The sequence below is a fragment of the Dreissena polymorpha genome, chromosome 16, assembly GCF_020536995.1.
Source record: "Dreissena polymorpha isolate Duluth1 chromosome 16, UMN_Dpol_1.0, whole genome shotgun sequence".
In the NCBI taxonomy this organism is placed as follows: Eukaryota; Metazoa; Mollusca; class Bivalvia; order Myida; family Dreissenidae; genus Dreissena; species Dreissena polymorpha.
In genome coordinates, this window is record NC_068370.1 from 14079491 (window position 1) to 14223669 (window position 144179).

At 35.8% G+C, this 144179-nt stretch overlaps 3 protein-coding genes, 1 long non-coding RNA gene and 1 other non-coding gene across 22 annotated transcripts in view; 4 read left to right on the top strand and 1 right to left on the bottom strand.

The window, feature by feature from the left end:
• Positions 1 to 17191, bottom strand: part of LOC127862359 (uncharacterized) — a 24527-nt gene extending 7336 nt beyond the window's left edge. Inside the window, exons 1-6 of the long non-coding RNA XR_008040558.1 lie at positions 17113 to 17191; positions 15265 to 15326; positions 11679 to 11740; positions 8092 to 8153; positions 4506 to 4567; positions 920 to 981 (exon numbers count right to left, since the gene is read on the bottom strand). This is a non-coding gene — a long non-coding RNA (uncharacterized LOC127862359). The remainder of the gene's footprint in view (positions 1 to 919; positions 982 to 4505; positions 4568 to 8091; positions 8154 to 11678; positions 11741 to 15264; positions 15327 to 17112) is intronic.
• A 2590-nt stretch (positions 17192 to 19781) lies between these two features.
• LOC127861593 (uncharacterized) lies at positions 19782 to 20902 on the top strand. Its single transcript, XM_052400209.1, has 2 exons — positions 19782 to 20130; positions 20248 to 20902. Exons 1-2 carry the CDS (start codon positions 19941 to 19943, stop codon positions 20493 to 20495), a joined length of 438 nt encoding a protein of 145 aa, XP_052256169.1. The 5' UTR covers positions 19782 to 19940; the 3' UTR covers positions 20496 to 20902.
• A 213-nt stretch (positions 20903 to 21115) lies between these two features.
• On the top strand, positions 21116 to 94474 carry LOC127861594 (multiple epidermal growth factor-like domains protein 10). Of its 18 annotated transcripts, none has more exons than XM_052400213.1 (16): positions 21116 to 21284; positions 30281 to 30464; positions 32113 to 32342; positions 33027 to 34451; positions 34746 to 34898; positions 37181 to 37324; positions 37804 to 38000; positions 40776 to 40998; positions 43502 to 43618; positions 44638 to 44801; positions 45343 to 45447; positions 45951 to 46039; positions 47704 to 47841; positions 49447 to 49534; positions 50082 to 50125; positions 90940 to 91781. In XM_052400213.1, exons 1-16 carry the CDS (start codon positions 21242 to 21244, stop codon positions 91553 to 91555), a joined length of 3960 nt encoding a protein of 1319 aa, XP_052256173.1. In that variant the 5' UTR covers positions 21116 to 21241; the 3' UTR covers positions 91556 to 91781. The 18 variants fall into 18 exon arrangements, 14 of the variants coding, with proteins under 14 accessions (XP_052256173.1, XP_052256182.1, XP_052256185.1 ...); XM_052400222.1 differs by lacking the exons at positions 34746 to 34898; positions 37181 to 37324; positions 37804 to 38000; ... (6 more) ...; positions 49447 to 49534; positions 50082 to 50125 and adding exons at positions 74166 to 74223; positions 74320 to 74414; positions 76827 to 76970; ... (6 more) ...; positions 88568 to 88705; positions 90268 to 90355 and having other exon boundaries at positions 90896 to 91781; XM_052400225.1 differs by lacking the exons at positions 33027 to 34451; positions 34746 to 34898; positions 37181 to 37324; ... (7 more) ...; positions 49447 to 49534; positions 50082 to 50125 and adding exons at positions 73552 to 73872; positions 74166 to 74223; positions 74320 to 74414; ... (7 more) ...; positions 88568 to 88705; positions 90268 to 90355 and having other exon boundaries at positions 90896 to 91781.
• Positions 92408 to 92489, top strand: Trnas-aga (transfer RNA serine (anticodon AGA)). The gene has a single exon. It is a non-coding gene; the product is annotated as a tRNA-Ser (tRNA).
• A 45327-nt stretch (positions 94475 to 139801) lies between the features above and the next one.
• LOC127862232 (Rieske domain-containing protein-like) lies at positions 139802 to 142980 on the top strand. The gene is made up of 5 exons (XM_052401263.1): positions 139802 to 140098; positions 141044 to 141176; positions 141848 to 141882; positions 142109 to 142189; positions 142735 to 142980. Exons 1-5 carry the CDS (start codon positions 140021 to 140023, stop codon positions 142903 to 142905), a joined length of 498 nt encoding a protein of 165 aa, XP_052257223.1. The 5' UTR covers positions 139802 to 140020; the 3' UTR covers positions 142906 to 142980.
• The last annotated feature ends 1199 nt before the right edge of the window (positions 142981 to 144179 follow it).

The window sequence follows — 144179 nt, forward strand, 5'->3', positions numbered from 1 at the left end:
TAATGCCATGGGTGCCTTTAAACTGCAGCAGATGGTCAATATGCTCTGCCAGCTGTCATTCAGAGGTTCAAGAGAATACAAAATTTCATATTTTGGGCGCAAAACAAGTACTTTTGACTATTTTTATGGTGGCAATCTGGTCAAAATGGGCGTTAATAACTGAGCGAAAGACAAAAATGCTCATTTTGGGGGTTTAAACTAGAAGGAAAGGTTAAAATGAACAAGATACATATATGTTGGAGAGCATTATAAGCTTAGAAATGAAGTTCTATGAAGTAACAGGGGCAGAAAGGCAGCTCAGATCAATGCAGGCTTCCTGAAAGAGGTTTCTAGTACATCTTCTGGGGACACAGCTTCCCGCAGAATTCTCAACACAACACATATCATTGATCCATGTCACCTTTGTATGCAAAGACAAGCAAATAAGGTCAATACTTCCCATAAATCACTGAATGAGAGAAGCATGTACCAAATGAAAAACTAAACTGGTTGCTGAAAGTGCCACATTTTGGCAAAAAGATCCCTCTAAGGTAAATGATGAAGGGGACACTTGCTACAACAATCCTATGTTTAAGTCGGACGCCACATCCTTTCAAGCCGGGACCATGACTGTAAGCATATTGTGAGAAAACAATACCAAACACAAGCTAATTGTAGGGTTACAAGTAGCATATCAACTCAGATGCACTGCATACATGCTAAGGAACAAGGATAAACCTGTTAAGTGCCAACTTCTGCTGCCAACAAAGCGCGAGCTTTACGTGTCAGGACGCGGAACTATCCATACAAACTGCACGGGGAATTGCATGGCGGCAAGGGTTTGAGTGACCACAAACCTGATTATGACAGTATTTCACACCTTAAGCATCATAAATATGCTTATTTGCTTGCGTACATGATAATAATTTAGTATTATTACCTGTTTTACCATCAACAACCCTTATCCAGTGGCCCTCGGCTTAGTTGCAGACATTCCTCTACCTGAAAAAGTCAAAATTCCCAATAAAAAATAGATATAAAATGGCAAAAAACATGCATTTAAGTATTTTTAGTGTATTTTTATGAATAATATGAAGTAATAAACCTTGTTATGTTCATGATTGTACTAAATATGAAGGCTGCCTCAATTAAGTGTCTGCTGCACTGTCCAAACTGTAAAAATGTCCGCCATTCCATGTCGGTGAAATGGGGCTCTGTTTGAATGTTCATGCTTTATGCACTAGCTATTGTTGCGTTACTGGATCACGGAGTTCCTGGCGTTGAATTCTGACTTCATGTAGCACACTAACGCTACACGGTCAACCAATATGCCTTTGAATTCAAGTCGGAAAGCAATTTAGCCCTTATTTGGCTATATCAGGGTGGGGGTCAACTTGAAAAACAACTATTCCAGGTCAAATTATCTGAATTCATGCATTTAAGGCACTTATTTTCTTCTCTTTTGTTAAGAAATGACCAAAAATCAGCTTTCCCAGTCATATTTTGCACTTGCAGATGATATTTCATTTTTACCTAAAGCTAGTTTAGGTTACAATATACAGTACAGTGACCCGAATCGACGCTGCCCCAATTCGACGCATTTTTTGTTTTGCCTTTGTTTGATACATGAGCGACATCCGTTGACGTCATACAATAGCAAATGGTACTCTTCGCACAAATTACTATAGTTATTGTGTGTTATGTGGAAAATAGCGGGTTAAAAGGTAAGATATGGTTGATCGGTTTGCAATTGATGGATTTTTATGTACTTTACTTTATGCAAAACTTTTGAACACTTTACACCCAATTGTCTTTGTTAATAAGACCGTGGGATAATGCATCGGTTTCGTATGCAAAAGTTCACAATTTCATTCATAAGTCACGTGACTGCCATTTGACAAAACATGGTATAAATAGATTTATTTTCACTATGAAAAAGGTGTACGCGTAAACTTTCATTTGAAGTCCGGATATGTTTTTCGTTATGCTGTAATACAATTTTAACTATATGTAGCACGTGTTTATGTTGGTAATTGCATATTATGTTTATTACTAATTTTCATTTAATTAATTATAAGTGCAGGTTCCACAAAAGAACTACAGGTTATATTCACATATCTTCCATAAACACAGCTTATGACAGGGTTGCTGACACAGGCCCCTATTAAAACCACTGCCATACAGTATGGCATCACACAATTAAAAATCTTAATTGATTTAATTAATTTCAGTTTCATATTACCTTTAAAGCAATTACACATTTAAGTAGAACAACCATGAGTTATTATTTTATGCATTCAGTCTCTACAGGAGTGATATTTACATTAAAATCATATAACCAATCAGATGCGTCGTTTTAGGGCACTCTCAACAGATATGGCCGCCGTTACATAGACTTGGGTCATTTCGTTTTTCAACGAATTTTTGTTGATAACACAATCGATTGAATTTAAAATGTGTAAATAAAAGGTGCATGTGTAATGAAATAACAAAATTTATTACATAAATCCCTATATTGAGCAACAAAACTTCAACAAACTGCTTGTATGCGTCGAAATTGGGCACTCGAGGATACCAAAAGATTTCCTACACAAATTCAATGTAAAAGCAATAACTTCAACAAAAAATAAAGTCAAACTTTTGCGCATAGAGACCCCCATAACCATACCTTTTCTTAAAGAGCATTCCAAGTCGCAATGATTTAGACAATAAAAAGGGGGGGTCATGCGTTTTGCAAGAAAGAACTCGATGCGAATCAGCGGTCACTGTTTTACAGCCATCAATTTACCGGGTTCGTACCAGTGGATGAGGGTTTCCCGCCATCTGTCAAAGTCTCATGTAGTCTTTAACCTTCAAGCAAATGAGTGAATTTCTGTTAAACATCAATGTTTTCCCTACCACATGCACAAAGAAACATTCTAAAATAAAGTCATGGCAAGTGCCCACACAGAGAATTGTGTCTTCTTATAAATGATGTTCAGGTTTTTAAAGAGTATAGCATTGCACTCCAAAAAGATTTAGTATATTGTAACCTAAAGGAAAAATATGTTCTGAATGAAATGTGTTTTTCTTGCATATTATTATCTTCCTATTCATATTGCACCAATATATTAAGTTTGGCTGGATTATCTGTCCATTTGGCCATTTTAGATCACATTTTCACATGCGGGTGTTTTCGGTCCGAAGAAGGCGATTTAAGGGCTGTTAAAGCTTAAATGTCCCTTTAAGAGTTAAAGCTGTTGTGTTCAATATCTGCAACAAAATACCAAAACAAACCATATGGACAGGCACGTGGGGCTTATGCGGGGTGGGGAAAGAATGAACTTGTTAGATATTTTCACTCCAAGCAATTTTGATAATGTCTTTTTTGTGTGTGTTTTTTTTTAAATACCCCCAAAAATGTCATTTTCACAGCAAAAATATCCAATTTCATCCAAGACAAACAACAAATAAGCAAAAATGAGAGATCAAAGATACTTTGAAGTGTAGAAATCAATAAGCTTCCTATAACTTGTTGTTTCACACTTATAAAAGTGTGAAATCTTGAAAGCGCCTTGTTGCTCGGAGCCCATTTATTTACCAGTCGCAAATGGTATATTCTAGCATATAATGCCATGGGTGCCTTTAAACTGCAGCAGATGGTCAATATGCTCTGCCAGCTGTCATTCAGAGGTTCAAGAGAATACAAAATTTCATATTTTGGGCGCAAAACAAGTACTTTTGACTATTTTTATGGTGGCAATCTGGTCAAAATGGGCGTTAATAACTGAGCGAAAGACAAAAATGCTCATTTTGGGGGTTTAAACTAGAAGGAAAGGTTAAAATGAACAAGATACATATATGTTGGAGAGCATTATAAGCTTAGAAATGAAGTTCTATGAAGTAACAGGGGCAGAAAGGCAGCTCAGATCAATGCAGGCTTCCTGAAAGAGGTTTCTAGTACATCTTCTGGGGACACAGCTTCCCGCAGAATTCTCAACACAACACATATCATTGATCCATGTCACCTTTGTATGCAAAGACAAGCAAATAAGGTCAATACTTCCCATAAATCACTGAATGAGAGAAGCATGTACCAAATGAAAAACTAAACTGGTTGCTGAAAGTGCCACATTTTGGCAAAAAGATCCCTCTAAGGTAAATGATGAAGGGGACACTTGCTACAACAATCCTATGTTTAAGTCGGACGCCACATCCTTTCAAGCCGGGACCATGACTGTAAGCATATTGTGAGAAAACAATACCAAACACAAGCTAATTGTAGGGTTACAAGTAGCATATCAACTCAGATGCACTGCATACATGCTAAGGAACAAGGATAAACCTGTTAAGTGCCAACTTCTGCTGCCAACAAAGCGCGAGCTTTACGTGTCAGGACGCGGAACTATCCATACAAACTGCACGGGGAATTGCATGGCGGCAAGGGTTTGAGTGACCACAAACCTGATTATGACAGTATTTCACACCTTAAGCATCATAAATATGCTTATTTGCTTGCGTACATGATAATAATTTAGTATTATTACCTGTTTTACCATCAACAACCCTTATCCAGTGGCCCTCGGCTTAGTTGCAGACATTCCTCTACCTGAAAAAGTCAAAATTCCCAATAAAAAATAGATATAAAATGGCAAAAAACATGCATTTAAGTATTTTTAGTGTATTTTTATGAATAATATGAAGTAATAAACCTTGTTATGTTCATGATTGTACTAAATATGAAGGCTGCCTCAATTAAGTGTCTGCTGCACTGTCCAAACTGTAAAAATGTCCGCCATTCCATGTCGGTGAAATGGGGCTCTGTTTGAATGTTCATGCTTTATGCACTAGCTATTGTTGCGTTACTGGATCACGGAGTTCCTGGCGTTGAATTCTGACTTCATGTAGCACACTAACGCTACACGGTCAACCAATATGCCTTTGAATTCAAGTCGGAAAGCAATTTAGCCCTTATTTGGCTATATCAGGGTGGGGGTCAACTTGAAAAACAACTATTCCAGGTCAAATTATCTGAATTCATGCATTTAAGGCACTTATTTTCTTCTCTTTTGTTAAGAAATGACCAAAAATCAGCTTTCCCAGTCATATTTTGCACTTGCAGATGATATTTCATTTTTACCTAAAGCTAGTTTAGGTTACAATATACAGTACAGTGACCCGAATCGACGCTGCCCCAATTCGACGCATTTTTTGTTTTGCCTTTGTTTGATACATGAGCGACATCCGTTGACGTCATACAATAGCAAATGGTACTCTTCGCACAAATTACTATAGTTATTGTGTGTTATGTGGAAAATAGCGGGTTAAAAGGTAAGATATGGTTGATCGGTTTGCAATTGATGGATTTTTATGTACTTTACTTTATGCAAAACTTTTGAACACTTTACACCCAATTGTCTTTGTTAATAAGACCGTGGGATAATGCATCGGTTTCGTATGCAAAAGTTCACAATTTCATTCATAAGTCACGTGACTGCCATTTGACAAAACATGGTATAAATAGATTTATTTTCACTATGAAAAAGGTGTACGCGTAAACTTTCATTTGAAGTCCGGATATGTTTTTCGTTATGCTGTAATACAATTTTAACTATATGTAGCACGTGTTTATGTTGGTAATTGCATATTATGTTTATTACTAATTTTCATTTAATTAATTATAAGTGCAGGTTCCACAAAAGAACTACAGGTTATATTCACATATCTTCCATAAACACAGCTTATGACAGGGTTGCTGACACAGGCCCCTATTAAAACCACTGCCATACAGTATGGCATCACACAATTAAAAATCTTAATTGATTTAATTAATTTCAGTTTCATATTACCTTTAAAGCAATTACACATTTAAGTAGAACAACCATGAGTTATTATTTTATGCATTCAGTCTCTACAGGAGTGATATTTACATTAAAATCATATAACCAATCAGATGCGTCGTTTTAGGGCACTCTCAACAGATATGGCCGCCGTTACATAGACTTGGGTCATTTCGTTTTTCAACGAATTTTTGTTGATAACACAATCGATTGAATTTAAAATGTGTAAATAAAAGGTGCATGTGTAATGAAATAACAAAATTTATTACATAAATCCCTATATTGAGCAACAAAACTTCAACAAACTGCTTGTATGCGTCGAAATTGGGCACTCGAGGATACCAAAAGATTTCCTACACAAATTCAATGTAAAAGCAATAACTTCAACAAAAAATAAAGTCAAACTTTTGCGCATAGAGACCCCCATAACCATACCTTTTCTTAAAGAGCATTCCAAGTCGCAATGATTTAGACAATAAAAAAGGGGGGTCATGCGTTTTGCAAGAAAGAACTCGATGCGAATCAGCGGTCACTGTTTTACAGCCATCAATTTACCGGGTTCGTACCAGTGGATGAGGGTTTCCCGCCATCTGTCAAAGTCTCATGTAGTCTTTAACCTTCAAGCAAATGAGTGAATTTCTGTTAAACATCAATGTTTTCCCTACCACATGCACAAAGAAACATTCTAAAATAAAGTCATGGCAAGTGCCCACACAGAGAATTGTGTCTTCTTATAAATGATGTTCAGGTTTTTAAAGAGTATAGCATTGCACTCCAAAAAGATTTAGTATATTGTAACCTAAAGGAAAAATATGTTCTGAATGAAATGTGTTTTTCTTGCATATTATTATCTTCCTATTCATATTGCACCAATATATTAAGTTTGGCTGGATTATCTGTCCATTTGGCCATTTTAGATCACATTTTCACATGCGGGTGTTTTCGGTCCGAAGAAGGCGATTTAAGGGCTGTTAAAGCTTAAATGTCCCTTTAAGAGTTAAAGCTGTTGTGTTCAATATCTGCAACAAAATACCAAAACAAACCATATGGACAGGCACGTGGGGCTTATGCGGGGTGGGGAAAGAATGAACTTGTTAGATATTTTCACTCCAAGCAATTTTGATAATGTCTTTTTTGTGTGTGTTTTTTTTTAAATACCCCCAAAAATGTCATTTTCACAGCAAAAATATCCAATTTCATCCAAGACAAACAACAAATAAGCAAAAATGAGAGATCAAAGATACTTTGAAGTGTAGAAATCAATAAGCTTCCTATAACTTGTTGTTTCACACTTATAAAAGTGTGAAATCTTGAAAGCGCCTTGTTGCTCGGAGCCCATTTATTTACCAGTCGCAAATGGTATATTCTAGCATATAATGCCATGGGTGCCTTTAAACTGCAGCAGATGGTCAATATGCTCTGCCAGCTGTCATTCAGAGGTTCAAGAGAATACAAAATTTCATATTTTGGGCGCAAAACAAGTACTTTTGACTATTTTTATGGTGGCAATCTGGTCAAAATGGGCGTTAATAACTGAGCGAAAGACAAAAATGCTCATTTTGGGGGTTTAAACTAGAAGGAAAGGTTAAAATGAACAAGATACATATATGTTGGAGAGCATTATAAGCTTAGAAATGAAGTTCTATGAAGTAACAGGGGCAGAAAGGCAGCTCAGATCAATGCAGGCTTCCTGAAAGAGGTTTCTAGTACATCTTCTGGGGACACAGCTTCCCGCAGAATTCTCAACACAACACATATCATTGATCCATGTCACCTTTGTATGCAAAGACAAGCAAATAAGGTCAATACTTCCCATAAATCACTGAATGAGAGAAGCATGTACCAAATGAAAAACTAAACTGGTTGCTGAAAGTGCCACATTTTGGCAAAAAGATCCCTCTAAGGTAAATGATGAAGGGGACACTTGCTACAACAATCCTATGTTTAAGTCGGACGCCACATCCTTTCAAGCCGGGACCATGACTGTAAGCATATTGTGAGAAAACAATACCAAACACAAGCTAATTGTAGGGTTACAAGTAGCATATCAACTCAGATGCACTGCATACATGCTAAGGAACAAGGATAAACCTGTTAAGTGCCAACTTCTGCTGCCAACAAAGCGCGAGCTTTACGTGTCAGGACGCGGAACTATCCATACAAACTGCACGGGGAATTGCATGGCGGCAAGGGTTTGAGTGACCACAAACCTGATTATGACAGTATTTCACACCTTAAGCATCATAAATATGCTTATTTGCTTGCGTACATGATAATAATTTAGTATTATTACCTGTTTTACCATCAACAACCCTTATCCAGTGGCCCTCGGCTTAGTTGCAGACATTCCTCTACCTGAAAAAGTCAAAATTCCCAATAAAAAATAGATATAAAATGGCAAAAAAACATGCATTTAAGTATTTTTAGTGTATTTTTATGAATAATATGAAGTAATAAACCTTGTTATGTTCATGATTGTACTAAATATGAAGGCTGCCTCAATTAAGTGTCTGCTGCACTGTCCAAACTGTAAAAATGTCCGCCATTCCATGTCGGTGAAATGGGGCTCTGTTTGAATGTTCATGCTTTATGCACTAGCTATTGTTGCGTTACTGGATCACGGAGTTCCTGGCGTTGAATTCTGACTTCATGTAGCACACTAACGCTACACGGTCAACCAATATGCCTTTGAATTCAAGTCGGAAAGCAATTTAGCCCTTATTTGGCTATATCAGGGTGGGGGTCAACTTGAAAAACAACTATTCCAGGTCAAATTATCTGAATTCATGCATTTAAGGCACTTATTTTCTTCTCTTTTGTTAAGAAATGACCAAAAATCAGCTTTCCCAGTCATATTTTGCACTTGCAGATGATATTTCATTTTTACCTAAAGCTAGTTTAGGTTACAATATACAGTACAGTGACCCGAATCGACGCTGCCCCAATTCGACGCATTTTTTGTTTTGCCTTTGTTTGATACATGAGCGACATCCGTTGACGTCATACAATAGCAAATGGTACTCTTCGCACAAATTACTATAGTTATTGTGTGTTATGTGGAAAATAGCGGGTTAAAAGGTAAGATATGGTTGATCGGTTTGCAATTGATGGATTTTTATGTACTTTACTTTATGCAAAACTTTTGAACACTTTACACCCAATTGTCTTTGTTAATAAGACCGTGGGATAATGCATCGGTTTCGTATGCAAAAGTTCACAATTTCATTCATAAGTCACGTGACTGCCATTTGACAAAACATGGTATAAATAGATTTATTTTCACTATGAAAAAGGTGTACGCGTAAACTTTCATTTGAAGTCCGGATATGTTTTTCGTTATGCTGTAATACAATTTTAACTATATGTAGCACGTGTTTATGTTGGTAATTGCATATTATGTTTATTACTAATTTTCATTTAATTAATTATAAGTGCAGGTTCCACAAAAGAACTACAGGTTATATTCACATATCTTCCATAAACACAGCTTATGACAGGGTTGCTGACACAGGCCCCTATTAAAACCACTGCCATACAGTATGGCATCACACAATTAAAAATCTTAATTGATTTAATTAATTTCAGTTTCATATTACCTTTAAAGCAATTACACATTTAAGTAGAACAACCATGAGTTATTATTTTATGCATTCAGTCTCTACAGGAGTGATATTTACATTAAAATCATATAACCAATCAGATGCGTCGTTTTAGGGCACTCTCAACAGATATGGCCGCCGTTACATAGACTTGGGTCATTTCGTTTTTCAACGAATTTTTGTTGATAACACAATCGATTGAATTTAAAATGTGTAAATAAAAGGTGCATGTGTAATGAAATAACAAAATTTATTACATAAATCCCTATATTGAGCAACAAAACTTCAACAAACTGCTTGTATGCGTCGAAATTGGGCACTCGAGGATACCAAAAGATTTCCTACACAAATTCAATGTAAAAGCAATAACTTCAACAAAAAATAAAGTCAAACTTTTGCGCATAGAGACCCCCATAACCATACCTTTTCTTAAAGAGCATTCCAAGTCGCAATGATTTAGACAATAAAAAAGGGGGGTCATGCGTTTTGCAAGAAAGAACTCGATGCGAATCAGCGGTCACTGTTTTACAGCCATCAATTTACCGGGTTCGTACCAGTGGATGAGGGTTTCCCGCCATCTGTCAAAGTCTCATGTAGTCTTTAACCTTCAAGCAAATGAGTGAATTTCTGTTAAACATCAATGTTTTCCCTACCACATGCACAAAGAAACATTCTAAAATAAAGTCATGGCAAGTGCCCACACAGAGAATTGTGTCTTCTTATAAATGATGTTCAGGTTTTTAAAGAGTATAGCATTGCACTCCAAAAAGATTTAGTATATTGTAACCTAAAGGAAAAATATGTTCTGAATGAAATGTGTTTTTCTTGCATATTATTATCTTCCTATTCATATTGCACCAATATATTAAGTTTGGCTGGATTATCTGTCCATTTGGCCATTTTAGATCACATTTTCACATGCGGGTGTTTTCGGTCCGAAGAAGGCGATTTAAGGGCTGTTAAAGCTTAAATGTCCCTTTAAGAGTTAAAGCTGTTGTGTTCAATATCTGCAACAAAATACCAAAACAAACCATATGGACAGGCACGTGGGGCTTATGCGGGGTGGGGAAAGAATGAACTTGTTAGATATTTTCACTCCAAGCAATTTTGATAATGTCTTTTTTGTGTGTGTTTTTTTTTAAATACCCCCAAAAATGTCATTTTCACAGCAAAAATATCCAATTTCATCCAAGACAAACAACAAATAAGCAAAAATGAGAGATCAAAGATACTTTGAAGTGTAGAAATCAATAAGCTTCCTATAACTTGTTGTTTCACACTTATAAAAGTGTGAAATCTTGAAAGCGCCTTGTTGCTCGGAGCCCATTTATTTACCAGTCGCAAATGGTATATTCTAGCATATAATGCCATGGGTGCCTTTAAACTGCAGCAGATGGTCAATATGCTCTGCCAGCTGTCATTCAGAGGTTCAAGAGAATACAAAATTTCATATTTTGGGCGCAAAACAAGTACTTTTGACTATTTTTATGGTGGCAATCTGGTCAAAATGGGCGTTAATAACTGAGCGAAAGACAAAAATGCTCATTTTGGGGGTTTAAACTAGAAGGAAAGGTTAAAATGAACAAGATACATATATGTTGGAGAGCATTATAAGCTTAGAAATGAAGTTCTATGAAGTAACAGGGGCAGAAAGGCAGCTCAGATCAATGCAGGCTTCCTGAAAGAGGTTTCTAGTACATCTTCTGGGGACACAGCTTCCCGCAGAATTCTCAACACAACACATATCATTGATCCATGTCACCTTTGTATGCAAAGACAAGCAAATAAGGTCAATACTTCCCATAAATCACTGAATGAGAGAAGCATGTACCAAATGAAAAACTAAACTGGTTGCTGAAAGTGCCACATTTTGGCAAAAAGATCCCTCTAAGGTAAATGATGAAGGGGACACTTGCTACAACAATCCTATGTTTAAGTCGGACGCCACATCCTTTCAAGCCGGGACCATGACTGTAAGCATATTGTGAGAAAACAATACCAAACACAAGCTAATTGTAGGGTTACAAGTAGCATATCAACTCAGATGCACTGCATACATGCTAAGGAACAAGGATAAACCTGTTAAGTGCCAACTTCTGCTGCCAACAAAGCGCGAGCTTTACGTGTCAGGACGCGGAACTATCCATACAAACTGCACGGGGAATTGCATGGCGGCAAGGGTTTGAGTGACCACAAACCTGATTATGACAGTATTTCACACCTTAAGCATCATAAATATGCTTATTTGCTTGCGTACATGATAATAATTTAGTATTATTACCTGTTTTACCATCAACAACCCTTATCCAGTGGCCCTCGGCTTAGTTGCAGACATTCCTCTACCTGAAAAAGTCAAAATTCCCAATAAAAAATAGATATAAAATGGCAAAAAACATGCATTTAAGTATTTTTAGTGTATTTTTATGAATAATATGAAGTAATAAACCTTGTTATGTTCATGATTGTACTAAATATGAAGGCTGCCTCAATTAAGTGTCTGCTGCACTGTCCAAACTGTAAAAATGTCCGCCATTCCATGTCGGTGAAATGGGGCTCTGTTTGAATGTTCATGCTTTATGCACTAGCTATTGTTGCGTTACTGGATCACGGAGTTCCTGGCGTTGAATTCTGACTTCATGTAGCACACTAACGCTACACGGTCAACCAATATGCCTTTGAATTCAAGTCGGAAAGCAATTTAGCCCTTATTTGGCTATATCAGGGTGGGGGTCAACTTGAAAAACAACTATTCCAGGTCAAATTATCTGAATTCATGCATTTAAGGCACTTATTTTCTTCTCTTTTGTTAAGAAATGACCAAAAATCAGCTTTCCCAGTCATATTTTGCACTTGCAGATGATATTTCATTTTTACCTAAAGCTAGTTTAGGTTACAATATACAGTACAGTGACCCGAATCGACGCTGCCCCAATTCGACACATTTTTTGTTTTGCCTTTGTTTGATACATGAGCGACATCCGTTGACGTCATACAATAGCAAATGGTACTCTTCGCACAAATTACTATAGTTATTGTGTGTTATGTGGAAAATAGCGGGTTAAAAGGTAAGATATGGTTGATCGGTTTGCAATTGATGGATTTTTATGTACTTTACTTTATGCAAAACTTTTGAACACTTTACACCCAATTGTCTTTGTTAATAAGACCGTGGGATAATGCATCGGTTTCGTATGCAAAAGTTCACAATTTCATTCATAAGTCACGTGACTGCCATTTGACAAAACATGGTATAAATAGATTTATTTTCACTATGAAAAAGGTGTACGCGTAAACTTTCATTTGAAGTCCGGATATGTTTTTCGTTATGCTGTAATACAATTTTAACTATATGTAGCACGTGTTTATGTTGGTAATTGCATATTATGTTTATTACTAATTTTCATTTAATTAATTATAAGTGCAGGTTCCACAAAAGAACTACAGGTTATATTCACATATCTTCCATAAACACAGCTTATGACAGGGTTGCTGACACAGGCCCCTATTAAAACCACTGCCATACAGTATGGCATCACACAATTAAAAATCTTAATTGATTTAATTAATTTCAGTTTCATATTACCTTTAAAGCAATTACACATTTAAGTAGAACAACCATGAGTTATTATTTTATGCATTCAGTCTCTACAGGAGTGATATTTACATTAAAATCATATAACCAATCAGATGCGTCGTTTTAGGGCACTCTCAACAGATATGGCCGCCGTTACATAGACTTGGGTCATTTCGTTTTTCAACGAATTTTTGTTGATAACACAATCGATTGAATTTAAAATGTGTAAATAAAAGGTGCATGTGTAATGAAATAACAAAATTTATTACATAAATCCCTATATTGAGCAACAAAACTTCAACAAACTGCTTGTATGCGTCGAAATTGGGCACTCGAGGATACCAAAAGATTTCCTACACAAATTCAATGTAAAAGCAATAACTTCAACAAAAAATAAAGTCAAACTTTTGCGCATAGAGACCCCCATAACCATACCTTTTCTTAAAGAGCATTCCAAGTCGCAATGATTTAGACAATAAAAAAGGGGGGTCATGCGTTTTGCAAGAAAGAACTCGATGCGAATCAGCGGTCACTGTTTTACAGCCATCAATTTACCGGGTTCGTACCAGTGGATGAGGGTTTCCCGCCATCTGTCAAAGTCTCATGTAGTCTTTAACCTTCAAGCAAATGAGTGAATTTCTGTTAAACATCAATGTTTTCCCTACCACATGCACAAAGAAACATTCTAAAATAAAGTCATGGCAAGTGCCCACACAGAGAATTGTGTCTTCTTATAAATGATGTTCAGGTTTTTAAAGAGTATAGCATTGCACTCCAAAAAGATTTAGTATATTGTAACCTAAAGGAAAAATATGTTCTGAATGAAATGTGTTTTTCTTGCATATTATTATCTTCCTATTCATATTGCACCAATATATTAAGTTTGGCTGGATTATCTGTCCATTTGGCCATTTTAGATCACATTTTCACATGCGGGTGTTTTCGGTCCGAAGAAGGCGATTTAAGGGCTGTTAAAGCTTAAATGTCCCTTTAAGAGTTAAAGCTGTTGTGTTCAATATCTGCAACAAAATACCAAAACAAACCATATGGACAGGCACGTGGGGCTTATGCGGGGTGGGGAAAGAATGAACTTGTTAGATATTTTCACTCCAAGCAATTTTGATAATGTCTTTTTTGTGTGTGTTTTTTTTTAAATACCCCCAAAAATGTCATTTTCACAGCAAAAATATCCAATTTCATCCAAGACAAACAACAAATAAGCAAAAATGAGAGATCAAAGATACTTTGAAGTGTAGAAATCAATAAGCTTCCTATAACTTGTTGTTTCACACTTATAAAAGTGTGAAATCTTGAAAGCGCCTTGTTGCTCGGAGCCCATTTATTTACCAGTCGCAAATGGTATATTCTAGCATATAATGCCATGGGTGCCTTTAAACTGCAGCAGATGGTCAATATGCTCTGCCAGCTGTCATTCAGAGGTTCAAGAGAATACAAAATTTCATATTTTGGGCGCAAAACAAGTACTTTTGACTATTTTTATGGTGGCAATCTGGTCAAAATGGGCGTTAATAACTGAGCGAAAGACAAAAATGCTCATTTTGGGGGTTTAAACTAGAAGGAAAGGTTAAAATGAACAAGATACATATATGTTGGAGAGCATTATAAGCTTAGAAATGAAGTTCTATGAAGTAACAGGGGCAGAAAGGCAGCTCAGATCAATGCAGGCTTCCTGAAAGAGGTTTCTAGTACATCTTCTGGGGACACAGCTTCCCGCAGAATTCTCAACACAACACATATCATTGATCCATGTCACCTTTGTATGCAAAGACAAGCAAATAAGGTCAATACTTCCCATAAATCACTGAATGAGAGAAGCATGTACCAAATGAAAAACTAAACTGGTTGCTGAAAGTGCCACATTTTGGCAAAAAGATCCCTCTAAGGTAAATGATGAAGGGGACACTTGCTACAACAATCCTATGTTTAAGTCGGACGCCACATCCTTTCAAGCCGGGACCATGACTGTAAGCATATTGTGAGAAAACAATACCAAACACAAGCTAATTGTAGGGTTACAAGTAGCATATCAACTCAGATGCACTGCATACATGCTAAGGAACAAGGATAAACCTGTTAAGTGCCAACTTCTGCTGCCAACAAAGCGCGAGCTTTACGTGTCAGGACGCGGAACTATCCATACAAACTGCACGGGGAATTGCATGGCGGCAAGGGTTTGAGTGACCACAAACCTGATTATGACAGTATTTCACACCTTAAGCATCATAAATATGCTTATTTGCTTGCGTACATGATAATAATTTAGTATTATTACCTGTTTTACCATCAACAACCCTTATCCAGTGGCCCTCGGCTTAGTTGCAGACATTCCTCTACCTGAAAAAGTCAAAATTCCCAATAAAAAATAGATATAAAATGGCAAAAAACATGCATTTAAGTATTTTTAGTGTATTTTTATGAATAATATGAAGTAATAAACCTTGTTATGTTCATGATTGTACTAAATATGAAGGCTGCCTCAATTAAGTGTCTGCTGCACTGTCCAAACTGTAAAAATGTCCGCCATTCCATGTCGGTGAAATGGGGCTCTGTTTGAATGTTCATGCTTTATGCACTAGCTATTGTTGCGTTACTGGATCACGGAGTTCCTGGCGTTGAATTCTGACTTCATGTAGCACACTAACGCTACACGGTCAACCAATATGCCTTTGAATTCAAGTCGGAAAGCAATTTAGCCCTTATTTGGCTATATCAGGGTGGGGGTCAACTTGAAAAACAACTATTCCAGGTCAAATTATCTGAATTCATGCATTTAAGGCACTTATTTTCTTCTCTTTTGTTAAGAAATGACCAAAAATCAGCTTTCCCAGTCATATTTTGCACTTGCAGATGATATTTCATTTTTACCTAAAGCTAGTTTAGGTTACAATATACAGTACAGTGACCCGAATCGACGCTGCCCCAATTCGACGCATTTTTTGTTTTGCCTTTGTTTGATACATGAGCGACATCCGTTGACGTCATACAATAGCAAATGGTACTCTTCGCACAAATTACTATAGTTATTGTGTGTTATGTGGAAAATAGCGGGTTAAAAGGTAAGATATGGTTGATCGGTTTGCAATTGATGGATTTTTATGTACTTTACTTTATGCAAAACTTTTGAACACTTTACACCCAATTGTCTTTGTTAATAAGACCGTGGGATAATGCATCGGTTTCGTATGCAAAAGTTCACAATTTCATTCATAAGTCACGTGACTGCCATTTGACAAAACATGGTATAAATAGATTTATTTTCACTATGAAAAAGGTGTACGCGTAAACTTTCATTTGAAGTCCGGATATGTTTTTCGTTATGCTGTAATACAATTTTAACTATATGTAGCACGTGTTTATGTTGGTAATTGCATATTATGTTTATTACTAATTTTCATTTAATTAATTATAAGTGCAGGTTCCACAAAAGAACTACAGGTTATATTCACATATCTTCCATAAACACAGCTTATGACAGGGTTGCTGACACAGGCCCCTATTAAAACCACTGCCATACAGTATGGCATCACACAATTAAAAATCTTAATTGATTTAATTAATTTCAGTTTCATATTACCTTTAAAGCAATTACACATTTAAGTAGAACAACCATGAGTTATTATTTTATGCATTCAGTCTCTACAGGAGTGATATTTACATTAAAATCATATAACCAATCAGATGCGTCGTTTTAGGGCACTCTCAACAGATATGGCCGCCGTTACATAGACTTGGGTCATTTCGTTTTTCAACGAATTTTTGTTGATAACACAATCGATTGAATTTAAAATGTGTAAATAAAAGGTGCATGTGTAATGAAATAACAAAATTTATTACATAAATCCCTATATTGAGCAACAAAACTTCAACAAACTGCTTGTATGCGTCGAAATTGGGCACTCGAGGATACCAAAAGATTTCCTACACAAATTCAATGTAAAAGCAATAACTTCAACAAAAAATAAAGTCAAACTTTTGCGCATAGAGACCCCCATAACCATACCTTTTCTTAAAGAGCATTCCAAGTCGCAATGATTTAGACAATAAAAAAGGGGGGTCATGCGTTTTGCAAGAAAGAACTCGATGCGAATCAGCGGTCACTGTTTTACAGCCATCAATTTACCGGGTTCGTACCAGTGGATGAGGGTTTCCCGCCATCTGTCAAAGTCTCATGTAGTCTTTAACCTTCAAGCAAATGAGTGAATTTCTGTTAAACATCAATGTTTTCCCTACCACATGCACAAAGAAACATTCTAAAATAAAGTCATGGCAAGTGCCCACACAAAGAATTGTGTCTTCTTATAAATGATGTTCAGGTTTTTAAAGAGTATAGCATTGCACTCCAAAAAGATTTAGTATATTGTAACCTAAAGATTGACTGATATAAGGAAAATATTTAGTATACTGTGACCTTAAATGTCAGTGCGCGTAGTCGCTCTTGATCAGCAAACGTTTGTTTACGGAGGTATCGGGTCCGTTCGCCCTAGTTACACGTTCGCCCTGGGTCCGTTCGCCCTGGGTTCGTTCGCCCTATATTATCATGTGCATATCGGGGTATGAACAGTTGATTGTTCACACATGAACTTTAAGTTTTCATTAATTAATATAGTAAGCAATTAGTGAAAATAACTGGCCTTTGTTACAAACACGCTTACGAGTTAAAGAGCGCCGTTTTGATTTTTCACACATGTAAGCAAGTTTGTACCTTAGATTTCATCATTAATTAATATAATAAGCAATTAGGGAATATTACTGGCCTTTGTTACAAATACGCTTACAAGTTAAAGAGCGCCGTCTTTTATATTTCGGTAACACTTTTTTGTTTGATATGTTCGGAATAACCTAACTGTGAATTATCACAGTATATAAAATGGAGTTCAAATGTTTGGTTCTATTATTTCAAAAATGGATAATGTGTTGTGCATTTCGTGCAATTTGGAGGTACGACCAAGACAACATGCGATTACATGCGACATTTGTGAACGGTGGCAGCATCGACTATGTGGAACTGGTAAGTTTAATTTAATTTGTCAATTGCATATAATAAAAACATATCGTACGTACTTTTTCTATATATTTTAATGTTCCTTGAGGATTCCATTATTTCCATCTAATGTAACTGGTAACGGGATCTTCATTTACGTACGATAAATTATTTAGTTCTTAATAATTGATCATTCTGTCCATAACGGTCTTAGTGAATGGTGTCTCTATCGTATTTCATTTTCAATTAGCATTAAATGCTACCATTCTTCGACTTATGCGAATTAGCGTTAAGCGCTAATATCCTTTGATCCATAATAGATGTAATTAATTAAAGAAGATTACGTTTGCGTTCTTGATTTGGTAAACAATTTAGATTGGAATTTGCTACTCGCTCTCTTAGCTTACCATACTGTTTTATTATAGTACATCAATGTATTTTGTCATATGTTAGAGTTTGTAGCTCACCTAGCACAAAAAGTATACCGATGTGGTTTTGTGAAAACTGGTCTTAAAGCGTGATACGGACTGCGCAATTCCTTAAGTATTTCTAACAATATACAATAGTTATTCTAAACAATATGCACTAGTCATTTTAACAATATGCAATAGTTAGTTTAAAATATATGCAATAGTAATTATAAAATTTTGTTAATTGAAATTAAGTAAAACTTTATTAATTATGATTAATTAAAAGTATTAAATAAGTTAAAATTGGAAATTTAAATATTACAAATATGTACACAATATAAAGTGCATCATTTATTATTCTATATATACGCTGTATATATTAAATTTATAAATTAATTATATAGTAATTAAGAATATGAGATTTTGAGTGTAACTTATTGCGTTGTTTGTCGGATTATCTAAATTTTTGTATTCTTGTCGATCCCTGCATAGGCAAATAAATTTAAAATTCATATAAACATCATTAAATCTCAATAAAAACATCATCAATATTCAATTTACTAAACTGATCAAATTCCAATAATTCTCGCGTGTATTGCGCGGTGTGAAGTAGCAACCGGCCTTTATTGATCGGTGTCGATTAATTAAGAGATTATAGAGATAACGATCTGTGTTAATTGATTGAGTGTTGAGTGTCGTATTAACCTAATATAGTTAACATTGAGAACAATTACTAAATCATATAGAAATTAGTTATGTATAATATGATTATTAAGTTGAAACTATTATCCTAAAGAGTATACTTAATATCGATGCATGCATAAATCATGTTTATAAAACAGAACTGTAATTATAATTTTTTTTAGAAATTATCTTTAATATGATTATTAGCGTATGATTACGAAGATAAACATAAATTATGTAAATGAAACAGAGAGGTATATTTTAAATTGTGTAGAAATTGGTCTCAAAAGAAAATGTTCAATTATAATAAATACATTAAGGAAATAGGCCATCTGAACCGACAGACTTGAATTTTGATGTAAGTAAACAAAGTCGAAACTTAAGCTGCCCAAACAGCACAGTAAGCATAAATGTAACCATGTTCAAACGCAACCTTGTATGTATTATTTCAAACTTTTTAGACAATGGTCTAGGTTTACATGTCTTTGTTTCAGGTCGATATGGACTACCTGAAGTGTCACGACTTCTTGATTGCTGATCTTCGTGTTGACGAGCAACGACATCTCGTGTTCGCTACGCAATTCCAATTGAATCTGCTACAGAACGCGACACGATGGTTCATGGACGGAACGTTCAAGGTACGAAGCAAAGGAACATAATTATATTAACTTCTTAATAAATGTTCTTTTAAGTATTACAATCGGTTAATGCATTAAAAAACATAAGCAGAAAATCCGCGAAGTGTTTCCTTTAGTAAGCATAAAAGGTTGTGTCTTTCACTGGGTGCAATCTGTGTGGCGGAAAGTACAAGAGTTAGGCCTAGCCACCGCCTACCGAACCAACCAGGCCATCCACCAGTATATTCGGCAGTTGATGGCGTTGCCGTTCCTGCCTGCCGGACACATAACCGAGACGTTCCATCAGCTTCAGGCCCGTGCAAACTCCGTCCAACTGACACAGCTAGTGGACTACGTAAATCGTCAATGGATAAACAACGCCATCTTTCGGGTTGAAGATTGGAGCGTCTTCAGGCGTTCGATTAGAACAAATAATGATGTAGAAGGTAATTGCAAAATACAATTGATTTTATTTTTATTTTATTATACAATTATTTTCAATTTGCTATTGAATTCGTTAAATAACACACGCAAATCTTAAATCATATTTGCATTGATTTCAGGCTGGCATCATCGACTCAACAGCCAGGCACATCATGGTGCAGTGCCCTTCTACGTGCTGGTACCAGCCCTGCGCAAGGAAGCCGAGATGGTGGACATCAGCGTGCAGTCTTCCGACCTGGAGCGTGAGCAGCGTTCGTCAACCGTCAATGCACGCCTGGAAGAATACTGGACAAAGTATTCAAATGGCGAAGTGTCCACATCCACCTTTTTGAAGGCTGTTTCGCACTTGTATGGACCCTCTGAGTGAAGTGAATGAAAAGATAATACGGGTGTTAAGTGTTGTGTTCATTGTACACTGTATTTGTTTCATGTACATATTTGTAAGATTAATGTAAATGTGTTGCATAATGTGTTCATTGTATTATACTATATTCTGTATTGTTGTTCTGTTCACTGAATTTGTTTCATGTACATATGTATTGATTAATGTAAAGTTGTAACATAAGTTTTCATTAATTAATATAATGTAAATGTGTTGCATAATATGTTCTTGTATTATACTATATTCTGTATTGTTGTTCTGTTCACTGTAGTTGTTTCATGTACATATGTATTGATTAATGTAAAGGTGTAACATAAAGTTTTCATTAATATTTATAATAAACAATAAGAGAAAATTACTGGCATTCGACGGCTTTGTTACATACACGCTTACACGTTAAAGACGCAATTTTGTGGCTTAAATTGTCATTTATATATTAAAATGTTAAAAAGCTATCAATTTTCGTTATATTTATTGCTTCCCTGCTTTGATAATAAAATTTAGGGCGAACGGACCCAGGGCGAACAGGTTTTAGGGCGAACAAGATTTAGGGCGAACAGAAATTAGGGCGAACGGACCCGGATTCGTTTACGGAGGATGTCGTAGATAGCCGATGTATCACGAATTACATTTTATCTGTGAAATGTAAATAAAAAACATCAGGTGATAGTTGTAACTTCCTCCTTTAAATGATGAACTTCAGTTAATGCGATAATGGACGATAAGAAAACATGACCTTATCACTTTATATTTTATTAATTGTGGTCTCGATGGGTAAGTATTTTGTCACATTGCATAAAGAATGAACAGAGGTGTTCTAATGTCAATCACTCAATGCCATTAATCACAAAATATTTCTTAAAAGTTCAGAATGCATTTGAACGCGGAAACTCCGATCTGAAACACAACATAACAAAATATAAATATGGCAAAAGTATGGGAATGCAAGTATTTAAATGTTAACAATAATTAAATTGGGTGCTGGACGTTTCGTGCCACTACCAGTTCGTGCTTCTGATATTTGTGTAGGAGGGCAATGGACGTCTGACTGACTAATGGGATCGTTTACCCTCGGGACTTCGGTTAAAAACCATTGTCCGAGCACACTGCTTAACATTAAAACTCTGCATTTAAAAGGTCGAAAACGGCCATAAAATGGACAGCCCGATTTTACTGGGCTGTACCATTGATACAAATATAAAACTTTGCACTGTTGGTGCGATGCTTTAATAAAAATCTAGTAGTTTAAATATTAGCTTTACACTGGTTGATCCTAACGCTGTTAAATACCTGCGTTTTCATTTGTTGATAGACTTTTAAAACGATGGCGCTGATGGGCCGAAATTTCTTATTAAGAATTACAAGTAGGTCAATCCGTTTAAAAATAGAATTTTCCCACGGCGGACGACCTTAGCATTGCACTTTTACAAAAAGTAAACAATAATAGTTTATGTGCAGAAAATATAAATGAAAGAAAAGGATAATTACATCCAAAAGAACTTTTAAAAAATTCATGATTTGTTTATGTTATGCTTCTATAATTCTTATTAATTATTATGCCCCCCTTCGAAGAAGAGGGGGTATCTTGCTTTGCTCATGTCGGTCGGTCTGTCGGTCCGTCCACCAGGTGGTTGTCAGACGATAACTCAAGAACGCTTGGGCCTAGGATCATGAAACTTCATAGGTACATTGATCATGACTCGCAGATGACCCCTATTGATTTTTAGGTCACTAGGTCAAAGGTCAAGGTCACGGTGACCCGAAATAGTAAAATGGTTTTTTGATGGTAACTCAAGAACGCTTATGCCTAGGACCATGAAACTTGATAGGTAGATTGATCATGACTAGCAGATGACCCCTATTGATTTTCAGGTCACTAGGTCAAAGGTCAAGGTCACGGTGACCCGAAATAGTAAAATGGTTTACGGATGATAACTCAAGAACGCTTATGCCTAGAATCATGAAACTTAATAGGTACATTGATCATGACTCGCAGATGACCCCTATTGATTTTGAGGTCACTAGATCAAAGGTCAAGGTCACGGTGACCCGAAATAGTAAAATGGTTTCCGGATGATAACTCAAGAATGCTTATGCCTAGGATCATGAAACTTGATAGGTACATTGATCACGACTGGCAGATGACCCCTATTGATTTTCAGGTCACTAGGTCAAAGGTCAAGGTCACAGTGACCCGAAATAGTAAAATGGTTTCCTGATTATAACTCAAGAAAGCTTACGGCTAGGATCATGAAACTTCATAGGTACATTGATCATGACTCACAGATGACCCCTATTGATTTTCAGGTCACTAGGTCAAAGGTCAAGGTCACAGTGACAAAAAAAATATTTACAAAATGGCTGTCACTACAACTGAGAGCCCATATGGGGGGCATGCATGTTTTACAAACAGCCCTTGTTAATATTGGTACGATGTTGTTGTTATATGATTATTGTTTTGTATTGTTTTTCAAAAGAGAGAGAGAGAGAGAATAGCCCAATTTTTATAAGTAAAGATGGTGAAAACACACATACTGTTGTTTGTGGCATCATCATTACTAGACCCACTGTTCAGTATATACTGCTATGGGTTTGTTTGACTCTTTAAACTTTGTGATCTGTGTTTTAAATGTTAAAATCCAAATAGGATTATTTTAATATAATGCCTATAGAAAAAAGGAATACACAGATGTGTAATATGTTTGAGAAACAAACACAAAATAATAATATTTAAGGGTTTTCCAGATCACAAAGTGGTTTAACATTGCCACTATATATTTACATACATGGTCAAGTACCATTTTTATGTGTATATTCAAGGTTTAAACGAAATGTCATACAACAAGATCTAATCGATGGAAAGATATGCTTATCTATGAACATTAATTAGTAGAGATGCTAGAGCCTGATTTAACAGCTCTCAAATGTAAAGTGAATTTGCATGTATACATGCAATTATATAAAAAAGGAAAAGAAAAAAAGATAATATATAATAACACATAGGGAGTATAACTCTCAAATTTATATTAATGTTGCAATTGAGTATTTAGAGTTATTAAAAATTGTAATGTGTAGAAATGTATGTATGTGGCTCAATGTTAAACACTTGCAGACAGGGAATATAGCCGTAATGCTCCAACGTAAGACCCTGTCTGTATGGAACTTAAAGAGGATTGGGCTATTAAAGAAGGACGTCCCCCCAGAGTGGCGTTAAGACAATATTTAAAAGAAATTTAATGATAATATTTATATATTTACAGGTAATAGCTTGCGTGTCGCCAAACTGTTACCTCTTTAGGGCCACATAAAAACAATGGTAAAACAATGTACTTTACAGTTTAAAATTAGACAAAACAAACAAAGTTTATACAAGAAGGCAGATTATGTACAGAATGTGCACTTATTGATAGGTAAAATAACAAGTTGCCACCCTGGGGGGTTAAAAGAAGGAGTTTGGAAGTGTAGGTAGGTGTGGTGAGGTAGGGAGTTTCCAGCAGGGGCAAATCAACTTGTGTTTGTGTAGGGGAGATAATTTTGTATGGAGAAGTATTGATGGTTTTGTCCCCTATACCAGAGGGAGTGCACGGTAAATGGAACTAGGAAAACTACACATGGTGATTAATAAAGAAAAAGAAAGAGATAAAACACTCTGATGTTTAATATACTGATATATTATAGTAATATGTGGGATTTGTAAACCACATAAATGTTTAATATACTGAAATATTATAGTAATATGTGGGGTTGGTAAACCAATTCATATAACAATGCAGGAAATAACCCACAAAAAGCTATCATCCATACTATAAAAATTAGTATATAGGGGATGATGCAAGTTAGAAGAAATGGTACAAGAACACCTTATTTACTTACTATACAAAATTAGTAAGTTTCTCAAGATTAAGATAAAAATTGTACAACAGTACTTTATTTGTTATGATTGTTGATATACCGCTTATAGGGAGAGTTACAATAATCCCATAAATTGAAAAAACCCTTAGAGGATAAAATGGTATTGCAAGGTGTACGTGACCCTGCACCGTGCACTCCTGTCTGACATGGTTCTTCGAGTTTGAAGGAGAAGGGGGGTGTCAGAGGGGAAGGGAGGGGTGCAATGCAGCCAACATACCCAGGTTACTGGTCAGCCTCGTCCTTTCTTTTAAATAAAAACTACCATAAAATATGTATATATTAAGAAACTGAATAATGTAAATGGTGGACTAACGTCATACTCTCATAAAAAATGTATTAAAATAAAGAAGACCAGGTCAATACCATTGGCCTGATTTAGAAAGGGCGGGGTAGAACAATAAACCCATTAAAAACTAAAATAAAAGTTGTGTAAAAAAGACACAAATCCAACACAATTACTAGATTGCGTCAGTTTTGTGCAAAGATTACATAGTTAAAAGAATAACAGTCACAAGACTGGATAATTGGGTGGGTGTTGGCTGCTCTCCCTTCCCCCAATGACCTAGATTTTGTCTGTTATCTGGCAATCTAGTAGGTGTTTGGCGAGGGCAGAGAAGACCGGGCCCCTAGCTGCTCCCTTGGGGTCTAGCACGTTGGAAAGGTTTAAAACTAGTCCATGGGAGTGCAATGCAGCTTCCAGGTGGTCCGTCTGCACCTTATGGTTAGGACATTGCAGCAGCATGTGGGGCGCAGTGAGGGGTTCCTGGCACCTAGGACATGCAGGGTCTATACCGAGGACATACTTTCGTGATGGTTCTGTCAAGCACAATGCTTGCTGAGTATCTGTCAGGCAGCCTGAGGGTTTTCGCAGGTCTGGTAAAAGTATGTCGACGGGAAGACAAATTGTCGGTCCGGAGATTCGACTCACCCATTACAAATTTCTTTGTCAGGGAGTAGATCTCAGTAGGTGCCAGGGGTTCCCCAGCATCTACAGCCCCCCTCAAGAGGCCCTCCTTGGCCGCCCTGTCGGCCTGCTCATTTCCACTGATGTTGACATGTGCTGGACACCATACTAATGTGACCTTTAAAGATTTATCTAGGCACTGTTGATGAAGTTCCAAAATGCTAGCTAAAATATCAGGCCTAGATCTGCTATTTCTGTTTTTTATAGACTCAAGAGATGACATTGAGTCTGATAAAATAGCAGTTTTAGTAGGTTTATTGACCAATATCCAGCACAGAGAGTATTTAATTGCCAAAAGTTCTGCTGTAAAAATAGAGAGATTGTTGCTGAGCCTGTGCGTTTTACTAATGTTTTTTGAAGGAATTACAAAAGAGTTGGCTACGAAACCAGAGTTAGGGCATTTGGAGCAGTGTAGATTTTTAGATGCTCAGCATACATATTATCTATAAGAGAGAGAGCTTCTGACTTGATGCGTTGTGGCAAGTCAGTTTTCGTTATTTTATTAGAGAGTGATAGGTCAACATCAATGGGTCCAAGCGTCCAGGGGGGGGTCTTGGAGGGCCTCAGGTCTGCTACAGGTACCTTGTCGAGACCGGCATCCTCAACCAGGGTCCTAATACTCGCACCAAAAGGTAGGGCGACATGCTTATGCTTAAGTATTTTCCCCTTGATGAAGGTGCCAGTCCCGACAAGTTTGTAAATGGGGTTTGAACCATGCCGAGACTTAGCCCTGGCCCAGAAGTTAAGGGACTGTTGTTTTCTACGCAAGTCAAGAGGCAGCACACCGGCTTCCTCCTCAAGCAGTGCACCAGGTGTACAGTTTAGGGCTCTCAGTGCTATCCTTAGGGCCTTGTGTTGAATGGCATCAACCATTTTTAGGGCGTTTGGCTTTGCACATGCATAGATTTGGGCTCCATAATCTAGCTTTGGACGTATAAGGGACTTGTAGAGAGTTAAGAGGCTATTTTTATCTGATCCAAAACCTGTGCCTCTTAACATTCTCATTAAATTTAGGTCCCTTTCGCACCTTTCTGCCAAATATTTGAAGTGGTGAGTAAAAGTAAACTGTTTATCTAGGTACATACCTAGAAATTTCACCACTTTTTCAAAGATAATATTGGTGCCGCCTAAATTTAAGTCCAAAGAGTGCTGAAATTGGTCGCCAAATAGTACTCCTACTGTTTTGGCTGGAGAAATTTTGAATCCCCATTCAATTGCCCATTTCCATATGGAGTCTAAGCCTGCTTGAGCCCTCTTTTTCAGGCGTAACATGTTAGACCCCTTTAACCAAGTGCCTGAGTCATCAGCAAACTGGGAGATAACCATTCCTGAGCCTTTTACGGCATCAGGTAGACCGTTTACGATGAGGAAGAACAGAGTTGGGGATATTATGGACCCCTGGGGGGTTCCGCGGTCAGTTATGGCTACCTCTGATAACTCCCCATCGACCCTGACCTGGATTTTACGGCCCTCTAGGAAAGCTCTGAGGTAGTGGAAACAGTATCCAGTGATTCCACAGTCAGTTAGCTTTTTTAATATGCCAAAGGTCCATGTTAAATCAAAGGCGGCCTTAAGGTCCAAAAAAATTGCTAATACTGATTGCCCTTGATTTTTTGCAGAAAGAATATCATGTTGTAATCTAGCTAGCTGATCAATAGTACCGGGTAGATCGCCCCTTCCTAAAGCCAGACTGGAAGGGGTTTAGTATATTATTTGATTCCAATAAGTGTTCTAATCTATTTTTGACCATTATTTCTAATAATTTACCTGCATGTGATGTTAAACTTATTGGACGATATGAGTTTGGATCATTGGACGTTTCGTCCCACTGATAATATATAGGCGGATAGGTGTGAATAATACCTTATAGAAGGTGTGAATCATAACAGGAAACTTTCGCACCTTTGATTGTAACATCTGTTCAATGTTAAAACAAAATTGTTTTATTCCAAGATTGTTGAAGATTCAATTTACATGCATTAACAATAAATTACATAAAACATATTCAATATATTGATATTAACCATATCAAAAGTGAATGCATACATACAATTTAACAATATCTAGATTGATAACATAAATATATTCAAACATTTGCAATAAATTGACATTAACAATATCAGAATATGCATACATACATTTTAAAATGTTTTAATACACATATACAAAAATACACAAATATGTCAGCAAAAATATAACAGCATACTACCCTATCCTATACATACACACATCAGATATACAATGTATTGCATTTCAGAAGTCCTCATTGTTGATGTTGTCATGGGTTGTGCTTGGTCCCAGCCCGATGAGTTGTCATGTCATCGTCTTCGTACTTCTCCCAGATCTCGAAGAGTTGCCCCTGCACTTCTATGAATATTTTCCGGTGTACCCGAGTCAGGGCGTGTTCCGACACTAGGCGAATCCACTGTTTCTTCCTCACGGCGCAACAGGAGGACGAGCACGTTTAACCCTAGGTCGGGACGCCTTGCTCGACCATTGATTCATTTTAAATTGTATTATTGTTCATTCATGTTATATTAGTATTTATGTATGTAGTACATACACATGAAGCATAAAAAATAACAGCACTTCATGTTTTATATTTATTAAACATAATGGACTATGCACACATGTTTTTATACAACATGTATTACAAACACATACACATGATGCATAAAAATAACAACTTTATGTTTTATATTTATTGAACATAATGAACTATTTACAAATACTATATTTGACTCGAGAGCATTTATATAAGCCTTAGGCTTTCGATGCAATCGAGCTAAAATAAATAGGTTTAAACTAAATACTATATTGTTGTAATTTTCTACATTAATATACACCCCTATATTATTCACACCTATACGGCATTATTCACACCTATCCACCTATATATTATCAAAGGGAAGAAACGTCTACCTCTTTTCAACACAAATATCAGTGGCACGAATTGGTAGTGGCACGAAACGTCCATAAACCATTAAATTTAGTAGTAGTTCTTCTTGACTGCTCTTAGCTTCACAATGCGTACTTACTAACAGCTACAAGTCACAAGTGATGCTTATAATACGACCTTAATTTCTCCTTCATGTTAGTTTGTAATGAAAAAATCAGGGGTGATAAAGTTCTGAAAACATATTAGTAAAGGGACTATTTGTTAGTCCATCTCAACGGACTCCCAGAGCCTTTGATAATTTTTGCTATGACAGTTCTGGGCAACCCATTGGGTTTTAACCGTTATAAAGCTGAGAGTTGAATTATTGCAACTACTATTTTCTTTTCTATCTGCTGATTTTGTTGCATATGGCGTCGTTCTGTAGATCATTGAAAGAACAAATGACCTTCACTTCATTTCAGTGATTTACAAATCAATCAAGAACAAGTTGGAATGGGAATTTGTATGCCCCCGAAGGAGGGCATATAGTGATCACACTGTTCGTCCATCTGTCTGTCTGTCACACTTTGCGTTTAGGTTTTGAAAAATGCTCATAACTTATGTGTCGCTTCAGATGTAACCTTTATATTTGGTATGCATGTGTAAATGGACAAGGCCATTCCATATGCACACAAATTTTGAACCCTGTGACTTTGACCTTAAACTTAGGGTCCGAATTTAGGTTTCAAAATCTGCATTTAGGCTTCGAAAAATGCTCATAACTTATATCAAAGCGTTTTTCGGGGGCATATGTCTTCCTATGGAGACAGCTCTTGTTTAATTTAAAGAAGATTGACTGTCTTGGTATGATTTGTTTTTCTTTCTTGGTATGATTTGTCTTTTAGAACAGGTTTGTGGAAAACTTATGAACTTCATATCTCATCGTAAAATGCTTTTATTACATGTTCAATTAAAAACACATTTGAAGTGCTGTGCATATTGTGTGAGTCAAAAAAACATTAAGCAAAAATGATTGATTGCCATCATCTTTCGCAGGGATGAAGAAACTAAATTAATTGTAATATTACAGAAACCCAATAAATAATGTTATTGTTAAAATTGCATCCTTTAATAATTTCTGAGTGAGGTTAAAACAAGTTTAAAAAAATAAAATATTTGTGTACAGTTCAATGCATTGCTTATTTCTATTATTATTAACAGCACAGAATAATAATGAAATAGTAATTATATATGTACATGTAATTACTTTGTTCTCTGTATATAGAAGGATTTGTCTGCAATGAATTTTGTGAATGAAATGTGTGCTTATATTTTACATTACATTCATCTATGTTGTCAAAAATGTGCTGTATAAATATTGCTTTATTACTATGAAAATTGTGATTAAATGTACATGATTTAAAATAAATAAATGATGATTGCACTTTGACAAGTACCATAATAATTATTAACTCTATTGAAAACTGTATGTTATGTTAACTTATGATATGTGATTGTTGTCATTTCAAAAAATATAAAAGTATAAAGTACATAATATTTGATAACCACTTTTCGCGCGCAGATAAACAAAAACTGGTTGGCACAAAGAAATTTTGGACCAGAGCTTGCCCTGTCTATGTCTGTTTGAAGAGGTTATGCCAACCTGTTATGGGCATCTGGTTGTCTGTAATCATTTGACAGATATTTCCTCCCCACAGACTTAAATCACCTCAATTACACCTCTGGAGCAGGACCTCTGCTATGTCCTGCAGACCTGTACCTTCTACCAGATCATGTCTGTTCTTAACTCTTTTAGTGCTGGAACCTAATTTTGAAGGCCTTTGCAAACAGTTTGGCGTCTCATCAGGATCCACACTGTTTGCTTTTCTGATAGTATTCTTTGGAAAAAAAAACGAAAAAATGCTAATTAAAGAAATTCAGCAGACGACATTTTAGCAGATGACAAATTTCCTTAGCATGCAAAGGGTTAAGCAATTGATATTGCTCTTCTGTCAGGTGTGGCGAGGGCACAGGACTGCTCCAACTGCCTGTATGAGGGGGAGCACTGCTATGTCTACCCAGACACACACCAGTGTATGTTTGGCTGTAAGCCAGGGTGGGTGGGGGACAACTGCCAACAGAGATGCGACAGGAAGTGTGCAGAGTGCAGGCAGGTCATGTCTTTACAGGAATGCACAAGGTATCTAATGAATTTGTTGTAAAATAAACAGTTAAAATTGTTGCAGATTCCATGGAAATCAACATGTTCATTTTATGTTTATATAAAGAAAAGCAAAAAAATGAACTACTTTTTTGAATATAATTATATTTTTATAAAGAGTAAATGTATGTGTCTGGACTGCAGTTGATAATTGGTTGTGGTGGAGACAAGATGATGAAAATTTAATTGATTATACGTGTAGAAAGCGAATAAGATCATATATTAATAGAAGTGGTCAAAGGCTATTACAAACAATGATAATGCTGCTGCTAAAAGGGCACAGGGTAGAAAGACATAATAGTTTTCAAAGGCCAACTGAGCACACAGTGCTCAAAGTGAGCTATACGTTTTCATTCTATGTCCCATGTCCTGTGTTGAGCTAACTCACCATCAAACTTGTTACCACTTTTGAATCCATAGTCTTGGTTTATTTTTAGCTCACTGGAGCTCAACAGGCTTATGGTGAGCTCTTGTGATCACCTTTTGTCCATCGTCTGTCATAAACAACATTTACCATGTTATTACTCTAGAAGTCACATTTATTGTCCAATCTTCATGAAACTTGGTCAGAAGAATTGTTATTATGATAGCTGAGTTGGAAAATGGGTCTGGTCCATTGAAAAACATGGTCACCAGGTTTCGGTTGTTCAAAAACCCTTTGCCCAAAATGTGAACAACTCAGTAATAAAAAAACATAATTTTATCACGTCTTTTAAGAAAAACAAAAAGCTGTTGTTTTTTTTTTAAAGGAAAGCCGTTTTAGCTGTGTTTTTTTGCAGAAATAATGTATTTATGCTACCGATTTTGTGTTCATTTAAATTACAAATAGTTTGACAGTAATTGTTTTGATATGATACATTTAAAAGTCTATTGTGTGTTTACTTCTTCATGTTTATGATGCACACCAAATGGCATTGTACACCATCTGTTAATAACAGAGTTATGGCCCTTTGTATCTTGAAAAAATTCTTTTTTGAGTGTCAAATATAACACTATTGTGTCCAGAAGCATATTGGAGATGGATATCAATTCAACGTATTTGCTTGTTTTATTTAACCCCCCCCCCCAAACATACATATACAAAACTACTAAGTACGCATATATTTTTGTATCTGCCAAAACAACAATCCTTTTAAAACAAAGTTAACAGCCCTTGCTTAATGTTAACAATACTAAGGTGAGCAACCAGGGCCACCTTGGCTCTTGTTTTTCAAACTGGTCAGAATTACTATCTTAAAAATATCAAGGCTAAGTTTGATTATGAGTTTGGTGATGTGGTCGCTTGGTCATATCATAGAAAACAAACCTCACAAAAGCTCTATATGCCATATGGCAGTTATGTGTGACCTAATAATCATTGAAATATGTTGTCTAAATTTTTGACTTGAACATATATCTAAGCCACGTTAAAAACTGAGTAACATGGGCTCTCTCTTTTGTTTTAATTGGTAAAATCCAACACATTTCTGGGTCTTTAACTTGTTATTGAAGATTTGAAGCAACATTTACTTTTGATTAATTACAAAATACTTTGGACTTAATAAGATTCTGAATAATTTTAAATCAACAAGGATTATTTGACTTTTAATAATAAATCAAATAGGTCATGATCTCTGCCATTATACAGGTGCTCAGTCATGGGATATTATGGGCCAGAATGCAACCTCCGCTGCAGTGAAAATTGTCAGGGGTTTTATAGCAATGCTGCAACATGCGATTTTTATGGCAACTGTATCTATGGTTGCAAGGAGCCATGGTCCGGACGGACTTGCAGCGAACAAAACTGTACCATACTTCATTGCACGGAGTGTCGAATGGCAGCACAGCAGTACATCTATTGCTACAAATGTGAAGAAGGTATGCTTGTAGACCATAGTGGTTTTTCACCATTTTGGGAATGGGGCCGGGCCCCTTTGGATTCGGAAAAACTGCAGTGTTTTGACTGAAATAAGGACATTAGTTAATTTAGTTTTGTTGTTGTTTTGCTATGAAATGCTTCAAAATTGAGAATAAAAGTGTTTGAATATAACTAAGGTTCCACATACTGTATAGAGCTAAATGGGAGATGAACAAAATGTTGAAATCTAAAAAAAATTGTCTTGATGGAAACCTTCAAAATAGGGAATTTTTAGGCCCCATTTTGGAAAAATATATACATTTTACATTGGGAATGTTGCCAAAAACCGGCCCCAATTTTCTACAAATGTGTTTTCTTTTCTGGTCTATTTAAATGGTGTCGGATCCCTTGAAGTTTGAAATAATGCCTATAATACTGTATTTTGTGAACATGGCATTTCAACTTGTGTATTAAGTTATTGTCTGTTGTATAATACTATGATTTTCAAAAATATGATTTAAAAAAACGATTTTCAGTCTGCACTTATATTTGGTCAAAGTGAAACATAGCCCCTCTTTTTGCAGTTTTTTTTATCATCTGCAGTTCAAAGCCTGTAGCAAAGAAAGGTATTAACTAACTTCTTGATAGATAACACTTAATTTTTAGCACTGCTTGCATTGAAAGAGTGTTTTATTTCCATTCAGGTTATTTCTGGGATAATAATCTTCTGTTATGTAAGCCATGCAGTGATCATTGCTCCCAGCCCTGCAGCCCCTATTCCGGGCATTGCAGTTGCAAGGCAGGCTGGATTGGCAGCCTATGTGACACGAGATGCAACTTAGCCAGCTGTCTGAATTGCACAGTTAACAGAGAAAAGGTTGAGTGTGCCGTGTGCGAGCTGGGGAAGTATCCCAGCAACGGAATATGTGTATCATGCGAGGACCGAAACTGTATTGGTCATTGTAATTCCAGTAGAGGTGACTGTCCTGATGGCTGCAAGCCAGGATGGTATGGCAAGAATTTTAATTGCAATCTAACCTGTGATATGGCCAATTGTAACCAGTGCTCATTGAGTTTCAGCGGTGCTGCATTATGCTTAAAATGCAAGCCTGGTTTCTATTTGTACAACAAAGCGTGTTTGAAGTGTCCGGACTACTGCATTGACGGTTTGTGTAACGATTTTAACGGTAACTGTAAAGAATGCATCAGCGGTTACTATGGTGAAAAATGCAGATGGAGGTGTAGCGATGGGTGCATTGGCACCGTCTGTAATATTTCAGGGGAATGCCAATGCAGAGAAGATTGGTATGGACCTTATTGTGATCGAAAATGTCCCTCTTACTGTACTGTTGAAAGCTGTAGGAACTATAATTCAACCCTTGGGTGTGTAGAATGCGAACCTGGAAGATACGGCTTATACTGCCAGTCTAAATGCCATGATAATTGTCAGATTGTAACTACCCAGAATACCAGGTTTAAATACTGCATTAAGGAAAGCGGAGAATGCCGGGATGGGTGCATAACCGGATTTTATGGAGGTGATTGTTCTATTCCTTGCACCTCTGGTTGTTATGGGTCATGTAACAGGTCTACGGGTGAATGTGAAAGCGGTTGCACGCTGTCTACTTATGGTAAAAGGTGTGATTTGTCCTGTCCTAGTAACTGCCAGAGACCCCTAGCAGGATATCAACGAGCCTGTGATATGGTGACGGGGGCATGTGAAAATGGCTGCACAGTGGGTTTTACTGGACTGTTTTGTAACGAGTCGTGTGCAAAGAACTGTAGAGATAATACTTGCGATCAAAATGGGGACTGTGTCTTTGGCTGTAGAGAAGGGTACACTGGAAAGAACTGTGACTTGATATGCCAAAGAGATTGCGGAGACAGTTGTTTCCCGAACTGTCTTAACGGCATATGCCACCTAAAAAGCAAGCTCTGTACTGCCGGCTGCTCTCTGGGCTGGTGGGGCGAGTCATGCAACATCAGCTGCAAGGCAGAATGTCAGGAAGGGAATTGCAGCCAGCACGATGGGACCTGCCTGGGGCCATGCCTGTCTGGATATTATGGGGCCAAGTGTGACAGGAGGTGTAGTCCATACTGTGTGAACAAAGTATGCAACAAGAATTCAGGTAAGCATAATATACATTTATTTAAAAATAGCAAATATTTATCAGGATTTGTGTATGCTATGCAAAGTTTAAGAGAATACAGTCAAAGTCATTTCACAAAAGATCTTTTAACACTTGAATTATAAAAATAATAAATAATTTCTGCTGGTGCCTTACTTTCAATAAGGGGAACCTCTTAACACATATTTTTGGGAAGATTCTAGAAAGTTCATTTAATATAAAAAAAATTGCAAATGTGCCAATATTTCTATCAACATGTAAAGTTTCCTTAAACAAAAAGAACATTATATTCAGGGAGCTGTAAAGATGGTTGTTCGGAACGGACGATATACGGCCCGGAGTGTGTGGACACATGCTCCAAAGCCTGTCTGAACCAGGCATGTGACCAGCTGACAGGGGCCTGTCTGGGATGCCCTGCTGGAAAGCAAGGCAGTCTGTGTGAACAAGGTGACTATTACAAGTTTATATGACACGCATTCTGGATCATCTTGGTTTAATACATGTGCATAAAGTGTTGTCCCAGATTACCGAGTGCAGTCAAGCATGACACTTTCTGATTTTTTGTGTGTACATTTTTGTTTATAAAAAGTCTCTTCTTAAGGAATATCCAATTTAGATAGAAAGTGTCATCCCTAATAAGTCTGTGCGACCTCACAGGCTAATATGTGACTACACTTAACCCTTTGCATGCTGGGAAATTTGTCGTCTGCTAAAATGTCGTCTAATGAATTTCTAAAATTAGCATTTTTTTCGATTTTTTTCAAAAAGTACTATCAGAATAGCAAACAGTTTGGATCCTGATGAGACGCCACATTCTGTGGCGTCTCATCTGGATCCAAGCTGTTTGCAAAGGCCTTCAAAATTCGGTTCCCGCACTGAAAGGGTTAAAGCACATGCATCAAGCCCAGATTTGCCCAACTAGACTATTTCCATAAATCCCTCTGATAATCCAAATCACAATTACAATTACTTAACATATTGAATTCAACATTAAAGCCATACCAATACAATTTCTGAAATAAGAGTAATTGCCCTTTTGTTGTTTGTGTATGATGTAACTTTACATGGCTATATCTAGGACACCACAACAGATTTCAAGATAAAACTTCATGGATGTGTAGAAATCAATGAAAAAAATACGATGCACGAGAATCATAACCCTTCGCTTTCTAAAATAAGAGTTATTCCCCTTTTGCATTTTTGTGTGATGTAACTTTTCAGGAATATATCTCAGACAGGATACAAGATTGCAACATGAAATTTCATGGGTGTATAGATATCAATAAGGAGATTTGCCTTGCACAAAAACCATAACCCTACACTTTCTTAAATAAGAGTTATTGCCCTTTGATGTTTTTGTATGGTGTAACTTCATGGCTATATCTGAGATACCCTACGAGATTTCAACATGAAACTGTGTTGATGTATAGATATCAATGAAGAAAATGGCAAGTGCATAAATACAATTACCCTACACTTTATTATTATTATTATACCCCGCCATAGGCCGAGGGATATTGTTTTGGCGTTGTCCGTCCCTCCGTCCGTCTTTCCCTCCGTCTTTCCGGCCGTCCGGCACTTTTGTGTCCGGAGCCATATCTTGGAAGTGCTTTGGCGGATTTCATTGAAACTTGGTATGAGTATATATATGGATAAGGGGATGATGCACACCTAATGGCATTGTACACCATTTGTTAATAACAGAGTTATGGCCCTTTGTATCTTGGAAAAATGCTTTTTTGTGTCCAGAGCCATATCTTGGAAGTGCTTTGGCGGATTTCATTGAAACTTGGTATGAGTATATATATATGGATAAAAGGATGATGCAAGCCAAATGGCATTTTATACCATTGGATAATAAAGGAGTTATGGCCCTTTGTATCTTGAAAAAATGCTTTTTTGAGTGTCAAATATAACACTTTAGTGTCCAGAAGCATATTGGCGGGGGATATCAATTCAACAAAGCTTGTTTCAAGGATAATAGCATATATCAAGAGATTTGCACCCATCCATACACAAAATTTATTTTTGCAGGGGATATCAATTCAACGAATTTGCTTGTTGCATTCAAATTTGGGGCTAAAAGGCAAAACAAAACCAGGGCTCCACTTGACGCAAAAAATGTTATATTGTCAAATTTACTGTAGAACACAGAAATCTTTTTCGTATTGGCTGAGTTTTATAAAAAAAAATAAGACACAAAATGCAATTTTATTGAGTCAAATTCGCTTATGTGTAGCCATACAATATATTGTGCACTTGATTAGCACAACATTCTGTTTGGCGTGCTATTTGTAGACTGTATTTGTTTTGTCATAAAATTATTGTGTTGTTGTTTGTAAACGGTATGCGTTTTCACTATATGTGTTTTATAGCTGTTTGTATATGATTGTATACCTTTTCAAAACAAAGTTATAATCGCTGAACTGTATATGTTTGTCAATTAGCATATGTCGGCTTGCTGTTTGTAGACTGTATATATTTGTCGTAAAATATGTTGGCAAGTTGTGTGAAGACTTAATTTATTTGTTCCTACATATCATGTTGGATTGTTGTTTGTATACATTTGTTTTTCATATGTTTTTATTGCTCTTTTTAGACTGTGTACGTTTTCATAACATATGTCTCATTACATTTGGTAGACTGTGTATGGTTGTCCTAACACATGTTACCTTGTTGTTTTTGACTGTATATATTTGTCATAGCCTATGTTGGCGTGCTGTTTGTAGACTGTTTGCCAGGCTGGTATGGCGAGAGCTGTGAGGACCAATGTGGCAACTGCAAGGATGGTAACCCCTGCAGTATCCTGGACGGCACCTGTCCAGCAGGGGCGGGCTGTGAGGTTGGATGGACTGGCTTGCAGTGCCAGCAAAGTGGGTGACATAACATATTGGATGCTCAACTCATATAACATTAAGATTTAAAAACCGGTGAAAGTTTTTCTCCTAGTTTCATCAAATTGTGTTGCATTTTCAATGAGTTTCTTTAACAATGTACACAAATGCTTAGATGTTTTTCCAAAAATTGGCAAATAAGTGTGTTCTTATCAGTTGGCATGGGAATTGCAACTTCACAATTATTGTTTGAGATACTGAATTAGACTTTTGTTCAATCTGGATGTTGCCCTTATTAAAACAAAAATGATGTTAATGTGTACACATATGTTTCCATGATAAAATACATAAAATAAAATATAGCTTTTAAATATCTATATAAATTATAGATTTTCAGTATATATATATATATATATATATATATATATATATATATATATAGATTAAGAGACCAGTTTTCCCCAAATTAGGCCCATATCATTACTTAATACTACCAGTATCTAATTATATGACTTTAGATCTCCTTGGACAATCATCTGCGCAGGCTGGTAGCATGAATATGTCCATTGGGGTCGGTGTGGGCGTGTCCTTGGCGGTGGTTGTCATGGTGATTGTTATTGCCGTATACTTTCTGTGGCGGCAGCGTACAGACAAAGCAAAGAGACACCAGTCTCGGGAACATGTCGTTGTATACAAGGACTCGACTGCTTCTATTGTAAGACTTGAAAATTTCTGCATCTTTAAATCTAGGTACATTAATAATACTTTACTAGTGTTTAATACAGGTAAATTTAATTAGCTAAGACAATTTTCACCCAATCTTTGGCAATTTATGTAGTTCACATTTCTACAACACAAATTGATAATGAAATTATTGTTTGTGTATTTTGTTTTGTTATTCGCTTAATATGATGGATAATGAAAGGATTGCAACCATTCTCTTAAGTGTATTGTGTGATATCTCATCACTCTGGGAAAACTGGACTTTTTTCATGTGGGTACTTTTATGCCCCCTGAAGGAGGGAGTATAGTCTATCTGAACGTCGCACTTTTGCGTTGAGGTTTGGAAAAATGCTCATAACTTCTATGTTGCTTCAGATGTAACCTTCATAATTGGTATGCATGTGTATATGGACAAGACCTTTCCAAACACACGCAAATTTTGACCCCTTTTATCTTTAACATAGGGTTAACGTTTAGGTTTTGAAATCTGCGTTTAGGTTTGAAAAAGCATTTTTCCGGGGCATTTGTCTTCCGATGGAGACAGCTCTTCTTTCTTTTAGGGTATGTTTATGCCCCCCTTCGAAGAAGAGGGGGTATATTGCTTTGCACATGTCGGTTGGTCGGTCTGTCGGTCGGTCCGTCCACCAGGTGGTTTCCGGATGATTACTCAAGAACGCTTCGGCCTAGGATCATGAAACTTCATAGGTACATTGATCATGACTCGTAGATGACCCCTATGGATTTTGAGGTCACTAGGTCAAAGGTCAAGGTCACGGTGACCCGAAATAGTAAAATGTTTTCCGGATGATAACTCAAGAACACTTAGGCCTAGGATCATGAAACTTGATAGGTAGATTGATCATGACTCGCAGATGACCCCTATTGATTTTCAGGTCACTAGGTCTAAGGTCAAGGTCACAATGACACGAAATAGTAAAATGGTTTCCGGATGATAACTCAAGAACGCTTATGCCTTGGATCATGAAACTTCATAGGTACATTGAACATGACTCGCAAATGACCCCTATTGATTTTCAGGTCACTAGGTCAAAGGTCAAGGTCACAGTGACCCGAAATAGTAAAATGGTTTCCGGATGATAACTCAAGAATGCTTATGCCTAGGATCATGAAACTTTGTAGGTAGATTGATAATGGCTGGCAGATGACCCCTATTGATTTTCAGGTCACTAGGTCAAAGGTCAAGGTCACGGTGACCCAAAATAGTAAAATGGTTTCCGGATGATAACTCAAGAACGCTTATGCCTAGGATCATGAAACTTCATAGGTACATTGATCATGACTCGCAGATGACCGCTATTGATTTTGAGATCACTAGGTCAAAGGTCAAGTTTACGGTGACCCGAAATAGTAAAATGGTTTCTGGATGATAACTGAACAACGCTTATTCCTAGGATCATGAAACTTGATTGGTAGATTGATCATGACTCGCAGATGACCCCTATTGATTTTCAGGTCACTAGGTCAAAGATCAAGGTCACAGTGACCCGAAATAGTAAAACGTTTTCCGGATGATTACTCAAGAACGCTTATGGCTAGGATCATGAAACTTCATAGGTACATTGATCATGACTGGCAGATGACCCCTATTGATTTTCAGGTCACTAGGTCAAAGGTCAAGGTCACAGTGAATGGCTAGGATCATGAAACTTCATAGGTACATTGATCATGACTGGCAGATGACCCCTATTGATTTTCGATCACTAGGTCAAAGGTCAAGGTCACAGTGACAAAAAACATATTCACACAATGGCTGTCACTACAACGGAGAGCCCATATGGGGGGCATGCATGTTTTACAAACAACCCTTGTTTCTTTAAAGAAGGTTTTTTTCTCTACAAAAAGTTTAGCCAGAAAGTTTTGTCCGTGACAAGCTTAATCAGACTGGCTCATCTGGGACAACACTTTACATACATGCATTAAGCCCGATTTTTCCGTCGAAATCTTATCTAAAATCAAGCTGGAAATGTTTCTTTTATACATGTACATTTATTTGTTATGCAGATAATATAATGTCACCATTAAGGTTCTGCAAGAATGCAATTAAGACAAACCTCATGTAAATGTTTCTTTGATAACCTGTCGAAATCACTTATAACATTTACCATATTTTAAAACAGCAATTTTTTCCTTCTTTATATAGTAACTGTTAAAGGTACTTTCCCGATTGAGGAAAAATTATAAAATTCCAAATTGCCATCTGAAAAATTACCAAAAGAAAGGAAAAAATTATTTTCTTTTTCAAAAAGTGTTTATACTGCATCTGAACAAATAAAATTCGGCTGTAAACTGAACTTTTCAAGCCAAAATGCATTTTAACGAAAATCTGGTTTGTGCAATTATTACAAAGCAATTTAAACGACCCTGATTTCCAAATCTGAAGTTTTTGTAATGCAAATTGTGCACATTTTTCACAATTGGCATGGTACCAGGAAAAAAAAAATCGCTGTAAAATTAATTGAGCATATTATTGCACACAATTTGACATATAAGCAATGTTCTTGGAAAACTTGGCCTAATGCACGTTCCATCCCAGATTGGCTATGGCAGTTCCCAAGGGAAGTCTCTTTTTTGTAAAAATCCAGTTTTTGGCGGCAATTGTCTCCCCTGATTAGCCTGTCCAGACTGCACAGACAAATTTGAAATGATTCTTATCACATGTTTATAGCCCAATTGTCCCATTGCGAATATTATTTGGTGAAATTGTAATGTGCAATGTTCAAGATGACAGTAGTTCTTGTGTTTTCAGGAACAAGTACCCACCACAAGCAGTGCGGGGGTTCTGGCCACCGATGCAGGGGAGAGTGACAGTGCCCGTAGTGACAACCTGTTACTGGGCACAGATACACCAGTCATACACGCCGACCTTGACTCGTGTTTCCATGACAACGGATTTTTCAAACTGTACAAGGGGAAGACAAATATGAAAGCTGGAAAAAGGGAGTGCTGTGTAAAAATACATAACTTAGATGGTATGATGTTTGAAATACATGTACATGTATTTACTCTTTTTATTGCTAGATGAATTCACACAGGGGGTTTATTTTGTGATTTCCTTTAATGCATAGCAAGTTGTGCGTCTAGTGTCATTAACATTTACCTTGATAACAAGCTAGAGGCTACATTTATTGTCTTATTTTCATGAAACTTGATTAGAAAATTTGTCACAATGATATCTTTACAGAGTTCTATACTGGGCCAAACAAGGTTAAAAACATAAGTTCACTTGGTAAAATTAAAGAAAAGTTTATACTGCAGAAGTCTCTGTCATAGTCAAATATTTATGAAACATTGTCACCAGATCTAATCTAAGGTTATATTAGAGTTCAAAAATTGATCTGAGCGTTAAAAAACAAGGTCGCTAGGGAACAGTACAGTTTTCCTTATATTGCTATAGTGAAAATTTGTTTACACTCTATAGGTGAAATTTTTAGTCCGATCATCTTGAAACTTGGTTGTTCTTGTCTGAGATATCTCAGCTGAGTTTGAAAATTGTTCGGTTGATTTTTTTTTGTAAATCATGCATCAGCGGGGCAAACTATTGATTCTGTCTTACTTCATAATGAAATTTATCCTGTCACATGCCTTTAAATCAGCCTGATAACCAGGTATCCTAATAACCCAAAAGTTATTAGGCTAGTTGACCATGTGACCTCGAATATCTGTCAGTTGCTCACCTTCCTGTGAAATGACATCATTTTTTTCACGAAATGACGTCATTGTTCCAGCGAAATTCTCTAGTTAAACTCTTTTACAATGTAAATGAACGGTGAAAAAAGGCATAAAATAAAAGGAAAATTTGTTGGATTCGGTGGAATGACATGATAAATAGAATAATACAATGTAAGTTGGTGACATGGATGGAGAATGGTTATCAGGCAAGTGGGATGAATTTATAGTGTGAGCTGAGGACAAACCCAATAAGATCCTCCGACGAGCCAGATAACCATTCTCCATCCATGTCTCCAACCTATTATTCTATATGTCCAAAGTGTCTAAAGTTTGCCTATGTAATTGTACTAGCAAATCCCAGTACTGTGTGAATATCAATTGCTGAGCGTATTTTAAAAACAATGCTAATATACTGGTTATCAATCATGGCGTTGCATTAAAAGTAATAGAATAAATATAAAGGTGCAAATGCATTTCAGTAGTTATTTCTATTAATTGTACATTATAATTTGCTTCCATTAGGAAAATGAAAAATGATCTAAAATAGAAAATCAATAGTAAATGGCACTGTATATAGTACATGTCCTGGTGACGTTAAAATAACTATGTTCGACTGTACATAAGCCGATTTCTGGAAATGAGGCGTATAGGACCTTTTTACAGTTTTTGGCATGATTTGAATTTTGTCATTAATTGCTTTAATTGATTAATGTAAACATCATAATTTAAGAGTTCCAGTATAAAACAAGAATACAATTAAAGAAAGAAAAAAATTAATCCACACCTTGGCACAAACCACTGACCCTTAATGTTTGATAATTTTCAGGTTTTTAAATTGTCAAAAGATTCATATTTTTTATCGAAGAAGAGTGGGTATGTTGATTTGCTCATGTCTGTCGGTCCGTCCACCAGATGGTTTCTGGATGATAACTCAAGAACGCTTAGGCCTAGGATCATGAAATTTCATAGTACATTGATCATGACTGGCAAATGAACCCTATTGATTTTCAGGTCACTAGGTCAAAGGCCAAGGTCACAGTGACTCAAAACAGTAAAATGGTTTCCGGATGATAACTCAAGAATGCTTACGCCTAGGATCATGAAACTTCATAGGTGCATTGATCATGACTGGCAGATGACCCCTATAGATTTTCAGGTCACTATGTCAAAGTTCAAGGTCACAGTGATTTGAAACAGTAAAATGGTTTCCTGATGATAACTCAAGAACAATAAGGCCTAGGATCATGAAACTTCATTGGTACATTGATCATGACTGGCAGATGACCCCTATTGATTTTCAGATCACTAGGTCAAAGGTCAAGGTCACAGTGACAAAAAACGTATTCACACAATGGCTGCCACTATAACTGACAGCCCATATGGGGGCATGCATGTTTTACAAACAGCCCTTGTTTAGAGTATGGTTTATGTAAAGTATTATTATTTTCTATTAATTAAGAAAGAACACAAATGTTCAAATCTGAAACATTTCTTGTCCATATATCAAAATGTGAAAGGGTCTCTTTAACGCATGTGCTTGAAATGTCGTACCAGATTAACTCTGCTTTATGCACAGGCTAATTAAGTACGACACTTTACACTTGTATGGTATTTTTTGTTTAAAAAAAGTCTCCTCTATATTAAAATCTAGTCAAGTAAAAAAAAAAAATCAGCAATTAATAGCCTGTGTCTGAGGACTGCATGAGATACTCTGGGAAAGCACTTTTTGTGCATGTATTAAGCCCAGTTTTCCCAGAACGTAGATCACATTTTCAGCCAGTGTACCTGCTTTTCTATTTTCAGACACAAGACTTGACTCTAAGGACCACTGGACCCGCCTGATGAACGAGTGCGAGCTTCAGAGGCTGTCCTGTGCCCACACCAACATTGTGCAGCTCTTCAGCACCTACCAGAACAAGAGTAAGAAACTTGGGAATAGTTTTTGCTATCTTATGAGCCTCGCTGTGGGAAAACAGGGCTTATAGCATGTGATTATAGTGTTGTTCCAGATAAGCCTGTGCAGTCCGCAGATACTTATAAAGGAAAACACTTTCCGCCTAAACAGGATTTTGGCTAAAAGAGACTTTCTTTAAACAAAATATTCCATATTCTTGGTGTAAAAATAATTAGCTATGCTATTAAGTTTTAAATATAGATAAATGATAAACAAAATACATAAAATAAATTTAATTGTCCCCAACCGGGGATTTATGGTTTGCGCTCTGTGCGTCTGTCTATGAGTATGTCATACTGTTCTGGATCCTTTAATAAAGTGGATAACTTTAAAAGTTCTTTATATTTTTTCATGAAACTTGAAACATGGATAGATGGCAATATGGACATTATGCACGTCATTTCATGTTGTTCCTATGTCAAGAATTCTGGTTGCTATGACAACAAATATATGAATATAAATTAAAAAAATCTGACAATGGTGGTGCTGGTAGGGGACATATATTGCTTGGCCATGGTCTTGTTTAAGTTGAAAAGAGTTATCAGAAAATTAGCTTAACAAGACTTTAATAAAATTAAAAATATTTTATATCAAATTTTAATGAAACTTGCACCGTTTGGTTTGTATTTGACCATGTACATGTAGATTAGTGTTTTGGGCCATCATGACCCTGATTTTGTATGGTTCCAAGATTTTTACTACAATTTTCATATTTGTTCAAATTGGTTCAAAATTGTTCAGGAACCAAACTTAAGAAACATCATTCACAACTCATTTATGACAAGTCCTCATTATTATTCAGAATTGATGTGAAATTCATGTTTTTGATACTTCACAACTTATTATTGACCAGATATTACCTTCACAACTACCTGTTGACCAGCCCTCATTATTATCTTCAGACTGGTTCAACATGGAAACTTATATGAGTAACAATTTTCACAACTAATTTCTGGCCAGCCCTCATAACTTTCTTAATTTTCAGATTGGTTCAACATAGCTCTGGAGCCATGTATGAGCAAAAACCTTCACAACTACTTGCTGACCAGCCCTCAGCCAGACAAGTCCCAAGAAAAGTCGTGTGTTTTCCGTCTTTTGCAATACTGTATGGATGTCACGTCTGCTGTTAGTCATCTGCACCAGTTGAAGGTATTTGTTCAGTTTTGTGCATGGTGAAATAATAGACATGTTTTTGTTGTTTATCTGAGTTCCATTTTTAAAATGTTACTTAGAATAGTGCATTCATCTATGTTGTGTGTTAAAATCACATAAACACTCAGAAACAAGTATTTCACAAAATATTTCGTAAAATAAAGTTATTGCATAAAAAGTCAGTGTTCCTTATAGCAATCAGAAATGTGTTATGCTTCCGGCGCTGCCTGAAGCCTATCTCGAGTTTGTTCGTAATTGTTTGGATATCTTGGTGGGAAATTCACATGGAATATATTGTCACACAAAAGAACAAAAACAAGCATTTTGTATCGCTTTAAATATATGTTACGAGATCGCCTTTGGCATTGAAATTTTGCCTATTGCTATGAGGAACACTTATTTTTTTGTGTCAACTTTATTTTTAGAAATATACAAAATATTCATTGATTTTGAGTGGTTATGGGCTTTTAATAGTATACATATTATGTAAGTATGTAAGTGTATTACAGATACACAACTTTGAGTGTTTACATTTCAGATATTGCACCGACAGATAGAGGCCAGTCATGTCTATCTGACGGCACAGAATGTGGCCAAGCTGGGCGATTTTTACTGGGCTAAACTGGTCACTGATCAAAACTTTGTATGTTCAACTTGACTGTATAATTTGTCTGATTTCTATTGGACAGAACTTGTTACTGATTAAACGTGTGTATGTTTAACTAAAATAAGTGTATGTAAATTTTTCCTAAACATAATGCAAAATATAGGGGTTATTGCAGGTATGTATCAATTAACTGAATATATGTCTTCCAAGCAGAACTGGTAAATGAGCGTAACTTTGTATGTACAATTAAAAATGATGTATAGGTTTGTATGTGTGTAACTATTATCTATTTCTTAAAAAACAAATATAAATAATATTTATTTAACAGGTGAATGCTTTGGATGGACTCATCTTTTGAAAGGCATTTTAAAAAGTACAACATTAATTTATGTCATTGAAATATAAAATGACATGAATGCGCAAGGTGTCATAAATGTATTCCAAATATGTTAAACAATAATTTGTATTTGTTACCATGAAGTACATATTAAAAGTGAACTTATCATAGATTTGAATGTGCTTTAATAATTCTATGATAGGAACTGGAGAGATATGTGCTGGAATCGAGCTATGCTTTACTGAGTCCAGAGACACTTCTCCACAACCAGTATACCTTTCAGTCTGATGTGTAAGTTAGTGCTATTTGATAACCGTACACTTCTCGAAGTCCAATTGGCCTATTTGTTTGTAATAACTTTGCTCTGGTGTCACAATGGGAGCCTTACTCTGCGAAAACGGGGCTTAATGCGATTGTGGAAGGTGTCATCCCAGATTAGCCTGTGCTGACTGCAGAATCAGGGACGACATTTCCGCTTGTATGGTATTTTCCATTTATTGATAGTCTTTTCTTAGCACATATCCAGTTTATATGGAAAGTGTTGTCCCTGATAAGCCTGTGCCAACTGCACATCTAATCTGGAACAACACTTTACCCACATGCATTAAACCCTGTTTCTGCAGAGTGAGGTTCATGGTAGGGTGGATGCTTTTTTTTAAACCTTAACTACTTAGGTACGTATTTAACCATTTACCACTAAGATACATGTTTAACCCTTTACCACTTAGATAAGTATGTAACCCTTTACCGCATTCATATGTATTAACCCTTTACCACTTAGATATGTATTAACCCTTTACCACTTAGATATGTATTAACCCTTTACCACTTAGATATGTATTAACCCTTTACCACTTAGATATGTATTAACCCTTTACCACTTAGATAAGTATGTAACCCTTCACCGCATACATATGTATTAGCCCTTTACCACTTAGATATGTATTAAGCTAGCAGGTCAGAGGGGCATCACCCAATGTGGTGTCAGACTTGATAGTGATAGGTCCCATGTTCTTTAACAACTCAAGAAGATTCAAGGATATTTTTTAAAGATTCCAATTACTGCTTCATCTCAGAAGACAGACTCAAAAGAACTTCTGTAAGCATATGAGTCGCGTTTTGAGAAAACTGGGCATAATGCTTGTGCGTAAAGTGTCGTCCCAGATAAGCCTGTGCTGTCCACACAGGCTAATCAGGGATGACACCTTTCGCCTAAATTGATTTTTGCTAAAAAGAGACTTCATTAAAACGAAAAATTTCATAAAAGCGGAAAGTGTTGTCCCTGATTAGCCTGTGCGGACTGCACAGGCTAATCTGGGACGACACATTACGCACATGCATTAAACGCAGTTTTCTCAGAATGCGTCTCATATGACTGCCTGTGCACTCTGTCAGCATGAAGTAAGTGATCATCCAGCCTTAGTATGATGTGAGCTGTGACATGTAAAAATGGGTCTTGAGCAACATGCAGCATGCGTAGCTCAATTCCTTTTTGCTCATCCATGTAGTCTGATCAGAAGCTTCCCTGTCCGCTAATGAAACCACAAAACCTTGTATGACTTTTTAGTGCCCTACTGACTGACCAGGGGTGGTATTCCAGAAACATCTTAAGTCATTTCTTAAATAATTTCACTTTAGTTCAAAATTACAATGTTTTGTATTTCTGTACTAGATAAGGAATCGCATGTTTCTTTTGGTATTCCTAAAAAACATTGACATAAGGATGTTATATCAATGTAATTCTTGATGCCAAACTATTGCAATAGGAAATGAAACACTTAAGAAAATTTCCCAAGTTAAGAAAATTTCCCAATTTAAGGATAAGAATAAGATTTATCTTAAGATGCTTCTGTAATACGACCCCAGAAAGCATGATTGTGCTCACTGCTGGCTGGTCTGGAGCTACACTGGCAGATTATGACATAAGACCCATTCTCCCATATAATACATTGCAGCTGGAGTCTTGGCCTGCTATTCTGGGAGGTGTTATCACTCGGGAAGACGCCCTACGAAGGACTGAGTCCAGAGAGACACAGGCGGACAGTTATAGAAGGGGATCGACCATGTAGACCTTCGCTTGCCCATAGCTATGTGTATGTTGGGAAGTGTTACGTCTTTCTTTGGGATGATACAGAATTTGAGCCTCGATCTGGGAAAACAGGGTTAAAAGCATTTGTTAAGTGTTGTCCTAGATGAGCCTGTGAAGTCTGCACATGCTTATCAGGGACAACACTTTCCGCTTCAATTGGATTTGGGCTAAGAAGAGACTCCCTTTAAACGAAAAATGCAATAAGAGCGGAATGCACAGGCTTATCTTGGGCTTCACATTCAATCAATTGTGTCTTTTTCTGAGAAAATTGGGCTTAATGCATGTGCGTAAAGTGTCGTCCCAGATTAGCCTGTGCAGTCCGCACAGGCTAATCAGGGACGACACTTTCCGATTTGATGGTATTTTTAGTTTCAAGGAAGTCCCTCCTTGCCGAAAATCAAGTTTAGGTGGAAAGTGTCATCCCTGATTAGCCTGTGCAGACTGCACAGGCTAATCTGGGATGACACTTTACACACATGCATTAAGCCCAGTTTTCTCAGAACAAGACGCAATTTTGTATTCCCAGAGTAAGACTCACCTGTCTAAAGTCCCAGTTTGCGGAATAGAATGTTGTTTTGCATATAAATCATATAGCGAGAAATAAACTTTACATAAATTCATTGAAATATATTTTTTATCGAGGTTGACATCGAAAACCTGGACATAATCTATAAATGATCATAAATACACGCAATAGGCGAAAATCATTGCAGCGTCACGAGTTATGCAAATTATATCTATATTAAGCTTTCGCTTTATTTAACATTATTAGCGTATGGAAGATAAATACATAGATTTAGCAAAAACGTAGCATTGCAACTCAGTTTTAGTATGTAACAGATATATTTGCATTTGTATTTACCTTCTTTCCGCTAAATTCGCCCGTATCCGCAATTTTGTTTGTTTAGGTTTGAATTATCGTGTCAAATCATGAATATTAATTAGATAGTTTTCGTACTTTACCGTACTTGACCCCAAATAAAAATTGCGATATGGTTTGTTTTCAACTGATTTCAACCTGTGTGTGATATCCTCAATAAAAACACGTTTTTCTTATGATTCTGCCCAAATTGGCTATGAACGGGGACTTTTAATCAAATTCAAGCCGTGTCAAGGCCAAACGTTCATAATTTCTAATCACCAAGACCTAGTTGTTCAAAATTTAATATTATTTTTAGTCAACCATGATAAATATTTCTTTTTCTGTATTGGCATAAACTTCTTTTGCAGGCTTAATTCTTAACAATTGGTTAAAAAAGTTGTAATAATTGTTTAATAATTAAAAAATTAACCATGGGCTAAAGTCCAAACATCTTTTAAAAAGGTTTTCAAGGAACAAGGCTGGTATAAATAATAAAACAAAAAAATGAGTTTGTGAGTACAATGCACTAAAAAAATCTATAAATACACAAGGTTTTGAATAAAAGGGTGTTGTTCTTAAAATGACAACACGGGTATTAATAATACATGTACTAAATTCAAAATAAGCTATAAAGTAAACATTTGAATTTCTCACAGATGATGAATGTTTTGGTGGTGCGATATTTTTTTAACGACAAAACTATTTTGCTAAAATATTTATTAGAATCATGTTCGCTGTTTTATTTAGGTACAGATTGATGACAAGTTGTTGGCATTATTCACCTACTGATCGGCCAGACGTTGAAAATGTCTTGAAGCAACTTTTGGATATTCAGGTACTGTCAGAGGAAGATTTAACATGAAAGTGTGTTATAGTATTTAAACAATGATAGAGATCGTAAGAACACTTCAGTCATCAATTGTAAATATAAATATTTTTTATGCTCGAATGATCGGAGGTATATTGTTTTTGGTCTGTCTGTCTGTCATTCTGTCCCTAAACTGTAACCTTGGTCATAACTTTTGCATGTTGAAGATAGCAACTGTATATTTGGCATGCATGTCTATCTCATGGAGCTGCACATTTTGAAAGGTCACAGTTAAGTTATCTTTCAAGGTCAAAGGTCAAATGTATGGCTTCAAAGGAGCGCAGTGGGGGGGGGGGGGGGGGCATTGTGTTTCACAAACACAGCTCTTGTTGATTTCAAGATTTTAAGTCAACGTCACATAGGCATGCAATAGGAACAATAATGCACATATTGATGACTTTGCTGCAAATCAGGTGGCATAATGTTTGAAAAACATCTCTTGTTTACACATAGAAAGAAAAATTATCCAACATTAAAATTGCATATTTTTTACCCTTTTAAATATTCCTTACAGCAACAATCAGTGTCTGCTCCTGGTGTGGTAGACAGGGCTTCAAGGTCATCTGAAGGTCAAGGCTACACATCTGCAAATTCTAAGCTGGGTACCCCTTCAAGCGGATCTTCAAGCCCAACGAGGCCTAGTTCCAATGGTGAAGACTATGTGAGCAATAAGGATTTGGGTGCCCGAACAATAAGCCATTCAAGAACACAGCAGGGTGGTTCAAAGCTAGCAAACAAAGTTGGAAACCTATTGAATGGTTCACATGTAGAGGACAGTGCAAGACGAGATCCAAAGACACAGGCTGCAGATTTTCATGTGAATTACCAGACTGATGGTTCTTATACCCAGCATTACGAAAGAGAGAAAGAAAGTATCACAGGAAACCAGACAGCTGGGTCCAGTTTGGAAAACATGCCAAGAAAACAGCATATTGGTTCCTATCCACAGAAATATCATATAAAGCACCAGACTGGTTCTCCAATGGAGAACATTCGAGGGAAAGGATACCAGTCATCTGAATCCAATGAAGATAAGCAGAAACAAAAGAATCAGACTGGTTCCAATATGGAGTACAGTCCTGGGAGCCAGAAGGCGGGTTCCCCTCAAAACCATAATTCAGACATTAGAAGGGAAGAAAAGAAGCTGGCTTCTATCATTGAGACAGAAATTTGAAATAAATAAACATAGAAAGATATTTATTCGATCATGGCTGCAAAGTAGACAGTCATGCTGGTCATACAGATGGCAAAAAGTAAAACTTATTTGAGCTTATACTGCAGTAATTTTTGGCTTGACTATACCTATCTGGTGTGGGTTTCTCTGTTGCCACCTGCCTAATGAAAGTGAATGTAGTTATTTAATAAGATTGAAAGAAGAGTCGTGCATGCTATGTACCGGGTATGACCTAAAAATGCACATACAATGTACCATGTCAATCAGGCACTTGCCTATAAAGTCTTTAATAACTTTTTTAATATTGATTATGAATCTTCAGGATTTATACCGAGTTTAATTAGATATTAGTAGATCATCCTGCATGTAAGAAAATTTGTCTAATAAGGATGGTAAATGTACCAAACATTCAAAAGTTCAGACAAAATCATAGAAAAATCAGCCATTGGTGACTATTTTGAACACCAGTTAGTATTTTTCTCGCGCTCTAACAGTTACTTGCGTATGATCTACTCCATGGCTAAGGTGACATTCAGACAGTTTGTGCTGACATATTTGGAGAAACTGCGCTGTGGTATAAACTTACCATTACTTACACTATATTGGATAAGCAAACAAGCACATTATAATGATTTCATTTCTTTTATTTTCAACATGTTTTCACCACGATTTTCAGCCATTATGTTTTGTTTATATTAAAAAAGGCAGGATAAAGTCGGAAAAGCATGTGATTAATAGAAAACCTGATGATCTGTATTGATGAGAGATACAAAAACAGTGCCATACAAATTGAACCACTTCTTTATGCTCAGATTACGAGTTTTATACGCCTTGCTATTATGATAATTTTATCTGGTATTCTATAATGGGTATATTAATATTTTTGCCAAAATGTTTGTGTTAACGTTCAGCATGACATTGTTAAGTAAATGTTACGAAACCAGAAACAAAATCTCAATGATATTCTATCATCATTATGGTTATGGTAAGAATGTCATTAAAATTGTTAATAATAATTCATGACGTTCAAATACTTTTTCATCTTTTCTAAAGCAAAAACTATTTTAACATAATGCATAAATCTTCTACAGGTTAAGTAGTGATTTAATGCCTAACCATTTTACCATGTTTATCATGAAATAATTAGGTGTTTTCATGTACTTAATAACAATCTTTGAGGTGCTGTCATACGTCCTCGTGTTTTACCTACTAACGAGAAAAACAAGGGCATTGCAAATTCAACAACATTTGAACTTTCATTTGTAAGCATAATTCCGATTTTTTGTACTTGTGCGTTTGGGTATGTCATTATGTCTGCCTTTATTTGATATTAATGATATTAAATATTATTGCAATTTCTTGCATATAAATTCATTGTACTTCTTGTAACTTGCTGAATTGGAAACCGTTGACGTAAACAAAATTTGTAAATTAATACATATATTTATTGATTTTTAGCTTAGGGTTTTCGGAGAAAACCCGAGGTATTGTCATAGCCAGCTCGTCGTGTCGTCCGACGTTCACGTCGTGCTAAAACCTTAACATTTGCTCTAAAATCAAAGTGCTTCCGCCTACAACTTTGAAACTTCATATGTAGATGCACCTTTATGAGTTCTACACGCCACACCCATTTTGGGGTCACTAGGTCAAAGAAAAACAAATTCTGACAAGCTTTCATTTATTAAAAACTGCACTCGTAGCCGGGCGTGACACCCGTTATGCGGTGCTCTTGTTTTTCTCCCTCTACTTCAAACTTAAGACCTGGTAGGTGCCAGCAGTTCACTGTTATGAGTGTTATTGTCTTGTGTTTTGTTTTATTTCCATTATTGCTTGATATGTTTTTATACTGTTATTATTAGTTTGTTCATAGACTCTGTTAATTAGAATACCTTTGTACTATACTGGCACGTATTATGTTTAAATTAAACGTTGTAATTTGTACACATCTTATTTTGTTATAAAATGTAAAAAAATGTCTAATTTGCTTGTAATTACTGGAGTGCTTTTACCAAAGATATATCAATAAACAAAGATTAATCAATACACATTGATAGTTCTTGCTTAGACATAGTGACATTCACAAAGAAGCAAACTACTGGCTTATTTCATGATTAAAGAAAGTACAATTATGAATCTTCATCTTGAAAATGGTAAGTGGAAATAATGAAGTGTCTATGCTCTTGATTTGCTAACCTTTAACTATATAATCATTTACTTTCTCTGCAAAATATGTTCACAGTTTTAGTTAAATTTGCAATTCTACTTAAACATTTGGATGTCAACAAAATTGGATGTTTTTAAGGTCACATGTGTGTATATAGTGAAATTATGTGGTGGTTGCGCTCCAGCATCCGTCGTCGTTTGTCATCCTTTCTTACATTTTATAAATTAATTTGTTGAAATGATTGCTGATGCCCAAATCCGCTCAATCAGCAGGGTTGAGTTGCATGTCCTCACAGTCCGTTTCTTAGAACCTTATCCTCACAATCAGCAGGAGTTTGAATTTTAGCTTGGCTGTTTTCAGAGAAAACCCGAGGTATTGTCATAGCCAGCTCGTCCTGTCCGTCGTTGTCCTCGTAATGCTAAAACCTTCACATTTTGCTCTAAAATCAAAGTGCTTCCACCTACAACTTTGAAAATTCATATGTAACTGCACCTTCAAGTTCTACACGCCACACCCATTTTTGGTCTCTAGATCAACGGTCAAGGTTACTGTGACCTCTAAAAAAATAAATTCTGACAAGCTTTCGCAGCCGAGTGTGGCACCCGTTATGCGGTGCTCTTGTGAAGTTTTCTCTCACAACGCTTAATATCCATTCCCCACCATTAGCAGAAGGTTAAGTTGCATGTTCTCCCAGCTCATCAGGGTGTGTTAATGCATGCTACCCCCCACACTGCATCTAATGCCTCTATCCCCACTATAAGCAGGATACAGAGTTGCATGTCCTTCCACACACGGCTTTACACTTTTATCCACAATATTAGCAGAAATTAGAGTCCGTTGTGTATCCTGTCATGCTTGGTCCTTGCCCCCCAATATCAACAGGAGTTTGTGTTGCATGTTATTACACGTTGTGCAGGATATCATATCCCCATCTTTAATGGAATATTCTCCACTGGTCAGCATGTTGCAATGTGGCCAACGTTGGCTAATGGTTGTACCGTTTGCTCGGTGCTACAGTTGGCGGTTCAACGTTGGCCATACATTCGCCAAATAGTGTTTGTTGGTAAATGATTGGTAAAACTGGCTTGCCCAACATCGTCAAGATACTGATAGCCAAGTACCAACTATATATGATATAACCTTTGTCCAATGTTGGCATAAAGAAAGAGCTTTCAATGCTAATCATGCTACTGATGCTGCTTTCAATAACAATACTATAATAACTCAAATAACTACTATTGCATTACTACTACTACTACTGCTGCAGTTAGCTGTTGCTGCTACTACTACTACTTCTGCCGCTGCTATTGCTGATGATTATAACAATAATTTAATTATAATTATAATTATTAATTATAATATATGTCTTGTTTTGTGAAAGCTGGTCATAATGCATGTGCGTAAAGTGTCGTCCCAGATTAGCCTGTGCAGTCCACACAGGCTAATCAGGGACGACACTTTCCGTCTAAACTTGATTTTCGGTAAGGAGGAACTTCCTTGAAACTTAAAATACCTTTTAAGCGGATAGTTTCGTCCCTGATTAGCCTGTGCGGACTGCACAGGCTAATCTGGGACGACACTTTATGCACATGAGTTAAGCCCAGTTTTCTCAGAACAAGACGCATATTAATACCAATCAGCATGGTTATCATCACCAGTATCATAATCAGTATAATCTTTGTGTTATCCCTTAATTATGACTGTAGGTAAAAATACCAGAGGTAAAAATTCCAGAGGTAAAACTGCCATAGGTCAAAATGCCAGAGGTAAAAATGTCAGAAGTAAAATGCCAGTGGTAAAAACCTATGGCATTTTTACCTCTAGCATTTTTACCTTTGGCATTTTTTAACTAGGTCATTTTTACCGCACACCACACTCGCTCTATTGAAAAAATGTTTTTAGTATCTAAAGCTGAACTTCTTGTAAAAACAGGTTGTAACTAGTCGTCCCCTATAACATCAATCTCATGATCTCAAAGCTGGACAACAATTTGTGGAAAAATGTACTTCCATTTTCTTTTGCTGATGCTCATTATTAAATAACTGTCCTCATATTACTTGTATCCAAAATATAGTTTTGCCGCAACGGGTAACAAATGTCTATTTAAAAAAAAAACATTAACACACACAAAAACTACTTATAACGCATATCATGTATATATCTGCAGAAACAGCAAACCCTTTCTTTTCATAAAACAACGTTAACAGGCCTTGCTTAACGTTAATACTAGTCAGGTGAGCGACCAAGGACCACTATGATCCTCTTGTTGTTGTTGTTTTTTATTCATGACGTGTGTTTTTTAATACAAATAACTTATCATTGTGTAACATATCTATCTAGTTTAGTTTTTCTATATTTTGTCATTTTAATAGAGTAATAATTTAATAATTATTAAGATAGTACCTAAGATGTTAATATTTCTGAGAATCATATTCATATTTACATGGCTTATCTATCGTGAAACCTGGGAAATTCCTGTACATTCTGGCAAAGACCTATAGAATACATTTTATAGGTCTTTGATTCCGGTAAATGCCTGTATTTCCAGAACACACAATGTAAGTCCTGTTACGTCTCTAGGATGCTGTATCATTCCATACAGGGATAATTAAGTATTAAGTTGTTGGATAATGTGTTTGGTAGATTCATTTCGGCGTGTAATAATATCATTTTTGTTTAAAACTTTTTGATCAAGTTATATTTAAGCGACTTTCGTGCACAGAATGCGGTCATTGGAATGGACTCTGATAAGCACGCCACGTACTACGTCGTTATAAATGGGGTTGTGGTAAGACGCAAAGGTGCTGTAATGGGTTCAATTTGACCATTCGTCTAAAACTAATGCTTAATTCCACAAACACCGTCCTGACAGTATCCGCGGTCTGTGATATGCGGGACTTATCGGGAATGTCCGTAAAGTACATGTAGAGAGGTGTGGGCGACATGGCGAGAGTCGCGGGACTCATCGGGAATGTCCGTAAAGTACATGTAGAGAGGTGTGGGCGACATGGCGAGAGTCGCGGGACTCATCGGGAATGTCCGTAAAGTACATGTAGAGAGGTGTGGGCGACATGGCGAGAGTCGCGGGACACATCGGGAATGTCTGTCAAGTACATGTAGAGAAGTGTGGGCGACATGGCGAGAGTCGCGGGACTCATCGGGAATTTCTTAAAAGTACATGTAGATAGGTGTGGGCGACATGGCGAGAGTCGCGGGACTCATCGGGAATGTCCGTAAAGTACATGTAGAGAGGTGTGGGCGACATGGCGAGAGTCGCGGGACTCATCGGGAATGTCTGTAAAGTACATGTAGAGAGGTGTGGGTGACATGGCGAGAGTCGCGAGCCTCATCGGGAATTTCTTAAAAGTACATGTAGATAGGTGTGGGCGACATGGCGAGAGTCGCGGGACTCATCGGGAATGTCTTAAAATTGGATCAAAACAAAAAAAAGAATATCAACCTTGATCTAACAATAGATAATAATAATAATAATAATAATAATAATAATAATAATAATAATAATAATAAAAAAAGCTTTATTTACAGAAGGTTACACATAAAGACAATGACACATTATACATATTATGCAAATGCAGCAATACTTTTTTACAATGTGGCCTTCTTAAAATAACATACACAAATAGATCTATAATAAGTAAAACATTCGAACAAATATTTTCTTACACCCATACATAACACACATAGATAGACACACATGAAATATTATTGATTATAATAATAAAAATAATAAAATAATATATATATAATAATAATAAAAGCTTTATTAACAGAAGGTTACACATAAAGACAATGACGCATTATACATATTATGCAGATAAATCAATACTTTTTTACAATGTGGCCTTCTTAAACTAACATACACAAATAGGTCTATAACAAGTAAAACATTTAAACAATATTTTCTTACACCAATAACACACATTTTGACTTTTAGACAGACACACATGAAATATCATTGATTAGAAAAAAAACAACACAACAACATATGACGTATTATTGATTAGATAATAAATGTACTTTATATTGCCTTTTAAAAGCAGAGATAGAGCATGCCATTCTTATTCCAATCGGTATATTGTTCCAAATATCCATGCTATGGTATGAAAAAGCTCTTTTCTTATAACCTGTATTTGCTTTGGTATTAACAATATCGCTATGGGTGGCAGATCTTAAGTTATATTTTTGATTTTGAGAAAAAGTTATAATATTATTTAAATATTCTGGAGTCTGATTGTTGACACATTTATATATCAAGATTGCCGTGTGGTATTTACATCTATTATTAAACGAGAGCCAATTAAGCTGTAAAAACAATTCTTTGGATGGTGTTCTATTTGGCTTTTGAAGAATGACTTTCGCTGCGCGTTTTTGTAAAATATTCACTTTTTTTAAATTGGTTTTATTAGCGTTGCCCCAGATCGTACAACTGTAATCGAAACATGTTAGAATATATATATTATGAAATAATTTCTTCTTATCAAAAGCGAGATAATTTGATATCGTTTTAGTTAAGTTATTTAACTGCTTATTTTAGAGCATGTTTTATCAATGTGTACTTTCCATTACAGATGTTTGTCAGTATAAAGTCCTTAAATGTTATGGCTAGTGACATTTTCAATAGCATTATTATCTATTTTTAGATCAAGGTTGATATTCTTTTTTTTGATTTGGTCCAATAAGCATGCATTTTGATTTACTGGGGTTTATCATAATGTTATTTAGGGTGCACCATTTTTGTATGGAATAAATATCATTTTGTAAGTTAGTTTGAATTTCTGAAGGATTGGCCCCTGTAGCATGTAGTGTCGAGTCATCAGCATACAAGTCTATGTCTGATTAGTTTAGTAATACCCAATATCATTTATATAAATTAGAAACAAGAGAGGGCCCAAAATAGAACCTTGAGGGACACCACTCTTAATAGTAAGAGGGGTAGAAAAACTAGTTCCTAGTTTAACGCATTGTTGTCTTTGACTAAGATAAGAATGAAAAAGGGACAAGGTACCATCCGAAAAGTGATGAAGTTTTAGTTTGTATAACAGAATTTCATGATCTACTAAATCAAAAGCTTTTTTCATGTCAATAAAAACAGAACCAATATAATTACCGTTATATACATATTTGAGCCACTCATCAATAAGTCGAATCAGTGCTGTTTGGCAAGAATGATTTTCTCTAAAGCCTGACTGATGTTTATTCAACACATTTGTTATTCGAAAGATTTTTTTCAATTAATTTGAAAGATGTCTTTCGAATATTTTGGATATAGTTGGCAAAATTGAAATCGGACGATAGTTATTACAGTCCTCTCTGTCTGAGTCTTTATATATTGGTAGAACATATGCTTGTTTTAAAAAATCGGGGAAAATTCCTGTACGAATACAATTATTAATTATCGAGGTAATTGGTAAAACAATATGCTCTCCACAGTATTTTATAATGTTTGCACTGATCCCGTCGAGTCCCGTAGCCTTGTTAACATTTAAATTGCCAATTATTATACTTACTTCGAGAGGGGTAATGTAATTTATAGAAAATTCATGCTGTTTAAAGATTTGTCGATATATAACTTCAAATAAGCAAAGTTTTTTTAGTGAAATTTAAGCTTATCAACAATATTTGATATGTTTGTAAAATGCTCATTTAAGGCAATTAGGATCCTACTTTTGTCCTCAACATACACACCGTTCACTTTAAATTTTATTTGGCAAATTTACTCCGCAGTTTTGATCATTGTCATTATTAGATATCATTTTCAAGTTTTTCCAAATATTTTTCGTACTAGTACCATTTTTTAACAGCATTGTTGTAATATTCTTTCTTGCTTTTGCGAATTAATGCCGTAGTTTTATTTCGTAACAGTTTATAATTGTCCCAGTCTTTAATATTGTGGAAGTGATCTCTATCAAAGAAACCCTTTTTCATAGGCGGCGAGATGACTTAGAAATAATTGGTGTTGAATGTATTTGGATTGAAATTACTGTCTCGAACCGGCCTCTGCTGTTTGGAGCTTTTTACCGACCCCCAAATACCACACCCCAACAACGTTCCGCTCTCACAGACTCAATACATCTAGCTTTCGATACTGGTATCCAAAACATTATTATAACTGGCGATTTTAACCTGAATGCCAATGTCACGACATCAGCATCTAAGCTTAAGTCCATATGTGATCAGTTCTCACTTACACAAGTAATTTCTGAAGACACGCACTTTACAGAATCTTCGGCAAGCTTAATAGATCTAATATTAACATCAAACCCAATCATCATTCTTTCTAGTGGTGTTGCTGACCCATTTCTAAGTCAAACAACAAGATATCATTGTCCTATTTATGCTCTATTAAAACTTCATAAAAATCGACAACGTACTTACTCAAGAAACGTCTGGCTCTTTGACAAGGGCGATTTTTCTAAACTACGTCATGATATTTCCAATTTTGATTGGGACTCATTACAAAACGAAATATTGACATCTATGCAAAAAAACATAAGTGCCAACATAATTAAATTATCCAGTCAATGTTTACCTAACAGAGATGCCCTCATTCGTAATAATGACCACCTTGGCTAGACAATAATATACGGCGTTATATTCGGAAAAGAAAACGCGCTTATCGTAAAGCCAAAAAATATTAATACACCATTTTTGTGGCCAAAATTTAGAACAATTAGAAACAAAACGACAGAATTTATAAAATGCTCGAAAGGAAATTATTTTAACAAACTTACCGAAACATTAAAATCAAGCAGCAAAAGTTCCAAAAATTGGTGGGCCACATTGAAATTCTTTATTAAATCCTCGGGAAACTCCGAAATACCACCAATCCAATATGGCAACAAAATAATTGATGATGCATTCGACAAAGCAAATATTTTTAACATTTTTTTTACATCCCAGTCAAATACTGACCACTGCCAAATACCAACATTACCGAGAGTCACAAACAGAACCCAATCAAGCCTCAGTCAACTTATTCTTGAACCATATGAAGTAGAACTAGTTGTAAATGGATTGCCTTTAGGAAAAGCTTTTGGTCCCGATGGACTAAATAATCGATTGCTCCTTGAATTGTCCATAGAATTGTCTGGTTCTTTGAGTACGCTCTTCAACTATTCTCTTCGCACGGGATTCTTCCCGTCAATTTGGGAAGACGCAAATGTTTGTCCAATTTTTAAATCCGGCGACCCGAGTCTTGTAAATAACTACCGTCCAATATCATTACTAAATACAATTGGAAAAGCCTTCGAAAAAATAGTTTTCAATCATACGTTCAATTACTTGCATGACTTCAATATCCTAACACCGTACCAATCGGGTTTTTTACCTAGCGATTCCACAACAAACCAATTAACGTATCTTAATTATATGTTTGCCAAAGCTGTTGATTCGGGGAAAGAGGTCAGAGTAGTATTTTGCGACATATCAAAAGCTTTTGATAGAGTGTGGCATGACGGCCTAATTTTTAAATTAAACGAAATTGGAATATCTAACATTATACTTACTTGGTTTAAATCGTATATTTCCAACCGTAGACAACGAGTTGTCCTACCAGGTTCCTGTTCTCAGTGGAATGTCGAACCTGCCGGTGTCCCCCAGGGCTCTATACTAGGTCCTTTGCTATTCCTTATCTACATCAATGACATTGTTAATGACATTTGTGCAAACATTAGATTATTTGCTGATGATACCTCACTCTCAATCATTGTCGAAAATCCAACAAATCTTGCCGCAAACACTCTGAACGATGATCTACAAAAATATCCGTCTGGGCGTCTTAATGGCTTGTAAATTTCAATCCGAACAAAACAGAATCTTTGCTTATATATAGAAGCACACATGACCATGCTCACCCTACACTCATTATGAATAACACTCCAATTAAAGAAGATTCTTCTCACAAACACTTAGATGTATTTCTGACAGAAAATTTAAATTGGTCAACCCATATAAATTATATATAAGAAAAGTGTTGGAAACGAATTAACGTAATGAGAAAACTTAAATTCAAACTTAATAGACAATCCCTTTAAACTATATACATCTCGTTTATTCGTCCAATTCTCGAATACGGTGACATCCTATTCGACAATTGAACACAGGCCGAACAATATGAGCTCGAAAAAATTCTAAAAATCTATTGAAATACTTTAATCAGAAATCGGTTGGGAATCTTTAGAATCTATGCGAAATAAACAAAATTCGCATGTTCCTGATTACCTTGCTAACCTTGTCCCGCTTACAGTAGGTCAGTCTGTCCCGTACTCTTTAAGAAATAGAAGCGACATTCAAAACGTCAACTTCCGAACATCATTCTATAAGAACACATTTCTACCCTCAACCATCGCCAGTTTCAATTCCTAGCCAAGTCATATTCAAAATGCACCATCTATTGCCGCATTATAAAATATGTTGAATACTAACACTGAACCTTCCAGTAGTCCAAAACATTTTTACCATGGGCCGCGAAATCTTCAAATTTTACATACACGTCTTCGCACCAATTGTAGTTCTCTTGCTGCCCATCTTTTTAGAAAAAAACATTAATGACTCGCCTAACTGCATTTCTTGTGACGAAATTGAAGACTGCAACCACTTTTTCTTTCATTGTGCTAAGTTCAGTGTAGAACGAGCTCAGCTTATAAATAGTGTATCGCAGATATATTCTCCATCACAATATGTTTTTCTGTTTGGTGATCCTTCGCTTTCTGTCGATGAAAATTGTATCATATTAGACCATGTTCAGCGCTATCATATTAGACCATTTTCAGCGCTTCATAAAATCAACAAGAGATTCTAGCCGCCATCCATTTTCTTCTCTCTGCCACTCTTCTTCTCCATAAATTTCTACATGACCTTTTACAACCTCGAAATCAATAATATTTTTCTGTTTATGTTTCCTTTTCCCCCCTCAATTTCTATTTCATTTCCCCTGTGAAAGTGCTAGTGTTTCTCTCCATCAATGTTAGTGGACTTGTATATACGTTGCATTCTGTATTATGTTTTTTAAACTTGTAAGTTGCATTTTGCAGCTTGTATTGTCAATTTACTACGACGTCATGACATAATGTCATGCGTAAATATATTATTTATCGGGAGAGGGCTCCAATAAGGTTCGCCTTTCAGCCCAATCCAATCTCAATGTCATGTAACTTGTGAATATGTTACTATGTCGTAATAAATAAGTTTAAACCAACATGTAGAACAAAGAGTTTAGTGTGTATGCTTAAAGAGTACGGAATGTAAATAAGCGAACAAAGGTTAAACGGTGTTGAGCCTTAAATGATATTCCTTCAATGGTTTTTAACAGTGCATTTGTAGAAGAAATACTACAATAACATATATTTTAATTGCTATATTTTTTAAAACTAAGAATGCCCTAAAAAAATGTTTAATTATTGGAGTCTCTATGTGAAAAATGTTGCATCTATTTTCGCTTAAAGTTGTCAACCTCTGCGCAGAGATTTGACTGGAATCAGCATAGATGGATCGAATTCCTACCGGTAATACCAACCTTGATGATAGCCGAGCCACGTGGTACAATAATTTACTGATGTTATTTTACTTTTTTAATGTTGGTGATTTATTTGTTGTGCATGACCTATGCGTATACATTATTTTCAAAATATAAAAGAAAATGATACTACTTTTCATTGTATAATACTTCAACACAAAATAAAAAATCCTTCCACATCTGGAATGATTTTTTGTGATGGCAGAGATTGTATTTGAGAGCATGTCGCCTTTAGATTGACTGATATAAGGAAAATATTTAGTATACTGTGACCTAAAATGTCACACTCTGGATCCACTCTGGATCAGCAGACGATTTATTTCATAAATCAATCTTACGGAGGAATCCGAGATAGCCGATGTATCACGATTGACTCTGGATCAGCAGACGATTTATTTTCATATCTTACGGAGGAATCCGAGATAGCCGATGTATCACGATTGAAAATGTCAGTGCGCGTAGTCGCTCTTGATCAGCAAACGTTTGTTTACGGAGGATGTCGTAGATAGCCGATGTTTCACGAATTACATTTTACCTGTGAAATGTAAATAAAAAACATCAGGTGATAGTTGTAACTTCCTCCTTTAAATGATGAACTTCAGTTAATGCGATAATGGACGATAAGAAAACATGACCTTATCACTTTATCTTTTTTTAATTGTGGTCTCGATGGGTAAGTATTTTGGGGTGTATTTTGTCACATTGCATGATGTGATAATACAGTTTAAACTGCTGAACGTAGACGTCATCAGCCAAGCTCCACCTGTCATAGGTTGTTTGACAGGTGGAGCTTGGCTGATGACGTCTACGTTCAGCAGTTTAAACTGTATTATAAAGAATTAACAGAGTTGTTCTAATGTCAATCACTCAATGCCATTGATCACAAAATTGTTCTTAAAAAGTTCAGAATGCATTTGAACGCGGAAACTCCGATCTGAAAAACAACATAACAAAATATAAATATGGCAAAAGTATGGGAATGCAAGTATTTAAATGATAAGAATAATTAAATTTAGTAGTACCGTAGTTCTTCTGGACTGCTCTTAGCTTCACAATGCGTACATACAGCTACAAGTCACAAGGGTGTACGGTCTTTTCTCCCCCTGGTCTTTTCTCCCCCTTGGACATTTCTCCCCCTAGTCGTTTCACCTCCTAATACCCTAGTCTTTTCTCCTCCCAGCATATTTCATGCTGGGGGATTAATCTGCACTTTTAACACCTCTATTGATATACTTGATTAGTCACCGATTGAATTATCAATGTTAATTCAACCAGTGATCAATCAAGCTCATTAATAGAGACAGGATATTTATCATTGCTTCATTTTCATTATTTGTGAATGAAATAGATTGAGTGTGTTTATTTCATTTCAATATTATAATGTTAAATTAATTTAAACAGTCTTTGCATTTTTTTGAAATTTAGTGTTTTTAGGTTGTATTTTTTTTAACATTTATACTATTACTATTATTTATACTATTATTAGCCAATACTTAAAAATAATTAACAATAAAGTAACTAAGAATTATATTTCAAAATAAATCCATACATTAATTTGAATTAAGTATGTACATTTATTTTTAACATAATATAAGCTACTTTTTATTTACTTATGCCAAAGTATGTATGTACAAAATGCAAAAAGTTACTAGATTATTCAAGTGAATTATTTTTTTTAAATTAAACTGCTAAAGATTTAGATCACACAATGAATGATAGAAATTGAAATAAATTGCTAAAATCAGTGTGTGATTTAAATGTGTAGCAACCCAAATTTTGAATATTGATTATTAATTTTGAATTTAATATAAATATTTCCAAACTGTAAAATATAAATTTCAAAATGATCATGAAGCAATGAAAGTCAAATCAAAACTAACTTTTTTCATGACATTGGGACTGGGTAGGATATGGACAGGATGTGGAAATGGTCAGGTGTGAATCCCTAAGACATTCTTGTGAAAAATTCTTGCTTAATTACATGGGTGGAATGTGTCATCCTTTGGAATGTATCATCCTTGTTTATTTGAAAGAATGTGCCAATCAACATCTTAGCTCATTTTAACTGATCATTTAACAGAAACACAACACAATTACTAATTGGTTTATTTTATTTTATTTCAAATCATCAATTTTTATTCATAATATGGTATACAGCAAAAACAATGTTTAGTTTTGTAAAACATTTAATGAAAGTTTAAATATATTTTAAACATAAACAGAAACACAATACAATTACTAATTATTTTATTTCAATTCATCAATTTTTACTCATAATATAATGGTATATATAAAAAACTAATTTTAGGTTTTATGAAATTTTAAATATATTTTTTTGTAATAAATATACATTAAAATGAATAAAAAAATATGAATGTGTTAAAATTGTTACAATAATATCATTTAAGAAGTTATATCTGCGCCAATACATTTTGTTGTATAAAATAAAAAAAATGTATTAAATGATAATTTTAATGAAGAATAAACATATAAATGTTTAAAAATGTTATTATATCATTATAGAGGTTAGATCTGTGCCAAGATTTTTTGTATTAAATAATAATCTGTATTCAATTATAATTTAAATGATGAAAAAATATGAAGAATTAAAAATTGTAATAAAATAATTTTAGAAGTTAGATCTATACCAAGACATGTTTTCAGTATTAAAACGCATATAATATTATAAAAAATAACTAATCAGATATAAAATAAAACACACTTTTTTAACTGCACTGATTCACATTTACTGGTACTCATCTATATATTATATATAATATTGATATAACTAAAATGCTCCTTTATTAACCATTCTTCAATCATATACTTCATTTTCTCCTACCTAAATATACAGATAATAAAAAAATGTTGGGAGGAGAAAAGACCAGGGGAGAAACGTCCAGGGAGGAAAAAGACCGGAAATCGTCACAAGTAATGCTTATAATACGACCTTAATTTCTCCTTCATGTTAGTTTGTAATGAAAAAATCAGGGGTGATACAAGTTCTGAAAACATATTAGTACTATTTTGTTAGTCCATCTCAACGGACTCCCAGAGTCTTTGATAATTTTTGCTATGACAGTTCTGGGCAACCCATTGGGTTTTAACCGTAATAAAGCTGAGAGTTGAATTATTGCAACTACTATTTTCTTTTCTGTCTGCTGATTTTGTTGCATATGGCGTCGTTCTGAAGACTGCCTTTCCATATGCACACAAATTTTGACCCCTGTGACCTTGACGAGTATGACTAAATACCGAAAACAGTGCTGTTTTCGCGAAAACAGTAAATTTACCAAAAACAGTGAGATTTCCTACCTTTACATCGTGATAGTGGCGTTAAACTATTATTTTAATGAATGTTTACTCCAGTTCGCATTAAATTGATGCTATATATTAATTACTTCTTTTTTTTTACAAAAAAAACATTTTATTCTTGTTTAAAAACGAAAATATTATGTAATACAAGGACATGATGCCGAAGAGTTGATTTAAGGAAATTAGTAAGATTTCCCACCTTTACATCGTGATAGTGACATTTTACAGCGCTATTTAAACAGATTTCTTCCCTATTTTCAATTATCTTGTGTCACTTCGATCATGCATTTTCATGACCAGATTAAAGTTATAAAACCAGGCAGATGAATCACTTAGGGCTATGACCCATTACATTTGCGTAATTGGGTTAAAAACCATGTATGCCGGTATTAATCAAAGGTTTCACACCAGAAAGATAACTATGACAAATACTTAACACTCCAAAAAATGTAATGCATGCCTATTGTTATACAAACAATTGAAGGTACGTGTTAGACAACGACTGACGAACAAACAAAGAATTCATAGGTTGCATATTATGTATATTTTATAGTAACTTTCTGTACAAGAATAAATCATAAGAAATTATTTCTAATAAAATACACACACACATATATATATATATATATAAAGTAAGAACACACGAACAGGTACGTTAATAAAATAATTCCGACTTTGCAAACTTATGTATGAAAGCGGTTAATTTTGACACGGTTAACAATGCTGTTTTCGGTAACTGTTTTACTGTTTTCGGTAGTATTTATTTGTTTCATATTTTGAATTCGGGTTCTTGAATTAATAGACTTCTATACAAATTAATAAAATATTTTTGGTAATGTATTATCGATATCTATTTCTGACTAACATATTGAATACATACTGTTTTCCTATATTTGTTCACTGTTTTCGGGCGTAATTTTACTGCTTTTACTGCTTTCTTATATGAAAAAAAAACTGAATGTGGATTATTTTTATTAAAATAAATTTATTTAAAAGTTTTAATATATATGTTGAAAATAACTTTAAACTGCTATTCTTTTTTTAAACCAGGCATAGGAAAAGGCGATGTTTTCGTCTTAATATTCAATGTTTTTGTATAATAAAACACTGTTTTCGGTACATTTTACTGTTTTCGAAAACAGAACTGTTTTCGGTATCTAGTCATACCGGACCTTGACCTTGAACTTAGGGTCCGAATTTAGGTCTCAAAATCTGCGTTTAGGTTTCGAAAAATGCTCATAACTTCTATCAAAGCGTTTTTCGGGGGCATATGTCTTTCTATGGAGAAAGCTCTTGTTTAATTTAAAGAAGATTGACTGTCTTGGTATGATTTTTTTTCTTGGTATGATCTGTCTTTTAAAACATGATTGTTGAAAACTTATGAACTTCGTATCTCATCATAAAATGCTATTATTACATGTTCAATTAAAACACGTTTGAAATGATGTGCATATTGTGTAAGGCAAAAAACATTTAGCAAAAATGATTGATTGCCAGCTGCAGCATCTTTCCCAGGGATGGCGAAACTAAATTAAGTGTAATATTACAGAAACCCAATAAATAATGTTATTGTTAAAATTGCATCCTTTAATAATTTCTGAGTGGGGTTAAAACAAGTTTTTAAAAAATAAAATATTTGTGTACTGGTCGTGTACATAATTCCGGCCACTTTTGGGACTATTTTAACAAAATCTTTTGTTTTAGGCAACTGGTTGAAACTAAACTTCACATATATAATCCTGGGTTCAAAACTCATCTAGCATGAAAATTTCAATAGAATTAGATCAGTGTATGTTACTTTTATGAACAGAAATTAATGACATATAAACTATCAATTTTCATAGGGCAATTGTACCTAAAAAATCGGCCACCTTTTAGTTTAATCTGCAGGTAAAATTACAAAGCAATATCTTTAGACAAATGTCCTCATTTTAGGAGTATTAATAAAGGTTTACACAAACAATTTTTTTTCACTTGAAACTTAAAATAATGCGACATTATATACCAGTTACTCCCCCTACCTAACTTAATAAATATAGTGAACAATCACTTTCAATTGGCAACTGCAAATTCCTAAAAACTATTTGTTTTTAATATATTTTATAAAAAAAAAAAATATAGCTAAGAAATTTAACACATTTTGTATATAAATTTTACTTCATTGTCGATTTTTAGTAAACGCTTGTATTTAATTTTACAACAAATAACCTATTATTATTCTAATCAAGGGAGGTAATTCATATATTAAAAAAGTATGTATTAGGTCCTAATTTTTATGTTTTGATATATGTTTTGATACAATTAATTGAAAATACCTTAGTTAAAGTTTATTAGATAAAAAATAACAACAATTTTAACAAATATATTTGTTTCTTATATAAATATAAGTAATACAAATATTGATAATGTCACTTTTTCCACATGACAAAATCATCGTCCTTCAAATGTGACATTGTGATATAAAAGTTCACAGTGATATGCTTCAAATGATTTGCAAAATATTGAGAAAAGGGTTGGTTTTTAAGTTGATTTTAATAAAAATCAGCAAAATGTGTATGCTAAGATCATGAAAATGATTTAACACAGGTGGCCGATTTTTTACGTACAGGCCGGAATTACGTACACGACCAGTACAGTTCAATGCATTGCTTATTTCTATTATTTCTAACAGCACAGAATAATAATGAAATAGTAATGATATATGTACATGTAATTACTTTGTTCTCTGTATATAAAAGGATTTGTTTGCAATGTATTTTGGGAATGAAATGTGTGCTTATATTTTACATTACATTCATCTATGTTGTCAAAAATGTGCTGTATAAATATTGCTTTATTACTATGAAAATTGTGATTAAATGTACATGTTTTAAAATAAATAAATGATGATTGCATTTTGACAAGTACCATAATAATTATTTACTCTATTGAAAACTGTATGTTATGTGAACTTATGATATGTGATTGTTGTCATTTCAAAAAATATAAAAGTATAAAGTACATAATATTTGATAACCACTTTTCGCGCGCAGATAAACAAAAACTGGTTGGCACAAAGAAATTTTGGACCAGAGCTTGCCCTGTCTATGTCTGTTTGAAGAGGTTTTGCCAACCTGTTATGGGCATCTGGTTGTCTGTAATCATTCGACAGATATTTTCTCCCCACAGACTTTAATCAACTCAATTACACCTCTGGAGCAGGACCTCTGCTATGTCCTGCAGACCTATACCTTCTACCAGATCATGTCTGTTATTAACTCTTTTAGTGCTAGAACCGAATTTTGAAGGCCTTTGCAAACAGTTTGGATCCAGATGAGACGCCATAGAACATGGCGTCTCATCAGGATCCACACTGTTTGCTTTTCTGATAGTATTCTTTGAAAAAAATGCTAATTAAAAAAATTCAGCAGACGACATTTTAGCAGACGACAAATTTCCCAGCATGCAAAGGGTTAAGCAACTGTATATTGCTCTTCTGTCAGGTGTGGCGAGGGCACAGGACTGCTCCAACTGCCTGTATGAGGGGGAGCACTGCTATGTCTTATACCCAGACACACACAAGTGTATGTTTGGCTGTAAGCCAGGGTGGGTGGGGGACAACTGCCAACAGAGATGTGACAGGAAGTGTGCAGAGTGCAGGCAGGTCATGTCTTCACAGGAATGCACAAGGTATCTAATGAAATTGTTGTTAAATAAACAGCTAAAATTGTTGCAGATTCCATGGAAATCAACATGTTCATTTTATGTTTATGTAAAGAAAAGCAAAAAAATGAGCTACTGGTTTGAATATAATTATGTTTTTATAAAGAGTAAAATTATATGTCTGGACTACAGTTTATAATTGGTTGTGGTGGAGAAAAGATGATGAAAATTTAATTGATTATACGTGTAGAAAGCGAATAAGATCATATATTAATATAAGTGGTTAAAGGCTCAATAATTACAAACGATGATAATGCTGCTGCTAAAAGGGCACACAGTGCTCAAAGTGAGCAATACGTTTTCATTCCATGTCCTATGTCCTGTGTTGCACTTAATCTCACCATCAAACTTGTTACCACTTTTGAATCCATAGTTTTGGCTTATTTTTAGCTCACTGGTGAGCTTTTGTGATCACCTTTTGTCCATCGTCTGTCATCAACATTTACCTTGTTATTACTCTAGAAGTCACATTTATTGTCCAATCTTCATGAAACTTGGTCAGAAGATTATTGTTATTATGATAGCTGAGTTGAAAAATGGGTCTGGTCCATTGAAAAACATGGTCACCATGTTTCGGTTGTTCAAAAACCCTTTGCCCAAAATGTGAACAACTCCGTAAAAAAAAACATAATTTTATCACGTCTTTTAAGAAAAACAAAAAGCTTTTTTTTAGAAAAGGAAAGCCGTTTTAGCTGTGTTTTTTTGCAGAAATAATATATTTATGCTACAGATTTCGTGTTCATTTAAATTACAAATAGTTTGACAGTAATTGTTTTGATATGATACATTTTCCAAAGTCTTTTGTGTGTTTACTTCTTCATGTTTATTTGCAGATATGTGCACATATTGTAATACCCCAGCATTATCGTGTTTAGTTTAAATGTTTAAATATGTAATGTTCACTTACCTGTTAAAACCTGTTTAAGTCGTACCTATTTGGTGCCCCTGAATTGCCACGGCAGGCCATATCTGTTCATGAACGCCAGGATGGCCTGTCGCTCCAATTCCCATTCAAAACACTTTATTTGACATGTATCCATGTTGTTTACATTTTACATTACAAAACATGTTTTTACATTGTCCTTAAGCCGTCCTGAAGGAAAAGTAACCAGTCTTTTTTGTATTGACACAGTCTTTTGTTGTTTAAATTCCTTAAGAATAACACTAATTTCATTCACGATGTACAAAATCCATGTTTATGTAAGTGTTTATATACTTTTTATACGTAAATTTTCATTCTTAACAGGAATATTCAGCTAGTCGCTTGTTTGATGATGTCATTATAGGCTGTGACGTCATATTTTTGGCACATTTAGCGCTCATTCTATGTATTTTTGGCCACGGCCATCGGCAACTTGTTTCGGCCACCGGCCTGGGCCTTCGGCCACCCTTAAGTATATAAGTAAGGCTCTTTTTCGGCCAAGGAACATTCAAAATTCTAAAACTGACGAAAGATCATTTAATTTACTTGAAAGGCGAATTTCTGATATGATGGTTAGCATTAAAAGTTTTATTAAATTTACTTTAAACGTTTGAGCTTTAAAATAACACGGACATTTCTTTAACTCGAAGTTTGTGTAGTAAAGTAAAGAGATTTTCATTTTTAAAAACTTCAGTATTATTTTTGTTCATGATTTATATGCTGATATATTAACCATGATGCCTTATGTTTACATTCTAACTTTCGTATAGATCAATAGGTAAAATAAGGAACATAAATGAAAATAATGCTCATCCCTACGCAGTTATTTCGTTAATATGCTGTTAAACTTTTCTGTTCAGTAAAATGTTATACGTTTAGCAATAAACTGTAAATCATGACCGTTCTTTCGTCTTCTTGGATAAATGGAAAGACCTGAGTCGTAACAATATTTGTAACTATTAGAAAGATCCAGTGTCAGATGTATGGTACCTAAATAGAAAATCAATTTTGAATTTCTAGTTGATATTCATAAACTAATCTACTTCCTTAAAACCGACTTTAATTTATATATTGTATATAATTGTGCTAAAACTATTTCATAAAAATATATTAAAAATTACAGTTGTTTTCAGTATCTGAATCTGTTCTTGTAAAAGCAAGTTGCCATACTATATAACATTCAAAGATGTTGAGATACTAATCACGTGATCTCAAAGTGTGACAACAATTTGTAGTAAAAAGTACTTTCATTTTCTTTTGCTGCTTATGCTCATTATTCACTTATTGTCCTTATATTACCTTTATCCAAAATATAGCTTTGTCTCAATGGGTAACACTTTTTTATTTAACCCCCCCCCCCCAAAACATAAACATACAAAACTACTAATTACGCATATATTTATGTATCTGCCAAAACAACAACCCTTTTAAAATGAAATTAACAGCCCTTGCTTAATGTTAACAATACTCAGGTGAGCAACCAGGGCCACTTTGGCTCTTGTTTTTCAATCTTGGTCAGAATTACTATCTTAAAAATATCGAGGCTAAATTTAATTATGAGTTCGGTGATGTGGTCGCTGCGTCATATCATAAAAAACAAACCTCACAAAAGCTCTTTATGCCATATGGCTGTTATGTGTGACCTTATAATCATGTAAATATGTTGTCTGAATTTTTGACTTGAACATATATATCTAAGCCACGTTAAAAACTGAGTAACATGGGCTCTCTCTTTTTTGTTTTAATTGGTAAAATCCAACACATTTCTGGGTCTTTAACTTGTCATTGAAGATTTGAAGCAACATTTATTTTTTATTAATTACAAAATATATTGGACTTCATAAGATTCTGAATAATTTTAACCCTTTGCATGCTGGGAAATTTGTCTTCTGCTAAAATGTCTTCTGCTGAATTTCTAAAATTAGCATTTTCTTCGTTTTTTTTTCAAAGAACACTTTCAGAATAGCAAACAGTTTGGATCCTGATGAGAAGCCACGTTCTGTGGCATCTCATCTGGATCCAAACTGTTTGCCAAGGCCTTTAAATTCGGTTCCAGCGCTGAAAGGGTTAAATCAACAAGGATTATTTTACTTTTAATTAAAAACCAAATAGGTCATGATCTCTGCCATTACACAGGTGCTCAGTCATGGGGTATTATGGGCCAGAATGCAACCTCCGCTGCAGTGAAAATTGTCAGGGGTTTTATAACAATGCTTCAACATGCGATTTCTATGGCAACTGTATCTATGGTTGCAAGGAGCCATGGTATTTTGGGCCAGAATGCAACCTCCGCTGCAGTGAAAATTGTCAGGGGCTTTATAACAATGCTGCAACATGTGATTTCAATGGCAACTGTATCTATGGTTGCAAGGAGCCATGGTCCGGACGGACTTGCAGCGAACAAAACTGTACCAAACTTCATTGCACCGAGTGTCGAATAGGCAGCAGAGCAGTACATCTATTGCTACAAATGTGAAGAAGGTATGCTTGTAGACCATAGTGGTTTTTCACCATTTTGGGAACTGGGGCTGGGTTCCCTTTGGATTAGGAAAAACGGCAGCGTTTTGACTGAAATAAGGACATTAGATAATTTTGTTTTGTTGTGGTTTTGCTATGAAATGCTTCAAAATTGAGAATAAAAGTGTTTTGAATATTATATTTACTAAGGTTCACGATACTGTATAGAGCTAAATGGGAGATGAACAAAATGTTGAAATCTAAAAAAAATTGTCTTAATGGAAACCTTCCAAACAGGGAATTTTTAGGCCCCATTTTGGAAAAATATATACTTTTTCCATTGGGAATGTTGCCAAAAACGGGCCCCAATTTTCTACCAATGTGTTTTCTTTTCTGGTCTATTTAAATGGTGTCGGATCCCTTGAAGTTTGAAATAATGCCTATAATACTGTATTTTGTGAACATGGCATTTCAACTTTTGTAATAAGTTATTGTCTGTTGTATAATACTATGATTTTCAAAAATATTATTTAAAAAAACGATTTTCAGTCTGCACTTATTTTTGGTCAAAGTGAAACATAGCCCTTCTTTTCGCAGTTTTTTTTCATCTGCAGTTCAAAGCCTGTAGCAAAGAAAGGTATTTACTAACTTCTTGAAAGATAACACTTAATTTTTAGCACTACTTGCATTGAAACAGTGTTTTATTTCCATTCAGGTTATTTCTGGGATAATAATCTTCTGTTATGTACTGCCGGCTGCTCTCTGGGCTGGTGGGGCGAGTCATGCAACATCAGCTGCAAGGCAGAATGTCAGGAAGGGAATTGCAGCCAGCACGATGGGACCTGCCTGGGGCCATGCCTGTCTGGATATTATGGGGCCAAGTGTGACAGGAGGTGTAGTCCATACTGTGTGAACAAAGTATGCAACAAGAACGATGGGACCTGCCTGGGGCCATGCCTGTCTGGATATTATGGGGCCAAGTGTGACAGGAGGTGTAGTCCATACTGTGTGAACAAAGTATGCAACAAGAATTCAGGTAAGCATAATATACATTAATTTAAAAATAGCAAATATTTATCAGGATTTGTGTATGCTATGCAAAGTTTAAGAGAATACTGTCAAAGTCATTTCACAAAACATCTTTTAACACTTGAATTATAAAAATAATAAATAATTTCTGCTGGTGCCTTACTTTCAATAAGGGGAACCTCTTAACACATATTTTTGGGAAGATTCTAGAAAGTTCATTTAATATAAAAAAAATTGCAAATGTGCCAATATTTCTATCAACATGTAAAGTTTCCTTAAACAAAAGAACATTACATTCAGGGAGCTGTAAAGATGGTTGTTCGGAACGGACGATATACGGCCCGGAGTGTGTGGACACGTGCTCCAAAGCCTGTCTGAACCAGGCATGTGACCAGCTGACAGGGGCCTGTCTGGGATGCCCTGCTGGAAAATACGGCCCGGAGTGTGTGGACAGGTGCTCCAAAGCCTGTCTGAACCAGGCATGTGACCAGCTGACAGGGGCCTGTCTGGGATGCCCTGCTGGAAAGCAAGGCAGTCTGTGTGAAAAAGGTGACTATTACAAGTTTATATGACACACATTCTGGTTAAACTTGGAATAATACATGTGCATAAAGTGTTGTCCCAGATTACCGAGTGCAGTCAAGCATGACACTTTCTGATTTTTTGTGTGTACATTTTTGTTTATAAAAAGTCTCTTCTTAACGAATATCCAGTTTAGATAGAAAGTGTCATCCCTGATAAGTCTGTGCGACCTCACAGGCTTATATGTGACTACACTTAAAGCACATGCATCAAGCCCAGATTTGCCCAACTAGACTATTTCCATGAATCCCTCTGATAATCCAAATCACAATTACAATTACTTAGCATATTGAATCAACATTAAAGCCATACCAATACAATTTCTGAAATAAGAGTAATTGCCCTTTTGTTGTTTGTGTATGATGTAACTTTACAGGGCTATATCTAGGACACCATAACAGATTTCAAAATAAAACTTCATGGATGTGTAGAAATCAATGAAAAGAAGTACGATGCACGAGAATCATAACCCTTCACTTTATAAAATAAGAGTTATTGCCCTTATTCATTTTTGTGTCATGTAACTTTTCAGGGCTCTCTCTCAGACAGGATACAAGATTGCAACATGAAATTTCATGGGTGTATAGATATCAATTAGGAGATTTGCCTTGCACAAAAACCATATCCCTACACTTTCTTAAATAAGAGTTAATGTCCTTTGATGTTTTTAGAAGGTGTAACTCATGGCTATATCTGAGATACCCTACGAGATTTCAACATGAAACTGTGTTGATATATATATATCAATGAGGAGAATGGCAAGTGCATAAATACAATAACTCTACACCTAATTATTATTATTATCCCCGCCATAGGCGGAGGGATATTGTTTTGGCGTTGTCCTTCCGTCTTTCGGTCCGGCTCTTTTGTGTCCGGAGCCATATCTTTGAAGTGCTTTGGCGGATTTCAATGAAACTTAGTATGAGTATATATATGGATAAGAGGATGATGCACGCCTTATGGCATTGTACACCATTTGTTAATAACAGAGTTATGGCCCTTTGTATCTTGGAAAAATGCTTTTTTTTGTCCAGAGCCATATCTTGGAAGTGCTTTGGCGGATTTCATTGAAACTTGGTATGAGTATATATATATGGATAAGAGGATGATGCACGCCAAATGGCATTGTATACCATTGGATAACAAAGGAGTTATGGCCCTTTGTATCTTGAAAAAATGCTTTTTTGAGTGTCAAATATAACACTTTAGTGTCCAGAAGCATATTGGCAGGGGATATCAATTCAACAAATTTGCTTGTTTGAAGGATAATATCATATATCAAGAGATTTGCACCCATCCATACACAAAATTTACTTTGGCAGGGGATATCAATTCAACGAATGTGCTTGTTGCATTCAAATTTGGGGCTGGTTAAAGGACCTTTTCTAATTTAAAAGTATATATTTTTCCCTCAGAGGACAATTTGTTTTTCAGTTCACCATCCCTTCAAGGATAACCCAAAATGACATGTTTTGTCCTGCATCATTAATACTTCCTACATAACTTTGATATAATGATTTATGTCTTTGAACAATACCCAACTCATTGACCTTCTTTTGGACTAAAACTTATTCTTATAGGCAAATTAACTCTTTCAGTGCTTGAACCGAATTTTGAAGGCCTTTGCAAACAGTTTGGATCCAGATGAGACGCCACAGAACGTGGCGTCTCATCAGGATTCAAACTGTTTGCTATTCTGATAGTATTCTTTGAAAAAAAATCGAAGAAAATGATAATTTTAGAAATTCAGCAGACGACATTTTAGCAGACGACAAATTTCCCAGCATGCAAAGGGTTAATAAACACTCACAAGACTCCTCACATATTTGTTAATTGAACGCAGCATCTTGTTTAATTCTTTAATAAGTTTTTCATCTTGTTAACTACACAGCACAAAGTATTCATTGCTCAAAAGGCAAAACAAAACCAGGGCTCCACCTGACGCAAAAATTGTTATATTGTCAAATTTACTGTAGAACACATAAATCTTTTTCGTATTTGCTGAGTTTTATATAAAAAAAAGACACAAAATGCAATTTTATTGAATACCTATTCAAAACAAAGTCATAATCGCTGAACTGTATATGTTTGTCAATAAGAATATGTCGGCTTGCTGTTTGTAGACTGTATATATTTGTCGTAAAATATGTTGGCAAGTTGTGTGTAGACTTAATTTATTTGTTCCTACATATGTTGGATTGTTGTTTGTATTCATTTTTTTTTTCATATGTTTTTATTGCTCTTTGTAGACTGTGTACGTTTTCATAACATATGTCTGATTACAGTTGGTAGACTGTATATGTTTGTCCTAACACATGTTACCTTGTTGTTTTTGACTGTATATATTTGTCATAGCCTATGTTGGCGTGCTATTTGTAGACTGTTTGCCAGGCTGGTATGGCGAGAGCTGTGAGGACCATTGTGGACACTGCAAGGATGGTAACCCCTGCAGTATCCTGGACGGCACCTGTCCAGCAGGGGCGGGCTGTGAATTTGGATGGACTGGCTTGCAGTGCCAGCAAAGTGGGTGACATAACATATTGGATGCTCAACTCATATAACATTAAGATTTAAAAACCGGTGAAAGTTTTTCTCCTAGTTTCATCAAATTCTGTTGCATTTTCATTGAGTTTCTTTAACAATGTACACAAATGCTTAGATGTTCTTCCAAAAATTGGCAAATAAGTGTGTTCTTATCAGTTGGCATGGGAATTGCAACTTCACAATTATTGTTTGAGATACTGAATTAGACTTATGTTCAATCTGGGTGTTGCCCTTATTAAAACAAAAATGATGTTAATGTGTAAAGCACATATGTTTCCATGAAAAAATACATAAAATAATTTATAGCTTTTAAATATCTATATAAATTATAGATTTTAAGTATATATATATATATATATTAAGACCAGTTTTCCCCAAATTAGGCCCATATCATTACTTAATACTACCAGTATCTAATTATATGACTTTAGACCTCATTGGACAATCATCTGCGCAGGCTGGTAGCATGAATATATCCATCGGGGTCGGTGTGGGCGTGTCCTTGGCGGTGGTTGTCATGGTGATTGTTATTGCCGTGTACTTTCTGTGGCGGCAGCGTACAGACAAAGCAAAGGGACACCAGTCTCGGAAACATGTTGTTGTATACAAGGACTCGACTGCTTCTATTGTAAGGCTTGAAAATTTCTGCATCTTTAAGTCTAGGTACATTAATAATACTTTACTAGTGTTTAATACAGGTAAATTTAATGAGCTAAGACAATTTTCACCCAATCTTTGGAAATTTATGTAGTTCACATTTCTACAACACAAATTGATAATGAAATTATTGTTTGTATATTTTGTTTTGTTATTCGCTTATTGAATTTTAAATATGATGGATGATGAAAGGATTGCAGCCATTCTCTTTTGTGCGATATTCCCATCAGTCTGGGAAAACTGGACTTTATTCATGTGGGTACTTTTTATGCCCCTGAAGGAGGGAGTATAGTGATCGGACTGTCTGTTTGTCTATCTGAACGTCACACTTTTGCGTTTAGGTTTTGAAAAATGCTCATAACTTCTATGTTGCTTCAGATGTAACCTTCATAATTGGTATGCATGTGTATATGGACAAGACCTTTCCATACACACACAAATTTTGACCCCTTTGACCTTGACCTTTAACTTAGGGTTAACGTTTAGGTTTTGAAATCTGCATTACAGTTTTGAAAAAGCATTTTTCCGGGGCATTTGTCTTCCGATGGAGACAGCTCTTGTTTCTTTTAGGGTATGTTTTCCTTAAAGAAGGTTTTTTTCTCTACAAAAAGTTTAGCCAGAAATTTTTGCCCGTAACAAGCTTAATAAGACTGGCTTATCTGGGACAACACTTTACATACATGCATTAAGCCCGCTTTTCCCGTCGAATCTTATCTTAAATCAAGCTGGAAATGTTTCTTGTATACATGTACGTTTATTTGTTATGCAGATAATATAATGTCACCATTAAGGTTCTGCAAGAATACAATTAAGACAAACCTCATGTAAATGTTTCTTTGATAACCTGTCCAAATCACTTATAACATTTACCATATTTTAAAACAGCAATTTTTTCCTTCTTTATATAGTAACTGTTAAAGGTACTTTCCGGATTGAGGAAAAACTATAAAATTCCCAATTGCCATCTGAAAAATTCCCAAAAGAAAGGAAAAAATCATTTTCTTTTTCAAAAAGTGTTTTTACTGCACGTGAACAAATAAAATAAGCCTGTAAACTGAACTTTTCAAGCCAAAATGCATTTTAACGAAAATCTGGTTTGTGCAATTATTACAAAGCAATTTAAACGACCCTGATTTCCAAATCTGAAGTTTTCGTAATGCAAATTGTGCACATTTTTCACAATTGGCATGGTCCCGGGAAAAAAAAATTGCTGTAAAATTAATTGAGCATATTATTGCACACAATTTGACATATGAGCAGTGTTCTTGGAAAACTTGGCCTAAAGCACGCTCCATCCCAGGCCCCGTGTTCACAAAACGATTTTGCAATCGAAAATCAATTTTAACTGACATGGATGTTCATTTTTGCCTATCAGCTACAATGGAAATCCATTTTCAATGACAAGCAAAATCGATTTTCGATTGCAAGAAATGTTTTGTGAACACGGGCCCAGATTGGCCTTGGCAGTTCCCAAAGGAAGTCTCTTTTTTGCAAAAATCCAGTTTAGGCGGCAATTGTCTCCCCTGATTAGCCTGTCCAGACTGCACAGACAAATTTGAAATTATTCTTATCACATGTTTATAGCCCAATTGTCCCATAGCGAATATTGCATAGTGAAATTGTAATGTGCAATGTTCAAGATGACAGTAGTTCTTGTGTTTTCAGGAACAAGTACCCACCACAAGCAGTGCGGGGGTTCTGGCCACTGATGCAGGGGAGAGCGACAGTGCCCGTAGTGACAACCTGTTACTGGGCACAGATACACCAGTCATACACGCCGACCTTGACTTGTGTTTCCATGACAGCGGATTTTTCAAACTGTACAAGGGGAAGACAAATATGAAAGCTGGAAAAAGGGACTGCTGTGTAAAAATACATAACTTAGATGGTATGATGTTTGAAATACATGTACATGTATTTACTCTTTTTATTGCTAGATGAATTCACACAGGGGGTTTCTTTTGTGATTTCCTTTTATGCATAGCAAGTTGTGCGTCGTGTGTTATCAACATTTACCTTGATAACAAGCTAGAGGCCACATTTATTGTCTTATTTTCATGAAACTTGGTTAAAAAATTTGTCACAATGATATCTTTACAGAGTTCTATAATGGACCAAACAAGGTTAAACACATTAGGTCACTTGGTCAAATTAAAGAAAAGTTTATACTGCAGAAGTCTCTGTCATAGTCAAATATTTATGAAACATTGTCACCAGATCTAATCTAAGGTTATCTCAGAGTTCAAAAATTGATCTGAGCGTTAAAAAGCAAGGTCGCTAGGGAACAGTACAGTTTTCCTTATATCGTTATAGTGAAAATTTGTTTACACTCTATAGGTGAAATTTTTAGTCCAATCATCTTGAAACTTGGTTGTTCTTGTCTGAGATATCTCAGCTGAGTTTGAAAATTGTTTGGTTGATTTTTTTTATAAATCATGCATCAGTGGGGCAAACTATTGATTCCGTCTTACTGCATATTGAAATTTATCCTGTCACATGCCTTTAAATCAGCCCGATAACCAGGTAACCTAATAACCCAAAAGTTATTAGGCTAGTTGACCACGTGACCTCGAATATCCGTCAGTTGCTCACCTTCCTGTGAAATGACATCATTTTTTTCACGAAATGATGTCATTGTACCAGCGAAATTCTCTGGTTAAACTCTTTTACAATGTAAATGAACGGTGATAAAAGGCATAAAATAAAAGGAAAATTTGTTAGATTCAGTGGAATGACATGATAAATAGAATAATACAATGTAAGTTGGTGACATGGATGGAGAATGGTTATCAGGCAAGTTGGATGAATTTATCGGGTGAGCCAAGGACAAACCCAATAAGATACTCTGACGAGCCAGATAACCATTCTCCATCCATGTCACCAACCTATTATTCTATATGTCCAAAGTGTCCAAAGTTTGCCTATGTAATTGTACTAGCAAATCCCAGTACTGTGTGAATATCAATTGCTGAGCCTATTTTAAAAACAATGCTAATATACTGGTTATCAATCATGGCGTTGCATTAAAAGTAAAACAAAATCATAGATTAAATATAAAGGTGCAAATGCATTTCAGTAGTTATTTCTATTAATTGTACATTATAATTTGCTTCCATTACGAAAATGAAAAATGATCTAAAATAGAAAATCAATAGTAAATGGCACTGTATATAGTACATGTCCTGGTGACGTTAAAATAACTATGTTCGACTGTATATAAGCGGATTTCTGGAAATGAGGCGTATAGGACCTTTTAACAGTTTTTGGCATGATTAGAATTTTGTCATTAATTGCTTTAATTGATTAATGTAAACATCATAATTTAAGAGTTCCAGTATAAAACAAGAATACAATTAAAGAAACAAAAAAATTAATCCACACCTTGGCACAAACCACTGACCCTTAATGTTTGCTAATTTTCAGGTTTTTAAATCGTCAAAAGATTCATATTTTTTATATTTATGCCCCCTTCGAAGAAGAGGGGGTATATTGTTTTGCTCATGTCGGTCTGTCCGTCGGTCCGTCCACCATATGGTTTCTGGATGATAACTCAAGAAAGCTTAGGCCTAGGATCATGAAACTTCATAGTTACATTGATCATGACTGGCAGATGACCCCTATTGATTTTCAGGTCAAAGGTCAAGGTCACAGTGACTCGAAATAGTAAAATGGTTTCCGGATGATAACTCAAGAATGCTTAAGCTTAGGATCATGAAACTTCATAGGTACATTGATCATGACTGGCAAATGACCCCTTTTGATTTTCAGGTCACTAGGTCAAAGGTCAAGGTCACAGTGACTCGAAACAGTAAAATGGTTTCCGGATGATAACTCAAGAATAATAAGGCCTAGGATCATGAAACTTCATTGGTACATTGATCATGACTGGCAGATGACCCCTATTGATTTTCAGGTCACTAGGTCAAAGGTCAAGGTCACAGTGATTCATTAATTTTGTTTGTCCAAAACTTTGACCTTTGTTTAAGTTTTGCAATATCTAAAATGGTTTCCGGATGATAACTCTAGAATACTTACGCTTAGGATCATGAAACTTCACAGGTACATTGATCATGACTGGCAGATGACCCCTATTGATTTTCAGGTCACTATGTCAAAGGTCAAGGTCACAGTGACTTGAAACAGTAAAATGGTTTCCTGATGATAACTCAAGAATAATAAGGCCTAGGATCATGAAACTTCATTGGTACATTGATCGTGACTGGCAGATGACCCCTATTGATTTTCAGGTCACTAGGTCAAAGGTCAAGGTCACAGTGACAAAAAACGTATTCCTACAATGGCTGCCACTACAACTGACAGCCCATATGGGGGCATGCATGTTCTACAAACAACCCTTGTTCAGAGTATGGTTTATGTTAAGTATTATTATTTTCGATAAATTAAGAAAGACCATAAATAAAACACAAATGTTCAAATCTGAAACATTTCTTGTCCATATATCAAAATGTGAAAGGGTCTTTTTAATGCATGTGCTTGAAATGTCGTACCAGATTAGCTCTGCTTTATGCACAGGCTAATTAAGTACGACACTTTCCACTTGTACGGAATTTTTTATTTAAAGAAAGTCTCCTCTATATTAAAATCAAGTCAAGTAAAAAAAAAAATCAGCAATTTATAGCCTGTGTCTGAGGACTGCATGAGATACTCTGGGAAAGAACTTTTTGTGCATGTATTAAGCCCAGTTTTCCCAGAACGTAGATCACATTTTCAGCCTGTGTACCTGCTGTTCTATTTCAGACACAAGACTTGACTCTAAGGACCACTGGACCCGCCTGATGAACGAGTGCGAGCTTCAGAGGATGTCCTGTGCCCATACCAACATTGTGCAGCTCTTCAGCACCTACCAGAACAAGAGTAAGAAACTTGGAAATAGTTTTTGCTATCTTATGAGCTGGGCTGAAAGTGTTGTCCCGGATAACATAGGCTGATAAAGGAAAACACTTTCCACCTAAACTGGATTTTGACCAAGAAGAGACTTTCTATAAAATGAAAATATTCCATATTGTTGGTGTAAAAAAATAAGCTATGCTGTTGAATTTCAAATACTAATAAATTATAAACAAACTAAGTAAAATAAATTTAATTTCATTCAGATTGGTTCAATATAGTTTAGGAACCAGACGTAAGAAACATCATTCACAACTCATTTATGACAAGTCCTCATTATTATTCAAAATTGATGTTAAATTCGTGTATTTGATACTTCACAACTTATTATTGATCAGATATTACCTTCACAACTACCTGCTGACCAGCCCTCATTATTATTATCTTCAGACTGGTTTAACATAGCACTGGAAATTTATATGAGAAACAATCTTCATAACTACTTGCTGACCAGCCCTCATAACTCTTTCTTAATCTTTAGATTGGTTCAACATAGCTCTGGAGCCATGTATGAGCAAAAACCTTCACAACTACTTGCTGACCAGCCCTCAGCCAGACAAGTCCCAAGAAAAGTCATGTGTTTTCCGTCTTCTGCAATACTGTATGGACGTAACATCTGCTGTGAGTCATCTGCACCAGTTAAAGGTACAGTATTTGTTCAGTTTTGTGCATTGTGAAAAAAAAGTGTTTTTGTTTATCTAAGTTCCATTTTAAACATGTTACTTATATTTGTGCATTTATCTATGTTGTGTGTTAAAATCACATAAATACTCAGAATCAACAAATATTTCACACAATATTTGGTTAAATAAAGTTAACTCATAAAAAGTCAGTGTTCCTTATAGCAATAGCCAGAATATCAAAGCTAGATGTGGTATGGTAATACTGATGGCAAAATGCTCATTTTTTTTTCTTTGTGCCAACAAATGCGAGACTGGCTTCAGGCAGCGTTGGGACAACAACATATTCTTGATAACTCAACTACGTCATACAACCCACACAGCCTGAGGCCAATCTCACGTTCATTCTTAATTGTTTGGATATAGCATTGTGAAAAATTCACATGGAATAAATTGTAACAGAAAAAAATAAAAACGCGTATTTTGTATTGCGCAAAATTTTGGCTATTGCTATAAGGAACAATAATTTGTTTTGTGTTTAGAAATATTGTAAAAATATTCTTTGATTTTGAGTGTTTATGGGCTTTTAATATTAATCATATTATGCAAATATTGTATTACCTTGCATAGCATAAAACTCAAAGTAACAAATATTGATATGAAATTGTTGAAATTGACAGGGTCTTTGAAGCTCTTCTTAAAATCCCATGACAACACACTTTATAAGACCCCTATAATGTGGTTTAAATGGCAAGAGAAAATGAGAATTTCCAATTAAAAACAAACTCTTAAGGAACACAAAGTAAACCAGACTGTTTTGAATATAACCATAAACACTTAACAATGAATGCAAACATGAGCTGACTTAAATAAGTACCACAGGACGTTATTACAGATACACAACTTTGAGTGTTTACATTTCAGATATTGCACCGCCAGGTTGACGCCGGTCATGTCTATCTGACGGCACAGAATGTGGCCAAGCTGGGGGATTTTTACTGGGCAAAGCTGGTCACTGATCAAAACTTTGTATGTTCAACTTTACTGTGTAATTTGTCTGATTTCTATTGGACAGATCTTGTTAGTGATAAAAAAACATTTAATGTTTATCTAAAATGAATGTATGTATTTTTTTCCTTTACTAAACATAATGCAAATTATAATGGTTATTGTAGGTATGTATCATTGACTGAATATATGTCTATGAAGAAAAACTGTTAAATGATCACAACTTTGTATTTATAATGTACAATGATGTATAGGTTAGCACATGTGTAACTATTATCTATTTGTTACAAAAATCAATATATAATTAATATTTATGTAACAGCTGAATGCTTTAGATGGACTCATCCTTTGAAAGGCGTTTTAAAAAGCATAACATAAATTTATGTCATTGAAATGTAACATTTCATCAATGCGCAAGGTGTTGTAGCTGTATTCCAAATTTGTAACATGTAGAACTATAATTTGTAGTTGTTACCATGAAGGACATATTAAAAGTGAACTTACCATAGATTTGAATGTGCTTTAATAATTCTATAATAGGAACTGGAGAGATATGTGCTGGAATCTAGCTATGTGTTACGAAGCCCAGAGACACTTCTCCACAACCAGTATACCTTTCAGTCTGATGTGTACGTTAGTGCTATTTGATAACTGCACTCTTCTCAAAGTCAAATTCGCCTATTTTTATGCCCCCTTTCGAAGAAAAGGGGGTATATAGTTTTCGCACTGACCGTCAGTCTGTCTTTGAGTCTGTCACACTTTTTATGTCCGCTCTCTAATACAAATAGTTTTCATCCGATCTTTACGAAACTTGTTCAGAAGTTGTATCTAGACAATATCTAGGTCAAGTTCGAATATGGGTCATGCCAGGTCAAAAACTAGGTCACGGGGTCGAAAAAACAAATCCAAGGGAAGTCATAAGCTTTAAATGGACATAATTATCTGACCTGCCAAATTATGTATTTTTGTTAAATAAATCAAAGCGGCGCAGTAGGCGGCATTGTGTTTCTGACAAACACATAGTGGGAAAAGGTCAAGGTCATCCTTCAAGGTTTTAGGTCAAAAATACAAATCCAAGGGAAGTAATAAGCTTTAAATGGAGATAATTATTCAATATTGAACATAGCAGCTTGATATTTGGCATGCATGTGTATCTCATGGAGCTGCACATTTTGAGTGGTGAATCTACAGTCACCGTAGTGGCTTTTAATTATTTGCTACTAAAAATAGAGATTTGTTAGAGAAAATTATTTTCAAGGGAAGTAATTTATATAATTATAATTCTCAGATTATATATTTCCTTACCAAGAATTTAAGTTCTTTTCACAGTTACTGTACAGATTTTTATGTCCCCCTTCGAAGAAGAGGGGGTATTTTGTTTTGCACATGTTGGTCGGTCCGTCCATCAGTCGGTCGGTCCGTTTGTCGGTCGGTCTGTCCACCAGATGGTTTCCGGATGATAACTCAAGAACGCTTAGGCCTAGGATCATGAAACTTCATAGGTACATTGATCATGACTGGCAGATGACCCCTATTGATTTTCAGGTCACTAGGTCAAAGGTCAAGGTCACAGTGATTCAAAATAGTAAAATGGTTTCCGGACGATAACTCAAGAATGCTTAGGCCTAGGATCATGAAACTTCATAGGTACATCGATCATGACTCGCAGATGACCCCTATTGATTTTCAGGTCACTAGGTCAAAGGTGAAGGTCACAGTGACTCGAACCAGTAAAATGGTTTCCGGATGATAACTCAAGAATGCTTACGCCTAGGTTCATGAAACTTCATAGGAACATTGATCATGACTGGCAGATAACCCCTATTGATTTTCAGGTCACTAGGTCAAAGGTCAAGGTCACAGTGACTCGAAATAGTAAAATGGTTTCCAGATGATATCTTAAGAATTCTTACGCCTAGGATCATAAAACTTCATAGGTACATTGATCATGACTGGCAGATGACCCCTATCAATTTTCATGTCACTAGGTCAAAGGTCAAGGTCACAGTGAATCGAAACAGTAAAATGGTTTCCTGATGATTACTCAAGAACTTTTAGGCTTAGGATCATGAAACTTCATAGGTACATTGATCATGACTTGCAGATGACCCCTATTGATTTTCAGGTCACTAGGTCAAAGGTCAAGGTCACAGTGACGAAAAACGTATTCACACAATGGCTGCCACTACAACTGACAGCCCATATTGGGGGCATGCATGTTTTACAAACAGCCCTTGTTTATTTTGAATATTTATAACTCAAATGATTGATTTGTCAAAGTTTTTTTTTAATGATATAATTATCATTTCTTTCTTGTACTAATTTGTGAATGGTAGTGTTCATTACATACCTGTGTCCATAGTTACATGATGAACTCTGGGTATGATCTCTTTCATAAACCACAGGCCTTGGTTGTCAGTGATGTTTGACTTGGTCATTTTTGACTGTCTACAGACCCCCCCCTCCCCTGGTTAGATTGGACAAAATCCAAGGGAAGTAATAAGCTTGAAAAGGAGATGATTTCTTTACCTGCCAAATGATAAATAGAAATTTTATTTCAAAGCGGCGCAGTAGGGGGCATTGTGTTTCTGACGAACACATCTCTTGTTTTAGTATTACTTGGCTCTGATGTCACAATGGGAGCCTTACTCTGCGAAAACGGGGCTTAATGCATTTGTGGAAAGTGTCATCCCAGATTAGCCTATGCTAACTGCAGAACCAGAGACGACACCTTTCGCTTGTATGTTTTTTTTTATATTTAAAGATAGTCTCTTCTTAGCACCAATCTAGTTTATATGGAAAGTGTTGTCCCAGATAAGCCTGTGCCAACTGCACATCTAATCTGGGAAGACACTTATGCACATGCATTTAATTCTGTTTCTGCAGAGTGAGGCTCATTTTAGTGTGGATGCTGCTGTTTAACCCCTTACCACTTAGATATGTTTTAACCCCTTACCACTTAGATATGTTTTAACCCCTTACCACTTTGATATGTTTTAACCCCTTACCACTTAGATATGTATAAACCCCTTACCACTTAGATATGTATTAACCCTTTACCACTTAGATATGTATTAACCCTTTACCACTTAGATATGTATTAACCCGTTACCACTTAGATATGTATTAACCCTTTACCACTTAGATATGTATTAACCCCTTACCACTTAAATATGTATAAACCCCTTACCACTTAGATATGTATTAACCCCTTACCACTTAGATATGTATTAACCCTTTACCACTTAGATAAGTATGTAACCCTTCACCGCATACATATATATTAACCCTTTACTACTTAGATATGTATTAACCCTTAACCACTTAGATATGTATTAACCCTTAACCACTTAGATATGTATTAACCCTTTACCACTTAGATATGTATTAAGCTATCAGGTCAGAGGGGCATCACCCTATGTGGTGTCAGACTTGATAGTGGTAGGTACCATGTTCTTTAACAACTCAAGAAAAATTAAAGGATATTTTTAAAGATTCCAATTACTACTTCATTTAAGAAGACAGACTCGAGAGAACTTCTGTAAGCATATGAGTTGCGTTCTGAGAAAACTGGGCATAATGATTGTGCGTAAAGTGTTGTCCCAGATTAGCCTGTGCAGTCCACACAGGCTAATCAGTGACGACACTTTTTGCCTAGATTGGATTTTTGCTAAAAAGAGACATCATTAAAACAAAAAATGTCATAAAAGCGGAAAGTGTTGTCCCTGATTAGCCTGTGCTGACTGCACATGCTAAACTGGGACGACACTTAACGCACATGCATTAAACGCAGTTTTCTCAAAACGCGTCTCATATGACTGCCTGTGCACTCTGTCAGTATGAAGTAAGTAAACATCCAACCTCAGTATGATGTGAGCTGTGACATGTAAAAATGGGTCTTGAGCAACATGCAGCATGCGTAGCTCAATTCCTTTTTGCTCATCTATGTAGTCTGATCAGTAGCTGCCCTGTCCGCTAATGAAACAGCAAAACCTTGTATGACTTTAAAGTTCCCTACTGACTGACCAGGGGTGGTATTCCAGAAACATCTTAAGTCATTTCTTAAATAATTTCACTTAAGTTCAAAATTACCATGTTTTGTATTTCTGTAATAGATAAGGAATCGCATGTTTCTTTTGCTATTCTTAAAATACATTGACATAATGACCTTATTTTGATGTAATTCTTGATGCCAAACTATTGCAATAGGAAATGAAACGCTGTCTTAATTTTTTTTCCAATTTAAGGATAAGAATAAAATTTAACTTAAGATGCTTCTGGAATACGACCCCAGAAAGCATGATTGTGCTCACTGCTGGCTGGTCTGGAGCAACACTATCAGCTAATGACATAAGACCCATTTTCCCATTTGATACATTGCAGCTGGAGTCTCGGCCTGCTATTCTGGGAGGTTTTATCACTCGGGAAGACGCCCTATGAAGGACTGAGTCCCGAGAGACACAGGCGGACAGTTATGGACGGGGATCGACCTAGTAGACCTTCGCTTGCCCATAGCTATGTGTATGTTGGGAAGTGTTACGTCTTTCTTTGGGATAATACAGAATTTGAGCCTCGATCTAGGAAAACAGGGTTAAAAGCATTTGTAAAGTGTTGTCCTAGACGAGCCTGTGAAGTCTGCACATGCTTATCAGGGACAACACTTTCCGCTTCAATTGGATTTGGGCTAAGAAGAGACCCCTTTTAAACGAAAAATGCAATAAGAGCGGAATGCACAGGCTTATCTTGGGCTTCACATTCAATCAATTGTGTCTTTTTCTGAGAAAATTGGGCTTAATGCATTTGCGTAAAGTGTCGTCCCAGATTAGCCTGTGCAGTCCGCACAGGCTAATCAGGGACGACACTTTCTGCTTTTATGTTTTTTTTAGTTTCAAGAAAGACTGCACAGGCTTATCTGGGACGACACTTAACGCACATGCATTAAGCCCAATTTTCTCAGAACAAGACGCAATTTTGTATTCCCAGAGTAAGACTTGGCTGTCTAAAGTCCCAGTTCGCGGAATAGAATGTTGTTTTGCATATAAATCATATAGTGAGAAATAAACTTTACATAAATTCATTGAAATATATTTTTTATCGAGGTTGACATCGAAAACCTGGTCATAATCTATAAATGATCATAAATACACGCAATAGGCGAAAATCATTGCAGCGTCGCGAGTTATGCAAATGATATCTATATTAAGCTTTCCCTTAACATTATTAGCATATGGAAGATAAATACATAGATTTAGCAAAAACCTAGCATTGCAACTCAGTTTTAGTCTGTAACAGATATATTTGCATTTGTTCTTACCTTCTTTCCGCTAAATTCGCCTGTATCCGCAATTTTGTTTGTTTAGGTTTGAATTATCTTTTCAAATCATGAATATTAATTAGATAGTTTTCGTACTTTACCGTACTTGACCCCAAATAAAAATCGCGATATTGTTTGTTTTCAACCGATTTCAACCTGATTTTCAGTGATATCCTCAATAAAAACACGTTTTTCGTATGATTGTGCCCAAAGTGGCTATAAACGGGGACTTTAAATCAAATGAAAGCCGTGTGAAGGCCAAGCATTCATATTTTCTAATCACCAAGACCTAGTTGTTCAAAATTTAATATTTTTTTTAGTCAACCATGATAAATATTTCTTTTTCTGTATTGGCATAAACTTCTTTTGGAGGCTAAATTCTCAACAATTGGTTGAAATGTTGTAATAATTGTTTAATAACTAAAAAATAAACCATGGGCCAAAGTCCAAACATCTTTTAAAAAGGTTTTCAAGGAACAAGGCTGGTATAAATAATGAAACAAAAAAAATGAGTTTGTGATTACAATGTACTAAAAAAATCTATAATTATACAAGGTTTTGCATAAAAGGGTGTTGTTCTTATAATGACAACATAGGTAGATCTATTAGTAATACATGTATAAACACATGTACTAAATTCAGAATAAGATATAAAGTAAACATTTGGATTTCTCACAGATGATGAATGTTTTGGTGGTGTGATATTTTTTTAACGACAAAACTATTTTGCTAAAATATTTATTAGAATCATGTTCGCTGTGTTATTTAGGTACAGATTGATGACAAGTTGTTGGCATTATTCACCATCTGATCGGCCAGACGTTGAAAATGTCTTGAAGCAACTTTTGGATATTCAGGTACTGTCAGAGGAAGATTTAACATGAAAGTGTGTTATAGTATTTAACCAATGATAGAGATCGTAAGAACACTTCAGTCATCAATTGTAAATATAAATATTTTTTATGCTCGAATGATCGGGGGTATATTGTTTTTGGTCTGTCTGTCTGTCATTCGGTCCCAAAACTGTAACCTTGGTCACTTTTGCAATATTGAAGATAGCAACTGGATATTTGGCATGCATGTCTATCTCATGGAGCTGCACATTTTGAAAGGTCACGGTTAAGTCATCTTTCAAGGTCAAAGGTCAAATATATAGCTTCAAAGCAGCGCAGTGGGGGGGCATTGTGTTAAACAAACACAGCTCTTGCTGATTTCGAGATTATAAGTCAACGTCACATAGGCATGCAATAGGAACAATAATGCACATATTGATGACTTTGCTGCAAATCAGGTGGCATAATGTTTGAAAAACATCTCTTGTTTACTGTACACATAGAAAGAAAAATTATCCAACATTAAAATTGCATATTTTTTACCCTTTAAAATATTCCTTACAGCAACAATCAGTGTCTGCTCCTGGTGTGGTAGACAGGGCCTTAAGGTCATCTGAAGGTCAAGGCTACACATCTGCAAATTCTAAGCTGGGTACCCCTTCAAACGGATCTTCAAGCCCATCGAGGCCTAGTTCCAATGGTGAAGACTATGTGAGTAATAAGGATTTGGGTGCCCGAACAAAAAGCCATTCAAGAACACAGCAGGGTGGTTCAAAGCTAGAAAACAAAGTTGGAAACCGATTGAATAGTTCACATTTTGAGGACAGTGCAAGACAAGATCCAAAGACACTGGCTGCAGATTTTCATGTGAGTTACCAGACTGATGGTTCTTATATCCAGCATTACGAAAGAGACAAAGAAAGTATCACAGGAAACCAGACAGCTGGGTCCAGTTTGGAAAACATGCCAAGAAAACAGCATATTGGTTCCTATCCACAGAAATATCATATAAATCACCAGACTGGTTCTCCAATGGAGAACATTCGAGGGAAAGGATACCAGTCATCTGAATCCAATGAAGATAAGCAGAAACAAAAGAATCAGACTGGTTCCAATATGGAGTACAGTCCTGGGAGCCAGAAGGCGGGTTCCCCTCAAAACCATAATTCAGACATTAGAAGGGAAGAAAAGAAGCTGGCTTCTATCATTGAGACAGAAATTTGAAATAAATAAACATAGAAAGATATTTATTCGATCATGACTGCAAAGTAGACAGTCATGCTGGTCATACAGATGGCAAAAAGTAAAACTTATTTGAGCTTATACTGCAGTAATTTTTGGCTTGACTATACCTATCTGGTGTGGGTTTCTCTGTTGCCACCTGCCTAATGAAAGGGAATGTAGTTATTTTATAAGAGTGAAAGAAGAGTCGTGCATGCTAAGTACCTGGTATGACCTAAAAATGCACATACAATGTACCATGTCAATCAGGCACTTGCCTATAAAGTCTTCAATAACTTTTTTAATATTGATTATGAATCTTCAGGACTTATACCGAGTTTAATTAGATATTAGTAGATCATCCTGCATGTAAGAAAATTTGTCTAATAAGGATGGTAAATGTACCAAACATTCAAAAGTTCAGACAAAATCATAGAAAAATCAGCCATTGGTGACTATTTTGAACACCAGTTAGTATTTTTCTCGCGCTCTAACAGTTACTTGCGTATGATCTACTCCCTGGCTAAGGTGGCATTTAGACAGTTTGTGCTGACATATTTGGAGAAACTGCGCTGTGGCATAAACTTACCTTTACTTACGCTATATTGGATAAGCAAACAAGCACATTATAATGATTTCATTTCTTTTATTTTCAACATGTTTTCACCATGATTTTCAGCCATTATGTTTTGTTTATATTAAAAAAGGCAGGATAAAGTTGGAAAAGCATGTGATTAATAAAAAACCTGATGATCTGTATTGATTAGAGATACAGAAACAGTGCCATACAAATTAAGGTAGCGCACCTCTAATGATTTCCCGCGATTTACTCGAAGGTTGAAGAGCCTTCTATTAGGTGTCGTAGCCTAGTGGTTAAGGCGATAGACTAGAAATCTTTTGGGATATTCCCGCGCAGGTTCGAATCCTGCCGACGACGTATACTTTTTTGCGACGCGTTTTATTTGTTTTCTAACGTAATTTGATTTAATATGGCATATAAGCTATATTTATTGTTAAATATGTTGCAATTTTTATGCACATTCTTCAATTATTAAAATTAAAACAACGTTATGGCGAAATTGGGTGATTTACTGTTGAAAATACGAACCATGCATGTTGCATTTTTATTTTTATTTCAAAAAGTAAACGGTAAATCTGTCTATTTCTTGGTATTTTTGCTGTATATAGTGTTTCTATAAAAACTAAGTCTAAAATACGACTTAAATGATACTATTTTGAATTATATGACACTTTGTTTTTAACCGACCCAATTTTTACTTGGCTGAAATCACTTACATTTCATGGCGCTCTTCCATAGATAACAATTTGTAAAAAATAAATGTCTGTAAAAGAATACTTATTTCATCTTGTTTAAACTTTAAACACCTTTACAGCATCTGTACACACCAACTGCATGCCCATATTTGGAAATTTGAATGAATTATGGAACTTTTATATACCCCAGGGGTGAAAATAAACTGGACAAAAGCCGAGCGTGGGGGTGGTTTTGAAAAAATCGGTATATTTTTAAAAAAAGCATGGAAAGCCTACCTACAAATTTGCACGTAGTTCAGTGAAATGATGCTGATTAAGAAAATAATTACTTAGATTATATTTGGATATGTGCCCATTAGAGGTGCGCTACCTTAAACCACTTCTTTATGCTCAGATTACGAGTTTTATACGCCTTGTTATAATGATAATTTTATCTGGTATTCTATAATGGATATATTAATATTTTTGCCAAAATGTGTGTGTGAATGTTCAGCATGACATTGTTAAGTAAATGTTACGAAACTAGTAACTAGTACATGTAGTAACCAGAAACAAAATCTCAAGGATATTCTATCATCATTATGGTTATGGTAAGAATGTCATTAAAATTGTTAATAATAATTCATGACGTTCAAATACTTTTTAATCTTTTCTAAAGCAAAAACTATTTAAACATAATGCATAAATCTTCTCAAGTTAAGTAGTGATTAAATGCCTAACCATTTTACCATATTTATCATGAAATAATTAGGTGTTTTCGTGTACTTAATAACAATCTTTGAGGTGCTGTCATACGTTCTCGTGTTTTACCTACTAACGAGAAAAACATGGGCATTGCAAATTCAATAACATTTTAACTTCATTTGTAAGCATAATTCCGATTTTTTTTTGTACTTGTGCGTTTGTGTATGCCATTATGTCTGCCTTTATTTGATATTAATGATATTAAATATTATTGCAATTTCTTGCATACAAATGCATTGTACTTCTTCTAACTTGCTGAATTGGAAACTGTTGACTTAAACAAAATTTGTTAATTAATACATATATTTATTGATTTTTAGCTTGGCGTTTTCAGAGAAAACCCGAGGTATTGTCATAGCCAGCTCGTCGTGTCGTCCGACGTCCACGTCATGCTTAAACCTTAACATTTGCTCTAAAATCAAAGTGCTTCCGCCTACAACTTTGAAACTTCATATGTAGATGCACCTTTATGAGTACTACACGCCACACCCATTTTGGAGTCACTAGGTCAAAGAAAAACAAATTCTGACAAGCTTTAATTTATTCAAAACTGCACTCGTAGCCGGGCGTGGCACCCGTTATGCGGTGCTCTTGTTTTTCTCCCTCTACTTCAAACTAAAGACCTTGTAGATGCCAGCAGATCACTGTTATGAGTGTTTTTGTCTTGTGTTTTGTTTTATTTCCATTATTGCTTTATATGTTTTTATACTGTTATTATTAGTTTGTTCATAGACTCTGTTAATTAGAATACCTTTGTACTATACTGACACGTATTATGTTTAAATTAAACGTAGTAATTTGTACACATCTTATTTTGTTATAAAGTGTAAAAAAACGTCTAATTTGATTGTAATTACTGGAGTGCTTTTACCAAAGATATATCAATAAACAAAGATTAATCAATACACATTGGTAGTTTTTGCTTAGACACAGTGACATTCCCAAAGAAGCAAACTACTGGCTTATTTCATGATCAAAGAAAGTACAATTATATATCTTAATCTTGAGAATGGTAAGTGGAAATAATGAAGTGTCTATGCTCTTGATTTGCTAACCTTTTATAACTATATAATCATTTACTTTCTCTGCAAAATATGTTCACAGTTTTAGTTAAATTTGCAATTCTACTAAAACATTTGGATGTCAACAAAATTGGATGTTTTTAAGGTCACGTGTGTATATAGTGAGATTATGTGGTGGTTGTGCCCCAGCATCCGTCGTCGTGTGTCATCCGTTCTTACATTTTATAAATTAATTTGTTGAAATGATTGCTGATGCCCAAATCCGCTCAATCAGCAGAGTTGAGTTGCATGTCCTCACAGCCCGTTTCTTAGAACCTTATCCTCACCATCAGCAGGAGTTTGATTTTTAGCTTGGCTGTTTTCAGAAAAAAACCGAGGTATTGTCATAGCCAGCTCGTCGTGTCCGTCGTCGTCCTCGTAATGCTAAAACCTTCACATTTTGCTCTAAAATCAAAGTGCTTCCACCTACAACTTTGAAACTTCATATATAACTGCACCTTCAAGTACTACATGCCACACCCATATATAACTGCACCTTCAAGTACTACACGCCACACCCATTTTTGGTCTCTAGGTCAACGGGCAAGGTAACTGTGGCCTCTAAAAAAATAAATTCTGACAAGCTTTCGCAGCCGAGTGTGGCACCCGTTATGTGGTGCTCTTGTTAAGTTTTCTCTCACAACGCTTAATATCCATTCCCCACCATTAGCAGAAGGTTAAGTTGCATGTTCTCCCAGACTACGCCTTAAAGGGATCTTTTCACGCTTTGGTAAATTGACAAAATTGAAAAAAGTTGTTTCAGATCCGTAAGTTTTCGTTTTAGTTATGATATTTGTGAGGAAACAGTAATACTGAACATTAACCATGCTCTAATATAGCCATTATATGCATCTTTTGACAATTTTAAAACCTAAAAATTATAAAGCGTTGCAACGCGAAACGATTGAATAATTTGGAGAGTTCTGTTTTTGTCGTTAAATTTTGTGAAACTACGAAGATTGCTTATATAAGGTATAAAATACATTACGAATGTGTACTCGGCGGAATAGCTCAGTAGGCTAAAGCGTTTTTACTTCAGGACTCTGGCAGGACTCCAGGGGTCACTGGTTCGAAACCTGCTCAGGGCAATGTTCTTTTCCCTTTTTTAATTTTTTTCTTGATTTTTTACTGGAGCTTTTATGATCCAATGTTTACATTTATCAATATATAGCATTTAATGAATAAGTTAAAAAAATGCCAAAATCTGTGAAAAGGCCCCTTTAAACACTTTACCCGCCCTCATCAGGGTGTGAATGCATGCTTCCCCCACACTGCATCTAATGCCAATATAAGCAGGATACAGAGTCGCATGTCCATCCACACACGGCTTTACACTTTTATCCACAATATTAGCAAAAATTAGAGTCCGTTGTGTATCCGGTCATGCTTTGTCCTTGCACCCAACATCAACAGGAGTTTGTGTTGCATGTTTTTACACGTTGTGCAGGATATCATATCCCCATCTTTAATGGAATTTTCTCCACTGGTCAGCATGTTGCAATTTGGCCAACGTTGGCTAATGGTTGTACCGTTTGCTCAGTGCTACAGTTGGCGGTTCAACGTTGGCCATACATTCGCCAAATAGTGTTTTTTGGTAAATGATTGGTAAAAATGGCTTGCCCAACATCGTCAAGATACTGATAGCCTAGTACCAACTATATTTGATATAACCTTTGTCCAATGTTGGCATAAAGAAAGAGCTTTCAATGCTTATCATGCTACTGATGCTGCTTTCAACAACAATACTATAATAACTCAAATAACTACTACTGCATTACTACTACTACTACTACTGCTGCAGTTAGCTGTTGCTGCTACTACTACTACTTCTACTGCCGCTGCTATTGCTGATGAGTATAACAATAATTTAATTAAAATAATAATTATTTATTTATTATAATATGTGTCTTGTTCTGTGAAAGCTGGTCATAATGCATGTGCGTAAAGTGTCGTCCCAGATTAGCCTGTGCAGTCCGCACAGGCTAATCAGGGACGACACTTTCCGCCTAAACTTGATTTTCGGTAAAGAGGGACTTCCTTGAAACTCAAAATACCATTTAAGCGGAAAGTGTCGTCCCTAATTTGCCTGTGCGGACTGCACAGGCTAATCTGGGACGACACTTTACGCACATGAATTAAGCCCAGTTTTCTCAGAACAAGACACATATTAATACCAATCAGCATGGTTATCATCACCAGTATCATAATCAGTATAATCTTTGTGTTATCCCTTAATTATGACTGTAGGTAAAAATACCAGAGGTAAAAATGCCAGAGGTAAAACTGCCAAAGGCCAAAATGCCAGAGGTAAAAATGTCAGAAGTAAAATGCCAGTGGTAAAAACCTATGGCATTTTTACCTCTAGCATTTTTACCTTTGGCATTTTTAACTAGGGCATTTTTACCGCACGCCACACTCGCTCTACTGAAAAACTGTTTTTAGTATCTAAAGCTGAACTTCTTGTCAAAACAGGTTGTAACTAGTCGTCCCCTATAACATCCAAAGATTCTTAGATGTTTATCTCATGATCTCAAAGCTGGACAAAAATTTGTAGAAAAATGTACTTCCATTTTCTTTTGCTGATGCTCATTATTAAATAACTGTCCTCATATTACTTTTATCTAAAATATAGTTTTGCCGCAACGGGTAAAAAATGTCTATTAAAAAAACATTAACACACACAAAAACTACTTATAACGCATATCATGTATATATCTGCAGAAACAACAAACCCTTTCTTTTCAAAAAACAACGTTAGAAGGCCTTGCTTAACGTTAATACTGGTCAGGTGAGCGACCAAGGACCACTATGATCCTCTTGTTGTTGTTGTTGTTTATTCATGACGTGTGTTTTTGAATACAAATAACTTATCATTGTGTATCATATCTATCTAGTTTAGTTTTTCTATATTTTGTCATTTTAATAGAGTAATAATTTAATAATTATTAAGATAGTACCTAAGATGTTAATATTTCTGAAAATCATATTCATATTTACATGGCTTATCTATCGTGACACTTGGGAAATTCCTGTACTTTCCGGCTAAGACCTATAGAATACATTTTATAGGTCTTTGATTCCGGTAAATGCCTGTATTTCCAGAACACACAATGTAAGTCATGTTACGTCTCTATGATGCTGTATCATTCCATACAGGGATAATTAAGTATTAAGTTGTTGGATAATGTGTTTGGTAGATTCATTTCGGCGTGTAATAATATCATTTTTGTTTAAACATTTTTGATCAAGTTATATTTAAGCGACTTTCGTGCACAGAATGCGGCCATTGGAATTGACTCTGATAAGCACGCCACGTACTACGTCGTAATAAATGTGGTTGTGGTAAGATGCAAAGGTGCTGTAAACACCGTCCTGACAGTATCCGCGGTCTTTGATATGCGGGACTCATCGGGAATGTCCGTAAAGTACATGTAGAGAGGTGTGGGCGACATGGTTAGAGTCGCGGTACTCATCGGGAATGTCCGTAAAGTACATGTAGAGAGGTGTGGGCGACATGGCGAGAGTCGCGGGACTCATCGGGAATGTCCGTAAAGTACATGTAGAGAGGTGTGGGCGACATGGCGAGAGTCGCGGGACTCATCGGGAATGTCTGTAAAGTACATGTAGAGAGGTGTGGGCGACATGGCGAGAGTCGCGGGACTCATCGGGAATGTCCGTAAAGTACATGTAGATAGGTGTGGGCGACATGGCGAGAGTCGCGGGACTCATCGGGAATGTCTGTAAAGTACATGTAGAGAGGTGTGGGCGACATGGCGAGAGTCGCGGGACTCATCGGGAATGTCCGTAAAGTACACGCACAGAGGAGTGGTCGACATGGCGAGAGTCGCGGGACTCATCGAGAATGTCCGTAAAGTACACGTACAGATTTGAAGTTCTGAAGCATGTCCGGAAAATATCCTCAGATTGAACTAGCATGAGGTTTATATCACGCTTAGATATAACGTCTATAAAAGGGAAGTTTCGTGGATGTGATACCTTGTACTCCTTCAGTACACATTGCCGACCGGACTTGTATTTAGGTACAGAGGCAATTCTGGTTTATTGAAGATTTATTTTTTTTTTATTTATACATGGCATTTTATGGAAGTACTCACATAACTTGTACATCAATGGTTTTAATGCATACTTTTAACTGTTACAAGATTGTGTATATTATGTTACATACATATTATTCATATAGATTTAAATACTACTTCTGTTTTCCCGCGAAGTCAAGTGTAACGGGGACTACTTGGTAATTATTGATAACAATAATACTTACTACGAGAAAAGACTTGTGACTTATATATTAAACAATAACTAGAAACCATATATAAAATCTATTATTTTGTTATATATTATATCATTTACCATCCTCTAAGTTCATCGGTGACGGTGATGATAACGAAGATGCTCCTTTCTACGTTAAATGCTTTATTATTATCAAACCTGTGTTTTCCGTTTTGCATTTTTAGTGTTATCGTGCTATAACATTAACGTATAAATCAACTTGAACAGTAAATGAATTAAAATTTTACAAACAGATACCGTATTTCTGAATATATTTCTGATAGGTTTACTTCTTTTCGTAGTTTTTAGCAACTTTTTTAAAACTAAATAATTTTATTTCATATTCATTTTCATGCGAATTGTTATGTAATATTTTAAAGTTTACGTTTAATATTGTCTTTATGTTATTTGTTAGAACGTTGACATTTAATTTATGTTAACATCCTTATAAGCTTCATAATAAGATACATGTATCTTTACTCAATAAATGGTTGTTTTTCGCGTTTTATAACCCTCCCAGTGTCAATAATGTTTACTTAAAACGTCATCTAAATAATAATCTCATAATATAAATTGCAAATCATCGAAAAAACATAGACCATGTATATGCTATTGGTTTTAAATTGAAAAACCAGTGGGAGAATACAGATCGGTCATGCCATTTTGTAAAGACAGTTCATCCAAGAATTTAAAATTATGAGCAAATGTTATTTTAGCTTTTCTTTTATTTAGAACTTAACCCATTTATGTCTAGTGGACTCTTCCCTCCTTCTAAATTGGATCAATTTATTTTCAAAAATTAGGGATGTCTATTATATTTATTTCTATATTTAGAATATTTCTTACAGAAATTCCTTTAAGCAAGCAACGCAGACCCCGATGAGACGCCGCATCATGCATGGGTTAACTATAGAAAATATCATTGTGCATGTATATTTTATAAAACCGTTTAACTCTGCCCAAGCCCATTTATGATTTTGCGCAATTGAAGTTAAATATGTTCACAAACATAGAGCAATGACATCTTTACCGACCAAACTCGGTGCGGTATTTAACATTAAGTCGCACTGACTTTGGACCATAAATAACATTCATTTTTTCAGGGGGAAGTTACTTGACGAGTCGGTCAATGTCTTTAAATGCACCTTTGGTATTTGTTGTTTAAACGATATTGTTAATCTGAGATGAATTTATTATTAAATATTCAATACAGCATGTTTAGCAATCATCATTGACACACTAACATTTACGTTCAGTATCGCGCGTTATTTTATGACCTTTGAATTTTGACAGATCGGAAGAAATATCCCTCTTGTCTATTGAAATGTTGACTGTTTAAATGCTTCACGCAAAATCATCTTAATAATAAACCACATTCAGTTTCGTAAGGACTGTGGTAACAATAGCGAAAAATGCTTAACATATTGTTTTCAAATGCATATTTAATACCTATTCAATAATGTAAAAGAAAACAAACATGTCACTCAACGTCAAATTCAAATGAGTCGCGTTCTGAGAAAACTGGACAAAATGCATGTGCGGAAAGTGTCATCCCAGATAAGCATGTGCAGTTCGCACAGGCTAATCCGGGGCGACAATTTCCGCCTAGACTGGATTTTCGCTAAGAAGAGACATCATTTAATCGAAAAATTCCATAAAAGCGGATATTGTCGTCCCTGATTAGCCTGTGCGGACTGCACAGGCTAATCTGGGATGACAATTTACGCACAAGCATTATGCCCAGTTTTCTCGGAACGCGACTCACATAAGGCGCGTTCGGGGAAAACTGGGCTTAATTCATGTGGGTAAAGTGTCTACCTAGATTAGTTTGTTCAGTCGGCATAGGATTATCATTGGCGACACTTTCTGTTCTTTAAGCTCGACTATTGTATATGAAATATATATATAGTGGAGCTATCCTACTCACCCCGGCGTGAGCGTAAGCGTTGGAATGTTAAAGTTTGCGTACCACATCAAATATTTTCGATGTCCCTCAACATATTGCTTTCATTTTTTGCAAACGTCTTTACCAACATGATCCCAATCTAGAAACAAGTGTAGACAACTGTAACAAGCATTTTGTAAGAATTATGGCCCTTTTCCACTTAGAGTATGCATATTATTGATAAATCTATGTTAACGTTTGCGTACCACCTCAAATATTTTCTATGTGCATTGACATATTGCTTTCATATTTTGCATACTTCTTTATCAACATGACCCCAATATATAAACAAGAGCAGACAACTGTATCAAGCATTTTGACAGAATAATGTTCCCTTTTATACGTTGAAAATTGATAATTTGGTTCAGTTTTGTGTTTAGGACCCCTTTTTCCTAAAGATCAAAGCTATTGCTTTCATACTTGCAACACTTACTAACTATAATAAGGGGACTGTGCAGGCAAAGTTATGTAACTCTGACTGGCATTTTGACAGAATTATGGTCCCTTTTATAGTAGAGAATTGAAAATTTGGCTAAGTTTTGTGTTTTGGTCCACTTAAATCCTAAAGTACCGTAGTTATTGCTTTCAGAATTGGAACACTCGCTAACTATCATAAGAGGACTGTACAGGAAAAGTTGCTTAACTCTGATCGGCATTTTGACTGAATTATGGCCCTTTTTGACATAGTAACTTAATTTGTTAAATTTTGTCTTTAGATCCACTTGACTTCTAAAGTATCAAGGCTATTGATTTTAAACTTCAAATACTTTCGTATTATCATGAGGGTACTGTACCTGGCAAGTTGAATTGAACTCTACCTTTAAATTACCTTGACTATCAAGGCCAAAGTATTAAATTTTGCTAAAATTGCCATAACTTCTTTATTTATGATCAGATTTGATTCATACTCTGACAAAACAACACTTACCTGACATACCACAATGGACTCCACCCAAACCATCATCCACCACGCTCCAACCCAGAATCCCCCTCCCCCCAAATAAATGACCACACCTCCACATTATACCCCCTCTCCACCCCCACCACACCCCACATCCCACACACTTATATAGCTCAGAAATATAATTGCAATTATAATTCATATTCTGTCTAAAAATTAAGTTTTCATGAACTGTGGACAAGAATCATTTTATTGTTAGATTTTGCAGATATGGAAATTCAGCAACTACAAACGTTAGCATTAAAACTCACGTCACTGACAAAATGATTTTTTTGCACTGAAATTTCTGTATTTTATGCAAGTTACCAGAGCTTTTACACTGAAATTGGCAATATTATTATTAGTTACCAGACATTTAACACTGAAATTAAAACTCTCAGAAAAAGAAACACCCAGAAAACAGAAAAAAATAGTTAAAAACAATATTTTGGAATGTTAACTTATCGTGCAGATTACAAGTTCGCATAAAATACGAAAAAAAGTGAAAATATAGTCTATTAACTTAATATATATATAGCGATTTCCAGGGTTAAATTTTTAGTATTTAGCTATTTCTTTGCAATTTTTTGTTTTTGCGCCATTTTTTACCTTTTTGAAAACTTGATCAAACACACGAGTGTCGCCCAGTCGGAAACTAAATACTAATGTATTTACGTTGAAATTCATTTTTTGTGCTAAAGATTTCAAGCATTTTTTATGTGATCTAACAAATCATTGGTAGTAAAAATTGTTTCTTTTCAGCAATTATACTCTTCAAATTTGACGTTTGATGCCAGTTGACATTTGTCTGAAACGCCTTAAATTTCAGTGATATTCAAGTAAAAGTAAGCATTTTTGCCTCGCCCACGCTTTAACAGATTAATTTGGGAAACGTTTATGGCGTTTAAAATAGTGCTTTCTAATAAATTACTACAAGTTTCCTTCGCTACGAGTTCATTGCAATAAATATCTATGAACAACTTTAGTACAACATTTTGTTAGACGTCAAATGCGTTTACAAAAAGGAGCAGTCAGCAAACTGTAGCGATCGGTCGCTAAGACACACACACAAGAATTACATGATAATATATATTCATCGCTCGAAGAAAAAGGGGCATAAGTCGTGTAACTTTGTGCATTAATTTTCGTCCTAGATTAGCCTGTGCTGTCCGCAGACGGTACTTTCCGTTTTTTGTTATATAAATAATTGTGTTTAATGGAAAGCTTTTCTAAACGATAATCCACAATGTTCGACAATTTTCGTCTCTTTTTAGCCTGTGCAGACTGCACAGTGTAATCTGGGATGACACTTTACGCACATGCATTAAGCCCAGCTCTCCCAGAACGAGGATTATACATACTGGATGTCTCATGGTTTCGTCGTGCATCGGAACACGTTTGATAAACTTATATTCTTCGCAAATGTGCGTGGATAATCCTTTTGAAGGGATCTTTTCACGTTTTGGTGAATTGGCAAAATTGAAAAAAGTTGTTTCAGATTCGCACATTTTCGTTTTAGTTATGATATTTGTGACAAAACAGTAATACTGAACATTTACCATGGTCTAATATAGCCATTATATGCATCTTTTGACGATTTAAAAACCTGAAAATAATAAAGCGTTGCAACGCGAAACGATTGAATAATTTGGAGAGTTCTGTTGTTGTCGTTTAATTTTGTGAAACTACGAAGATTGCTTATATAAAGTATAAAATACGTCACTCATGTATAGCTGGCAGGATGGCCGAGCGGTCTAATTGATTTTACTCCGGGATTCCGGGGGTCACTCCGTCCGTATGTCTGTCTTTCCGTCACACTTTGCGTTTAGGTTTCGCGTTTAGGTTTCGAAAAATGCTATTTGGCATGCATGTGTATCTCATGGAGCTGCACATTTTGACTGCTGAAAGTTAAAGGTCAAGGTCATCCTTTAAGGTTAAAGGTAAAAAAAATCCAAGGGAAGTAATAAGTAATAAAGGGAGGTAATTATCTGTACCTGCCCAACGATACAATAATAAATAAATCAAAGCGGCGCAGTAGGAGGCGTTGTGTTTCTGAAAAACACATCTCTTGTTTCATTGTCACCAAAACTGGTTTGAACATAGGAGTGTATTACTTAATATTCATAACCTTTTTATTCAATATAAAATTCCGGCGAAAAGTATATACTCTAGATCAAATATTAAGTTTTTGGTTCTTTTCGATAAGCAAAATAGAACAATCTCAATTTGATGATTTATTACATTTGTTAAGTGTTTATAAGCAATTTTTTTATAAGTCATTCGCCACTGTAAATTGATTTCTATAGAAAACGTACAGGCGCATTCGCAGATAAACGTATAATGGCGTGTGCCATCTTTCGATTTTTTTGGCCAAATTGTACATGAATGTAAAAAGGAAGCACTCAAACTGTAATTAAAAAAAAATCACAGTTCATTCGTTTTTGGCACTCTGTTATAATTTGGTTATAGATATTGCTACTTTTGGTACAATAAAATAACTAATACAGTTCGTATCATCAATCATGAATGACACAGTATATAGTATGACTCGATGTGTTAAGGTTATGTATAAAATGCATATTAGTCACTCAATTATACAAAATGCATTCGCACGTTCAGGAAATACGTGCTATCGATATTTTGAAATATTTATTGACCTTCAAATGATTGATTTATTATTTGCTTCCTTCGTCATATAAGCAATTAACATAGTTAATTGTTCTATAAATATTGTCATTAAAAGAAAAATAGATTGCTGTGAAATGTATCAATCTTTAGCAGGTTTGAGACCCCATGATTATGTCAATAATGTGTCGTTTCTGTCAAGTTTTAAATGTATAAACATCACTGCACTGCATGTTCGTAAAACACTTGGTCATGTACGGTAATTTTTTATTTAATTGATCGTATTATATCTTTGTTTAATGAATATTTATTGCTTGTAGCTCAACTATTTTGACGCATCGATACAATTTGTTAAATAATTAAATGCTGTTTTATTATGTTTTACGCATATGCTACCAGTGGCAATCGCCTTGGAAAAAAATTTTGTCCACTCAAAATCACACTTTGATTTATTATTAAAGAGTTGACTCTTATTATAGAGTCAACTTTTTTTTATTTAAAAAAAGAATTCTCTATCATATATTATGACACGATACTTGACGTGTTCGGGTGTGCGTGCGGGTGTGTGTATATATGTGTGTGTGTTTATATATGTATGTATATGTACATACATGGAAATTTAACGTGACATTTTATTGCATGTAATTAGAAATAATAACCTTAAACAAGTGCATGCAAAATATTGAAACGTTATACACCAAAAACAGTCACGAAGAATGTACTATATATATATACATATGCGGATACTTTGATAGCTGATGGCACTTCGATAACAGTAAAAAACAAAAAACTAATGCGAGAGTTTTTTTATAGCTTTTGCGTTTATGTTTCTTTACATTCGGTTTTCATTCACGGAAAATTGTTTGACAGATTGCCGGTAATTATAAAGTACTTCGTATTGCGAAGAAAGGAATTCGCGGAAGAACGGTGGATTATATGAAAAACATAGATAAAATTCCATCGAAAATCAGATTAAACTGGACAATCAGTACATAATTTAACAAGATACGAATACTTAGGAATAAATAAAGAACGTGTTTACTATGCTTATTAAGATCAATATGCCTTTGAATGTTACAGCATGTTAAATTTGTAGTTTACTGACGTATTTTAGGAAATTTTTATGTTTAAGATGCCACATTTTCATGAACACTTCTTTAGCCGATCATCTCAATTACCACAGCACATCTGTTTCCGATTACCCGAAAGTTTTTAACAGATGTATCACACTATTTTAAGTGAACCAGAAATTCAAAATTTGCTGTTGAATACTGCTTTAATTGGCAGGCAATAGTTAACAATTTCTTATCTTACGTAAATAAAATTCGATTCACCGAAAAATTGCTTAATTTTTCTTATCCCTTCGAATACATGTAATATCATGATTTTGTTTTTTATACTTATTTTTTTTTTAGCTCGAAGGCATCGGCAGCCTAAAGCTTATTTGATAATGTCTCCAGTCTGTTTACTGGGACTATAACCAGTTCTTGATGTGTGGATTTGGGAGAAATCTAAAGAACGCTCCCACAGTGGGGATCGAATCCGTCACCTCACGGTCGCTAGGCGGACACCATATCCAATACACAACGGCGCCCTTTTGATGACAATTTGGATAGGGTATTCAATTTAGACACGACATCTTGGGGATTGAAATCTGATCATTTTAGTGTCAAGTTTTAATTTTTTCTTGCTTATATCGACTGTATCGGTGACCCTTATATACATTTCTCCTGATATCTGCTGCCGTGGTTGTGGGTACTTAAACGGTATTCTCACTGGCGTACAACAAATCAGAGAGAATTTGTAAAAAGTGTCCGTTATCCGACGTGTCCGTTATCGGGAATCGAAGTGTCTATTATATCATGCATACCATTTTCTAAAGCATGCTATATCTTCGTTCATATTTCATGAATATTACAAAAAATTCAATATTTTAAGCACACCATTTACTCTGCATGCTGGAATAGCAAACACTTGGTTAAAATAGTAACAATATAAATACATTCATTTCAAGTAGAAGACAAAACTCGGATATCAGAGTGTGCAATGCGTTGAGAGTCTCCGTTAGTCGACGTGTCCTTTATCGGGAATCAAAAGCCTACAATATCCTGCACACCACCTATTAAATATGCTCAATCTTCGTTTATGTCAAAGAGTACTATCAGAATTGTAGCATTTAATGCACAGCAATTATTCTACATGCTGGAATAGCAAACACTTTTTTGCTATATTTCTACATACTTTTATTTTGATGAAATGTGTACTGATCATCCAGTTTAGACTGTTTTCCGATGGAATTTTCTAATTGTTTTTGCAAAAAATCTAGCATTCTTCAATGAGTTCTTTCTTCACAAAAAAGGACATACCATTTATCAACTTCATCATGTACCGTGTCTCGAAAAACTAACATTAAGGATATACGTTTAAAAAACTTTAACGCGTGGCTTTTGTTTTTCTCTTTTATTGAAGTACCAACCGTTATTGAACCGTTATTGAAGTATCGCCATGACCAGCGTGCGGATGCAGGGTTTCGAGGGATCGAAAGGATAAGTATCCTTCATTTTACCATATTATACAAATGTCATGTTAGGCGCATTCATTATTCTAATAAGCATATACGTGCCAGTTTTTATGCCTACTTTTTCTACACCTATTACGATATACATTTAAACGTATAGTGTTTTGTTAAGAAGACAGCGCATGGACATTTTGCTAAATTATTTCATGTAATTATATCGTGTGAGTTATAATTAAGACTGGTTTAACGTATATTTCAGTCGAGCTGTTGGTAGACAAGGCTGAACGCATGTGCGAAAAGTGTTGTCCCAGATTATGTTAACCAGGGAAGACACATTCCGCATTTATGAAGTTTTTTCGTAAAGACAAATCCAGCATAAATCCAAATGATCGTCCGTGATGAGCCTGTGTGGGACTGAACAGCCTAATCTGGGACGATATTTTATATTAAAATTGTAAAATATTCACCGCGGTTAAATGTATTTTATTTTAAGAGTTCAAAGCTCGCAGTATTATGATTAGTCATAAGGAAAAATCACTGTATTGAATCTGGCGCCCACGAAATGTTAATTAATGGTAATTATGAATTTAGCTATTAATGCTGACAACTATATCTGGCTTGATTGTTCACATAGAAATGATATAAATGCTGCTACCACTGCGCGCATAACAACTTGTCCAAACATTTTCCGTATTATAAGAAGAACAATCTACATCAAAATCATTGTGTCATTAACTTAAACAAGGTACACCTTTGAACATAAAGGGAAAACAGAAATCAGCGCGCAGATTTTCGTAAAAGGAGTTTACATTGACGTAAACAGGCCAGTGATAATGAATTAATACGAGAACGAAATAAATATCGGGTCGCAATCTTGCCAGATTCGTTCCATAAGGCCCTCAAAGTAGTATTAACCAAATAAGAAAAGAAATCCGTCAACGACTTTTAACGCACATGCATAAATCCAGGAACATATTACCGGACCATATTCGCAAGATTTATTGATTTTTGAAACCCGTCCGAAAGGAATGTCCGACCTTGCGCTCTATTTCGTTACAATATGCACAATGACATACTTATTCGGCGTTGACATACTCAAAGAGCAGTACGCACGTATCTGGGACGAGTTTAAGGTCCCCTTGACACGTGCGTGCAATCGCCGTCACTGCCTGGAATTTTCAAATAATGACGTGAACAACTATATGAGTCTCTCCCTGGGAAACGGGACATGATGCCGCCCACATAGGCTTATACGGGACGACACTTTTTGGTGTCTTAATTTGAAGGATGTCTCTTATTGGCGACAATTCAGTTGAATCGGAAAGTGTCCCTCCTGATTAGCCTGTGCTGCACAAACTTATCAGGGACGACACATACAGCACATTTGAAGCCCTGATTTTACTGAGCCAGGCAATGCAAGCAATACTAAAAAATAAAAAATAAATAAATATCTATATAAAAATAAAAATAGATATTTATGTACTTAACTAAGAGTAATAATTTTGATGTAACTTGTGTCACAATAAGTTTATTTCGTGAAACTTGCCTTGTTGGACTGAGCGTAAAACAAGTACATGACCCGAAGAGTAACTTTCAGACGTAACATTCATATTAGGATATCGACAAAAACACTTTTTCTATCTTTGTTGTGCAGTTCTTAACTTATGATTCTTTATAATGATATAACAATACAGCTCAAACAAGGCATGCACGAGATAATTTTCAAATGACTATTTCCTTGGTCATCAATAGAGTATTTCTTACGCCACGTCATAACGTCAACACATGCCAACAATTCCATCTTTATAAATGTTGTGGTGATTAACATATTGTCATCATACCCTCGGTGTCACTTGAAAATTTGTATTGTAGTATTAGACACGATTTAAGAAAAGCAGACCAAATGACGTATTTCGTTATTCGAGTACATGAATTTCACCTTCATTGTTACGCTAAAGATGATCGAATGATCATGATAATGACCCCAAAATCTCATTAAAAGCTCATTTATAATGATAATGACTAACCCTTGAATTTGATTACTAAGCATCCATCTCATTCGGCATATTAGTTTGAAATCAATCTTTTTATGACAACATGAAACTTATCTCAGCATGCTAATTTCATACGGACATGATTAACATACGTTAGATTTAAAGGGACTTGCTCCCAGATGTTCGTATTTTTGAAAATTGTCATTAAAGGGGCCTTTTCACAGATTTTGGCATATTTTGAAGTTTGTCAGTAAATGCTTTATATTGATAAATGTAAACATTGGATCTTAAAAGCTCCAGTAAAAATCAAGAATAAAATTAAAAAAGTAGCCGGTACCAAATATCATAACTAAAATAAAATTTGCGAATCTGAAACAACTTTTTTCAATTTTGTCAATTTACCAAACCGTGAAAAGATCCCTTTAGGGATTTAGAACTCATTTTGATTTATGTTTTTCCCCCGCATAATCCCGACTGACATCGTATTTTGAATCCAAAATCTAAGTTTAAGAAAAATCAAGTCATTAAGGATTCTTAGACATTTCAAGTTACTAAATCTTCTTTTCTTCATTTTTGTCATAATCATTTAATGACAAATTTCACTTTTATAAACTTCGGACCCCAGTAGTTCACATGGATCGGATCCCAATAGCTCACAGTGATCGGACCCCGATAGCTCACAGTGATCGGACCCCGATAGCTCACAGTGATCGGACCCCAATAGTTCACAGTGATCGGACCCCAATAGCTCACAGTGATCGGACCCCGATAGTTCACAGTGATCGGACCCCAATAGCTCACAGTGATCGGACCCCGATAGTTCACAGTGATCGGACCCCAATAGCTCACAGTGATCGGACCCCGATAGTTCACAGTGATCGGACCCCAATAGCTCACATTGATCGGACACCAATAGTTCACACTGATCGGACCCCAATAGTTCACAGTGATCGGACCCCAATAATTCACACGAAACCGTTCATATTGCTCACCTAATAATTGATTTTTAGAATAACATAATTTCTATATAGAATAGTCCAATTATTAAACTATGTGAAAATGATGGATAGTCCCTAATCAACCAACATCGTAACAAACAATGCAATTACACGATGCCTACTCAAATGAAGAAGGAATAATTCACCAAAACATCGGCATTTAAAACACACAATCTATCATTTATTAGACAGTTGGAAGTCGATTTCAGAATTAATGCTCGATGTTTTAAGCACATTCTCGGAGACTGTTCGGGATACCGGAAATGTACATGCATTGAATGAAGTTTATTAGAGGTCTGAAACATTAATGTGTTAACAAAAATATAGATAATATTTAAAATTAAATAATTATTAAAGCAACACAAAAGTTAAATAAACAATATCGCCGTACCCGGGATTCGAACTTGGAAACCATGGAAACAAAAGCTAATATTAGTATGGAAATTAAAAACGATATGTTTATACCACACGTTTTATCAACCTGTTAAGGAAAACTGTTACACACGCTGTATTAATTTTTCGATTTCGAATAATGAAATTCATTTATGAGCAAGCATTTTTTCACTTTTCTCTAAGCCAGGAGTGTTATTTCGCATGTCTAATGTATACATTTTTAATCTATGTTTTTTAATCGTCATTTTACCAAACTATGAAACCTTCACCAGCACGCTTTCCGCATTGACTTGATATTCTTTAACAAAACAATATTAGTAAACATTTATTATTAATTTGAATCATATAGTCAAGATTTACTAAAACGCATTTATTGCATAATCATTCAGTATTTTATGATAATTACGGATAGGCCAACACCAAGCATGGCTGGTGTTATTTATATAAACCACGTTATGATAAAGTTCATCCTGTACACAAATTGAACACCAATGTTCACGACTTAATCGGATGATGCGATATATATTGTTTACAATCGTAATCATTTGTTACAAACACAACATGTGAATCATGTTCGAAGTAAGTCCAATTCAATGGGATTGCGAACATAATGGATGTCTTACATATGTTGATGGGATGGTAAACTATATCCATATTACCAGTAAACAATAAACCATGATTACCTTCATCCTGTTGTAGCCCAATATAACAGTGTCACCAGTTTACATACTTATCTAGGATACATCTCATGTTGATGTTTAAAGGGGCCGTCCAACAGATTTCATGTCATTAAATTCTTTATATTGATAAATTTAAACATTTAACCTAAAAATCTCAAGTAAAGAAACAAGAATACAATTTAAAAAAGGAAAAAAGTAACCTTCAACAGGGCTCGAACCACTGACCCCTGGAGTCCTGGAGTAAAAAGTCTCCCGCATAGATCACTCGACTATCCATGCTCATGCTTAGAGCGAATGTATTGTTTACCTTTATAAACAATCCTCGTAGTTCCCCACAATAAAACTACAACAGCAGAACTTTCCAAATTATTCAATCGTTTCGCGTCGCACAACGCTTTATAATTTTCAGGTTTTCAAATCGTCAAAAGATGCATTTAATGGATATTAAAGAGCATGGTAAATGGTCAGTATTACTATTTCCTTAAAACATATCATAACAAAAACGAAAATTTGCGAATCTGAAACAAATTTGTTTAATTTTTTGTCAATTTACCAGTCTGTTGGACGTACCCTTTAAATAAACTGTTACAGAGCAAAACTGCAAATACTCTCGTACTAATGTAACACGTGGATACTGCACCACGTGCGCATAGTTTAGAATCGTAACCTCTGACTAATTCTGTTTACAAAACCTTAAATCAGTAAAATAATATACACTCATAAACATATGCTTGACACTATTATTGCTTACTACGTACAATAGTGAGTTTGTAAATAAATGAAATGGTCCGACGCGTAATGAAATGTACGAAAATAGAGCATAACGATTTAAGAATGAATTTCACGCCATATTAAACACAAGCTATCGAGTCCAAAAATAAAATAAATGATTGGTTAAGTACGTGACAGGCGTACAGAGCCGAACGTAGTTAAACATCTAACGTCATGACGTCATTGCGCTTAAAAGCGGATCAAATAAATAGCGCGACGGTCGTGAACTGCGATTAATAACCGACTGAATCGATCTGAGAGCGATTTTCTAGAATAAAATTATAATTTAACTGGAAGAAATGCTTTTGCAAAACGGGATGCTTGTTTTCGTTGCGTTTGCGATCGTTGTCGTTGTTGTCAACGCAGGAACTATGACATATTCCATCAATGATCCGATATTAAAACCAAGCTCGATAGTGAACGGCGGGACGTTTGACCACTGCAACTCACTGGAATGCCGTCATGGACGTTGTGACCCAATGCAGCAAGCATGCATTTGCGACCTAGGTTGGACTGGGAAATTGTGTGACATCACTATCGTGGACCATACCGGTACTTTTCCGTTGAATGTTTTCTCTACAAGACAACCCATTAAGGACAGTGTCGCTCTTTTAACGCTGTTGGAAAAATTAAAAAGAAATGAAAACCAGAAGAAAAACGTTGAACCCGTCGTGCGACAGCGTCCGCGTGAACGATTGTTTGTTGAAATTACGGATGGATTGGGAGGAGCTGCTATTTACCGCCATTCCGCTAATTCGGCTACCGCGATTAATAAACCAAGTGAAAACACCTTCATAGACAACTCTAAATACATCAAATTCGATAGTAAACCAAAAGGGACAACTTGGTTAAATTTAGGATTTATTGGAAGTCCCCAACTCAACGCCGACGATGTACCGAAACTTGTCACCGTGGATACGGACGACGCAGACTCGGTGTGCTCCAGCAGCTACCAGCAACGACCGGATGATGACAGAAAATGTCAGTTCGGATTTCGGTGTATGTATGGGACATGTTCAAGCGACTCCAGCTCGAAGCAGATTACTTTCCAGTGCAAATGCGATCCGGGGGCGATGGGTATTTTCTGTGAACAGAAATGTTGTCTGAACTGCGGCCAGAACGGTAATTGCGATGTAAGGCCGAATGGAACTCCGTTCTGTTTCTGTCGCAGAGGATTTACAGGGGAAAAGTGTGAAATTGAGTATCCTCTTTATTAAATACATACATTAACATACAGTAGTAAGTTGAGCATGTAACATAGGCATTTCTTGGCTTATAAATAAGTGATCGTTTTATCTATAAATATAAAGTTTATATTAATTATTCTTATGTGTGTATCTCAGGGATATGTTAATTTTGTAACAAGTTAATATTCATATGAAATACCTTTACGTTCATTATCATCTTCACCAACAGCATCAGAGTTTATTTAAATGATTTCACTTGAATTCATAATTCGTGGTAGTGGATATTTATAAACAATTGTCGCTAACCGGAATTATATACATTGTTCCCAGTTGAAATATGTTGTGCCTTATAAAGGTAACGTTTGATTAATTAAACATATATTTGGCTGTAGGAACATGTAGGGAAAGTAGATTTTAAATAAATAAATACAATCGCAAACAGTCGTTCGTTCGTGTGTAAAAGTTTTCTCGTCGCTCTGACATGATATCGGCAGATTACCGAAATTATTGGTGGTTATTTTGACGGAGCAAGAAATTAACAAAAAGTGATTTTTTTTCAATGACTTGTTTCTTCTTAAAACACCGTCCTAACGATAACTACATATAGTTGAAAATGACAGGAATATCATTGAAATGTATGGACGCTTCCCAATATTGCGCTTTTCATGGTTTGATATTTTGTGACCCCAACACACAAACTACATCATGGCAAAGCATTAAAAGCAATCCATTCTTTGTTCAACCAAACAAAAAATATAAACGTACCTATAAATATCATGTCTAATTTATATGACGCATATGTATCATCCATTTTAAACTATAACTGCGAAGTTTGAGGATCCATCAAAGCGGAAAATATTGAGCGCGTTCATCGTACATTTTGTAAAAGACTATTGAACGTAAAAATGTCAACACATTTATTATCGCTTTGTGCCGAAGTTTGTCGATTTCCCTTGCATATCGACATATCTGTCGATGTCAGGATGGTTAAATATTTTTTTTTAATAACATACTGTAAAACGCGGAAATTGTATTCTTAAACAAGTTTTACAGAGATTAAAAATTTAACGTAAAATTAATGCAAACAATTGGTCATCGAAAACTATAATAAATTCATCCCGTTATTCAAAAACAGATAGCAAGATCAGTAACTGGAATGTCAATGTGACCTCACGTGACTCCATGATCCTATATAAGGAATTAAAACCAGTATTTGAAAGACCATCGTTTCTTTTATACCTTATGATAAAATATGACATTTCTAGCAGTGAAATTACACAAATTGTTATTTTCACCGGTGAAAATAACACATTTCGGAACTACTTCCCATTTTTAGATTATCATATCCCGACATATATATTTTTTGTATGATCACGAGTGAATTAAAAACGATATTCCATCGAATCCCACAAATGTTATTTGTATTTTATGCGTATTCACCATTTATTTACATTGTAAACGAGTTTAACCGGTGAATTTCGCTGGTATAATAACGTCATTTTGTGTATTGTAATGTATTGAGGCACGCCACGGGAGAAAGGATAACTTTTCAGCGAAAGGGAAACAGCTGATATTATTTTCTTTAATAACGGGCATAAGAGAAAATTTGTTCATGTCATTGAAAGATGGTTTGTAATTTTAGTCGTGATATTAGAACAACAATGTTTTCACGAGTGACGCAGAAAAATATATTTTCTATGATCACTCGTGAAATAACAAACGATCTAACACTGACATAAACAAATATCCTCTCTCTATTTATTTATTTATGATTATTATTATTATTTTGGTACTGAAAGGTTTCTTCTAAAATTACTTACTATTTATGAGCACCGCTCCGTGAAAACTGGGCAGTCCACACTTGCTAATCAGGGACTACACTTTCCGCTTATGGGATATTTTTTGTTTAAAGAAAGCCTCTTCTTAACAAAAATCCAGTCAGTGCGGCAAGGGTCGTCCCTGATTAGCCTGAGCGAACTGCACAGGCTATTATAGGACAAAAACGCATATCATTTTCAAGGCGGGACCCCATCTGTATTAATGAATGTGTAGGATGCGTATTGTTTTGTTCTGTTTTATGCTTTTTCGCTTTGTCAAGCTGTTTGTTTGGTTGTGAGTTTGCTTGATGGTAACCATTCTAGACAGGCGAGTTTCCTATGGGTACTTCGGTCTCCCCAAAACACAGAAAAAGCTACACCGACGTTGAATATATTTCAGTAAAATTAAAAAGGTGGAAAGCTTTGAATAAACAATAATCCCAACTTTTCGTAAGTCCCATCAGAACCTTGGGTAGGACTGCTGGTACTCATTCTGGGTCCTGACATAATGCAGGCTCGTGAGCGGAAGGACATCATAACTTCGGAATGCATGCATATTGTTTTTAAGAATAGCTCTTAAGGACAAATCGATGGATGACACAATGCTTTATTTAAGACTATATAGAAACACTGACTGGCAACGTTTATCATTACTGCATATTAAGGTCATTAACGATAGATATACATGTCTAATTTTAAAGAATAACATACATGTAAGTTTGATGAAGGTTGTTCGGCCATAGCAGTAGCTTGTACACTCGCTTCTCATCCATATCGAAAGAAGTCGCAAGAAATAAATTTGTGCGACCGTCTTGAATGCAGTATTGTGCACGATTATTATTAATCACGTACATGTATTTCAAATATATAATCACTCCATGATTTGGAATAACATATACCAATCCTTGTTCGTTGACCGTTGTCAAGGAGAGCTAGAAACCGCCGGTCGCCAGTCAGCCTGTAAAAGTGGGAAAATATTAGGGATATCATTCAATTGTAAACAAATGACGTATTTAATATTTTAATATTTTAATATTTTATTTTTTGCGTGATTTTATCTTAATTATTTTGTCAACCATTCAAATGTTAATTGCACGAAACCACACTTAAATTACTAATTCCGTTCTTTCAAACGAACAACAAGAATTCAAATGAACCTACATAACGTGACAATTGCTTTTAAGAGAGGATGCCGTAGTAAAGGACATAACCTCTGTGCAAAAAGTTGCTTCTTTTATTTTCCAAGTGTTAAATAATAAGTATTGAAGAGGCTAAACTAACCCTTCATTAATTGTTAGAGGACATTGAGATGATGAACGTGCTACAATTCAGTTGTATCCTTACTATCCACACGCTTTTAAAAGCGCGGGGATATTGTATTGATCTCATCTGTCTGCCCGTCTGTCCTGGCCACTATCTCCTCCTACATTATCAGCACCAGAACCTTGAAACTTACTCACATGGAAGCTATGAGCATATGTGCGACGGTGTACTATTTAGAATTTTGATCTGACCCCTGGGTCAAAAGTTATGGGTAAATAAATGGGTAAAATGGGTAAAAAACACTCATTTTAATAACAACATGCGACGCACATGATAGTTATCGAACACCCAGTGCACAGCTTTGCATTATGCTACTTGAAAGTCAAGCTCAATACTGCGGCAATCACCATTTTCTTATTTGAATACCTGGCGAACACCTGGTGAAGAGCTCTTCATTATAATTTTAAACCCTTTCAAACACCCAGTGCACAGCAATGCATTAAGCGACTTAACAGCACTACTCAATACGGCCGTAATCACCATTTTTTATTTGAATACCTAGCAAACACCTGGTGAAGAGCTCTTCATTTTAATTTAAAAACCTGTCGAACACCCAGTGCATGGTTATGCAATACGCTACTTCAAAGCACTGCTCAATGCGGCGGAAATCCTTATTTCGTATAATGAATACCTGGCGAACACCTGGTGAACAGCTCTTAATTGTAATTTGAAAAGATATTGAACACCTAGTGTATATCTATGAATTGTGATGCATGCAAGTCCGGATTTGTACGGCCGCAAACAACATTTCATCATTGGAATACCTGGTAAAGATCTGGTGAAGAGCTGTTCATTGCAATTTGAAACCCTATCTAACACCCGGTGCACAGCTATGCATTATGCTACTTGAAAGCCAATCTCAATACCGCGGTAATCACCATTTTCTTATTTGAATACCTTGCGAACACCTGGTGAAGAGCTCTTCATTTTAATTTAAAACCCTGTCGAACACCCAGTGCACAGCTATGCATTACGCTACTTAAAAGCACTGCTCAATACGGCGGTAATTATCATTTTCGTATTTGAATACCTGGCGAACACCTAGTGAAGAGCTCTTCATTTTAATTTTAAACCCTGTCGAACACCCAGTGCACAGCTGTGCATTACGCTACTTAAAAGCACTGCTCCTTATTTGAATACCTTGCGAACACCTGGTGAATAGCTCAACATTTTGATTTGAAAACGTATCGAACACCTAGTGCATAGCTATACATTGTGATACTTTAAAGTCCGGCTTTATACGGCAACAATATTTCATAATTCGAATACCTGGCGAAGATCCTCTGACGAGCTCTTCATTTTAATTTAAAAACCCGGTGCACAGCTTTGCTTTACGCTACTTAAAAGCACTGCTCAATTCGTCGGTAATCACCATTTTCTTATTTGAATACCTAGCCAATACCTGGTGAAATGCTCTTCATTTTAATTTAAAACCCTATCGAACACTCAGTGCACAGCTATTCATTAAAGCGATATTATGGGCATTTTTCACTGTTGAATTGGGCTGAAAAGAATTAACAGGTCAAAAGAGTAAGTTACAATGTGGTAACTGACCAATTATCTGCAACTCATCTTGCTACCAGTTGTTTATAAAAATATATTTTATATTATATATTTTACGTGACCCACCCAGTCCTGTAAGCCGAAATGATCCGTAAAACAAAATGATGTCTTTGTGTCGTATAAACGAATCTGCACTTAAACTAAATTTAGGTTCACATTGTACATGCGTGATCAGTTGTCAAACGAAAGTACGGTTGATATTCAAATGCATTATTTTTCTCTTTCCGGGATATTGTTTCAGTATGTTGATGCTGCATTAACAAATATAAGTGTATATGAAGTGAAAACACCTAAAATACACAACGGTTGCGATATACACCTATAAACTGTAAGATGCCCATAATATCACTTTAAGGTACTTGAAACCCGTGGGGGGGGGGGGGGGGGGGTAACTTCCCAAATTTTAGGGTAGGGGTGTCCCGCTGAGACTCCCGAAATGTGACCCATTTTATACCGGAACTCTGATAAAGTAGACCCATTTTGATACAAGAGTTTTTTTCCTAAGTATACCCAGAATTTTCATTTCATAAATTGGACCCATTTAAATACTAGAATTTGATAAAGTAGACACAGTCAAGTTTCTGCATCTTTCCCGTTACTGAAATTTACTGTTTGATACCAATTTATATACAAGAATGACATTTACCATACCCATTTTGATACTGATACTTTCAAATCTATATGCATTTATATACAAGCAAATTTCTGATTTAAATACCCGTATCTATACTTAGATGCTCAAAACCATACCCATATCTATAATTTCAGTCGGAAAACACAACCCATAAAATCGGCACACCCCTATACATGTATACCCGTATATAGGAAGTTACCCCCTCCCCCCCGGGACTTGAAAGCACTGTTCAATACGGCGGTATACACCATTTTCGTATTTGAATACCTGGCGAACACCTGGTGAACAGCTCTTCATTTTAATTAAAAACCCTATCGAACACGCAGTGCACAGCTATTCATTAAGCTACTTGAAAGCACTGCTCAATATGGCGGTAATCACCACTTTCGTATTTGAATACCTGGCGAACACCTGGTGAACACCTGTTCATTTAAATGTTAAAGGGACTGTCAACCACGATGACGAAGAAAAGAAAAGTGGTAAAATACCGTGTTGTTTTACAATTATTAGTTTATATTGATTAAAATATCACGACTGGTATATTACATTACTTGAGAAAAGTTGACATTTTCAGTATATTCTGTAATAAAATATCGCGATGTGAAATCGAAAGTATATCGCGAAAATAGCTGACATAATGATATACACACTATAAATAACGCAAGTAGATTGATAATTTTATATATAAAATATATACAATTCACTACCCATGCACAATTTGCATTCCTGGGTTTACCACGTGACAATGATAATCAATCTACAGGCGTTATTTATAGTAAACAGTAGCCAATTGTATAAATCTGGATATCTCTTATCCAGCGGATAACTTTTGGCTATCTTCAATTTTATGATAGGATAACCAAAAGTTATCCGCTGGATAAGAGTTATCCAGATTTATACAATTGGCCGCTGGTAGCTACCTGGTAGACATACCCAGTAAAATTTATTACCGAATATACTGAAAATATGAACACTTAACAACTTTTTTTCAAGTAATGTTATATACCAGTCGTGATATTTTAATCAATATAAACTAATAATGTAAAAAATACCCTATTTTACAACTTTTCTTTTCTTCGTCGTTGTGGTTGACAGTCCCTTTAAACCCTATCGAACACCCAGTGCACAGCAATGCATTAATCGACTTACCAGCACTGCTCAATACGGCGGTAATCACCATTTTCTTATTTAAATACCTGGCGAACACCTGGTGAAGAGCTTTTCATTTTAATGTTAAACCCTATCGAACACCCAGTGCACAGCAATGCATTAAGCGACTTAACAGCACTGCTCAATACGGCCGTAATCACCATTTTCTTATTTGAATACCTGGCGATCATCTGGCGAAGAGCTTTTTATTTTACAATTTAAATTAAAACCCTGTCGAACACCTAGTGCACGGTTATGCATTACGCTACTTCAAAGCACTATTCATTGCGGCGGTAATCCACATTTCGCATACTGAATACATGGCGAACACCTGGTCAACAGCTCTTCATTGTAATTTGAAAAGGTATCGAACACCTAGTGTATAGCTATGGATTGTGATGCTTAAAAGTACGGATTTGTACGGCCGCAAACAACATTTCATCAGTGGAATACCTGGCGATGATTTGGTGAAGAGCTGTTCATTGCAATTTGAAACCCTATCGAATACCCAGTGACCAGCTATGCATTATGCTACTTGAAAGCCAATCTCAATACCGCGGTAATCACCGTTTTCTTATTTGAATACCTTGCGAACACCTGTTGAAGAGCTCTTCATTTTAATGTTAAACCATGTCGAACACCCAGTGCACAGCTATGCATTACGCTACTTAAAAGCATTGCTCAATGTGGCGGTAATCACCATTTCCTTATTTGAATACCTTGCGAACACCTGGTGAACAGCTCTTCATTTTAATTTGAAAACGTATCGAACACCTAGTGCATAGCTATACATTGTAATGCTTTTAAGTCCGGCTTTATACGGCAACAACATTTCATAATTCGAATACCTGACGAAGATCTGCAGAAGAGCTCTTCATTTTAATTAAAAAACCTGTTGAACACCCAGTGCACAGCTATGCGTTACGCTACTTAAAAGCACTGCTCAATACGGCTGTAATCACCATTCTTTTATTTGAATACCTAGCCAAGACCTGGTGAAGAGCTCTTCATTTTAATGTTAAACCATATCGAACACCCAGTGCACAGCTATTCATTAAGCTTCTTGAAAGCACTGCTCAATATTGCTGTAATCACCATATTCGTATTAGAATACCTGGCGAACACCTGGTGAAGAGCTCTTCATTTTAATGTTAAACCCTATCGAACACCCAGTGCACAGCACTGCATTTAGCTACTTAACAGCGCTGCTCAATACAGCGGTAATCACTATTTTCTTATTTGAATACCTGGCGAACACCTGGTGAAGAGCTCTTCATTTTAATTTAAAACCCGATTGTACACCCAGTGCACAGCAATGCATTAGGCGACGTAACAGCACACATCTATGCCTTACGTTACTTGAAAACACTGCTCAATACGGCGGTAATCACCATTTTTTATTTGAATACCTGGTGAACACATGGTTAACAGCTCTTTATTGTAATTTCAAAACGTATCGAACACCTAGTGCATAGCTATGCCTTATGATATTTGACAGCCCGGCTCAAGTTGGCGGCATACACTAATTTTCATTTGAAGACATGACGAAGACCTGGTGAACAGCTGTTCATTATTATTTGAAAACCTGTCAAATACCCAATGCATAGCTATTTGTTATGTCATGAAAAGCTGGTGAAGATCTGGAGCATTGCTTTGTTTTGCTTTTTAACATCTGACGATGCATAGCTATGCATTTCTATTTTAAACAGCTGATGAAGAACTAACATCTAACAGCCGACTTCACATACCTGATATATAGTAATGGTTTGTTTCATTACCTTTGTAAATGTACTGTATTTAACGAATTACGAACACAATACCTCAAAAATATATAAGGAACAGTAATTGCGTAAGTTTTGACGCCTTAATGAACGCAAAGAATAAACACACACTATTGCATCTTGGCAAATCTTTGAATGAAGTTTTGAACAGAATGCATTAGCCACACAACAAGTTATTGTCAATGTTTTGTTGATTTTTTTGCAGAATGATCGCACTAGATACATATAAATATGTTCATATGCTTATTTATTTGTTTATGCTTGTGTAAATGATAAATTTAACACACATCATACTAATTGTGTATACCCGCAGTCTGTCCTGTATTTTGTATCTGTATTTGTAATATTGTACCTCATATCGCATTTGTAAATGTGCTGAGTGTAAAATAAAATGGCAAACTGGTAAACTGATTTTTAACACATTTCTTTAACATTACTGCATTTTTTGTTTATAAAAATGACGTCGACCCCGTGTATTAAAAATTTAATTGAACGTATAAATGTTTTCCTCTGTAGGCGTATATTTCAAATTAATGTTATTGATGTATTGACCATATCTGTCACATTGAAAAATGCTAAGACATCTAATAATTTCACGATAATGTATTAGTGACTAGAGTGCGACAAGCATATAACAGTTTGAAATAAAGCTGCCTCGGTACACAATTAGGCACTGATTTATTAGATAAAGTTATTTCTATGTTATTTTCTATGTTATTTTTAATTTTTAGGTGGTTATATGTGTATAACGTACACGTTGTAGTAATTTTACGCCATGTCTTTAAATTTTTTTACTTCAAGTCGTTAAAGTACAGTATTTAAATAAAAACCAGTCATTATTCATTTAGCGTATAAACGTGTGTATTAATAAAACAATGATATATGCAGTACTTCAATTCAAATAGGAAATCTGTAAAACATGGAATAATATTGTAAATGAAATTGTTGGATGATATTAATAATGAGACAGAAAGACAGACAGACGGACGGACGGACGGACGGACGGGCGGGCGGGCGGGCGAGCGGGCTGCCGTATGGCGGGCGGGCGGTAGGGAGCGCGGGAGGGCGTGAGGGCAGGCGGGCGGGTTAGGGCGGGCGGGCGGGCGGGCGGGCGGGCGGGCGGGCGGGCGGGCGGGCGGGCGGGCGGGCGGGCGGGCGGGCGGGCAGGCAGGCTGGCAGGCAGGCAGGCTGGCAGGCTGGCAGGCAGGCAGGCTGGCAGGCAGGCTGGGAGGCAGGCTGGCTGGCAGGCAGGCAGGCAGGCTTGCAGGCAGGCAGGCTGGCTGGCTGGCAGGTAGGCTGGCAGGCAGGCTGGCAGGCATGCTGGCAGTCAGGCAGGCAACCTGGCAGGCAGGCTGGCTGACAGGCGGGCAGGAAGGCAGACCACTCAACTTAAGTTACAAAAGACTATGGACATATTTATCGTGATATAAACATTATTAAAACATTTCAAAAGGTACAGATACATTAAAGTATAAAAGTATCATAAATATAAATAGTTTTAACGATGTATGAACATGTCATAGCAGGCTTTGGCAGTGTATTTAACAAAGAACTCATTAGACTTTAACTGACAAAATTGTTCTGAAGTATCACGAGATAAGAAACCAGGTTCAATATTCATAACACTATCAAACAAAATTATCTTTGCGCATTATGTCATACAAGTTGTATAAACACATGTTCTATGTTTTCTTTATATGTGAGGCGGTGAGAGTCCGTTCATGGTCGGGTACTCCCTCGTATTACTATAACTATTCTAAGGGGTGCAACCACGCTTCCAAATTTAGCTAAAGCACTTCGTCTTACCCTTGGTTTAGTCTTAAAACGTTAGTTAAATGTCTTATAAATTCTTAATTTATTCCGTCCGCCTCTTGCGGTGTTTACACATGTTTTCCAGTTGATTTTATATTTCTCAAACATAAGAGTCACCATTTGATCGGTTATCCGTTTGCATGTGGAGTTTGGTTTTACATTGTGAGTATATATTCCCTCGATGTTGTTTGATGACAATATATTTTCTATGTCTATGTTAATATTTTTGAAACGTTTGTGGTTACGATACGACCAAACGAAAACACGTTTGTTCAGTCGCGTGTTGTCCATGTTCACAAAGCGGAAATAGTTTCCCAATATGCACTTCCATTGACGCACGATCGGAGGTTCCCAGTCCATATCGCCATTGACAGCCGCATTCAGTGTATACCTGCCGACGCCAATGAAGTTTCTTCCTGTGTGATGCTGTACAGCGTTCATGCGGGAGAATCCCCTAGTTTCCCATATGGCGGCTCCGTAGCTGATGATCGGTCATACTATTGTAACGTAGAGCTTGTCGAAGACATCTAACGGCATCCCTCCGAACTCTTTATCTCCGGAGATGAGTTACCACAGGGCACATGTTGCTGAGTTAGCTACACATTTAGCGGTACTTTAAAGTCTAGATGTTCTGTTATTACGAGTCCCAGACACCGATAATGGTCTGTGTATTAAATATTTGATTCACAGCTAGTGAATACGGCATTTGAGCTGTCTGCGTTTGGGTAGCGAAGGTTCATTATTTTAGATTTCTTAATACTTCAGATGTCTAATAGTTTAAAAAAATATTTTACGCTTTCAGCAATAAGAACGAGGTCATCGGCATAACAGAGGTGGTTAATCAGTTTGTCGTCGATATCTAATTTGACGTTACTGGGGTTAAAGCTGTGACTTACGTCATTTCTGTACAAGTTAAAGGCCAGCGTAGAGAGCAAACACCCTTATTTAAGACCAGATTTTACATAGAAAGTGTCAGTTTTGTAATGATTCACTTTAACGGGGTATTGCACATTCGAATACATGGATTTTAGTGTTGTCGTCCTTTTGCCGTTTACTCCGTATGCACTTAAATTTGACCATAATAAACGACGATCAATTGTGTCATATTCTTTACCGAAGTCCACATATGCCGTAAACGTTGGTTAATCTGAACCACGAGCCTTGGCGAGTGGTTCAGATTTTCGTGCCGAGCAAAATAAACTTTGCTTTATTCGGCACCGACCTAGTATTCGATTTATCCCATCAATTTTCTTAGTCGTAAATTATTTCTTTAAAAATACAATAGGAAAATCGAACTACACGGAAAATCCCAAAGTTATTTTAAGCAAACATTGTTTCATTATTTTAATCGTGCCGAGCTTAATACATAACAAAAAGATCAGTAACTTACCTGTTTTTCTGTTTATCATACCTCTACGTCCCCGATTTTTAAGAAATAATGAAAAAAAAACACTAAACAACTGCAGCTTCTAGCGTGAAAGAACATGCATTGTGTCGTATGACGTGTTAATAATGACGTCACGAGTACGCGCACTTAATATTTGTAAATAATGTTGTTGTTTTTTTGCTTTTTGAGTTGCGCTTTGTGTTAAAAATATATTACATCTTGGTATCAAATTGTTTGTTTTGTCGAATCTGATTCGATTTGACTAAAAATGATTACTTTATACATGTAGTTGATTCCGGGTAATATGACCATTCTCCGCCGCGCGTGACAGCTATAGGCCTATAAATTTCAGCACTGCCGAAATAGAGGAAAATTTATTCCACAGTGGTTTATTTCGACAATGCACGTCAGATGATGGGATAAAACGTAACGCTCAATTTTGTTTATTACACGGGTGTTATTAAACTAGTTATATAAATGTGAAATGACGTCATTTTTGACGCAATAACGTCATTATTCCAGCGAATTTCTTCAGTTAAACTCTTTTACAATGTGAACAAATGGTGAAAAGAGCATAATGATATAAAGAAAATTTGTTGGTCATGTTATAAATAGAATCTTAGATTCGTGGTCATTTTGTATTAAATTTATTAAACTCGTCATCTAAATAAAGATAAAAACTCGGCAAGCCTCGTTTTTATCTTTATTTAGATGACTTGTTTAATAAATTCAATACTAAACGATTACTCATGCAACATCTATGTATAGTACAACTTTTATGGCGAAACCCGTTTTGGCGCTCTGATAAAATAGTATTGTCCTCTGTCCATTTAGTTAGATGCTTGTTTAGTATACTTCAGTATGCTTTCATACAGACGATAGATTGGGGTTATCGTTCAATAGTCCCATGCATTGGTATTTTCCCCGTTTCAAAGCGTACTCAGAACATGAACAGTCCATGTAAAACTTGATGCAAGTTTCCGAACATAGCACTTGCGCCAGAAGTCCGTCAACCCCACACGCTTTATTTTTGTTTAGAGACTCTACGGCTTGCTCAACGTCTGAGATAGTAATTCCATTATTTAAAATGTCGCTTTCATAAGAGTTTAAATGGAAATATGGGTTAACATTATTTTGGGTTTCTGCATTATCTCCTTGGTTATATAAATTTTCAAAATATGTTTTCCATTTATTTAAAACAGGCGTTTTGCCCGTTTTTACGTCACCGTTTTCTGTAAGAATTTCCACGGCATAGGGAAACTTGGAGATCTGTTACAACCTGCTCCTAGTTTTCCTATCTTTTTCCGGATTTTTTTGTTATTTGTACACGTGTTTAATAAGTTCGGACTGCTGTCTCACCCAGAATTGTCGTTTACATTCCTGAACTTTCCTATTGAAGGTTGTCCTTTTTATAGTGAACATGTGTTTATGCTAGGGGTTTTCTCATGGTTATTTACATTTGAGCCATCTTTCCTCACTTCACTCATTTCGGTCCATAATAACTGTAATTCATCGTTCCACCAACCTGAGGGCCTCGGTATAATTTATCTGAGTTACTGCCAATAGGAACCAGTATATGCTTTAAATGGGTATCCATTTCGTTCCGCACTATATTACAAAACCTTTATTTAGCCAGATTTACCTCGTTTTTGTCGCGTTGGTTACTTTTAATTTGCGAAATTATAGTATGTAGTTGTGCGTGTATAGCGTCCGACATGATGTCCGTGAGAATTTGGTTTCGATCATAAATTTTAATTCGCGCCGGGTTATTATTTTCATTGTGTTGTGCGATCTTTGATTTCATCACAAAGGATCATTTAAGAATGACATGATCGGGTTTTGTTTTCAACGCATCTTGCTCCTCAAATTGTATCGATAATGTCACGTGATAAAAATACTACAAACTCATAACGGTTAAGAATAAACATATTTGTACATATTTAGCAGTCAATGAATGTCTGGTAGTTTGCACACTTTTTTTATGTATCAATGAATTGGCGGGGCGGAAGCGCGTCGATGCGATAAAGTCATGTTAGTCTCCTATCCAGATGTTAAAGTCGCCGCAAACTAGCAGTTGTATGCTGTCCGATTGTTAAACGTATACATCACTCAAGACGGTCTTAAACAATTCTTCTGTATTAACGTTTCTTGTAGAGTTACATGGGGGCAAAAAACAGACACAAAAACTGAGTAATTCGAGTGTTTGTTTGTCTTTTAGACGGACCCATATAATATTTTCGTTTTGCGTATTTGTTTCGTGTACATGAGTGTTGCGAATAAAAACTCATACTCAACCACTGCCTTATTTATTATCATACTATGTATATGCGTCTATTTGAATATTTTCTTTTCGTTTAAGGTGGTTTTTTTTTGCTAATCCTACAATGTCAAGGGCAAGGGTATTTAAATTTGATGTTAATATCATATAGTTTTCCGAACATTTCTCGTTGTTAAAACCGTTTGGTTTCCAAAACCCTCATGCTACCTAGCGTCTGTAGTAGCAACGATTATAATGCTGTGTGTCGGGATCGGCCCGGCCACTTCGACCATAATTACTGTATCGGTGCCGTCTTTGGTCGTCTCTCAATTGTCTAGGCGGCGTGGTGGACGCCGGTGCGTTTGTTTGCGTGTCTCCTTTCGTCTCTGAATGGAATCTTGGTCCACTTTGCGCCGTCGTCTTCTTTTTGTGTCTCCACGAGTCTGTTGCCATGAAGAGCGACCTTATCGCGTCCGATACAGTTGGTAATTGTTCGCAGAGTTGCTTCGTTGGCACGTGTATCTTTGCTCTTTTCATCTTCAATGTTAGTATTCTTGTATTTATTGTGTAAATTGAGTTCTTGTTTGTTTGACAGGATGGTGTATTTATCATTTTTTTTTTGTTCTGCACGTTGAAACAACGACTCGGTATTTTCGAGAGCAGTGTGCGTGTTTTCTCTCGGCCTCTGCGATCCTCAAGCGGTTATTTTTTAGACCGTCACGAAAAAGTGTGTTCACCTTATCGTGTTTTGTACCGCCGCTTTAGGCAGTTTTTGCTGTTCTTGGTTTGGCCTGTGTTTTGTTATTTTTGTGGCTAGTTCACATTTATGTGATGCCTGCAGTGATATGGTTTCGTCCGTCTCATTGTGATCGGCTGCAGGGGCGGATCCAGGATTTCTGGTAAGGGTCGGGGCGGGATATTGAAAGATTTGCTGGGGATCAAGGGGGCCGCTAGGGCCCCTGGCAGGTGCAGGGCAAAGCTCGTAAGCTTCACGATTTTAGTGATTGCGAAGGCTCTGACAACCACTTCTCGAGCATGTCACGCCTTATACTTTCATCAAAGTACCTGCTTATAATGCCAAAAATGTGCATAGTTTGTCGTTTAGGGGATCCAGGGGGATCAGCCCCCCGGAAGCTTCACGATTTTAATGATTTTGAAGGCTTTGACAACTACTTCTCGAGCATGTCAGGCCTTACATACTTTCATCAAAGTACTTTTTTATAATGCCAAAAAAGTGCATAGTTTATAGTTTGGGGCTCTCAGGGGGGCGAAGCCCCCCGGGAGCTTCACGATTTTAATGATTTTGAAGGCTTTGACAACCACTTCTCGAGCATGTCACGCCTTATATACTTTCATCAAAGTACTTTCTTATAATGCCAAAAAAGTGCATAGTTTATAGTTTGGGGGTCCAGGGGGCGAAGCCCCCCGTAAGCTCCACGATTTTAGTGATTTTGAAGGCTTTGACAACCACTTCTCGAGCATGTCACGCCTTATATACTTTCATCAAAGTACTTTCTTATAATGCCAAAACAGTGCATAGTTTATAGTTTGGGGGTCCAGGGGGCGAAGCCCCCCGTAAGCTCCACGATTTTAGTGATTTTGAAGGCTTTGACAACCACTTCTCGAGCATGTCACGCCTTATATACTTTCATCTAAGTACTTTCTTATAATGCCAAAACAGTGCATAGTTTATAGTTTGGGGGTCCAGGGGGCGAAGCCCCCCGTAAGCTCCACGATTTTAGTGATTTTGAAGGCTCTGACAACCACTTCTCGAGCATGTCACGCCTTATACTTTCATCAAAGTACCTTCGTATAATGCCAAAAATGAATAGTTTATCGTTTAGGGGGTCTAGAGGGGCGAAGCCCCCGGGAAGCTTCACGATTCTAGTGATTTTGAAGGCTTTGACAACCACTTCTCGAGCATGTCACGCCTTATATACTTTCATCATAGGACCTTCTTATAATGCGAAAAAAGTGCATAGTTTATAGTTTTGGGGGTCCAGGGGGGCGAAGCCCTCCGGAAGCTCCACGATTTTAGTGATTTTGAAGGCTTTGACAACCACTTCTCGAGCATGTCACGCCTTATATACTTTCATCAAAGTACCTTCTTATAATGCCAAAAAAATGCATAGTTTATCGTTATGGGGATCCAGTGGGGCGAAGCCCCCCGGAAGCTCCACGATTTTGTGATTTTGAAGGCTTTGACAACCACTTCTCGAGCATGTCACGTCTCAAATACTTTCATCAAAGTACCTTCGTATAATGCCAAAAAATGAATAGTTTATCGTTTAGGGGGTCTAGAGGGGCGAAGCCCCCCGGAAGCTTCACGATTTTAGTGATTTTGATGGCTTTGACAACCACTTCTCGAGCATGTCACGCCTTATATACTTTCATCAAAGTACCTTCTTATAATGCGAAAAAAGTGCTTGTTTATAGTTTTGGGGGTCCAGGGGGGGGGGGGGGGTCGAAGTTCCCCGAAAGCTCCACGATTTTAGTGATTTTGAAGGCTTTGACAAGTTTAAATAGGTGATTTAGGTCTAGTTAAGTGTAAAACATCAAATGATTTTACTTTACTTTGGAGATTTTAGGGGGGGGGGGCGTACGCCGCGTCCGCCCCCCCCCCCCGGATCCGCCTATGAATACTATCATCAATTAACATACGTTTAGGACGGATTGCTTTTTAAACTGTTAATCAGCTAATACAGAAAAAAACAGACAGCATTTTGTTTATAAATGCTCTATGAATGACTTTTATAATGAGTTGGTTTAAATTAAATTAAATGAAGTCGATCTGTAAGTATAAAACGATTTTGAGTTTTTAATTTACACTGACTTTGGAAAATCTGAGGAGTGTAGAACACTAACATCAAAGCCATACCAACATGTAAAAATAAAAAGGACAAACACATAATTTAAAATTTCATATGAACAAAAACTCTTTTTGCAAATTCAATTTCGATTTTCTTCGAAATGTTTGAAACTCAAGAATATTTGAAAATCAAATGCTATTGCGTAATTAAAATGAATAGATTATACGCCTGATCGTATATGTGTGAAATAGTACTGTTATTATTAAAGTGTTTAGCAGCGCCACTATGATAGCAGTGCTTAGTAGTGCAACTATGATACAAGTGTTAAGTAGTGCCACTATGATAGCAGTGCTCAGTAGTGCCACTATGATACAAGTGTTTATAAGTACCACTATGATAACAGTGTTTAGTAGTGCCACTATGATACAAGTGTTAAGTAGTGCCACTATGAAACAAGTGTTCAGTAGTGCAACTATGATAGCAGTGTTTAGTAGTGCCACTATGATACAAGTGTTTAGTAGTGCCACTATGATACAAGTGTTTAGCAGTACCACTATGATAACAGTGTTTAGTAGTGCCACTATGATACAAGTGTTAGTAGTGCCACTATGATACACGTGTTAAGTAGTGCAACTATGATAGCAGTGTTAAGTAGTGCAACTATGATAGCAGTGTTTAGTAGTGCCACTATGATGCAAGTGGTTAGCAGTACCACTATGATAGCAGTGTTTAGTAGTGCCACTATGATACAAGTGTTAAGGAGCCACTATGATAGCAGTGTTTAGTAGTGCCACTATGATAGCAGTGTTTAGTAGTGCCACTATGATACCTGTGTTTAGTAGTGCCACTATGATGCAGTGCTTAGTAGTGCCATTATGATACAAGTGTTAAGTAGTGCAACTATAATAGCAGTGTTGAGGAGTGCCACTATGATACAAGTGTTTAGCAGTACCACTATGATAGCAGTGTTTAGTAGTGCCACTATGATAGCAGTGTTTAGTAGTGCCACTATGATACCAGTGTTTAGTAGTGCCACTATGATAGCTGTGTTAAGTAATGCCACTATGATACAGGTATAAAGTAGTGCCACTATGATAGCAGTGTTTAGTAGTGCCACTATGATACAAGTGTTAAGTAGTGCCACTATGATACAAGTGTTAAGTAGTGCAACTATGATAGCAGTGTTAAGTAGTGCAACTATGATAGCAGTGTTTAGTAGTACCACTATGATAGCAGTGTTTAGTGGTGCCACTATGATACCAGTGTTTAGAAGTGCCACTATGATAGCAGCGCTTAGTAGTGCCATTATGATACAAGTGTTAAGTAGTGCCACTGTGATATTAGTGTTCCATAGTGCCACTATGATACAAGTGTTTAGCAGTACCATTATGATAGCAGTGTTCAGTAGTGCCACTATGATACAAGTGTATAGTAGTGTCACCATCATACAAGTATTTAGAAGTGTCACTATGATAGCAGTGTTAAGTAATGCCACTGTGATATAAGTGTTTCATAGTGCCACTATGATACAAGTGTCTATTAGTGCCACTATGATAGCAGTGTTTAGTAGTGTAACCATCATACAAGTATTTAGAAGGGCCACTATGATAGCAGTGTTCAGTAGTGCCACTATGATACAAGTGTTTATAAGTGCCACTATGATAGCAGTGTTTAGTCGTGTAACTATGATACAAGTGTTTAGTAGTGCCGCTTTGATACAAGTGTTTAGTATTGCCAATTTGATAGCAATGTTTAATAGTTCCACTTTGATACAAGTGTTTAGTAGGTCAACAATGAAATCAGTGTTTAGTAGTGCCTCTATGATACAAGTATTTAGAAGTGAAACTATTATAATAGTGTTAAGAGTGCCACTATGAAAGCAGTGTTTAGCAGTGCCACTATGATAGCAATATTTAATTGTGGCACTATGATGCAAGTGTTTAGAAGTGACATTATGATGCAAGCGTTTAGAAGTGCAACTATGATAGCAGTGTTTAGTAGTGCCACTATGATAGAAGTGTTAAGAAGAGCCACTTTGATAGCAGTGTTTAATTGTGTCAATATGATAGAAGTGTTTAGAAGTGATATTATGATGCAAGTGTTTAAAAGTGTCACTATGATAGCAGTGTTTAGCAGTTCCAATATGATAGCAGTATTTTGTAGTGTCATTATTACAGCAGTGTTTAGTTTTGCCACTATGCTAGAAGTGTTAAGAATTGCCACTTTGATAGCAGTTTTTAACTGTGCTAATATGATGCAAGTGTTTAGAAGTGCTATTATGATGCAAGTGTTTAGAAGTGCCACTATCGTGCAACCGTTTAGAAATGTCAATTTGATGCAAGCGTTTAGAAGTGTCACTATGATGCAAGCGTTTAAAAGTGCCACTATCGTGCAACCGTTTAGAAATGTCAATTTGATGCAAGCGTTTAGAAGTGTCACTATGATGCAAGCGTTTAAAAGTGCCACTATTATACACGCGTTTCGAAGTGTCGCTATGGTGCAAGCGTTTAGAAGTGCAACTATGATGCAAGCGTTTAAGAATGCCACTATTACACAGGCGTTTAGAAGCGCCACAATTATACAAGCGTTTAGAAGTGCCACAATAATACCAGCGTTTAGAAGTGTCACTATGATCCAAGCGTTTAGAAGTGCCACTATTATACAAGCATTTAGAAGTGCCACTATGTTGCAAGTGTTTATAAGTGTAACTATTATACGATCGTTAAGAAGTGACACTATTATACAAGCGTTTAGAAGTGCCAATATGATGCACGCGTTTAGAAGTGTCACTATTATACAAGCTTTTAATAGTGTCACTATTATACAAGCGTTAAGAAGTGTCACTGTGATGCAAGCGTTTAGAAGTGTCACTATTGTACAAGCGTTTAGAAGTGTCACTTTTAAACAAGCGTTTAGAAGTGCCACTATGATGCACGCGTTTAGAAGTGTCACTTTTATACAAGCGTTTAAAATTGCCAATATTATACAAGTGTTTAGAAGTGTCACAATTATACAAGTGTTTTGAAGTGACACTATGATACAAGCGTTTAGAAGTGCCACTATTATACAAGTGTTAAGAAGTGCCACTATTATAGAAGTGTTTAGAAGTGCCACTATTATGAAAGCATTTTAAAGTGTCATTATCATACAAGTGTTAAGAAGTGCCACTATTATACAAGCGTTTAAAAGTGCCACTATTATTCAAGTGTCTAGATGTGCCACTATTATAAAAGTGTTTAGAAGTGCCAATATTGTACAAGTGTTTAGAAATGCCACTATTATACAAGTGTTTAGAAATGCCACTATTTTACAAGTGTCTAGATGTGCCACTATTATACAAGTGTTTAGAAGTGCCACTGTAATACAAGTGTCTAGATGTGCCACTTTTATACAAGTGTTAAGAAGTGTCACTATTGTACAAGTGTTTAGAAGTGCCACTATTATACAAGCGCTTAGAAGTGTCACTATTATACAAGTATTTAGAAATGCCACTATTATACAAGTGTTTAGAAGTGCAACTAGGATACATGTGTTTAGAAGTGCCACTATGATACACGTGTTAAGAAGTGCCACTATTCTTAAAGTGTTTAGAAGTTCCACTATTATACAAGTGTTTAGAAGTGCCACTATTATACAAACGTTTAGAAGTGCCACTATTATACAAGTGTTTATAAGTGCCAGTATTATACAAGCGTTAAGAAATGCCACTTTTATATAAGCGTTTAGAGGTGCCACTATTATACAAGCGTTTAGAAGTGCCACTATTATACAAGTATACAATATTGACAACAAGTGAGGGAACTAAATTAACCCATCGAACGTACCTTTTGAGCCTCACAGATAAAATAACTCTTTTGTTGTATAATCTCAATGTAAACAACGATTTGCAAATCGATTCATGAAGTAAAAAAAAGTAAAATGTACTTTTACATTGTCACAGACACTATTTATTTCAAATGCGTCAATCTTTCTCACGACATTAAATGAAACGGTAAACAACGAATTTTACATCATGGTAAAATGTATTAGGTAATCCACACGCAGTGCTGTAAAATGGTCGAGTCGTTTTAGTATTGAAGGGTTTCTGTAATTACAGTGAACATACGTTGTTTAAAATGAACTTTTAAACCATACAAATAATCAACACATGTTAAGAAATGTCAGTAAGGGCGGCACATGCGTCACATACATCATACATTACTTCGTGCGATTTTCTTTTCATTTCCAAGCAAAATTGACGCAAACGTTTTTGAATAGTAGACCCAGGCAATTTACATGTGGAATATATTTGTTGTTTTAATGTTTAATGCACACGAACTATTTTTCACGGCTAAAATATGTCCTTTTAATTATGAAGAGATGCAGGGTCCATAACCTTTAATGATGTTGGTCAATGGTTTAAATCAGCAACAAGACTCGATTAATCTCAATTACAAGCACAAAAAGTTCTTATCTTCATGTGGTCTAATGTGTATAAAGAGCATTCCGATCACGGAATATATTGCAACATTTCTTCCATTTTCCTCTGGGCTGCTACCAATCATGATGTAATAAATCTCAATCGCATTATAAGTAAAGTACTGCTTGTACACTATGAATTGAATTTAATACGTTATGTGAACGTTCAGTTGTTATTTTTTTTTAATAATATTTTTTTAGGTGTAAACAATTTTATCTGCTAATCTTCACATAAATTCTACTTCAAATATGCTTGCTTTGTTCAACCGAAACAAAAGAGATATTGCACTCAATACCGTTTGCATCATCGTAGCTGTCTTGTTAACGAAATATTGCGCGTATTTTTGTTCTTACAATGTCATAAGAACATGCTCTATTGTCACGTAGTGTGAGTCATAGCTAGAATATGTGACACATTTAACATGTGGTTTAATATAATACCGGTCACAACAAACGTGCACAATTGAAGAAAGCGGTGTACTCTGCTCTACGGGTTAAATGTTATCGTGTTTTAAGCGCTTAATATGAGAGCAAAATATTAAATAGTCTTTTAAGAACACGCCGCACATCTACTAATGTCATACAATTATTCAAAACATATTTGGATCTCATTTGTCACGTTATATATTAAATTCTTATAACTTAAGACACAATATTTCGTGCAGCTTCCGTCACACTTCACGTACTGGTGAGTCAATATTTATTTTTACAATCAGCTCGTGCCTTTAAGATGTTGACAATTACAACACTTAACTGTGTAATAAATTGCCGATTGCGAAAATGACTTTAAAGACATAAGCCAGCATAGCTCCATACTACTGAATCCGGATTGTACCATCTATACAGTCGCACTCGTACTTCTTTCATCACTAGACACACGAAGCGATACATGATATTTTTCTTGACAGTCTCGGCGACGCACGATATTTTTCTTGACAGTCGCGGCGACGCACGATATTTTTCTTGACAGTCACGGCGACGCACGATATTTTTCTTGACAGTCACGGCGACGCACAATATATTCAACACGATATACCGCCTTTTGGGCTACCTACACAAGGGCGATATATCGTGTTAAATATATCGTGCGTCGCCGCGACTGTCAAGAAAAATATCGTGCGTCGCCGCGACTGTCAAGAAAAATATCGTGCGTCGCCGAGACTGTCAAGAAAAAATATCAAGTATCGCTTCGTGTGTCTAGTGTCGCCATTGATGAAAGAAAGCGAGATTATAGATGGCACTATCCGGATTCCGTACCAGACTAATTTGCGCATCCGCGCGATCAAGTTAGCAGCTACCCTGTCCGCTGTAAAGTCACGCATGGTTTCGTGGTCTCTCTTGTGTGCATTATGGCTTCATATCAAAGTATACAGACGCAAATGATATCCGGAGTTACACTGTTCGGATTTGTCCTTAGGCCCATTTTCGCATTCCACTTATAACATACGCAGACACTTCTGCCAGAGTTCATCTTCGCAATGTGAATGATTTAACTATCGAAAACATTCAAGAACACGCGAAACTAAATCAAGAAAACAAACAACAACGTAATAAAATAATCAAAGAAATTTGCAAAAGCGACCGGGAACGAAAAAAGAAAACTATCAATAAAACTAATTATAACATTTTATTAAACAGTTGTTCCATCCAATTAATTAATACAGTCATGTGTTTTTTTTTCTGTTTTGTTTTGTTTTAGTTATTAAAACTGTATTTTATCGAATTCGTATTCCTTGTGTACATGATGTCGTTACTTGTATGATTAATGCTTACCAAACGGTCACTTGGCCAAATTTACTAGTTTGATCATTTATAGCTATTATGCAGGCAGTAATACATTTACGCGCGCATGCTACGACCGGTAAACTAATACTAAGTTACGTACTCCGTTTGTAAAGAAATGAACTGGTCATAGGTAAAGCCAATGATATGTAGCGACAGTGTACAACGATTTCATAATGATGTTCACGCAATATTAAACAAAGGCTAAGGACATCGCTTATTAAGTAAACGATTGGTACAGGGCATGAAAGACGTAAATTGTCGAGCCTAATTAAACACCTGACATCTATGATGTCATTGTGCCTAAACGAGAATCAGATGAAATGCCCGACAATAGTGAACTGCTATGATAACCGACAGGGTCGATCAGTAGCGCTTTATACTGGAATAATATTATTTAAAAGCAATAAATGAATTATCTCAACACAATGCGCGTTTTCTTCGGTCTTACGATTGCTGTCGTGCATATCAACGCGGAAATTATTTCCTATTCGAGCAATGGTCCTGGATTGAAAAGGAGCTTGATCTTATACGACGGGTCTTTCGATCACTGCAAGTCTCTGGACTGCCGTCATCGTCGCTGCGAGCCGACGGAACAAATATGCGTGTGCGATATTGGCTGGACTGGACAACTGTGTGATAAAACTTCTTCTGACCAGCCCGGAACCATCTCGTCGGATGTTAACCCTACAAGGCAGCAAGTTAAGGATAAGCCCGATCGCTCAAGGATTTCGGAACAATTAAATATGATTAACGCCCAGAAGAGACACCCTGCACATGAACCCGTAGTTCGACAACGTCCGCGTGAAAGGCTGTTTGTGGAAATATCGGATGGCGTCGGAAATTTCAATAAAGCCCTACCTGCATTTAAGCGTTATGACGCAAATTTTGTTCATAGTAACGCGTTTGATAAACCAAGTGAAAACACCTTTTGGGACAGTGCTACATCCATGACATACGATAGTATACCCAAAGGTTCAACTTGGGTTAATTTAGGATTAATTGGAAGTCCCCAATATGCCGCAAACTACCTGCTGAGTCACGACTTTCGGAATCCTGCGAACAGCGTAATCGTACATAAATACGACATAAACTCGTTTACAGCGACAGTCAGCCAAGACGCGTGTTCATCCAGTTACAAGCTGCGACCCGCGCGACGACCGGATGTGTCAGTTCGGATTTCGGTGCATGTATGGGTCATGTTCCAGCGACTACAGTTTGAAGCAGATCACTTTCCAGTGCAAATGCGATCCGGGGGCAATGGGCCTGTTTTGTGAAAATAAATGTTGCCTGAATTGCGGTCAGAACGGTCAATGCGACGTGAAGCCGGATGGAACTCAGTTCTGTTTCTGTCGCCGAGGCTACACCGGGGAAAAGTGTGAAATCTCTGTGTATTAAATATACTAAACAAATGAAAGTTGCTTGACAAACATCATCATCATCGTCGTTGTCGTCATCATCATCATCATCCACATCATCATCATCACCACCACCACCACCACCATTATCATCATCATCATCATCATCATCATCATCATCATCATCATCATCATCATCATCATCATCATCATCATCATCATCATCATCATCATCATCAACTCGTCATCACAGATATTAATATTGATTCTCTCTCCTTTCACAATATCAGTGTAAGTGATGTCTTAAATAAATAATGTACATGTTTATAATATAATGCATATAATATGCTATTGTTTCTAGTCTTAATTAGGTACCTTGTTCCCGTTTGAATGCTAAAATATGTTGTATTTAGGCAAATACAAGTTTATGCATGTGTACAACATGCTGCTTTATAAATGTTGTTTAGTGGCAGTGAATTTGAAATAAAAAATAAAAAAGAAGAGAAAATGTTTATTATGGTGGCTTACGTGTTGGTGGGTTAACAGAGCGACAAGAAGACACGTTAGCATAACAAAGATAAGTGCCAACACGAAAATTATGAATTTGTCTTTAGTTCGCTCCCGAGTTAAAGCGACTGTTTCACCTGCCAAAACCACAGAACTACAAATCAGAAGCGACAACACCATAAGTTGATGCGCACAGACACGAAACGATAGCAAATAAGACATGACAATTAAGACACGTATCGTTATTTCGTGTTAGCAGGTTTGAATGACAGAACGCGAGAACGTCACTCTAATACGGAATCCGGATAGGCCATATATAATCTCGCCCTTCTTTCATCATGGGCGGCACTAGACACACGAAGCGATACACGATATTTTTCGCGACAGTCGCGGCGACGCACGATATTTTATTATTCAAATATCGCCCTAATTATCCGAATCTCGTGTATCGCGGTCTAATTTCAGACCGCGACAATAGACACATATTTGCGATACTCTATAATTTGCGCGACAGTCGCGGCGACGCACGATATTTGTACTGTTCAAATATCACTGTAATAATATCGTCTGTCGACGTCCGAGTTTTCAAAAAATCAGGGGATACAAAAAGGAGATATGTTTACGTCATCAAGCATGTGCATCATGTCGTATATATATCTTTTGATATAATATTATTTTAATTATAATGTTTATGTCTGATCAGCAATTAACATGTATATGATTGATATAGCAAGCAATTCGGTTCTTATACTTCAATCTGGCCACAAATAAGTATTTAATATTACATAAATATTTTATATAAACGTTTATTTGATGATTGGAAAATAGCTTGGAATAACGATTTTGAATATAACACTGAGTTCCCAAGGTTGAGTTATTAGTTGTTCGATTCTACGGCTCCACGTGCATTACTAGCTTTTTTTGTTTAAATCATATTAGACATGCACAAAAGTAACAGTGTTAACTTTAACTTTATATAAAAGTCATTTATATTATATCTGGAACCCTGTTAGCCATTATAAATATTATAAAATTGTTGTTTGCACTGTATGCAGTTTTATGTATGCAGATAATTTATTTGATAAAGCATTATGAAAGGTATTTAAAAGGTAAAACAATACCAGCAAAAAAAAACGTCTAATTAATGTATCAATAGACTGCACATTAATGTTGCTCGTCAATAATCTGGATAACCTATTAATGATGATTACACATGTACTGTGATAACTTATACCGCAAGTGACACACAACCTTAGCTTTCTCGTTTGGACTTTGTATTTGTCTGTTTGCATTTTCATTGAACACTTAAGTGTGTGCTACTTTTTAAAATAAGAAATTTTACTCCAATCATCAAATTCGACGTCCGTTGAAAACATAACTCTTTTTAAAATGTTATTTCTATTCCTCCTCATACGGCCGAACGTCACAATAAATTCTTGTAAAAAGAAGAACGAACCACGTTAACTTACCTTGAGCTGCACAGCCTAATAAGATCAGTAATAAAATAAATGACTGGTTAAAAGGCGCATGACAGTTAATTGCGGACCTAAATATACATCTTATGTCATGACGTCATAACGTTAAAAGGCGGATCAAATAAATTGCGCGACGAATCACAAAAGTGATCTTCTAAAAAAGTGAATAGTGAATTGGTACCTTTAGGTCATAATATACTAAACATGTATCCTATATAATTCAATATAAACGCGACAACTTATAGCGAAAATAAATGCAACATTTTGTTCATAGAGACTCACATAACCATACATTTTCTTAAAAGCCATTCTTTGCGGAATCGATGTTTTCAATTTAAAATGATACAGTATGTCATGTAAAAACCAAGAAAAAACGTGATACAAATCAAAACCGACTGTTTTGCACCTTTTCCCGGCCGTTTTCTAGTGGAATGTAACCTTTATTTCAGTGCAATTTGTAACTATAGTCTCTTACTCTATCATATTTCAGGGATTTAGTAGTGAACACCTAATCTTGCCCTACCACTATTACCAAAAGATAAAACAAGAACAATCGTTTAAAGTATAACACATGCCTTCGAGTAAACTATGGTGTTTTCTTTTAAAAAGTACAAACCTGCATGATACGATTATTGAGCATAATGTAAACTTAAAATATATTCAAAAAGGGAAGTAACTACTTTGTAGTTTGAAGAATTTTTTTAACTCTAGTTGTTTCTCTTATTAATAAATTTGTCAAACAATAAATTAAATGAACGTATAGAGAATGCCTTCTGAAATATGGTGTCAATGTGCTTAATATCGGCGAACTGGACCATGCTTCTGTATTCAAAATATCTATAATAAAAGAATGATTTTCCGAAAGTGGTTTTTGTTCGTAATTTGGTTTTGAAAGATTGAAAAGCAAGTAAAGGACACAGGAACAACAACTAACATGGAAACCCGACCACCTTACTCAAAATCTGCCCGTTTGGAAAATGATAACGACCATAACCATAGTGCAGTTCCTTTGGTGAATGTTTATTATGTTCGCCACCACTATACAAATGGCGGACATATTGTTTTTGCCCTGTCTGTTGGTTTGTGTGTTTATTTGTTTGTTTGCCCAAACAAATGTCAATGACATTTGCAATAACTTTTGCAATATTGAAGATAGCAACTTGATATTAGGCATGCATACGTATCTCATAGAGCTTCACATTTTCAGTGGTGAAAGGTCAAGGTCATCCTTTAAGGTCAAAGGTCAAATATATAACTTCAAAGCGGCGCAAAAGTTGACATAGTGTTTCTGACAAACACATATCTTGTTTAATATCAGGAAAGAGTGGATAAGCCTTTTCAGTACAAATGAACGCAAGCACATACTCTCACACACACATATGTTGTATACTAAAGAATAATTCTGTTTTGCTTCAAAAATGTATTTTTTTTAATGTTCATCTCGCACTTAAAACTTCTTAGATGTAGAAAGTCTATACATCAATTTTGATACAAACGCAATTGAATACAGCTACAATTTATTATTTTTACAGATACACTATATTGCACCTGTTAATTGCTGCTAGATGTAAATGATACATAAGTTTACAGTTAACAATACGTTGTTTCAATGGAGCGTATTACCCTATATGCATTATGCACCATCAAAAAACTGTCTGAATTAAGTTTCATGATAATGCTTTAATGTGAGGCCCTTGCATGTTCCCTTAGTGACAAACAACCATAACTTTTTGAATATGTTTTATTTTGATGCTCTTAAGGGTGAGATCTTGCCATGTTTCTCAAATGACAACCTTTACTTTCTAGTGCTTTTTTTCTTGGGTGAGGGGGGCAGGTCCATTTGGTTTGGGGAAAAATGCGTCATTTAGACAAATTCAGAAATATTGAGATGTTAGCATGTTCCACATGTGACAATATTCACTGTCTGATTGGAACGTTATGTTTGTATGTATTTGAGGATGAGGTGTTGGCGTGCTCCACAAGTGAACTACCTGGAAGAACATCTAGAAAGCGACTGAAGATAGATGGCAGAGACATCCTCATCATTAAATACGGAGTCAATTACTATGCGATGGACTCTGTATGCTACCGTAAGGGATAAACTTTGCTAATATTATAATTATATAATTCATAACTGATACAGATGCCGTTTTATAATGGGTGTGTGTATGACTTATGATCGTATAGCTTTATAAATATCTTAATCATTTTTACAAGCCCATTATAAACAACTGCAAGTAATACTTATAAATAAACAGTTTAAGAAGATATATATAATACGCTATTGTTATATATATATATATACGCTATTTTATCACATGCCACACCCTGTTTCCCATGTAATATAATCATTACAACTTTTTTTTACCTTACACATGTGTAATATACTAGTTCTTTTTAAGCGTTTTCATTTGCTTATTTTCGTTTGATTGACCAATCGTATTTTGTTATTTTGCTAAAATTACGTTGCAACGTCACGAAATGTAAACAACATTTGAGATTTATCATTATGTTTGCGTAAATATTAATTTAATTTGCTCATTTAAAAGCATGTGATAAAAAAGATCTGACACTCGTTGTTATTTCATACCATATTTTATCAAACTCGTCCAGGAAATTCGTTAGTAAGCTCGCCAAAGGCTCGCTTACTAACAAATTTCCTGAACTCGTTTAATAAAATTTGGTATGATATGACAACTCGTGCCAGATCATATCTATATATAAACGTTGTCTTCTTATTGTGAATTCACAACCATTACAGATGCAGGGGGTCCTCTTTATGATGGTGACATTGAGGTATATAAAAGATTTATTGAAAAAAGATTTAGGTTAACTGACATGGGCAAAATCGATTGTTAAATTTATATAGCAATATAAGTATGACATTTTGTCTTTCTTTAAGTACTCATTTTGTTCTGTTTTCAAACTTTTACACATGTAAGAACTAATGAGTTATAAATTTCAATGCCATTTAGAATATGTGTACAACATTGCAATAACAGACAGTTGATTTATTTAACAGGAACTGGGTGGAAGATTGTGTCTTGTATGTCCTTGGCACAAATACAAAGTGTGTGTCGACACTGGTCAAAATTATTACCAGGTAAATTATAAAAATGAATTCGCAATGTTAGATGGTTTTGATTGATTATCAATTTGAACTCAATCGCGATCAGAGAAAAGATCATGATTGTCTTTGCTGCTTTTTAAAGGGGTTTCCTTAATAACATTTCATAAATACTTCCGTCATGAAGTCAATATAATAGTCATTCCATTTTTTAGTTTGATATCATTGGTAAACCGTTAAATGTACTACATATACTTGGATCCAGGAAAGTAGTTAAATTATAGCACTGAAATCAAAATGTTTAATGTTTTAATTTGTACGAGTTAAAATAATTGAAATTTCGGCATTTTTCTATGAAGCACACTAATGCAGGTGTGCAAGGTGTCGTCCAAGATTAACATATGCATTCCGCACAATCTTATCAGGGACGACACTTTTCGCTTATATGGTATATTTTGGTAGTGGAAAGTGTCGACCCTGATAAGACTGTGCGGACTGCACCGCCTAATCTGAGACAACACTTTATGATTTGAATTAAGCCACGTTTTCTCAGAGCGCAGCTTAAATGTTACTTATTACAGTCGGTTGATCCGTTCCATCCCAAGACCAGTGTGAAATGGACAGCAGGGAGTCAGCGGCAGAGGACGCATGCAGTGCGCGTACACGAGGGCAATATCTACCTAAAACTGACCGACAGGGATGGCACCTTAGATTCGGATAAATACAATACGGAAAAGCAGGATAACTTATGACTACTCTTTTGTTATTAAATCAAAATTTGAAACTGTTTTTCTAATTTGTGTTACTTAATAAATAAATAAAAAATGTTTGTATGCTTTTCGGGCTTTATTCCGTTTTATATGTTATTAAGTAGCTAAACCAATGATCTATAAATATTTTTGTATAGATCTTTGTTTAAACACAAGGCACACGATTGATTGCATTTATATAAAGAGCCGAACAGACACGATTATCATATGTGGATCTACGGCGGCTTTAATCTTATTCATCATCTACATTTTTATTAATCATTTGATGTCAAATTGAATCGTTAAAATACTATTGATATAAACGTTAAACGTGCATACTGATGGAAAAAGGTTTCTCAGTTTTTGCAAAAAACAATGATTTATAAACTAAATAGACAAATTGATGAGTGACGTAACGCACACCTGGAAATAACGTTCCAAATCACCAGTCAAAGCGACACATAAATCAATGATGTCAATTGAAAAAAATATGTCATGTATTAGAAGACAATCAAGTTTTTAAATATTAGATATAGCTTCCACGCTTCTACCAAGAGGAGCATTTTGTTGTTTGATGTAATACTGTTGAGCTTTTAGCAGTTCACTTGGGCATTAAATTTATGCGTTTGATAGTCGTATGTGGTGGGTGGCTCTCGAGTTTCCGTTGTCGCATGTCTCGTGACCATGAAGTGTTTCTTCTTTTTTTTACAATAAACGACATCTCCTAAACCACTTTGCAAATTTTCTTTTAACTTCTCAGGGATGGTCCTTGGGTGATCTTCTCTCAAAGTTAAAGAAATTCTACCGGTCCGCTGCATGTTCATATACCCCGAGGTAAAACAGATTGCAAACATGTACAAGTACACACAACTTATCCTTAAACTACAAGGTAGAGAGGTGTAACATTTGTCATGCACTATCATGTCGTCCAATATTAAGTGCGTTAAAAAGTCAAAGTTTTCTCGCCTAGGGTGTAACTTATGTTCAATATATTAAACAATCAAAAACAATCCTCTTCTCTGCAACCGCAATGTTCGGATTTGTTTAAATATTCCCTTGTGATAAATATTGGCGACGCCTTTGGGTAAATTTCTTTACTGATATGATTACAGTGAACACTTTACAAACATATTTTCTTCTTTTTCATTCTCAGAGCCCAGATATTTCATATAGAGAAACCTTGTCAATACTCTAGAAGTCACAATTTTTGCCCAATCATCATGAAAGTTGGTCGTCAAAACATTGGTTTTATTGATATCTCGGACGAGTTCGAAAAT

Excerpts from the sequence above, each read along its gene's own strand:
- LOC127861593 (XM_052400209.1), top strand. The coding sequence starts at position 19,941 with ATGGCGTTGCCGTTCCTGCCTGCCGGACACATAACCGAGACGTTCCAT. Across the intron at positions 20,131-20,247 it reads AACAAATAATGATGTAGAAG|GCTGGCATCATCGACTCAAC; the intron begins GTAATTGCAAAA and ends CATTGATTTCAG.
- LOC127861594 (XM_052400210.1), top strand. The coding sequence starts at position 21,242 with ATGACCTTATCACTTTATATTTTATTAATTGTGGTCTCGATGG. Across the intron at positions 32,343-33,026 it reads TTGCTACAAATGTGAAGAAG|GTTATTTCTGGGATAATAAT; the intron begins GTATGCTTGTAG and ends ATTTCCATTCAG. Across the intron at positions 74,415-76,826 it reads AGGCAGTCTGTGTGAAAAAG|ACTGTTTGCCAGGCTGGTAT; the intron begins GTGACTATTACA and ends TGCTATTTGTAG.
- LOC127862232 (XM_052401263.1), top strand. The coding sequence starts at position 140,021 with ATGGAAACCCGACCACCTTACTCAAAATCTGCCCGTTTGGAAAATGAT. Across the intron at positions 141,177-141,847 it reads GATGGACTCTGTATGCTACC|ATGCAGGGGGTCCTCTTTAT; the intron begins GTAAGGGATAAA and ends CAACCATTACAG. Across the intron at positions 142,190-142,734 it reads CTGGTCAAAATTATTACCAG|TCGGTTGATCCGTTCCATCC; the intron begins GTAAATTATAAA and ends TACTTATTACAG.